The following is a 144179-nucleotide window of genomic DNA, read 5'->3' on the forward strand; positions in this document are numbered from 1 at the left end:
TACCAGAGGAGGACACGCCAACAGCAAAAGATGGGTTGTCATGTTCTCATGTACGTGCACAAGAGCCGTGCACATCTAAGTAATAGAAGCCATGAGCTCCAGCAGTTGCATTAATGCCCTGAGAGGGTTCTTCGCCATCAGAGGCCCAGCAAAGCAAATACGCTCGGACCAAGGCACCAATTTCATCCGTGCCTGCAGAGAACTCAAGATGGACAAACCAAGCTCCAGCTCAGAGACTGTTGAGAAATATCTCCAGGAGCACAACTGCACCTGGGTATTCAACCCACCCCACTCATCTTACATGGGGGGCGCATGGGAGTGCATCATTGGCATCACCCGTCGCATCCTCGACTGCATGCTCCTTCAATGTGGACCATCGCGTCTCACACACAAAGTCCTGACTACCCTTATGGTTTAGATTACTGCGGTGATGAATGCAAGACCCCTTGTCCCAGTGTCTTCAGACCCAAAGTCTCCTCTCATCCTTACTCCAGCTATGCTCTTGACCCAGAAGACCTTCACAGCCTCTCCTCCCCCAGGTGACTTTGGGGAAGGAGGCCTCTTCAAGGAAGAATGGAAACAGGTTCGGAGTCTAGCGGACACCTTTTGGAACAGGTGGCGACGAGAGTATCTCCACACACTTCAAAGTCGTCGCAAGTGGCAGGAAAAGAAGTAGGAGACATCGTCCTAATGAAGAACAATCCAGCCAAGAGAAACCAGTGGCCTATGGCTATTGTCGTGGAGACCCTTGGAAGCAGGACGGGGTCGTGAGGAAAGTGGAGTCGTCAAGGAGTCTTCTTCCGTCCCTTGGCCGAAATGGTCCTTCTCCTTTCTCCACAAGACTAGTACTTTTGGTTTTATCTGGGCTCGTTAGAGACCCCAGGAGGGGAGTGTTCTGGACCCTATTCGTCTCTGTTCTTATGCTGTGGCTTTTATTTTATCGAGCTGTCTTTATTTGTAAGTACTTTCGGAAGTGGTTCCGCTGACTACTGAGTTACATTAACACTAGAGAAATTGCATCTTCCACCATCCTAGTCTTGCTAGCTGTATGATCGCAATGTTTGTAAGCTTTTAGGTCCTTAGCTGCGCATCAGAAGCATTATTTTGGTTATTGGATCATCGATTTGTACCATTTTATATGGCACCAGCCATGTTTTCCATATCTGTTTATTGCCTGTGGAGAGATACTGCAAAGCTCCATCTTTCGTGCACTTAGTTATTGCAATATGTTATATTGTGTTTTTGCATTTTGAGTGCATCCAGTTTTGTAACTGATATATATTTATGTTTGTGTTTCAGTTTCACTCTTTGAATTTGAGTAAACCTTCCTAATCGGCACCATGCTTCTTGGAGTTATTCATTATTAATTAGCTTAGCTGAACTGGATAGTGGGATTGCTGCTCAGATCCACCCAGACCAGTACAGAGTGCGAAATGGTTAAATCTGGTCAATGTGACAGTCAAGTGTGTGTGTGTGTGTGTGTGTGTGTGTGTGTGTGTGTGTGTGTGTGTGTGTGTGTGTGTGTCTGTGTGTGCGCATCTGGGTGATCACTTGCAGTAACCAGGAAAAGTATTACTGACGTTATTCTTTCACATTTAGTTAATCGAGATAAGCTCACGAAATGATTAGGCTTGTACCTTTGGACTCTTTCATCATGTGACATATTGTTTGTGTAGATAGTGAAAGATAATGACGTGAAAATATAATTGACCTTCTACCTGAAGTAGCCTACAACGGATATGTAAGAAGCAGCTAGCGTCTAGCCATATAAACAGGGGTCCCACCACACAAACGCCCGATATTTAATAATCATATATCCAATTGATTAATCATTTTAGCGCCAGTGATACAGAAAATACCGTAACCGTTTAAGCTTGGCATTGTGTTTCTAGGTTAAATATTGACTCACTATTTGGCTCTGCGACGTCCAAAATTATAAGCTTTTGTGAAAACCAAAAGCGTGGCGATCACAAAAGCCGTGAACCGCTGTAGCCCAAGCTAGAGACGTCATCGTGCTCTAGCAGGGTTGGCCATACTAAAGAACATTTATAAGAACAAGGTCAAGAGAGCACAGGAGAAGTTGATGAGAAAGCTGGGGGAAGAGTTTGAGGAGAAGTGCAGGGAGGAGGGGGCGATCTCCTGCATCCTCTTTGAGGGGCGGATTGACCAGACCCATGTGATGGTGGAAGTTAAGGCCAGGGACCAATCTTGTCCAGTAAAGATCAAGGACGAACACTTTAGTGTTGCTGGTGAGCCTTGCAGCTACTATGTGTTCTACTTCAACCCAGAGAAAGCAACTAAAAAGGAGTCACATGCTGAGCAGATTGCTAAGGTCCTGTTTGCCTGGCTGAAAGAGGGGTTTTGATAATACCTTGTGGGCCATTGGAGGACCCTAAACAAATATCAATACTGGTGTGAATGCTGGAATTGTGCAGAAGCTGGAGCTGCACCTGAGAAACTGGTCTGGTTGGTGTGCACCCTGCACACTAGCGAACTTCTCCTGTGTCATCTCATTGTTGACCTTGATAGTCCTACTCTGTCTGACAGCAAAAAAAGAAGGAAGGCTCCTGGATTCTGCTATGGACTTGGATATCAATCCAAACTTCCCGGGGATCTCTGTTGGCCCTCCTCGAGTTGCCTGACATGGTCCTTCAAGATCTCTCAACTGATCAACACTATGGATTTAAGACTGTCTGTGCAGACAGGGATGGAGATTTTCCTGCAAGGTTGGCTTCGTTGGAGATTGGACCAATGAACCACGGCAAACAGACTTCTCAGGCTCTGGGTCTCAAAGCATAGACTTGAAGGAAGAACTTGAAGAATCTGTGAATCATTGTGGAATTCATAATTGGCATATAATATCCATGTTGGTTCAATGTGAAGGTCAAGCACCCCTGGATCGAAGCCCGTGGGCACATGCTGCTTCAGCTTGTGCTGCCTCAAGCCCAAGAGGAAGGAGGTGCTGGTCCTTGTGATGCCGACTGTGAGGAGATCTGCTTGCCTGGCCATCAGGGCAAAGGGGGGACCAGGAAACTCATTAGGAGAGCTTTCTAATGCGTTTTGGCACCCGCCCTAATGCTCTTGCCTCAACGGAAGACCCACTGAAAATATACCAAGCATCAGCTCTGTTAAAATCTTTTCACTTGATTTAAGCAAGTCAACTTTTCTTTACGTTTTAAACTATATGGCTTTAAAACATTTTCAACTTCACTTTGCACTACAACACTCACCACATTTTCTGCAGGAAATGCATTTTGTATTTCAGTTTATTCAGTGGTGGAAAATGTGGGGTTTCGACGCTTTCTCCATTTGAGTGAGATGTTTTTAGGTGGCTAATTGGCCATCATGAGCAAAGTGCTTCCCTATATTTTATTATTATTATTATTATTTGTGCTTGAGTAAATCAAAGTATCATACTTATATCGGTATCTGCAGATGGCCAAAGCTGCGGTATCGGTATTTATCGGAAGCGAAAAAGTGGTATCGGGATATCCCTAGTCGCTATGAATGCGGTTTACCTAGTTTTTACGCTCTCTTCCCATCCAATCAAAGGATGTGAAATGAAGACATTATTAAATGCCTGCTAGATGGCTCTGATCTCGCCAACTCTAGATCAGAGGGGTATTCCATCAAACAGGCTAAAGGAAAATCCGGGCTTATTTCACTTAGCCTCGCTACTTTCAGATAGAGTTCCATTTCATAAACGTGACTTAAAGGGCATGGTGCAGTAGCCTGGTTCTACCAGACTCTCGTACTTCACTTCATTTCATTTCATTTGTACAGAGAGTAGTACTAGTACTACTAGTACTGAAGGGAAATTCAAATTGAGCGGAAGTACTTAGGCGGGCGGAGCCAGGCTAATGGTGCAGGTTTCTATTTTCTTCTTTTCTGGCAATTTTCTAGTTGGTAATAAACATTTAAACAATTATCCATTGTATTTGATGTTGTAGGGTATCACAAAATATAAATATTAGGAAAAGTAGGTGATATATTAGTGGTTATTAGCCACAGGTTAGCGATGATTCTTATTTCTCCCACAATGCATTGCATGACGTCACGTAAGGTACTCCGCTTTTTTCGCCGAAGCCGCTAGTGAGAGAGTGAGTGTCAGATTATATAGCAAGATGTTGACAGACGCCTCACAGCAGGAGACCGTGCACAGTAGACACTGTGGAGAGTGTCGATACTGGGGATCAGCCCTTGCCCTCCTCCACTTCTGACGCTGGGACACAATGTTATTTGAAGCCCCCCCGATGGTCTCATGGTAAATCTTTGGTATTTTAAGGGGTAGATATTATGTCTAAAACATTGCAAGTAGGACATTTCCATACACATTGATGAAATGAATACATAGCCTACACCAAAACATAGCCGCTTAGATTTGCCATGATTGTCATATGTTTGGGTATGTTTACTGCCTCTGCCACAGCTGTGCAGGTTAACCTGAAGCCCAAGATGGTTAGCGTGGGCACACAGACTTCAATCAGCCCACAAACCTCCACTCCCCTCGCTAGTCCTGAACAGACAGTTGACGACGATGATGATGATAATGCCACTGTCATCAGTGACTTGTCGTGGGTGCCCGAAGAGCCGATGGATGAGGAGGAATTGTTTGATGAGGAGCCACCTTACACGTGTGACCCCCACCACAAGTGAGATAATCTAAAACCAACATAGACCATATTGAATGCTCAATGCTTTGTTAGTTTGAATGACACCGCCCCCCTCCCCCTAATTTTTTGTTGTTGTAGTTGCATTGACAAATTCATTGTTTGCCAAGAGGAGCTGATGGGCCTTTTTACCATCTGTCCGGCCTGAGAGGTCGGATAGGAGCATCGTGCAGCACTTTTGTTAAGATCAAGCAGGTACAGTTTTGTTTATGCAGTTTTGTTTACGTGGCCATCTGATTAGAAAATCTGAATATCTAATTACAATCTGATAGCTCTGACTGTCTTCCCAGTTAATTTACAATGTATGTACCAGGCTGGCTTAAGTCTGCTGGTTTGTGATGCCATCATATTTGAGTGTTATACTGTATTGGTCATGTGTGTTTCATTGAAAATATGAAACATTTGACCAGTAATGTACAGTACTTACTCTATATTGAATCCTGATATACTGTTGATTACAATGTTTTATTTTATTTTCTTACATATCTAGGTCTGTGCATCATGTGGCTACCACCGTTTCCGCAAAACCAGCCAATGCTCCACAGGAACATGCCAACCTGCAACCTCCTGTTAAGTGGGGCCATTCATTTTACTGGATGTTTGGCCACACAGACACTAAGAATGTTGGCCCTGTTTGGCCTGCAGTGCATCAGTGCCAGCAGTTTCTTTCGCCATCAGCGCCGCTACACCATCCCTGTAATCGTTCAGGCCTGGCAGAATGATCAAGCCAAGAATTTTAGTGACCTACGGGCAATGGATGGCGGGCTAGTTCTTGCTGGTGACTGCATGTAAACCAGTCTGAGAGCTAGACCAGTTCCACGTTTTGATTTTGTTATTTGTTATCATGTAGGGTGGCTTTAGTTGGCATTTGCAGTTGACATGGTGGATTGTCTTTACAGACCATGGTTTTAAAAACTTGAAACATAAATTGTAATTAATTCCAGGTCAGATTCTCCTGGGCACTGCGCAAAGTATGGGTCATACTCTCTGATAGAGGACAGAGTGAACAAGGTGGTGGATGTTCAGCTTGTTCAGGTAAACCTGATGTTATTAGACAAAGAAATGAACTCTGCAATTTGGTAAAAGGATTGTATCTTAATATAACATCTTTCCACTAGTACAACCATGCATAGAGCTTTATTGTGTATTGCCTAACTAGAGTAGTGTATCATAATGCCTGGACCAGCAACGCTTCGGTTCATTAACGCCTCCTTCAACACCACCAGCATTCTACACTTACACTGTTATGTCATGTTGCAGAGCTCAGAGGTCCCCAACAGCTCATGTTGTGAGCTTGAAGGCCTCAAGCGCAGTGTTGGCCTGCTGAGGGGAAACGACCTGCATTTGGTAACGCTGATCACGGACCGACATTGGTAGGTATTTACAATAAAAATGCAGTATAGAATGTAAATATCTGAATTGCACTGAAGCTGGATGTTTGTGTTTTTTTTCTCCTTAGGTTGCCAAATGGGTGAGAGAGGAGCTGATCCCTGAAGGGACACAGCATTATTTTGACGTGTGGCACATTGCCAAAAGTATGTATCCATTATTGGAACCTTGAAGCAGTTTTTGTTAGTGCATATCAATTAATACCATTTGTTCTTAAACAGGTCTGGGGAAGGCATTGGATGCAGCATCCAAAGAGTGTGACCAACTACAGTTGTGGAGGCCAGCTATAGTGAATCACCTCTATTGGACTGCAGCCTCAACCCCAGATGGCAACCCAGCGGTCATGGAGGCCAAATGGAGAAGTTTAGTGAACCACATCCAGGACATCCATGACCATGACACCCCTGCCTTCTCCAGTTGTGCCCATGGCCCTCTAGAGTCTAGACGAAGATCAGCGCAACAAAGAGTGGCTGGACCCAGGTACAGTACTGGTATTATGCACGCTCTACATAGTTTTGTTTTAGTTGCTGTCTTTGAGTAATTGTCTGGATGCTTTGACATGTGACCTTTGTGATGAAATTATTTTTTCATTCCCTGGCAATCTCATAACATTCTGTTTAGTGTTTATGTTTGCTATAATTCATATGCAGGACAATTTCATGTGTTTCCATTTCAAAAAGGATTTCTGTCTGTATCCATCTTCCTGTCTATTTGTACGTTTTCAGTCTGTGTGTCTGTCTGCCTCCCTGCCTACCTGTCTTGGTCTTTTCAGGCTCATTGGCAGCAGTCAAGTTGGAGAACATAATGATGAGGGCTGCCTTACTGAAAGATGTTTGTCAGCTGTCTCCACAGCACCAGACCTTCTCCCTTGAGGCTTACCACTCCCTCATCTTGCACTTCGCGCCCAAGCACACAGGGTTTTCATACCTTGGGATGTATAGCAGGTCAGTGCTATCCAATGGAATAACACTGCCAATTATTATGCCTTTTATAGTGATAATAGTACCTATTAACGTGCCTATTGTAGTATTTTGTCATACACCAAGTTTCAAAGGTTTTCTCAAATGTGTTATTTTGTAGGCTTCTCTTAGCGGCGCTGCATTATAATCACAATGCCAATCGCGAGACAGCACGGAGAAGTGACGGGACGGAGAAGTACTGCGTGCGGTATCCGCGCTTCAGAAAAGGTGCCCATGTGGTGCGTCCCATCAAAGAGGCAGCCTCATACGGTAAGCAGTGTCAGGCAGTTCCATCATATTTTGAGATGGCGCACGAGTGATCAGTGACAATGATCTTTATAAAGTAATATTATTATTATTATTATTATTATGTCTGCAGGTTATGCAACATCATTAATGAAGGCCCTTCGGGAGAGCTACGCCAATTCACCCACGGTTCTTCGAGAGGTTGGAGCCAATTTGTCCTCCGATGCACCCGCCCCCATCGCCAAATCCTTCGAACAGATTCCTAAGGAGGAGGCCATCAGCCTCTACCTAGCCCGGCAGTCACGCTTCAAGAAAACCTAATTTCACATTATTATTTTTTTCCACGGACAAGTCCAATGATTTAGTTGTTATTATTTGCATGAAATTTCTTTGTATGTAATTCAAAATAATTTGGTAATCATTTTACCTGTGCCTTGTCAACCTCTGTGTGCGGTGTTGTCTGGGCTCACTGTGTCTGCTTGATGTGCTTTTGCATGTATCACTGCATGTATGCATGCATGAAATAGTGTGTGTGTGTGTGTGTGTGTGTGTGTGTGTGTGTGTGTGTGTGTGTGTGTGTGTGTGTGTGTGTGTGTGTGTGTGTGTGTGTGTGTGTGTGTGTGTGTGTGTGTGTGTGTGTGTGAGAGAGAGAAAGAGAACCATCAACTGACCCTCGGGTAACTGACCCTCAGAATTAATTAGAATTAGAATTAAACATTGCGGGTCTAGCCCTTCATCAGTGTTCCTTGTATGTTTTGTGCCTAACCATTTTTTTATATAGATTTAATTCCAACCCGTGTCTTTGTTCAGTAACCATTACAAGCAATGCCAATCAACTTTTTTTTATCAAAAATGCATGTGTTCTGTGTACTTTATAACATTTTAAGGGCAATTGAATTATCACAACAGAATAAGCATAACTATTATTTTTATTCATTTTCATCCAAACAAGGCCATTGAAAGCCCTGATAGGTCTGGTCACCATTCTTGAATTGCTGTCTGATGGTTGAAACCACACAAGAGGGTAGAGGCTTCCTTATACTCCTCCCTAAAACGCCATAAGCCCAGAGTGTACCGGTATTGCCTAGGGATTAGTAGGAAAGATTCTTAAGTTTAAAACTCTGTAAGTAGGTTGGAAACGTCATTTTAAGCCTGTTTCTTATGCATGTTTATTGTGTATGCAACACATCTCCGGTCACCTATAACTGTTGGTTCAAATGACTCAGTGTAAAAAGATTTGTAAAGTAAACATAAACCATGAACATACTCGTGCGTGCTGGCTTGAAGGGGACCATGATCCTGCCTGAAGTGTGTGTATGCTATTTTTTTAGCACAAACGGATTCAGGCAGCATGCCTCAAATCCAGGATGCTGCGTTAGGCGCGTTACATCTGCTGGACGCGGTGTGAGCTCCTCGACCAGCGACCAAAACGCGCTCACCTCCCTACAACACAAGCTCTCCCTCACAGTTTCCATGGGACGACACCGCCCACACAGACACCTGCCAAACACAGCGACACAAACACGCTTACTGCTCTCTCCCGGTAAGCGGTACCCTGACAGTATCAATGACAATCAATCACGAGGAGAACGAGTTAGCACTATCAAAAATAATCACACTGAAGACATAACCAGCCTACTCGGCTGGTTATTATTAGGGTACTTATCTGAGCCAATGACATAATCACTGTCACTAGATATAAAGAAAACGTTGACTTTCATTCGATGCTATTCACTGACAGTAAAAAAAAAAAAAGTTATTGGATGCACTGCTGTTCATAGACTACTAGCTCCCGCGCTCCTTGCTGCGTTTCTAAATGGTAGCAACTCACCAGGACACTTCACCAACTCTCCACTCATTCTCCTCTGACCATGCATTTATTTGTCTTTGACGGCCATCGGCTCTCAGTATTTCCTCATTTCCCCTCATACGCCTAACCGGTTCGAAATTATATGGCTGTAGGCCATCATAAATGTTGACAGTGGGTCTTGCTACCTCTTCCTCATCCCCGTCCGCCATAATGCTAGTTCTAGTATGCATCTACCTTACGTGACGTCATCGCCAAATTGCGTAAAAAATAACCGTTACGCTACGGCTACACCAGGCGCGGAAATTCTGCCGTGCGGAAATAGAACGTTCACCAAGCGGAAATTTTAAATTAACCGGCTACACTGGACGCGTTAAAAATGGCTCCTTTATCTTTTTTGATCTCTGTGTTTATATATTTTATAAACCACAGTTCATCGGCACCAGTTCATCTGGATCAGAGTAACATGGGTAAGTATTAAGTCTACAGCAACCCGTAAATCAAACTACATTCGTATAACGTTAAATTTGAGCTGGACATAGTTACCAAGCAACCATCAACGGACATAAACCATAAACCATTGATACAAAGTTACGTTGGTAAGTGACCAACTAACTAATTTGATACAAATGAAATAGCTAGGGTAACCAGCTTCCACGTCAAAGATCAATATAATATTAGTCTGACTAAGTAGGTTTGATATATAGCAAGTTATGTAAAACTTCGGTATTGCAGACAGGCTAGTTGCAGACATATTAGCATAGATGAAAAGCTGTGAATAATCTAACCTCTACGGAGTTGTTTTAAATGTTTTAAATGCATGTGTGTGTGATACTAACTAACTGATTAATTCGTTAATGACAGACAGGCTAGTTGCAGATAGTCTAGCATAGATGACAGATGTGCAATCTAACCACAAGAGAGTTGTTTTACAGTGCCTACAGTGAATAGGAGGAAGGCACTTGCCTTACTTGTTATCCTCCAAAGGATTAAAAAGAGGAAACGCACCTGGGTGACTGCAATCAACCAGCGCAGGCGACAGCAAGGGGTATTTTACAACCTGGCGGAGGAGTTGCGTTTTAACGCTGCAACCCATCGATCGTATTTTCGTATGACACCAACGCAGATGGACCACATCCTGTCAGTGATTGGTGCAGATTTCCAGCGACAGGACACCAATTACAGACTGGCAGTCGAACCCAAGCAAAGACTTGTGGTTACACTGAGGAAGGCCAACACACAAGCTTTTGCCATGATTATTATGGTTTTGGGGAGAGAGCAGGGTGGTCCTCAATGGGCCTCTATTTGGAGGCTCAAGGCCCAGGGGGGCATTGCACCGCCTTTACTTACTCCATCAATTTCAGACAAACTGCATGGGCTTAGGTGTTGACAAGTTACAGAGAAACACGAAGGAAATATTGATTTAAATAGACAATTTATTGCACTATTAATAAACTATAAGTCTGTGTAGTGAGGAATGGGTGAGGGCACAGTACTCTCACCACATTCCCCCCAAGTCTCCTCACTTGGTCTGTACCTCTGTGCCTGTGCATGTGACGGTGGTGCATATAATAGTTGGGGTTGGCGGCTCTGGTGGGATGGCTGGCGGCTCTGGTGGGATGGCTGGTGGCTCTGGTGGGATGGCTGGGATGTCTGATCCCATGGCCTAATTAGACCAGGGCCCTGCATCTGTGCCTGCTGGTGCCCTTGGTCCAGATCATGGACACCCTGGAGCCCTTCTAAAAGAGCAATCTTTGCCCTCAGCTTACCCCAGCCACTTAATTTGTTCAGCAAGGGCACCAGACTGAGGGCAAAATGTAACATCTCATCCTCCTCCTGTGGCACACGATGGTGCATGTGCTGTGGAGGCTCCTGGACCATAGCCAGCAGCCTATCCTCCAAAGACTCCAAAGGTGCTGAGGCCCTCTTTCGTGCAGCAGGTCTGCTGTAGGGCTGTTTGATTATGGAAAAGAATGATAATCACAATTATTCGAATCAACATTGAAATTACAATTATTTAACACAAATATTTATTAGGTTAGGAAAACAATTGCACAGCCCTACCCTGTTGGTTGAAGAACCAGGTTGAGAATGCTGATCTGGTTGATGGTCATTCTCCTCCCGCACATCCTCTCCATGGCTCAGGTCCAATGCCTCCCAATCTTCAACTTGGTCTAGGTTGCTTCTAGAGCTAAAGCATAAATGACATGCACAATGATTTATAGTCTAGGTAAATGTATGCTGATTCTTAAAATGAGAAAATCATTTCAGTTATTTTAGAACTTGTGCTATATGTAAAATAGTGCACTGGGAATCAGTGAGCCATCATTATTCACAGCAAAATATATAATGGTTTTCATTACATTTCATTGATTTATTACCATACTCTATGTTAAAAGGCCCACGCAAATCTCGCGGAAAATAATAAAAATAGAAACCAGTCTATGTCTTAATTTTCCGCGCGGAAATGTCGGCGCGGTACTTTCAGTTTCAGCGTCTGGTCTAGCCACTCTCATTGCTTTCAACGGTTTCGAATTCTGCTGCGTTCACAACGCGTCCGCAAAGCAAAATTTCCGCGTCTGGTGTAGCCAGGCCCTAACAGTGACTTCACACAGAAGCTCTGGCTTAGGGCCCCCCACCGCCCTTGGGCCCCTGGGCATGTGCCCGGTGTTCCCGTGCGGTAATCCACCCTTGCCTGTAAACAATGCAACGTGTGCGAACTCCTGTACCCGTCTTTCTGTGAGAGTTACAGGCCCAGTAAGAGCCAAAATAAGATTTGGGGAACTATGAAGACTGGGACCCAAAGGTATGACCTTAACAGATGTAATGTGAGGAATAACGAAGTGACCACATCTAAGGGCAAAAAATGTACCTCAATAGACATAATGAAAAGCTACATGTTAACATAAAAGATAAATCAATAAAGAGTAGAACAAACAAAGTCTCAACGGGGGGGGGGGGGGGGGGGAACACACTGACGCCTTCCTCAGTGAGGTGGACGCCACTCTCGCTTCACGCTCTGTCGCCCGACATCGCCGTCACCGCCGCCATAGCTGCCAAGCGCCGCCATTATGCTGCATCATAAGACTACTGGAGTCGTGTGGCGCAGGCGTCACGGGGAGGGGGGACGGGGAGGGGGAGAGGTGTTTGACTCAAAAGAGGCAAACACCTTCAGGTTTCTCCTGTCCATCATCTCCACACAGAACAGTTCATAGTCAGTATGTAATCTGAATGAGAATTGGAATGGTTTCCACGTTTCTTCCTCATCCCCGCCGTCATGGGATATGCGCTGTGTTGATGCTGCCATCTGCTCCCAACCTTCCATCCCATGACCTCTGGGAGAGAAACGCTGTCCTTGAAAGACTGTAACTGGCACCATGCTGCTGCCTGAATTGTGTCCTTCAGGACAACATCATCTTCCTTGAAGAAGAAAGAACAATTATTTGTGTCTGTACTTGACACCCTACTCTCCCAAAACCACAAAATGGTATGCAAACAAAGGCTACTACTACTGATGAGTTTTCAGTGATAAAAAACACTATTCAACTAGTCATCAGACTATTTCATCTGGCTATACATACAACCTCCAGCATTACACACATATTACATACCAGGTTCCCAGGTTCCAGTTCCTGGTCTTCAGTTTTGTATGAAAATAAAACAGATTGTTGTCTGTAATGTTGAGTAGGCTAATACAACGGAATAATAAAAGTAGGCCCTAGTAGTGCAATAGATCAGCCATGGAGTAGGCTATAACTTGTATATTGATGGTGTCTCTAAAAGTCAAAGAAAACCAGTATAAACATAAAAGCAGTTTTCTACAAAAAAACATTGCAGCGTTTCGGTTTCCTATTTTTCGGCTGCTTTGTATAAGATGGCTTGTGCATATACACAATGTAATTAGAATAAAAATAATATTGATATTCGATTTCTGTGGACTCTTATGAACATTTCAAGACCCAACATGAAGTATCAACTCATTGCTAAGGATATCCACAACGACGATAAAGTAAGAATGCACCAAGGGTGGGGGAGGGTGAGGGGGGCTATTTTGACCTAAGACACTAGGATATATTTGATCTATATTCATTAAACATATTTATTCCACCGAATGGTTGACATTGGTTGACATTCCTGAGATTCTAAGCTTTCAAACGGTGTATGACATGACTATATCACTCAACCTTATGATGCTGAAAATTGACCTAGCATGTTGGGGGGAACATGCTAGGTGTAACTAAAACTTTCTCGCCGGCGGGATTTGACGATTAAGTAGTTAACAAGACATAATACACAATTGCATGAATATTACTAAATATATTAAGCATTTTGACAGTCTCACTTACTTGCATGTTTTAGGCATCACTCGCTCGGGCGGGCACACTCTAATTTCAGGTAATTTCAGGTACATTTCAGCTAATATCAGGTCAGAAACGGGATCAGAAATGCTGTTTGACCAGTCCTCAATGTGAACTGAGTGGCCGCCCCCTCCATGTGGACTGAGTGCCCGCCCCCTCCATGTGGGCGGAGTGCCAGCCCCCTCCATGTGGACTGAGTGCCCGCCCCCTCCATGTGGGCTCCGTCTGCGGGCTGCAGTCAGGGGCTTCTCGTGACGTCGGGTCAAGCTCCACGCTGATTGGCTACCGCGGCTAAGCGTCACGCGTTGGAGCGTTGAAAGTTCAATTTTCTGAACTCCGGGCGTTGGTGCGTTGGGCGCGTTACTGCGTTTACGTGCGTAATTACGTGCAACTGCCGCGCCAGGCGGCTGCATGCTTCAGCGTTGGTGTTACGTTGTTGCGCAAAATTTACTCAAAGCAATTCATGCTCCCTTTTATGGTGCGGCCACACCAACCGCGTTACTCGCGTTGGACAACGCGAGTAACGCGCCTAACCTAACGGTGCGGCCACACCAAACGCGTTACTCGCGTTGGATAACGCGAGTAACGCGCCTAACCTGACGCTTGATCATTGTGTGGTGGTTGTGGTTCAACGCTTCCAACGCGTCAACGCGCCAACGCAGCTAGATGAGTCCATGTCCATGCAAGTGAACGGAGCGTTCCCTCTTCGTCATAACTATCAAACCAAACATCCTTCACATTCACCGAGCGAACATTATGAAAGTAAAATGCACATTTCTCGCTAAAAATGTTTCCATAAACGCATTTAATGGCGTAACTATGTTACTATTTCCACCCAGAATAAAGATAGTTGTCGGCCGTGGCTGCGCTGGAGTCCGAGCCGAGGTAGGAAACCCAAACGCCGCCGTGTTTGGGTGATAGAGCTTAGATCGGGTTTGATTAAATAATCTCTGATATAAATAACAATAATCGGGTTGAATAACTTCACATGGTGTGTCTGGTGTGTTTCCAGCATTCGTAGCGTTGATCAGCAGAGAAATAGTCCGCCAAGACGTTGAGGTTGCTTAGCATCCAGAGACTCTGTCCATGCAAGTGAACGGAGCGTTCCGTCTTCGTCATAACTATCAAACCAAACATCCTTCACATTCACCGAGCGAACATTATGAAAGTAAAATGCACATTTCTCGCTAAAAATGTTTCCATAAACGCATTTAATGGCGTAACTATGTCACTATTTCCACCCAGAATAAAGATAGTTGTCGGCCGTGGCTGCGCTGGAGTCCGAGCCGAGGTAGGAAACCCAAACGCCGCCGTATTTGGGTGATAGAGTTTAGATCGGGTTAGATTAAATAATCTCTGATATAAATAACAATAATCTGGTTAAATAACTTCACATGGTGTGTCTGGTGTGTTTCCAGCATTCGTAGTGTTGATCAGCAGAGAAATAGTCCGCCAAGACGTTGAGGTTGCTTAAAAACCAGAGACTCTGTCCATGCAAGTGAACGGAGCGTTCCCTCTTCGTCATAACTATCAAACCAAACATCCTTCACATTCACCGAGCGAACATTATGAAAGTAAAATGCACATTTCTCGCTAAAAATGTTTCCATAAACGCATTTAATAGCGTAACTATGTTACTATTTCCACCCAGAATAAAGAAAGATGTCGGCCGTATGCTTCTGTCCAAGCTCACTACTCTCTGCCAGTGACGTCGGGTCAAGCTCCACGCTGATTGGCTATCGCGGCCAAGCGTCACGCGTTGGAGCGTTGAAAGTTCAGATTTCTGAACTCCGGGCGTTGGCGCGTTGGGCGCGTTACTGCGTTTACGTGCGTAATTACGTGCGTCTGACGCGCGTAACGCCCCTAACGCGACGCTTCATCGCATGTAACGCGTCTACGCGCCTATACCAATGGTTCCCTATGCAAAAATGCCGAATTTTGACGCCCCTAATGGTGCGGCCACACCAACCGCGTTACTCGCGTTGGACAACGCGAGTAACGCGCCTAACCTGACGCTTGACCAGTGTGTGGTGGTTCAACGCTTCCAACGCGTCAACGCGCCAACGCAGCTAGATGAGTCCATGTCCATGCAAGTGAACGGAGCGTTCCCTCTTCGTCATAACTATCAAACCAAACATCCTTCACATTCACTGAGCGAACATTATGAAAGTAAAATGCACATTTCTCGCTAAAAATGTTTCCATAAACGCATTTAATGGCGTAACTATGTAACTATTTCCACCCAGAATAAAGAAAAATGTCGGCCGTGGCTGCGCTGGAGTCCGAGGTAGAAAACCCAAACGCCGCCGTGTTTGGGTGATAGAGTTTAGATCAGGTTAGATTAAATAATCTCGGATATAAATAACAATAATCGGGTTAAATAACTTCACATGGTGTGTCTGGTGGGTTTCCAGCATTCGTAGTGTTGATCAGCAGAGAAGCAGTCCGCCAAGACGTTGAGGTTGCTTAGCAACCAGAGACTCTGTCCATGCAAGTGAACGGAGCGTTCCCTCTTCGTCATAACTATCAAACCAAACATCCTTCACATTCACCGAGCGAACATTATGAAAGTAAAATGCACATTTCTCGCTAGAAATGTTTCCATAAACGCATTTAATGGCGTAACTATGTTACTATTTCCACCCAGAAAAAAGAAAGATGTCGGCCGTATGCTTCTGTGCAAGCTCACTACTCTCTGCCAGTGACGTCGGGTCAAGCTCCACGATGATTGGCTACCGCGGCTAAGCGTCACGCGTTGGAGCGTTGAAAGTTCAATTTTCTGAACTCCGGGCGTTGGTGCGTTGGGCGCGTTACTGCGTTTACGTGCGTAATTACGTGCAACTGCCGCGCCTAACGCCCCCAACGCAACGCTTCAACGCTTCAACGCGTGTACCGCGCCTAAACCAATGGTTCCCTATGCAAAAATGCCGATTTTCAACGCCCCTAACGCGAGCAACGCGGTTGGTGTGGCCGTACCATGACGCTTGACCAGTGTGTGGTGGTTCAACGCTTCCAACGCGTCAACGCGCCAACGCAGCTAGATGAGTCCATGTCCATGCAAGTGAACGGAGCGTTCCCTCTTCGTCATAACTATCAAACCAAACATCCTTCACATTCACTGAGCGAACATTATGAAAGTAAAATGCACATTTCTCGCTAAAAATGTTTCCATAAATGCATTTAATGGCGTAACTATGTAACTATTTCCACCCAGAATAAAGAAAAATGTCGGCCGTGGCTGCGCTGGAGTCCGAGGTAGGAAACCCAAACGCCGCCGTGTTTGGGTGAGAGAGCTTAGATCGGGTTTGATTAAATAATCTCTGATATAAATAACAATAATCGGGTTAAATAACTTCACATGGTGTGTCTGGTGTGTTTCCAGCATTCGTAGTGTTGATCAGCAGATATATAGTCCGCCAAGACGTTGAGGTTGCTTAGCAACCAGAGACTCTGTCCATGCAAGTGAACGGAGCGTTCCCTCTTCGTCATAACTATCAAACCAAACGTCCTTCACATTCACCGAGCGAACATTATGAAAGTAAAATGCACATTTCTCGCTAGAAATGTTTCCATAAACGCATTTAATGGCGTAACTACGTTACTATTTCCACCCAGAATAAAGAAAGATGTCGGCCGTATGCTTCTGTGCAAGCTCACTACTCTCTGCCAGTGACGTCGGGTCAAGCTCCACGCTGATTGGCCACCGCGGCTAAGCGTCACGCGTTGGAGCGTTGAAAGTTCAATTTTCTGAACTCCGGGCGTTGGTGCGTTGGGCGCGTTACTGCGTTTACGTGCGTAATTACGTGCAACTGCCGCGCCTAACGCCCCCAACGCAACGCTTCAACGCTTCAACGCGTGTACCGCGCCTAGACCAATGGTTCCCTATGCAAAAATGACGATTTTCAACGCCCCTAACGGTGCGGCCACACCAAACGCGTTACTCGCGTTGGACAACGCGAGTATGCCGTTCCATGCAAGTGAACGGAGCGTTCCCTCTTCGTCATAACTATCAAACCAAACATCCTTCACATTCACTGAGCGAACATTATGAAAGTAAAATGCTAATTTCTCGCTAAAAATGTTTCCATAAAGGCATTTAATGGCGTAACTATGTAACTATTTCCACCCAGAATAAAGAAAGATGTCGACCGTGGCTGCGCTGGAGTCCGAGGTAGGAAACCCAAACGCCGCCGTGTTTGGGTGCATGATAGAGTTTAGATCGGGTTAGATTAAATAATCTCGGATATAAATAACAATAATCGGGTTAAATAACTTCACATGGTGTGTCTGGTGTGTTTCCAGCATTCGTAGTGTTGATCAGCAGATATATAGTCCGCCAAGACGTTGAGGTTGCTTAGCAACCAGAGACTCTGTCCATGCAAGTGAACGGAGCGTTCCCTCTTCGTCATAACTATCAAACCAAACATCCTTCACATTCACCGAGCGAACATTATGAAAGTAAAATGCACATTTCTCGCTAGAAATGTTTCCATAAACGCATTTAATGGCGTAACTACGTTACTATTTCCACCCAGAATAAAGAAAGATGTCGGCCGTATGCTTCTGTGCAAGCTCACTACTCTCTGCCAGTGACGTCGGGTCAAGCTCCACGGTGATTGGCCACCGCGGCAAAGCGTCACGCGTTGGAGCGTTGAAAGTTCAATTTTCTGAACTCCGGGCGTTGGTGCGTTGGGCGCGTTAATGCGTTTACGTGCGTAATTACGTGCAACTGCCGCGCCACGCCCCCAACGCAACGCTTCAACGCGTGTACCGCGCCTAGACCAATGGTTCCCTATGCAAAAATGCCGATTTTCAACGCCCCTAACGCGAGCAACGCGGTTGGTGTGGCCGTACCATAACGCGAGCAACGCGGTTGGTGTGGCCGTACCATTAGGTTGCGCGTGTTGCCAAGCAATTTACCGCCAGAACAGTAGGTGGAGTAATATGTGGAGTAAAGTTTTTCGTTGAAGACGACCTCGAGAATGACGTCTTTGTCTGTGGGAGTCGTTGGTTTGTTTATGCGCCAAAGTTTGATGATCTCCTTTCGCTAGTCATCCGATATCTTCCCGACTCTCACCAAAACCGGCCCTTGTCAGGGAGCAGCTGGCAGATCATTTTTTGTCAGATGCTGGCGTGTTTCCCCACCAGTACAATGTGCTACGATTGGGTATGCGCACTGACCAATAAATATATATACATTGGTCACTTGGAAGCATGACTTTTGATTCATTAGTTATCATGTTACACAAGTTACCTAATTTGGTTTACGTCAAACTCATTAATTCATATCCATATAAAATGTTTATACAACAGCTACTGCCTTGACAGATGAATGAATTATTTAAGTGTAGGCCTATAGCCAAAGGCTTTAAGCTATAGCGCATAATGTCCACATAAATTATATGGTAGGCAGCATTATTAGAGAAAGGGGTTTATTTATCAAATACAGAAAATAGTCCCACCATACACGCACACATTTTTCATTCACTACACACTCACGCTTTCAAATTTCATTCACTCAAAGAGGCTACTGAACTTATGTTTCACACAGAACATGAACACTTATGTTTCACATGGAACGTGAACACAAAACATTACGTAATTAATTCAAATAGGCTAACACTAAAACAAATAAGGCCAGTAGGCCTAATAGAACGAATATCGGGTGACAAGATCATTAAAATGGCTCACAATCCCGCATCAGCTGTTTGATGTCGCGCATCAAAATAGCACTTTGCCCCTGTCGAAGGGTTCGCATAAAGGGTTCGCATAATTATGTGCCAGATCGGGTGGTGGGTGGCGGTATGAAAACAGGAAATGTGATACTCCAGACCGGAAGTAGTAACCAGACGAGCAGACCAATCACAGCCTTGCAGGCTGCGCGGCTCGCGTAAAAGCTTACGTAAAAAATGACACAAGTCTAGAAAAATCGCCCGACGCACGCAAGACGTGAGAAGTCGCGCAAGGGGTGCGCAAGGGCCTCTTGCGCTTGCGCTTACGCTTACGTAACTGAGCATAAATCGGACTTAACGCCCCCAACGCAACGCTTCAACGCGTGTACCGCGCCTAGACCAATGGTTCCCTATGCAAAAATGACGATTTTCAACGCCCCTAACGCGAGCAACGCGGTTGGTGTGGCCGTACCTTTACTAACCAAAAACTACAAAAACTGGACTTTAACACCATTTTGGAGACATTTCTAACTTTATATACATATTTTGAGTGCTTTATGTACCCATTAATCAAAACTTCCGGTTAACCTGCACCATGGGCTTTAAGGTACGGCCACACCAACCGCGTTACCCGCGTAAAATCGGCAATTTTTCCCTAGGGAACCATTGGTTATGCGCGTATGAGCTGCGTATATACGCACCTACGCGCCTACGCAAGGAGTTCAAAAAATTGAACTTTTTACGCTCCTACGCATGACGATTAGCCGCGTTGCCCAATCAGCGTTGAGCTTGACCCGACGTCACTGGCAGAGAGTAGTGAGCTTGGACAGAAGCATACGGCCGACATCTTTCTTTATTCTGTGTGGAAATAGTAACATAGAATAGTAACATATACGCCATTAAATGCGTTTATGGAAACATTTTTAGCGAGAAATGTGCATTTTACTTTCATAATGTTCGCTCGGTGAATGTGAAGGATGTTTGGTTTGATAGTTATGACGAAGAGGGAACGCTCCGTTCACTTGCATGGACAGAGTCTCTGGTTGCTAAGCAACCGCAACGTCTTGGCGGACTGATTTCCCTAGAACCCATGGTATAGTTAATGTTAATATTAATGTTACTGAAAGTGAAGTCTTTGTCAAAATGACAAAGAGACTGCTGCATGGGAAATTGTCATCCACATAAATTCAATTCAGGTGAGTTTATAATAGGTTAATTTAATGTATGAAATGATCGGTAAGATGGGCCTTACAAGAGGACTAGGGTATGTAAGCAGCCAAACAAACAACTGCAAGAATGGCATGCCCTTTTGTAGATGAAGAGCCAATTGATGTGGGTGCTCAGATGATAAGGCATTCCAGCTACCAACCCGGAGGCAGGGACCGGACCAACCCACTGGCCTTCAGTAATGGGTACCTGTGGGAGAGGTGCAGATTCACAAGGCCCAAGATTGTGTACCTCTCCTGTTTACTTAAGCCTCAAATAAGAAGGAGTACTCGACGCAGTCAGGCCCTTACAACGATGCCTTTTTGGCATTAGGGACTTTTGTCTATACAGTAGGTGATGCAGAGCGTCTCTCCAAAGCCACCAGCTGTAGGGAGATCAGAAGAGTGGGCCTTAAAAAAGTTGTTAAATGTATTTGTCACTTTTCCTGGCCATCTAACTCCACAGAGGATGAAGGAAGCAGTTTATTCAATTGCAGGTATGTGATGATTAAAATTATATATGTATACAAGTAGTCATCTCATGTTGGAACGCGTCAGCAGAATAACTAACAGGAACTTAGGTCCGTCTTTACAGGAAGTCCACACAAGTCGATTGCTGAATGTTCAGTTCAAGGAGGAAAGTTTTGGAATTTATAATTAATATAATTTATATTTAGCAAGTGTTGACACGTAAATTAAAGGACTTGCATATGTAGGTTACAGTTACAAAATATTTGTTCTCTACAATGAAGCATAGCACGATGTTACCAGAAGACGCACTGCACACGTGATTAGCGCATAGAGTGAAGGACAGCTCAAGCACCGGAGAAGACGACCCATTTACAGCTTGAAGTCAAGAGAGAGAGATGGTTCGTGTTTGTTATTTCCCCGGCTGCGGAAAACAATTGAAAAGTTACACCCCAGAAATTATCCAGAGACTGCCATCGCGGTACAATTACCGATTTATGGTAGACAAGTGGCTTATTGTTTTGAATATGGACATTGAGACGCCAATCGAGATGCTGATGCATCTCGATTGGACAAATTCATCATTCCTAAAATAACTGCTGACCCAAAGAACCCAAAGAAAGTGTCATTGAAGAAGAATACTATTCCACGAGTACAGCAAGTGGCTACAGATAGACTTGAGATAATGGTTTGCTTATTTGTCGTGTTATGATTGTTCACAATTGGTGTGGGGGAGGATGCGTCAGGAAACAATGTTATAAGTCCTAGAAGCCCTAACTTCATTCAAGAAAGTGAAAGATGATCTTGTGAGTTGTCCAGGTGGGCTAACCTCGATTAATTGTGTATAAGGAGTTGTGGTGTGAATTTTCGGATCACGTCAATCGTTTTGCGTAAACCGTGTAGAATAAAGAGTCATCCGAACATTTAACAATTGTGGTCATATCTTTTCGTATAACGGTAAAATAACATACCAATCTTGTATCTGATGATGGAAAACAGTGGCGAAGCTAGACCTTTTTTGGGTGGGCTCAAGCCCACCCAAAACTTGCCTTAGCCCACCTTATCGTTTCGACCTCAAATCTAATATTCTACCGGTTTTTTTTTACATAAGCAATGAGAGGATGGATGCTGGACACAAAAGAACAGGCTCAAATGAGCTAGTGAAATCGAGCGCAACCGTCCTGCAGGAATCTCTAACCTCTGATTGGTGGGTGGGCGTCTCCTGTTTGACAAAACCAAAAATGTAGCACGAGCGCACCTAACATAGTTTCTGCTGTTTTGTCTGTCAAAGAGGCTAGCTAGTCTTTATCAGAAAATCCATGATTTCAGCTGTGTTATAACATGACCTGGTAGTAATAATAATAATAATAATAATTTTAAAACCTTGACATAATCTGTCAGATGTCAATTAAATGACAGTTGACCACAAGGCGATTCTATCTATGCCTCCTCTTGAATTGCTTCATGTTTTAGTCGGCAGAGCGTTGTAATGCTGCGTAGCATGATAAGGTGCAAGGAGCAAAAAAAGTTGACATGGGGGCTAATTTTCAGTTGAAAAAATACGCTGGCATTATTTTATCAGCTAAGGGCATATTCATTGCCATAACAACGTGAGCTAATCAACAATTACAACATGTTCTAATACTATGAGTTTCAGGAAAACGCCCTCAGCTGATTAAAGGTGTCAGGGGGGGCGTGAGCGGCAGAGGGGACTTAGTGTCTTATTTATTTATTTATTTTAATAAGTTACATATTTTATTTTAAATAAACATAATACCAAGGGTCAGAAGTTTTACAAGAATTTTGATCTTACAAAGTCATGGCAGAGGGACTTGTATTTATTCATGCTTGAAAGATGAACATATATTATTTTTTTTGAAAGGGAATAAGCTGATGAATCTGACAAGTGACCAATGTTTACTGTTGAAAAATATTTTTCATTAAATGCAAACCCCAGCAAATCATTTTCTCTTGTTTCTCTGTTTTGAAAGACTTAGCAGTCTTGTTTAAATGTTACAAATTGAGTTAATAAACTGAACTTGGAAATTGTTTTAAGTTGTTGCAGATGTTATCTCCGCTAATTTTATTAATCTAAATAAATAAATATTTGCAGGTTCTCAATAGTAGGCTATTTCAATTCAGGGAGGGCGTGATAAAATGCCTGTCTCTTAGGCGGGGAATGGCAGAAAATAATTGAGAACCACTGGTCTAGAACATGTTAAAATGGTAAAATAATGCCAGCGTTTTTTTTTAACTGAAAATTAGCACCCTTTTTTTTTGCATCAGAACAACAAGATTTTTTGGCATCAGAAGTTTTATAAAAATGTATGGGCCCCTGAAAGTGAGGCAATATAGTTTAGTGCTCCCGAAATAGTGGTCTGTTTCTCATATTAATAATCTAGTACATGTTGTACCAATGTGTTTCAGTAACAAATTCAGGAAAATATGGTCATTTTTTAGTGAAACTTACGCAAAGGAAATGTAATATACCTCAAATTTGTTATTACAGTTCACATCCATTGATTATTCCTTCATTCAAACAGTCGTTTCCTTTCATCACTTTAGTGGTTCAGAACTGCATTATTCAGCTCACACTGCCAGCTATTGGCTTAGACATACAACAGCATAGTAACTAAGAAAATAAAGGTTGTGGGAAAAAAAATCTTGGACAGGAATGTTTATAAACTTCATATACTCCTGTGGCTTCCTGGGGTTAAGCCCCCCCAAAAGTCAGAACCTAGAATCGCCTGATTGGTAAACATTTATGAGCCCTACTCTACTACATCTGGCCACAATTGATCTACAAACTTCAGATTCAGATTCAGATTCAGATTCAGCTTTATTGGCCAGGTTTGCGAACAAACGAGGAATTTGACTTCGGTCCCTTAGCTCTCTATGTACAACACTTACAACACAACACACAACATTTAACCTATTGTTAATATAAAACAGTACAAAAAAATAAATATAAATAAACAGATAAGTATACAGAATAACAATACAATACAATAAATAATAATAATTATAGTAATATAATAAAATAGAGGGAGGGGGCTAATTCTGAGCGTTCAACAGAGAGACTGCTTGGGGAAAGAAGCTGACTTTGTGTCGGCTGGTTTTGGCAAACAGTGCCCTGTATCGCCTGCCCGAGGGAAGGAGGTTGAACATTTTGTGACCAGGATGTGAGGGATCTAGGGCGATTCTTGTTGCCTTTTTCCTGACCCTGGACTGGTATAGGTCCTCAATGATGGGAAGGTCAGCTGCAATGATCTTCTCCGCAGCCCGTATTGTCCGTTGCAGTCTGGCCCTGTCCCGTTTGGTGGCTGACCCAAACCAGACAGTGATCGAGGTGCAGATGACAGACTGAATGATGGCTGAGTAGAAGGTGGTCAGCAGCTCTTTAGGCAGATTAAACTTCCTTAGTTGTCGCAGGAAGTATAACCTCTGCTGGGCCTTTTTCTGGACAGAGTAAATGTGGGGACACCATTTTAGGTCCTGAGAAATGGTTGTACCTAGGAACCTAAAGGAATCGACAGTGGGCACTGTGTCGTTCTGGATGGTGAGGGGGGGGAGTGGGGGGGACTTCTCAGAAAGTCCACTGTCATCTCCACAGTCTTGTTGTGGTTTAACACCAGGTGGTGCTGACTGCACCGTTGGACCAGCTGTTCCACCTCCTGTCTGTAAGCAGACTCATCACCATCCTGGATCAAACCAATGACGGTGGTGTCATCTGCAAACTTCAGGAGTTTTACGGACGGGTTCTTTGAGGTGCAGTCATTGGTGTAGATGGAGAAGAGCAGCGGGGAGAGGACACACCCCTGTGGGGCGCCAGTGCTGATGGACCGGGTTTTGGAAGAGATGCTCCCCAGTCTGACATGCTGCTGCCTATCAATCAGGAAGCTGATGATCCACTGACAGGTGGTGACAGGCACTTCGAACTGGGTGAGCTGATGAAGGATTTCAGGGACGATGGTGTCGAACACCGAGCTGAAGTCCACAAACAGGATCCTGGCATACGTCCCTGGGTAGTCGAGGTGGTGCAGTATGTATTGCAGTCCCATGTTGACAGCATCATCCGCCGACCTGTTTGCCCTGTAGGCAAACTGCAGGGGGTCCAGCAGGGGTCCTATAATGTCCTTCAGGTGGCTCAACACCAGTCTCTCAAAGGATTTCATGACCACAGACGTCAGGGCGACAGGCCTGTAGTCATTTAGTCCTGTGATGGAGGTTTTTTTGTAGACTGGGATGATGGTGGAGCATTTAAAGCAGGAGGGCACTTCACACAGCTCCAGGGACCAGTTAAAGATCCACGTGAAGATTGGCACCAGCTGTTCAGCACAGACTTGCAGACAAGAGGGGGACACACCATCAGGTCCTGGAGCCTCCTTCATCTTCTGCTTCTGAAAGAGCCGGCACACATCCTTCTCGCAGATAGTTAGTGCAGGTGGGGGGAGGGAAGATGGGTGATGAGGGAAAACCTTTTGTGCATGAGGGGTGTGACAATGGGTGCTCTTCAAACCTGCAGTAAAAGTAATTCAGGTCGTCTGCCAGTCTGGGATTTCCTGCAGGGTGGGGGGATGGTCTCTTGTAGTTTGTAATTTGTTGCAGGCCTTTCCAAAACTGATGCAGGGTCCTTGGCGGAGAGGCTTTATTTTAGTTTCTCACTGTAGCTTATTTTGGCTACCTTGATCTCCTTTGTCAACTTGTTCCTGGCCTGCTTATATAGGTCCCGGTCCCCACTACTATGGGCCTCCTCTTTAGCTTGACGCAGCTTCCAAAGATTAGGAGTGAACCAAGGTTTGCTGTTGTTGTATGTGCAGAAGGTCTTGGTCTGCACACAGAGGTCCTCGCAAAAACGGATGTAAGATGTTACAGTGTCCGTGAGGTCGTTAAGGTCTGTAGCTGCAGCTTCAAAAACGCTCCAGTTGGTGCAGTCAAAGCAAGCCTGCAACTCCAGCTTTGATTCCCTTGTCCATTTCTTTAAAGTCTTTGCCACAGGTTTAGAAGTTTTTAGTTTCTGCCTGTAGGTTGGGATGAGATGAAGCAGACAGTGGTCGGAGAGTCCTAGAGCTGCCCGGGAAACAGCGCGATAGGCGTCCTTCAAAACTGTAACAGTGGTCCAGTGTGTTTTTGTCTCTGGTGGGAATCTTGATATGCTGTCTGTATTTAGGGAGTTCCTGGTTGAGTTTGGCGTTGTTAAAATCCCCAACAATAATAACGAGAGAGTCCGGGTGTTTTTCACTCTTGTGGTGGTATATAAACACCAACCATAACAAATGAGGAGAACTCCCGCGGAGAATAGAAGGGTTTACAGTCTATGAAGAGAGACTCTAAGTGAGGGCTACACGTCTTTTCCAGCACTGTAACATCTGTACACTTAAGCTGTTAAACACTACAGGAGGTCCATGGTGTGTACAGTATAGGGCAGGCTGAATTAGAGCTGGGTGATTCATTGATTATTTTCAATTAATTCGAATTTATGGTTTAGGAAGATTTTGAAAAAGGGAAATCGATATTCGGGAAAGGACGGTACGACAGCTGTTGGTACCGCATTGACTCGGCTGCCAGATCGACTCGGGGTCCTGCGCTTACAGATGACGTGTCGACACAAGCAAACGGACAAAACCCGGAAGGGTTGTTTATAAACGGGGCTCAATCATGGACTTAAAAAGAAGGCTCAATCCGTTTTGGTTTTGATTTCATTGAACGCAGCCCGTTCTTTCGCACAAACAAAGCCATTGGAAACACGTCTAAAAGCACTGATGAATGCATTATGTAACCCAGTTCCTGTTAGGGACTCTTAAGGCCCATTCACACCCTACGGTAAATACGGATACGGACCGTATCGTCCGGTCCCGGAGGTGTTTCGTCCGTAAATGGGTCCGTCGCCTCTGAGGCCGTTTCTCAATTCGCGTACTTGTGCGTGCTCGTGTGCTCGTGGACTCGTGAAACGTCATCAGTCGTTGCCCGAGCACTGTTCCAATTCGAAGCACGCATCAAGCGAGTACTGTCGTAAAACACAGAAGTGTTCTTGATGCGTGCTCAATCTCGCCGTTTCACCGAGCATGCATCGGAGGTGGCTCGTGTGTACTTGCAACCGCTATAAATCCCAGGATGCATTTCGCACTCTCAGTACGATGGCGGACAATATGGAGAAGACGCACAACTGTAGCTTAAGTTACTCTTAACTTATATATATATTTATATAATATAATAATAATAATAATAATATAATATATAAATATATACATATAAAGTGTGTGTATAGCTATACACATGACAGGACACGCATATCTTTTCAATTTTTATTCATTGAGAATATTTACATACTATTTGAAAATGAAAGAGGCTGGGATTTTGTTTTATATAATTTGTTTATATTGTTCAGTAGTATATGCCTAAATGAGGCCGTAGCACAGTTAACGGACGAGCAGAGGTGGTGACGTCACCGAGTCCGCTGCTGTTCCAATTGCAGGTACGTACTCGCGTGCTCGCAAGTCTGTGCTTGAAGTACGGACTTGCCAAGTACGTGCTTGCAAGTCATCGAGTCCGTAGTACGCGTGCTAGGAATTGAGAAACGGCCTGAGTTTACGAATCCGGAGTGCTCCGGGAGAACCGGAGCAATACCACCGGAAATCGAGGCGGCAGTATAGAGTCAAAAGTCAGACCATTCGCGAAAATAGATAGAGTAGTATAATATCTGATATATATATATATATATATATATATATATATATATATATATATATATATATATATATATATATATATATATATATATATATATATATATATAGTATTTGACGTTTTGGACTTATATTATACTATATACCTGACATTTTTATTTTATTGTTTATTGTTATTGTTCCCCTGCTTTGGCAATGAGTTGTAACTGGTCATTTAACAACATTTTGAGGAGATAATCTGCGGGTTGATGAGGGTGTCACATGCCACCGCACACTTTTTGCATCCGATTTCGGATGACGCAAAGCAAAATCATCTCCACAGATCTCATGTTTGCGATTGTCGATGCCGTTAATTTGTGAAACGACAGTCACTGCCATCTAGAGGATTTATTGCGTAACATCCATAACGCTGAAACCAGGTATGAAGGGTAGTTCCGGGGGCAACGTTTGGGGCGACGGACGATTTTCGTCCGGATCCGGAGGTATAAATCGGCCTTTATTCGGAAGGAGGAGAACGGAAGTGTCTGCGTGTGGGTCGCTGTTTTGAATCGTGTTGGGAGCGCTGGAAATAAAGTGGATCGCCCCTTTCAGTGAATGGAGTTAACCGATTCTTCTTTATAACCCAAGTATCGTCAACTATAATTTGTACATTAGATTATTCATATTTTAGAGAACAAAAGGAGATCGTTAATACTTGGGGATAACATGGGAATGAATGACAATGGAAAGACAGCGTTTACAGGAAGTGCGTCATTATTGCGCATCTAGGACATTCTACTTGCTGTAGTTTGGTCTGGCTTTGCGAGACTAGGACCGAGTTGATCTGGCAGCCGATTCAATCCGCCACCCACGGCGCCAGCTCCCCTGCTAGTACCGGCCCACCTGGCCTCCTCGTGGCTGATGGGTTGAGGAGTATGGCCGTTTCTCAATCCCAAGTACGCGAACTACGGACTCGCGGAGTTGGAAGTTCGTACTTAACAAGTCTGGACTTCAAGTAAACACTTCCGAGGAAGAGAGTACGCACCTGCAATTGGAACAGCAGCGGACTCGATGACGTTACCAGCTCAGCTCGTCTGTTAACTGTCCTACGGCCTCATGTAGGCATACAACTACTGAACAATACAAATTATATAAAACAAAACAGCCTCTAGTTTTAAAAGAGTATGTTAATATTTTGAATGAATATAAATGAAAAGTTATGCGTATTCACACGGCAAGCCAGCTGTACCCTACACAATCAGTGGCTTGAAAAAGATTGTATGAGATTGCCGTTTCTCAATTTTCCTATATAGCCCACTATATTATTGGAGTGGAGTGCCAATTTCATGGCACAATCAAAATACGTCAGAAGTGCAACGTGGAAGGCTGGCGTCCGAGGAATCAGGAACACACGATGTGATACATTTCCGACACACTCATAACGGCAGTGAAAATAACATCAAGTTGCCGTGGGTCGTAACTATGGCGATAACACGCCCCTATCTTCTCTAAAACGATTCGTTGAATAATGTTTGGACTTCAATCCCAATAGGGAAATCCGTCCGTTTAAATATAAACCCATAATTGGATCATTTTATACCACCACAACATACTTTGAAACACTCCCTTAACAGTCAAAAGAATGACAAGACAAAATATAGAATTTATTTTTTTATTGATCCAAAAATTGTTTATGCCACCAGAGCAGAAGCTGTAGAGGACTCGCTGTTGACAGAAAAAAAATGGGCGTTAAAAATAATAATCTACACATGTTCAACAAACAGGCTGCCAGTTGACACTTAGAGTAGTTACCATCCGATACTTACGTTTTATAGCAACTACATTTAATCCTGTCAGTATTTCCTGAATTGCGTCTAACGTCATTTGAAATAAAGACCACACCAATGAAGACGTGATATCTATATAATGGATGTACGAAGGGGACTGGCAGAGCCGGCACATGGTAGCCACTCTGCTAATTTACCTCCAGTGTTTCTTGCACAACAGAAATATCCCATCTCTTAATATATGTAAGAGCAGACAATGAATTGTGCACCAAGTATACACCTGGTCAGTATCTTACGTGTACTAGCAAGCATACGTAAGTAAGTATACGTACTACTTCCAGTTGGGGGCCAGTACTCTCTTGGTCTTGTAGTAGCGGGCCAGCCTGTGGATCCTGCTTTCCACCAGAATGAGCCGGAACTTGGCATCCCTGTCCTGGAAGACAGCACTCAAACGGTTAACATTAAGGAAATTACATTGAGCCAAGACCAAAGGAAACTTAAGTGTCCAAATCTGAAGTCCAGCTCCATGTCGTTCTGTATGAAGGGGACTGGCGGAGGAGGCACATGAAGCCACTCCGCTAATTTACCTCCAGTTTCTCTAGCACAAATGACATATCTCCACTCTTATGGAAGGTATGGGGGAGATAGTGAATTGTGCATCAACTCACCATGTAAGATCATAGTTCTGCAATCAAACAGTTAACATAGAAATGTTGGCAGCCACTCGAATTTTCCACCACAGGTCAAATAATTTAAGTCTAGACGAACGAAAACACATTGTGGTTGGGTTTTCTAAATGTGTGTGATGTGGAAGCACATTTATTGAACCTTAAAGTCCCAATGAGCAAGATGTACATTAATGAAATCACCGCTGATGAGCATTGCCTACAGGTTAGGGATGGGCAACGATGGTCAAATAGTCTGAGTCATGTGGTATATTGAATAATGAATGTGACTGGTTATTCATTACACGGCTCTTCTCAATGCTGTTTAACGCTCCGTCCACTTGGCCCGATTTCCTAATATTAGTAAAATATTTCTCAGCGAATATCGAATAGTATTGTTGCCAGAAATGCACAGCCTACTACAGAGATGTTCACGTTGACACTTAATGCACATAAGAATGCAAATGTTTGGAGCTCAGCATACAGCTGCTTACTCCTGATATGGGATCAGTGAATGCAATGCTTTATTCTTGAGCCTGACTACATCATACCTTTCTGTTCCTCTCAAGATGCTTCCTGACTGCCACAGCCTTCTTGATGAGGTGGTAGAGGTCCTCTGGGAGGTCCGGGGCCAGGCCCTTGGACTTCAGGATCCTCAAGATCTTGTTTCCTGTGACGAAACGCACCTGGGCCACACCGTGGGAATCCCTCAGAATCACACCTGAGGAGAGACAACAGTCACACCTCCATATGAAGCAGTCCTCTCAACTAGTCCACAGGGAGGGCTCCGGAGACCTTCAATACCAGCTGCACTTATTCACTAGACAGCGTTGCTTTTATGATACTTTGTGACAACATGCCCAGCATGAAATGAAGTGTTGCGCTAGTACCATTTCCTGCATCACAATAATTGATCACCGAGTACAATTTCAGCTGACTTGAGCAGTACAGTGAACAACTGTGGCAAAAAAATCTAACTAATGCACAGAAAACATTTAGAGAAATGTTCTTTGGTCAGGTTATATTGAGCCACGGCAAAAAATGATTTAAATGCAAACCAATGTTTTTTTAGTCGGTGGAGCAGAATATGGCAAAATGTCCAAATCTGAAGTCCAGCTCCATGTCGTTCTGTACGAAGGGGACTGGCGGAGGAGGCACCGTGAAGCCACTCCGCTAATTTACCTCCAGTTTCTCTAGCACAAATGACATATCTCCACTCTTATGGAAGGTATGGGGGAGATAGTGAATTGTGCATCACCTTATTCTGAGATCTACAGGCATCTCAATACTGACGTGGGTCTGAGGATAGAAGCAAAATCTCCCTTCATACATTTTAATAGCAGGGATATTTTGTTGACCCGAGAAGTATTACGTTTTGCTGGTTCAACAATACAGGTTATTTCTTTATGGCCACCAACATGGGGCTCTGGTCCTCTGAACAGGAGGAACCAGACCCCTGGAGCGGGTGCAGCACCATGACACCACAAAAAAGATAAGTCCTGATGCTGGATAAAGTATTGTTCCGTTAATGCAAGCAGCTGTCAAAAAGACTGAACCATAGCTTATGAACTTGTCTGTCCGGTGATAGTTAACATGGGCCCGGTTAATAACTGGCTTAGCAGGAGGCCCCGGGACGCTTACGCCTTTATTTTACATCCTCAACGAGCCGCTTTACTGACTACGGTGACCGTGTGGAGCTCTACTCACCGATCTGAGATGGAGTCAGACCCTTTTTGGCCAGCTTGAAGATCTGCTCCTTTACATCATCAGATGTTAGTTTCAGCCACTGGAACAAATTGAAAGTTTAGTTTAGACCATCGAATAACCAGGTCTTTGTTCTACGTGTGGATAGAGAACAGGTTGATACTCACAGTGGGAACACTGCGCCTGTACGGCAGAGCAGACTGGGACAAGCCCTTTCTGTGGACGGGACAGAACAAGGGTTATTCCTCAAGGACCATACAGGGTTTAGACCTCCGGAATAAACAGGGTTTAGTTCTTTAGGTTAGGTACTCCTCTGACAGTAGGAGTATCGAAGGCCTTTCCGCGGAGCCTAAACGTGTTCAGGGAACAGATAGTTTCCATCTCCAGATTAACACCAAGAACTGTAACATAACCTAAAATAATCCATCGCGCAGTGTACGTGAATGTAGACGACATTGAATAGCAACACTACGGTTATTGAAACCGAAGTTCCTCCACATGTTCCAGCGTTAGCATGTGTTAGCGTTAGCTGCCGCTACCCACCAGCAGCTTTTGAAGTGGAAGCGGACTGACCGCAATTAGATAACAATTTCAGTCTCAATAACGAATTCAAGCTCTTCGTTTGATTCAACGAAGGACTGTGGTGGTGTTACCGTACAATATGTCAACATCTGAACACGTCAAAATGATTTAAAAGGAGATAGATCGGTCTAAAGGAGCACCTACCCGGGAGCGTGCATGCGACCCATGATGGCGCTGGAGGAAGAGAGGCCGCTCAAGCGACGGAAAGAGCTATTTTGCGTTTGCACAGGAAGTGACGTATACGACACACGGCACGAGTTATCAGCTTTCCGGTTTAGAACCAAAGATATAACATTAAATATATCACTAAAAATAACACTAAAACACCATGTAGGTACCGATCATTCACTTATTTCAGATTTTTTTTCCAACATATGAGTCTCTTTGTTGGATTTATCAATAACATTATAAGTTATCAATATCAACTATATCGGCAATAATTATTTCAAACTGACAATGAAGGCCTTCAGACAGATGAGTGTTTCTAACAGACAACCCATGGGACTCAAACTAGACTCGTTCCCATTATTATTATTCCTTTTGATAATTATTTGACCCTCGGTAGATGTTTCCATTATGTAGCAATTTGCAAATGGACATCACCCTTCTCTTAACACCATATTACAAACCTACTTTGTTAGTAATGATGTGTAGTTTATATTTCAACTTGACTATCCTCAAGTAAGCCTAGTTTAAATAAAAAACAAAAAAAATGCAAACATGTTTTATGGTTAGGGGTTTTATAATTGATAATTGCTGTGTAATAATGGCAGACAGTACTTTACTCAATAACCATATTTTATTAGAAAGTCAATTCAACCACATAAACCTCTTCTTCAAAAGGCTACCATCAAACGCCAGGTGAGATTTAAGGTGGTACTATTAATCTATAAATCCTGAACGGATGTACAGCTTTCATTACAGCAAGCCTATGAGACAGCAGTAGCTACCTCTGCAGCAGGTGCGAGGTGAGAGGTCTACTACGCGTTCCTCGTCCACCCTCCACCATGTAGCCCTAATGCTGTCTGTTTAAGGCATGGTTTCTCAACGGGGGCGGTACCGCCCCCTGGGGGGCGTTCGCACAACCTAGGGGGGCGCTGGGAACGTGATAACATTTTTAGGGGGGGATTTAAAACTTTTTCTTCTTTTTTTCTTTTTTTTGGGTGAAGAAATAGGCTACCTGAAATACATGGCCGATTTTCATTTATTGGTTTCTAACCCCTCTACCGTCTCAGCTACTTTTTACTGTCTATGCGCAGTGGAACAGTGATAATACAGCGCGGTTCGGTCCTGCACATGCCCGGACTCCCGTTACATCAGCTATCGTCATGACCTCTATAGTAACGCTGATAAACATAACCCAAGTTTGCGGGTCAACAGTTCAATAACCAACGCAACACAATCAAACAAGACCGATAGCAAGATAAATATATAATTATGTTTCATAGCCCGTTTTCCTCCTTCCTCTTGTTCACATGCTCTGAGCGTAGTCTCCACGAAAATACCGTTGCATTTCAAATACAAAATATATAGGCCTTATTAGGCCTCTGGGTGCGATCTGTTTTCGTGGAGTCCGCGTTGCCCGGGCCGCGGTGCCCGTGCCAGAGGATCAGGGTAAGGTCAGGGGGGCGTTTGCTCAAAAAAGGTTGAGAACCACTGGTTTAAGGGTTGCTGGCTGGGACCGCTACCGGCCTCCTCAGCAGCCAACCCATCACTATGGAAGATTCTCTTTTCTTTGTTTCTTTTCTAAATATGGAAGGAGAGATCCCCCACTGTTTTCTTGTTGCCATTTGTGGGGCTAGGGTAAGGGGGGTGTTATAAAGTAAGATCAAAGTAAAGCCCTTTGATAATGTAATCAAGGGCTTTACAACTAAACTTGACTTCTTCTGTATACTAAAACAGCTCTATTGATTATGACTTTAGTTATTCAACATAAACCTTCTCTACTCTCTTCTCTTGAGTAGAGCAGCAAATATGAAGTTAAATCAAGTAGCTTGTTTATCCAAAAAAGGTTGACTTCTATATCATCATGTGCTATGATCAACATATCTCAGTTAGTTGATAATTTTAGCAGATCTATCAAAAGAAAATGAGATTTATAGATACACGTTATTGAGCAGGAAAGGCTGAAGCATCCTGCTCAACGATGCAGACAGGTAGGCTGCAGACAGACATGTTGGCTTCAGACATACAGGTTCCCTACAGAAAGACCGGTAGGCTGAAGAGACAGGTAGGCTGCAGAGAGACAGGTGGGCTACAGCCAAACAGGAGGGCTTTAAGATCGGCTCAAAATACACAAAGAAGCCACACACATCTTGTTCCAAAAACATTTAATTTTCTTTAGGGTAGATGAATTAAAGTACACAATCATAAGGTTAAAGATCACCAATGAAGAATAAATAACAGGCCATGTTAAGACACTCCTTTTATACAGTCTCTAATAGTGTATCACCATTATTCATACTGTGAGCAAAGTGTCTTAAATCATAACTGTATTTTTAGATATTCTATTTATAAGAAAAGGTTTTCCCTCCAGATAATTAACTTTATTTATTAAACATCTCATAGTTATCGTTAGCTGCAGGAGAGGACGAGGATAGCCAACCAACCTCCATTGCAGTTGTTCCCTTTTGTTTAACTTAAGATTTCTACAGAGTTGAACTAAGTTGCCCAACACTGATAAATCACCGGTCAACTAAATGTTATTCAGCTGTTACTGAGGAACCAGTGGTGGGCCCGGGCTAAACGGTGGACCCTCCCACCCCCCAGGGGTCCCGGGATGGCCCTTCATCCCGGCTCCATTCATATTGCAGATCCTAGATCTGAAGCCCTCATGGAGAAACACCCAAGGCTTTAGTAGCTGAAGGCTTCACTAAGATATTCTACTGGACTCTTTAGTCAAGTGGATCTCTGAGTGTTAAAACATATCTTTGTAGGCACAGTTGTTCATTTTCCAGCCTTAATAATCAATTCAGCACATTCCAGGCATTAATAAGGCCACGTACAGTCTCGTCTTGTGGGAATAATGTTCCGAGACGTCACTCCTGCAAAACCTGGATGCCGGTCACGTTTTGTCTATGTAGATAAAAGAATCCTCTCGATTACAAAGGTCTGGAAAATAAATGTCTCAATCTATATATACTCTTCTGAAGGAAGCAGTTTGGTCCTCTAATGTCAAAATGTACAAACATTACAGCTCTGTTATCGTTTAGAAAAGAGCAACACGGTGAGAGAGATTGTTCGTCACAAACTTTTTCGATAAGTCTGATAAAAGGGGGAGGAAAGGGGAGGCACAATAAAAGATGGAGTGAAACAAAGGAGTGATGGTTGGGAGCTGTCCCTCTGAGGCCCGTCTGTAGGAGCTGTCCCTCTGAGGCCCGTCTGTAGGAGCTGTCCCTCTGAGTCCCGTCTGTAGGAGCTGTCCCTCTGAGGCCCGTCTGTAGGAGCTGTCCCTCTGAGGCCCGTCTGTAGGAGCTGTCCCTCTCTGAGGGCCGTCTGTAGGAGCTGTCCCTCTGAGGCCCGTCTGTAGGAGCTGTCCCTCTCTGAGGGCCGTCTGTAGGAGCTTGGGATTTTTGAAGACAGATGCGTGCACACCGTCCCCAGGAAGTAACATGTGAGGGGATCTAAAAGTATGGCACAGGAGAGGGGTCTAGAAGGAGGGGTCGGGAGAGGAGTCTAGAAGTAGGGGTTGGGAGAGGAGTCTAGAAGTAGGGGTCTAGAAGTAGGGGTCTAGAAGTAGGGGACAGCGGTGAGCTTGTGCCACTTGACCGTCTCTTTGCTAAGGTCAAATTCTTTGAGTCGGAGCGTGATGCCACCCAGGAAGAAGTTCTCCCGCAGCGACTCGGCGCTCAGCACACTGAGCTGAAGCTCCCGAAGGCCCAGGGTCTCCTTACTGTAGCCGCTGTAGACCAGCTGTGGAGAGAAGAACCAACTACATGAAGGATCACAGGCTGTGGGGAGAAGAACCCACTCCATGAAGGCCCCAGACTTATGCCATGCACTAAGTATCAAACTGCTCAGTGTTGTGTGTACCATCTCATTAAAGGTTGGATTCCTCGTCTTCCTTGTTATCTTGGTCTTGCGTTTGGATGTCTTGTGAGGGTCAGGGAGCAGGTAGGTCTTCACATAGGGGTTTGGATCTGTCCCGTCCTCAGAAACCTGAAGACACAACATCACTGGTAGTAGAAGTATGGATAGATTGCTACTGCTCATCTTCATACACAAGACAATACGAGAACTTGTAGAGAAAACCACCAGTAAAGACGAGCCGTTGGACAGAAGGAGGTGGGCAGTGCACGTACCAGGTCTCTGATGTGCATGACCATGATGAAGAGGTTGCTGTTCCTGTACGACACAGAGACCTTCACCTCTCCTTCCACCCGGCCACCTGTGGGGCTGAGGGGGGGCTCTGGAACCGGAGAGACAATGTTAGAGCCTCCAGACTCCAGCCTCTCCTCTAGTCTGACCAGCCCAGCTGGCTCACATCTGGAGCTTCTTTTCAATTCTTAATTCTTTTTTATCTGTTCTTTCATTGTTTCCTTTCATTGTGCAAATGAATCAACTAAACTAATCGACTGCATCATTTCAAAATAACCTTTGTAAACTAGTCAGATCAAAACAGCATGACCCAGACTGATGTTGCTCATTCATTTAAGCCCCCATGATTAGCATCATGATATGCCTGTGTTCTGATGAAGATAGGAATTATAAGGTACATTAAAGGCCCCCACATGATTCCATCAGGTAAGACATACCTGGAGCTTTGGGCGTGGCCTCCACACCTTCTGTCTTGTCGTCACGGGCGACCGGGTGGTAGAAGGTGTAGATGAGGTCACACTGTCGAGAGATATCAAGGGACCATAAGAAAAACATTTGTGGGATCTGGGCTGCTTGCAAGAGGGGGAGCCAATCAGACGCCACGGAACCTCTCCAGGTTCTGGAGAGGTTCCGTGGGTGTAGAAAGAAGGGTGTAGTAAGAAAGGTGTAGTAAGAAGGGTGTAGTAAGCATGCCAGGCCAGTAAGGGGTGGTTTAACTTTCTGATCAAATATGTAAAAGAACTGAAGAAAACCATCAGCCTGTGACAACGGCTTTCTACTGCACCGTGTCGTCAGAAGCTGGGGTTTTGTCCATCCACATGACGCAGTAAGGCTGCGTTTTGAAGAATTCCCTCTTGAAGTGGAGTTAGTCTCTGGTTTCTGGCCCAAAAACCTCCGTAGTCACGTGGAAAAACTCCAGCTGAATCTTTGTTCTTACAACCGATCCTCCCAGCGATCGACTGTTGGATCATGCTATTAAACATACTAGTTTTCACACATGCGTCGCGCGCACTCAACCTCTAGTTGTAATTAAACCTGTAGCAATAATGTCGAAACCCAAGTCGATTATGTAACAAATTTCTGAGCGCATAATATAATAAAATGTTGCCTATAATTTTACAACGTATAACATTCGTTCACCACAAATGACTCTTAAAAGCAGTGTGAACATTTAAATATTTTTTAACCATTCAGCGAACAAAAGCCAACAGGCTGATTATCATTTAGGGGGCCACTCAATGACATACAGAAGCGTCAACAACACGCCCACTGAAGTGTGAGAAAAGTGTGATTTTCTACTCCTCATTCACATATAAGCAAATGTCAGGATATGCTGTTCGCACGTACGGCAGGACTTCCACGTGTGTCTGAAAGCAGCAAGTGTGTGAGCATTTGATTACATTATAAATTCAAGTCAATTTATGGTAACAGGGGTAATAGTTCAACGGAAAGTGTAGTATACTATGCATTCAAATCAATTATTAAATAGATTTTACTGTTATTCAGGGCTGAAAAGTGCATTGACATTTTAAAATGCAAGGCAACTACTATTGGTTAGTTGAAAATAATAATCATCATCGAGATTAAACATCTCTTCCTGGCCAAGACAGGCAGCAGTAGCCTACAGTCACACATAGCATACACACAAAACATAAGAAAAGTAAAACTAAAACAGTCCACAGGGGGGGGGGGGGGGGGGGGTATCAATATCGCAAGACATTTGGGGAGGCTCAAGGAGGAGGGTAATATTAAGTTTGAGCAACAAAGTGTAGTCTTGTAGTGGACTTATTCACGATACTGTTTCATTGACAAGTTTTCGTTCTGTGTTATAGGGACGCTGTCTCTTTAAGAATAACGTGACTTCTGTGTTGATATGCCGGTCAGTGCGATGTTCGAATTTAACTGTTTTAATATGACAAAATGAACAACCCGCTGTTGCATGTCGAGGTGAGAAATTGTCTCTTCCCTTATTTTATCGCAATTTCTAGAGTCTATAGACAGAACGTCTTACCTGGAAGAGTTTGTCGACATCGGAGCCGTTATGTTTAGAAACACAACGTCTTGCCTGGGTGAGTGTCGCTGCGATGTGTGTGTTCTTACCCGGGTGAGTGTCGATGGCGGAGCAGTTATGTTTAAAAACGTAAGGTCTTAGCCCGGCGAGTGTGTCGCTGCCTTTGTCTTGACGTACGGTGTGTGTGCATGCGTGTGTGTGCGAGCGTGTGTGTGTGTGTGTGTGCTTCCGTGTATGCGTCACTGCCTTTGTCTTGGTGTGTGTGTGTGTATGTGATTCCATGTATGTTTGTGCGTATGTGTGTGTGTGTGGTGTGTGTATGTGGTGAGTATGTGCTATGTGTTTGTACGTGCTTGCGGCGTATGTATGCGTTCGCGCGTGCTGTGTGTGTGTGTGAGCTGCAGGCTGCTTGGCACATGCGCATATGAGTAACTGGAATAAGTGGTGCGACAGGCCTGCTGTTATAGCAGAAAGATGTGATCCTCTGTAGACACACGGTCAGTCACTGCTGGGTGGGGTGGTGCCTCAATAGGTTATTCGGCCATGATGACCTTCTGTAGAACTTCTCATACATTTGAAATGTATATACTTTCTCAGCTTCGCTCCGTAGCATTGCCATGCTAGCTAACAGCTAACAACCTGTTAAGTTTCTCTTACCACCCATATAACAGGGGAGGAGCCTGACCCCATCTCACCTGGGTGACCTCTGTGGAGCTCCTCAGCAGGTTGTGGACGTAGTTGTTGAGCTCCAGTTTCCTCTTGGACGCCACCTCCTTGATGTGCGTGCGGCCCAGAACCATTTTGTTAGGGAAGCTACAGAGAGACAACACTGGGACGTTACCACGACAGACTGGGAGGTTACCACCACAGAGTGGAGACAGACAGCCAGCACTGGGAGGTTACCACCACAGAGTGGAGACAGACAGACAGCACTGGGAGGTTACCACCACAGAGTGGAGGCAGACAGACAGCACTGGGAGGTTACCACCACAGAGTGGAGGCAGACAGGCAGCACTGGGAGGTTACCACCACAGAGTGGAGGCAGACAGACAGCATCTTTGGGTCCTTAAGGTTTCCCTTTTCCTGTGATGATTACCTGGGCAGCTTCCAGAGGGGGAACAGGATGCTGAGCTTGCTGTGCAGCTCCTGGAACTCGTCGAAGGTGCGGAAAACAAACTGGGGCTCGTTCTGCCCCTCCCTCAGGAGCCTCACCACATAGGTCTGAGGAGACAGAACACAACCAGGAGAAAACTCCATTGGTCACGCAAATTTGACTTGGGCGAAGAACCTGGTTGAAGGATTTGCACAAGTATGACCTTCTCAACCATGGCCGCAATAACCACCACTACGAGCCTTCACTTGTTGGGCAGTACCAGAGACGAGAGCCCAACGCAGTCGTTTGGGGTTCATAATATCATCAGGAGACGCACAGCTTTTGGCCGTGATACTATATATTATATAGATAATTATTATATATTATAGAGATATAGCGCTCCGGGAGTCCACAAACGGCAACAATCCCTTTCTCCTCCTTGTGGTGTTTACTCATCAGGGAGTGAGCGCTGGTTGGCGTCACCACAAAGCATCACGTGTTCAAATATCTCACCTTGACCAAAGTGTTTGCTTGAGTAGAAACACGCGAAATCCACGGGAACCAGGTTGTTCGCTCTGCGCCATTCATCAATTCACGCCTCAAAACAAGTCTTTTCATTGACTTTGACTTCTTTTTTTGTTGGTGTGAACGCATCTTAAGACTGACGGTCCATAGGTGTTATTATTACTAAGTGGGTGTTGACTGACGGTCCATAGGTGTTATTATTACTAAGTGGGGGTTGACTGACTGTCCATAGGTGTTATTATTACTAAGTGGGGGTTGGCCGACGGTCCATAGGTGTTATTATTACTAAGTGGGGGTTGGCCGACGGTCCATAGGTGTTATTATTACTAAGTGGGGGTTGACCGACGGTCCATAGGTGTTATTATTACTAAGTGGGGATTGACCGACGGTCCATAGGTGAGTACTGAGTCAATTTGTACAGAGAACAGCATGCAGTCGTGTGATTTGATTGGAATATTGATCATCTAAATACCTGAGTCCAACATTGATTTAGTTTAATATTGATCATGTACAGTCACTAAATATTATCCAATTAGCTCTTTCTTCGATTTCAAGAGCAGACCGGATTGGTGGGATCTCACTGAGATCACACCATTTCTCTCCAGACCAGAGGTCATGGGGAAGGTAGTCCCAATAACCAGCCTGACTCACATAGTGTTTGTCAGGGCTGTATCTCTTCTGGAAGGAGAAGATGGAGGCCTGCATCACCCGCCCGTCCTGCTTCAGGCTGTAGGTCCGCGGGGAGAAGCTCAGGATGGGCTCGTCACTAGCAGGCAGACCAGAGAAACGCAGCTGGGCCAGATTATGGATGAAGAAGTTAAACTTGGTGGCCATGCTGCCAAGACTGGACTCAATCAGCCTGGAGGAGAGAGAGAGAGGGACAGGGAGACAGAGAGACAGACAGGGAGACAGAGAGACAGACAGGGAGACAGAGAGACAGAGGGAGACAGACAGGGAGACAGACAGGGAGACAGAGAGACGGACAGGGAGACAGAGAGACAGAGAGACAGAGGGAGACAGACAGGGAGACAGAGAGACAGACAGAGAGACAGAGGGAGACAGAGAGACAGACAGGGAGACAGAGGGACAGAGAGACAGAGGGAGACGGACAGGGGGAGACAGAGAGACAGAGGGAGACAGACAGGGAGACAGAGACAGATGGAGACAGACAGGGAGACAGAGAGACAGACAGGGAGACAGAGAGACAGAGGGAGACAGACAGGGAGACAGAGAGACAGAGGGAGACAGAGAGGGCATTATACATACAGCATGGGAGCCCCAGTAGTAATCCAACCCCTGACACAGGTATTAAAGCCATGCTCTGACGAGTTGAACTTGACATTCGATAATCAATTTGTTAAAAAAGTTCGAGCAAACAAACACATGAACAGGATCTTTTACACCTTTATTATTATTAAAACCTAACCAAACCTAATCGATACCAATGATGATTTCCACCTCAGGACCTGAAGTAGATTGGATTGGAAAATAATATAAAAGTGAAGAAGAGAGGAAGTTATATGAAACTTGATGAAAGAAGAGCAGAGCATGAGAGGGGAACAGTTCAGAGGAACCAGAGAGGGGAACAGTTCAGAGGAACCTGAGAGCGGAACCGTCAATAACACTTCCTGGTTCCTACAAGGTTACTACAAAATTATTGGTAACACACTATGCCTTAATGGATTAAGGCTGCTCAAGAAGGCACATGTACAGGCCGGTCTGAGGTTTCCCAATGAACACCTGGATGAATCTGAGAATGCTTGGCTGAAGGTGATATGGTCAGATGAAACCAAAATCAAGCTCTTGGGTATCAATTTGACGCGCTGTGTTTGGAGGAAGAGGAATTTGGACTATGACCCCAAGAACACCATCCCAGAGGTCAAGCACGGAGGTGGAAGCATTTTGCTTTGGAGGTGTTTCTCTGCTAAGGGGAAAGGTCGACTTCACAGCATCAAGGGAAAGATGGATGGGGCCGTGTACCGTAAGATCCTGGCTGACTACCTCCTTCTCTCAGCCAGGACACTAAAAATGGATCGAGGATGGGTCTTCCAGCACTACAATGATCCAAAACATACAGCAAAGGCAACAAAGGAGTGGCTCAAGAAAAACCACATTAAGGTCATGGAGAGCACTAGCCAGTCTCCAGACCTTAATCCCATAGAAAATCTGTGGAGGGAGCTGAAGCTTCGAGTTGCAAAGCGACAGCCTCGAAACCCTAAAGTTTTGGGGAGGATCTGCAAAGAGGAGTGGTCCAATTTTTTTACTGAGATGTGTGCAAACTTGGTCATCAACCTCAAGAAATGTCTGACCTCTGTACGCCCTCAGTGGTTTCACCACCAAGCACTGAGCAATGCTTAGATAGGGGATCAAATACTTATGTCACTCAATGAAATGCAAAACAATTATATATCTTATTGTTATACATGTGACTTTCTGGATTTCTTTTGTTATTCGGTCTCTCACTGTATTAATAAACCTAGCATTAAAATGATAGACTGTTAAATTCTTTGTCAGTGGGCAAACTTCCAAAATCAGTGAGGGATCAAGTAATTATTTCCTCCACTGTACATTTCAGTAACATGACAAGCGTTTTTGCTCAGGTACGCAATCCTTGTATTTTTGAAGAGCGTACCTCGATCAATACAGTCATACGCAGCTTTTAGATCGATAAAACAGCAGAATAGTTCCCCCTCGTAATTGTCGATAACATTTTCACAACAAAAATCACATCATCGGTGGACATTGCTCTAATTGGTCTTAACCGCTCAACTATTATGCAACAAAAATCTTGGAGCATGTAGCAGAGATAGAAAGTCCTCGATAGTGGCTCGAATCCAACTTATCTCCTTGAATCTTGTACAGGCATGTGATTAGAAAGTGAAGCCACAACTTGGGTACATAGATCCTCCTCACCACCTACAAAGCCCTAAATAACCTTGCCCCCCTCATACCTAGCCAATCTCCTCCAACGCCACTCCCCCACTCGCTGCCTACGCTCCCGCTGATGCCAACCTTCTCCCCCCCCCCCATCACCAAGACCAAGTACCCCACCCTGGGGGAAAGAGCCTTCGCCATCGCCGCCCCTACCTATCTCTTCAGGACCACATACAAGATCTGACAAATCATGCTCCGCCATCTTCAAACCCTCTCTCTCTCTTAATGTGTTGTCTATTGTTGTATTGTTGTTTTATTTGTCTTCTGTTTTAGTGTACTGTCTGTATGTATTCCTTTTTTAAAGCGTCTTTGAGTACCAAGAAAAGCGCTGTAAAGAATCAATCTATTATTATATATGTTGGTGATCTTGGGGATTGTGGATTTCATATGGTGGATCCGCTATCGATCAGGACCGAGCCTCAACAGACTGCTCCTTCCTGTAAAGCGTCTTTGAGCGTCTAGAAAAGCGCTATATAAATTCAATCAATTATTATTATTATTATTATTATTATTATCGGCTAATTGCTTAAACAGAATCTAAAGCTACAACATGAGACCGAGAAAAACCGTGCTACATGTATGTATTTTCTTAATTTAATTATATTAATGAAGACATCTTTTTGAGAGCAGAACAGCCTCACTGACCTGGTGAAGAAGATGGTGGCCTCAGCGTCGGTGGTGTGGGGCTGCAGAGCATCAAACACGTACTTTAGGTCCTGAGAGCCACTCAGCTCTGGGAGACCCGAGGATGTCATCTGGTGCAGATGAAACACACTTAGTACGCTTCATACGTGGTAGACTGAGCACACACACACCATTAGGATTAATTCAAACTATGAATGTACACCAGTGGTTGTGAGCTAAGGTACTGCTGGCCGGGTGGAGGACCCCACTGGACCCTGAAACACCATTGCTTTGTGTACCTAACAGGCTGCATAACACCATGCACGGTGCACTACCCAGCCCCAGTATAACCAGCCCAGTATAACCAGTGCCCGCTGACTGGGCCTCACACCGTTGTCCCCAGGTTTAATCCATAAGGGGGTTAACAGAGCCCTACAGTAAAACGTTAGCGTTCTACAAATGTGGCTTTATTGGCGTCACGCTGAAGCCATGTTCAGCCAAAGGCTCCCTGAACAGGTCTTCACCACTTTGTACACGCACCATCAAATACAGATTACCAAACGCTGATACTGTGTGTGCGTGCATGCGTGCGTGTGTGCGTGCGTGCGTCTGACCAGCGACAGCAGGTTGAGGAAGAGGCCCGAGTGCTTGCGGATCAGGTTGTAGGCCTGAGAGCAGAGGTCCACAAACAGCTGGAAGCGGCTGGTGGGCCGCTCCCCCCCGTTGATTACGTAGGCCATGTCGGAGGTCAGAACGAAGGGGGCGCGGTCTCTGAGGGTCAAACATCAGGACCCCCGATTCATTCATGCTCAGCTAGTCCAGTGATTCACCAGGGAGATGACCAACTCCTTGGGTTAATGTTCATTAGGGATGTGTCGGTCGCGACTGATTCGTTACAACGAACGAATCCCGAACGTGAACGACAAGAACTGGTTCCCCAAAACAAGAAGAACTGGTTCTTTGATTCTTTTTTTTTTAACATAAACCAAACATATGGTCACGTAAATAAAATATCCAAACGAACAGAGCTCCGTCTCCCCGCGACTTCCATTGATTGAGTCTACAACTTTCTCAAAAGATTCAGCCAATGAGAGGTAGCAATGGTGTTGGAATGGCACCTGGGTAAACCAATGACAAGGCGGTACCGTCGAATATGCGCGCTTTCTCTGTCTGACGTATCTTGGGTCATACCATTCGACTCATATATCCCCCTACATTTTTTCGAAAATAGACTTGACCTCCATCTGTTTATTGGATAAACGCATTTCCCAATCCCAGGAGTCTTTGCTCCATTCTACGTCAATTTAAGAACAAACAAAGAAATTAAACTGCAGTTCGTATTTTTTATTTATGACCATGCAAGTTCTGTAATGTCCTGAACAATGAAGGAATTAAATGTAAAGTAAAATAAAATTATAAATGTAAAACCATGAATGAAATATAGAGAGTAAGCAAGTGGTATAAATATTGGTGGGGACGTTCGACATACTATATAGCAGCATCTCCAAACGGCGTACTGCGGTCTTGACTGTCCTACCCGGGCCCTACGACCAATTAAAAAAATAATAGATTATAAAAAAAAGTTTTTTTATATATTTTTTTTTTTAAGATGTAATCTGACGTACGAACGAATCAAAACGAACGAATCAAATAAACGAATCGTTATAGTGAACTGAACTGAAAGAACTAGTTCCCGGAAAAGAATCATTTTGCCCATCCCTAATGTTCATGTACCCATTCAGTCATATATTTCCAGCTTGCCTCAGACCTTAGCTTGGTAGTTTGCAGTAACTTAATCAATGTTTCTGCTTTGATTTCCCCTCATGAGGTCAAAGCACCAGCGCCCCCTCCTGGTCTGTGGTCAGACCTCAGCGAGCCTCACCTCTTGAAGCTCCCGAACATCTGGCGTGGCCCAGGAACTTGCCGAAGTCGATGTGGAACATGTGTCCGGAGGAGCGCAGCATGATGTTGTCGTTGTGGCGGTCCACAGATGCCGGAGCACATAGGTGGCCACGCAGCAGCCAGCACACGAGTAGATGAAGTTCCTCTGAGGCCTGGAGGAAAGAGGACATGTTCACTGTTTCACCTGCGCTGTATCCAAACTGCACAACGTTGAACAAGAAGAATGTGATGCATGTGTGGACATGTGTGTAGTGTACGTGTAAAAATTATGTATTAGTGGCGCTGCAAAAACCATGCACCCTCCTCAGTCTACCAATAGTCTCCCGGGTCTACCAGTAGGCCTACCGGGTCTACCAGTAGGGCTTCAGGTCTACCAGTAGGGCCACCAGGTCTACCAGTGGGTCTAGCGGGTCTACCAGTAGGGCTATCGGGTCTACCAGTAGGACTACCGGGTCTACCAGTAGGGCCACCAGGTCTACCAGCGGGTCTACCAGTAGGGCTTCAGGTCTACCAGTAGGGCCACCAGGTCTACCAGCGGGTCTACCAGTAGGGCTTCAGGTCTACCGGTAGGTCTACCAGGAGGTCTACCAGTAGGGCTACCAGTAGGTCTACCAGAAGGGCTGCCAGTAGGTCTACCAGTAGGTGTACCAGAGGCAGAGCTGAGTGAAAACGCCTTAATGGACAAAATAGTCATTTCTACATGGTAAAATCGGTTAACTCAGTTTTTATTTGAAAAATGCTTCATAAAGACGCTTCAATATCCCAAGTAGTCCTAAAGCCATGTTTACACCAAAAGCAAAACCAATTTTAAATGTTTTCTGTCCACCAGCTTTATTTATTACTTATTATTTATTTAAATGGGCCGTGCCAAAAGTTTGCTCTGCGTTTGGCGTAAATGCACCTTAAGTTCTGGGCTGTTGGACCAAAATCCGACTCTTACGACAGAGTTTCAATGCAAGTTCCAATATTATGACAGCTTGCATCGTGTTTGGGAACTTATCTTAAAAACAAAAAGGGGGTTTGTACATCATGCAAAGCTTCACGAAAATAGACAGAAGCACTATCACTTTGCACAAGAAGACATAAAAGAACACACAAGGAAAACTTGGGTCTATTCATTTCCAACCTGTTCAGTAGATAGAAACAGTAAAAAGTGAAAGAGTACATTATGCTTTAGACAGTGAAAGGCTACAGTATGGTTTAGACCAGGGGTCGGCAACCCTAGGCACGCGTGCCACCACTGGCACGGGGCAGCATAATCATTGGCACACTTAAAAAAAATTATATATATATATATATATATATATATATATTAGAGCTGTCAAGCGATTAAAATATTTAATCGTGATTAATCGCATTAATGTCATAGTTAACTCTAATTAATCGCGATTAATCGCAAATCATTTTTCTATGCTAAATATCCCTTGATTTTTTTGTCCGAATGTCATTTGAACATAGCAGTCAGGCTACTGCTTCTTTGTTTTGAGCCAAAGGAAAAAAAAAGAATTTTTTTTTTTTTTTTTGCGTACATTTTTTTTTTTTTTTTCTTTGGCTCAAAACAAAGAAGCAGTAGCCTGACTGCTTTGTTCAAATGACATTTGTTCAAAGCAGTCGTTTAATTGCACTATTGGCTCTTTTTTTGTATCGTCCTGTTTTGATCAGTGTATATGCCAATGTTGTTATCAATAAAAAATCATTTGCACAAGGCAAGCCGATGCACTTCACGGTGTTGATAAGAGAATTAAAATGAGAAGAATTATGGGACTAAAAAATCAAGGGATATTTAGCATAGAAAAATAATTTGCGATTAATCGCGATTGATTAGAGTTAACTATGACATTAATGCGATTAATCACGATTAAATATTTTAATCGCTTGACAGCTCTAATATATATATATATATATATTATTAATAAAATCCACAGCACTATGCGGCTGCATAATCATTACTACCGATTTTTTTTGCACTTTATTCTGTTTGGGCATTCCCTCCCAGTGCAAATATGTTTCAATTACCGTAGTTACAGAAAGTAGTGCTCTGAAATGGGATCAATTGATAGTTTTTAAACCTATGTTGTGAGTAATAATGAAGAAAATATTTTAAATATTGTTGCAGGTGGCCTGTATGCAACGCCTTAACATCGTATTGCAAAGCTGTACATGTCTTAAAGTTATTGATGTGGATGGTTCCAACATTCTCATATGTTCTCGTTTTTTACATTTCTCACAGTGCAAATATGTTTTTGAATGAGTTTCTGAAAATGGTGTTTTAAGATGGGACATATGTAATTATAATTTGTAAGCCCATGTTGCAAATATAACAACCAAAAAAACCTTAAAATGTTAATGCATGATTGTGGACTATATGGAAATAGTGCAATTCCAGGTCTTCTGGAAATGTTTTTGGTCACTGTGTCATAATTCAGCTAATTTTTAATATATTGTTGCTTAAGGCACACGGATTAACGAGAAAATGTCAGGCTGGCACTGCATGTTGAAAAGGTTGCCGACCCCTGACTTAAACAGTGGAAGGCTACAGTATGGTTTAGACAGTGGAAGGCTACAGTATGGTTTAGAGTACAGTGGAAGGCTACAGCAGGCTGTACCATGTACCTTGTCATACTCGTCCTCTGCAGGGTTGTACTTGCGGAGCCACTCAGCCAGGGGCTTGTCCTTGAAGGAGCCGGTGACTCCATACTCCACCTGGATTTTCCTAAGGGTGTCTGAGGACGGCACCAGCTCCACCATGCCTGAGGGGAGAACACACTCTCATCATGTGATCCCCTCACCTTCTGTGTACACTTTATCAAACACCAGGCATCCACTTGGAGGACGGGGGCTAAAGGAGTGATACATGGGGAGGACGGGGGCTAAAGGAGTGATACATTGGGAGGACGGGGGCTAAAGGAGGGATACATTGGGGGGGATGGGGTGCTAAAGGAGTGATACATGGGGAGGACGGGGGGCTAAAGGAGTGATACATGGGGAGGACGGGGGGCTAAGAGGAGTGATACATGGGGAGGACGGGGGGCTAAAGGAGTGATACATGGGGAGGACAGGGGGCTAAAGGAGTGATACATGGGGAGGACAGGGGCTAAAGGAGTGATACATTGGGAGGACGGGGGCTAAAGGAGTGATACATGGGGAGGACGGGGGGCTAAATGAGTGATACATGGGGAGGACGGGGGGCTTAAGGAGTGATACATGGGGAGGACGGGGGGCTTAAGGAGTGATAAATGGGGAGGACGGGGGGCTTAAGGAGTGATACATGGGGAGGACGGGAGTGATACATGGGGAGGACGGGGGGCTAAAGGAGTGATACATGGGGAGGACGGGGGGCTAAAGGAGTGATACATGGGGAGGACGGGGGGCTAAAGGAGTGATACATGGGGAGGACGGGGGGCTTAAGGAGTGATACATGGGGAGGACGGGGGGCTAAAGGAGTGATACATGGGGAGGACGGGGGGCTTAAGGAGTGATACATGGGGAGGACGGGGGGCTTAAGGAGTGATACATGGGGAGGACGGGGTGATAAAGGCGTGACACACTGGGAGAATGGGGTGATACATTTGTGATACCAAAGCATTGCTTGCCTTCTGGAAAGACAATTTTATAATTTGTATTTGGGTTGGGGGACTGACTAGTCTTCTGTAATTTACTGTGTTATGCTTAGCTTACATAAATGACCATCCAAAATCCATTTCAACAGGCTCTTTATGCGATGTGAATACCGTGCACAATCAGACAGAACAGAACTCTCCCTCTCCAGAAACCGGCAGCAGTTGAGGTCATGATGGATTAATTATGGTAAATTATATGAGTCTATATTATAATATACAAGGCTAATAGTAGCCTACTTTTTCAGTAAAATTGAATGCTGACGATAAAATAACTAAATTACATATATCCGCAAAAAGGAATCGTACTCTGCATCACTGCAATGGGTGCCTTACTGACATACAGTAGCAGTTTGTATGTCCTTACAGCACCTGTTACACTCCTAACACCACTGGGTGGACGGCCGTAAAGGAGGGTCTGAACTAGGGATGTCCCGATCCGATATTTGGATCGGATCGGCCGCCGATATGTAGGTAATCCATTCCAGTTTTTTTCAGCTTTTCCCCCCAAATCCGATCCGCGTTGTTCAGCACACCTAGCGCACACTGTGTGTGTGTTAATTTGACTATTTTCTACTCAGGTTTTGTGTGTGTTGCTTTTATATATAATGTTTATATTGTTTTACAATATTGTTTTACACTCTTGTTGTTCAAGAACAGAGCACTGATGCCAATTCAGTGTGTGTGTGGTAATTTGACTATTTATTATTTTGTCTATTTTGTGTTTATTTAACCCTGAATAAACAGGTCAGCTTCTCAATACCAACTATTGTGGATTATTCAAACTAACCTAATTAAGTTGGCTAGTTGTTCTTAAGAGTAAAACCCTTTTCAACATGAGTAGTACAACAAAAATAAGTAAATATCTTTAATCTTTAATACATGCTTGGATCGGCCGGTATCGGTATCGGCCGATGCTAAAAGCTACAATATCGGTATCGGATTGGAAGTGCAAAAAGCTGGATCGGGACATCCCTAGACGAGACCACAGAACCCTGGTCCAGTGTTGTGCCTGAACTCGTTCATATTTTCGGCGAACGTGAACTGGATGTACTGTATTACTGCCTGATGAATGTTACTGTGAACTCGTTCATTCTGGTGTCTGTGAACGGCATGCTCATTCGGTTTAACTTCGTTCAATTGGGGGGTTATTTGTTTATCAACACGGCGGATGCTCGCGCAGAATGAGAACATTTGTTTGACCGGTTGCCATGGTTATCCCCGTGTGGTTAATTTGCAGTTGCGGAGTTGTCAGCTGACTGTTACATTAAACTTTAATCGGAATACGCGGTTAAATGCTATAGACCCTATAGTATCTGTGGTGTAAAGGCTGGGACGAATTAAAAATTATAAATATGTACACTTTATGTTGAAAGTATAGCGCAGTGATTATTCTTCAAAACAAGATCTGTTAAATTGTGAAAACTGTAATCAGACAACAATGTTATATGCTATAGACCGTAGAGTATCTCTGGTATAAAGGCTGGGATGAATTTCGAATTATAAATATGTACAATCCTTAACGTTAGCTCTCTGGCTCATAGCTGAGCGGACTAGAATACCTCCTAGAATCATTGCACGTTGGTCGGAAACGGAAAGGGGGGGTGTTCACATTTGGTTGTAGTCTTTTCGCTCGGTTCTCCGACTCAAAAGTAGGGCTAGAACCGAGCGAAAAGACTACAACCAAATGTGAACCACCCCCCCTTTCCTCTTCCGGCCAACGATTGAGTCTTCCAACAGATATCAATGGGATTTACAAAATGCGCTAAATGTGCAATAAAACACGATAGAAACTGTATTTCGCTACGATGCTTGATTCAACCACTCTATTTCATCCTAGACAAACCACGAAGTGGGCTCAATGTTCAAAATACCGGAAAAAAATAATAGTTTCACAGCAACATATTGAAAAATATAACTATGAACTAGTTCATTTTTTTGGAACTGTGAACTTAGAACTTAAAATTTTGAATTATGAACGTTTAACTGAACGACTTCATTTTAAAAATTGTGAACTGAATTTTGAACTAGTTCACGTAGAAAGTGAACTTTCCCAACACTGCCCTGGTCTCTGGTTGGTCTGGGGGGCGGTACCTTTGTCTTTGCCAGTAGAGATGCATTTGAAGTTGACCATGCGCAGGTCCAGGCCCTCCTGCAGCCAGATGCGGTCCATGATGCGAATCATCTGCAGGGCCAGCATGTCCTGCCTCAGGTCCTCTCCCACCTGACACACAGGTTAACCTGACTATCAGGGTTCATTCCCGCTATCTGAGGTCAGCAATACGGTGTAAGGTCAGGGGTCATCCTGACTGTCTGAGGTAAGGGGTCACCCTGAATGTCTGAGGTCAGGGGTCATCGTTACCTTATACATGACATTGATCTCTTCTCCCAGAGGGTCTGCGTTGACCAGAGCCAACTTCAACGGAACAGCGTTGGAGTTGAAGAAGGAGCAGGCCTGCATGCATACACAAACACTGAATCAAACGGGTTCCATCTTTACTCCATGTTGGGTACAGACCAGAGTGTGTCTCTGTGTGTACCTTGATGTTGAGCTCCTTGGCCACAAGGCTGGGGCTGAGGGGCAGACGACAGCTGTTCCTCTGGAAGAAGGTCTGGACGTTCTCCAGTCCCTCCTGGAGTGCAACCTACACACACACCAGACCCTGTCAGACCCTCCCACCAGACCCTCAGACCCTCCCACCACCCCTCAGACCCTCCCACCACCCCTCAGACCCTCAGACCCTCCCACCCCCCCTCAGACCCTCAGACCCTCCCACCGCCCCTCACACCCTCAGACCCTCCCACCACCCCTCAGATCCAAAGTAGACCTTATGGTAGATTGTACATGGTACCTTTTTTACAAAGGCTCGAGGGTGCATTCAGTTCAGCAGCGGACATTGAGAATCGAACATTGAACCTTAGAGCTGGGCTTTGATCCTCCGTACCCCTACTATAAACAACCTCCCAGAATGCACCCTGATTCTATTGTGTGTCATCTGCTGTTTTTGCAGCAGATGGCGCCACCATCTCCTCTGTTGAAGGTATAGTTTAACAAAGGCCCCCAGGATAGGTAGCCTGGTTCTACCAGACTCTCGTACTTCACTTCATTTAATTTGTACAGAGAGTCTGGGCCTAATCAATTGACAAACGTTAACTCACTTGAAGGCGGGTGTCTGTTGAAGTTTAAAATGATTGGATCTGCCCAGTGCCACTCTGGATCTGCCATAACCAATCGCTAACGTTTGGTTGTGATGTATGTCATGCGCCGGGAATCACGCGCAGGTTGTACACAAACCAAACACCTTGCGCGTCTGCACGAAAATGTCCGTCAACGACAGCTGCAGGTTTTGTTCGTCGAATTTAATTTATCAGGGAAAAATTGCACATTGTAAATCAACTACCGACCTACAACAACAACTCAAACTGGCGTACGACTTTATTGTCATTGTTCTCAGACACGCCCTCTGTTCGCTGATTGGTGGCCGCTGTGGCGGCACCAGAAAACCAAATTACATACAGCAGGTCCAGACCTAGTACTGAAGGGAAATTCAAATTGAGCGGAAGTACTTAGGCGGGCGGAGCCAGGCTACAGGATAGGCGCATACTTCCGCAATCCACCAGTGCTCAGAGGCCAAGCCTGGTATTGCAGCTGTTTAAGCTGGCTGTGGACGGGGGTCCGTCATTTCATGTGGCCCAGAAGTAGATATCGCCGTCCACTCCAATACAAGTGGGGAACAGGATTGTGTCTCCGCAAAAAATGTCTGGATATCAATCAAAGGCTCATAATTACCTTCATGCCATGTCCTAAAAAAATGTAAGTTTTTTCTTTCCAAAACGCCACCTCAAGCGTTTTATTAGCCGTTATCTCGCTGGGGAAGAGGGGTGTGCAGCTGAAAGGAGTCGTAGTGAAACAAATGGCATCCGAGAGGGCCTAGTTCAGTGCTCCGTTAACGTGTCAGATTTTTGGAATGGTTCATCAGCTGCTCAATAACTCTCACGGTCCTCTGCTTGCGATCATTGTGATTCATCATGTATTGATCCATTTATTCAAAAGATCCAAAGACAAAGAAGCGGTGCATTACGGTATCAGTTCTATATTTCTGCATCCGGTACGTCACGGACTAGGCCACGTGTCTTGGCCCCATCACGCGGAGGCAAATCGCTCCTGTATGTTACCCTGCGCCACTGAGCAGTTTGTATAGGAATGAATGGGCGGCCATTTTCCAGTCCGTGGTCCATCCTTTATTATGTCCATGGTTTAACAGTGTGTGGTAAACAGATCCTGTACTTTGAGCTATTGTAGCACTGCTTCTTTAAATTGAGAACTCTTTTATTAGACGGTGGAATTTGTTCATTTATATTTTTCCTTGTTCCATGTAGTAATAATTGAATGGCTTAAATACAAAGAACAAAACCAATCATACTGTTGTTGACTTTATGATGCATAGCTTGGCTGTACCCAGTGTTTCCCCCAGTACTGTGTTGTTAAGGCGGCCGCCTTAACAACAATAGGGCCCCGCCTTGACTACCAATGTATATTAAAAAAATATATATATTAATAAATATTTTTAAATTATTATGCATTAACAAAGTAGAAAACTCTCGTAGGGAAAGAAAACATACTTTTATCAGATGTAAAAAATAAAGCTTAATAATGCATCAGTAATACTGTTACAACAACGGTCATGCCATAAGGCTTCTTGACCACCTTGACTCAGACATTTTCTGGGGGAAACACTGCTGTACCATATGGTGTGCACCGTGGTACACACGTACACACACACCCACAACACCGCACTCACCTGGCGCGCAGAAGCCCCCCGCCTGTCGGACCCTCTCAGCAACGCCTGCTAGCAGGTTGACCAGGCTGGGTCTGCCTGTCGGCTCGGCCCTCAGCCCTGCCCACAAAGACACATCAGGGCCCCCAGCACCTGCTCGTAGCGCCGCTCCAGGCTGGTCCTCCGTGCGTCCCTCAGCAGCCTGCAGGGGGCAGCAGACACAGGGCTTCACGGTAAGAGACTGATGTCCACATAGACAGGAGAGGCTGAGAACAGCGTTCAGGGTCTGAGATGGCAAAATAATCTCCATCCATTTCAAGTCTATATTTAAAAAGACTAACTGGCTGGATTAGTTTTAGTAGGCGATCTAAACCACGGCCTCCCTCCAGCAAAGTCTGGGCCTTAAAGGGCTTTTGAACGTGGATTTTGCTACTGTAATATTGGAAACATGTTTGGCGTTCATTTAGATTTTAAGGCATACAATTACATTTAACCATGCCTACCAAACTCTGCCACATATTGAATTCTGCTCCTTCTCAAAATCGAGTGTCATGTGGCCCTTCTCAGTACCCACCAGTATAGATGTGGGTGCGATATTGATGTTTCTTGGGCTCTGGACAGCAATGCCATGACTAGCGCATTCTTTAGATGACATTCAAACTTCAGCGCCTGTACGGGGGAGAGAGACAGGGACAGAGATTGAGAGAGACATTAAACAGAGAGACGTACCGATAGAGACAGAGAGAGAAACAGAGCAAGACAATGAGAATTTAAAATGCGAAGAGCGACAGAAAGCCGACTGAACAAGGTCTGCTCCAAGGCAAATATTCTGAGGTTGATCCCAGCAACGTGAAGTAGCTTTAGATGAAAAGCGTTTGTTGAATCAGTCTGCCAAACATGGGCCATGGAAGTACAGGTCCTCTGAGAGTTAAGTGACTCTGAGTGGAGCTAAATTTACAGTTTCTGCAGGGTGAAAATGCTACTTAATTCTGGTATTTAAAATAAATAACCACATTCCTCATAGAAATGAACGGTTTAGTTTATATTTGAGAAGTGGCGAGTTAGTGAGTGATGAATCACAGCAAGGGCAGAGAGGTAGAGAGGGATGAATCCCAGTGGGAGGTAGAGAGGGATGAATCCCAGTGGGAGGTAGAGAGAGATGAATCCCAGTGGGAGGTAGAGAGAGATGAATCCCAGTGGGAGGTAGAGAGAGATGAATCCCAGTGAGAGGTAGAGGGATGAATGTGAGAGTAGAGGGATGAATCCCAGTGGGAGGTAGAGAGATGAATCCCAGTGAGAGGTAGAGAGAGATGAATCCCAGTGAGAGGTAGAGAGAGATGAATCCCAGTGAGAGGTAGAGAGATGAATCCCAGTGAGAGGTAGAGAGAGATGAATCCCAGTGAGAGGTAGAGAGAGATGAATCCCAGTGAGAGGTAGAGAGAGATGAATCCCAGTGAGAGGTAGAGAGAGATGAATCCCAGTGAGAGGTAGAGAGATGAATCCCAGTGGGAGGTAGAGGGATGAATCCCAGTGGGAGGTAGAGGGATGAATCCCAGTGAGAGGTAGAGGGATGAATCCCAGTGAGAGGAAGAGGGATGAATCCCAGTGAGAGGTAGAGGGAGGATGAATCCCAGTGAGAGGTAGAGAGAGGATGAATCCCAGTGAGAGGTAGAGAGATGAATCCCAGTGAGAGGTAGAGGGATGAATCCCAGTAAGGGTAGAGAGATGAATCCCAGTGAGAGGTAGAGAGATGAATCCCAGTGAGAGGTAGAGAGATGAATCCCAGTAAGAGGTAGAGAGATGAATCCCAGTAAGAGGTACAGAGATGAATCCCAGTGGGAGGTACAGTGGTGGATCCCAGTGGGAGGTAGAGTGCCTGTATTCATTACCTGTACTAACTGAGGCAGGTAGTCAGCCAGCTCATCATCTGTGCTCACTTCTATCCACCCCACAGCAACACGTCTCACCTCAGTGTCTGCAAACCTGATACGCAATAACACACACCTTGAGATGACACTCACACACACACACACACACACACACACACACACACACACACACACACACACACACACCACACACACACACACACACACACACACACACACACACACACACCTTAAGATGACTCTCTCACAAACAAACACACAACTTAAGATGACTCACACACAAACATACATCTTAAGGTGACACTCGCACACAAAAACCTTAAGATGACACTCACACACAACACACAAATCTTAAGATTACACTCTCACGCACAAACATCTTAAGATGACACTCTCACGCACAAACAAACATCTTAAAATGACACTCAGGCACAAACAAACATCTTAAGATGACACTTTCACACACAAACACACATCTTAAGATGACACTCTCACACACAAACAGAAAAATATTAAGATGACTCACACACAAACACACAATCTTAAGATGACTTTCTCACAGACAAACACAAACCTTTAGATGACACTCACATACAAACACCTTTAGATGACACTCACACACAAACACCTTTAGATGACTCTCACACACAAACACACACATCTTAAGATGCCTCTCACTACTCATTTGTTAAATTCACTAAACGCCGTCATATCGGCCCCCATGTCCCCAGTCTAATCCTAGTTAGTGAGCGCAGTACTTAGCGTCGAGCAGCTCCAGCGCTGTGACGGGGGCCAGTGGGGCCCAAAGGTGCAGCAGGGAATGGATGTGAGCCAGACTGGCCCAGTCCCAGCTGGGGGCCCCGGCCAGCACCTTCGGGAGGCTGCTGGGGTGGTCCCGCCTGCAGTACAGCCTCTGGTCCCAGAGCAGCTGGTAGTCAGCCCTCTTCAGCCTGGTGGACAGAAGACGGACAGGGGGAGACAGAGGGGCTTCAAGAATAGGATGGGAAGAGCCCGAGAACAGCCGTAGAGACACTGGGTTTACAGTGAGGCTACTGGATTCAGTGAGGCATGGTCAGTCGTTTCTATAGGCTACTGGTTTCAGTGAGGCGTGGTCAGTCGTTTCTATAGGGTACTGGTTTCAGTGAGGTGTGGTCAGTCGTTTCTATAGGGTACTGGATTCAGTGAGGGGTGGTCAGTCGTTTCTATAGGGTACTGGTTTCAGTGAGGCGGGGTCAGTCGTTTCTATAGGCTACTGGTTTCAGTGAGGCGGGGTCAGTCGTTCCTATAGGCTACTGGTTTCAGTGAGGCGTGGTCAGTCGGCATCTGCTAAATGCCCTAATTGTAATAGTAGTTCAGTCGTTTCTAAAGGCTATTGTTTTCAGGTCTTAAAGCAAGTATACAAGGCCGCCTATAGGAATGTAGCATCACTATAATTAGTGGGTGAGGTCATTGAACAGTATTCAAGTGCTGACAGTTCTAGGGACAGGGGGGTGTGGTAACCCCATGGTTACGACCAATGGCCACTTTGTGATCATTCTGTTTTATTTATTAAAGGGGACATAAAGTTCCTTTCCCCCAATTCTTCTCAACCATGGCCGAGATAATCCCAACTACGAGTCTTTACTTGTTGTGGAAGTACCAGAGAAGTCGGACAGTCTTTATGATTCATAATATCATCTGAGACGCACATAGCCTTTGGCTGTGATATTAGATATATGATATAAATACCTATACATCATATATTATTATTATATTATATAGATCTAGAGCTCCGGGAGTCCGCAAACGGCAACAATCACTTCTCCATGCTGTGGTTCACTCTGAAATCTCATTGGTCAATAGGCAGCAGCTAATTTGCATTAAAGCTACAGACACCAGAAAGGGACTGAAACAGAGGGGATTTTTTTTCCTAAAAGCTATTTCCAGCAAACAGCTTCAAAAACATGTATTCTGGAACTCATATACTATGTTTACTTGTTGGGAAAACACCATCAAATGTCTCCTTTAACCTTTATTTTACCAGGCAGGAATTGCTTGAGATCAAATGAACTCTTTTTCGAGCAAGGCCTGGCCAAAATGGCCGTTTTCTTAGGCACCGCCGTAGTGTATGAGCGTTACTAAGGTGCGTTCACACCACAAACGAACACACACAAAGTCAATGATAAGATGCCCATCGTGAACCATATCGAGTCATGGTTCACCACTTTAGTTTATTACATCCTACTATACAATCGTGTGGAGATATCTTAAACTTCAAGACTACGCTTCCAGTATTAACAATATCGTGATTAACTTACATTTTATTAGCAGTATAAGTATTCCCAATAAAACAAAGCGTCCCAATGGTTGCATGGTCCTACCCGAAGGTGGATGCCCGGCTGCAGATCTTCTCCAGCTTGCGCCGGAGGTCCGGGTCCAGTTCCTCCAGGGTGTCGGGCTCTGGGCTTGGGGCCGCAGGGGGCCCGACATAGAGGACCTCTGCTGAGGGGCTGGGGAAGTCCACCTGCGCGCGCACACACACACACAACACACACACACACACACCACACACCACACACACACACACACACACACACACACACACACACACCACAACACCACACACACACCACACACACACACACACACAGTAAGGGCAGCTGAACGGTCACTACCTGACCTGGCTGGTGAATGACTATAAATGACATGGAAAGTCTCTCACTGGGGTTCTGAGACTTGTGAGACATGCCTCTCACTGGGGTTCTGACTGGAGAACAGAGCCTCTCACTGGGGTTCTGACTGGAAAACAGAGCCTCTCACTGGAGAACAGAGCCTCTCTCTGGGGTTCTGGAGAACAGAGCCTCTCTCTGTGGTTCTGACTGGAGAACAGAGCCTCTCACTGGAGAACAGAGCCTCTCTCTGGGGTTCTGAATGGAGAACAGAGCCTCTCACTGGAGAACAGAGCCTCTCACTGGGGTTCTGAATGGAGAACAGAGTCTCTAAATGGGGTTCTGACTGGAGAACAGAACCTCTCACTGGAGAACAGAGCCTCTCACTGGAGAACAGAGCCTCTCACTGGGTTTCTGAATGGAGAGCAGAGCCTCTAAATGGGGTTCTGACTGGAGAACAGGTGAATGAATGACAACGCTATAACAGGGTGAGGTTAGTGATGACAGGGTGAGGTTAGTGATGAGCGCTATGACAGGGTGAGGTTAGTGATGCCAGGGTGAGGTTAGTGATGAGCGCTACGACAGGCAGAGGTGTGTTCTAAGCGCTATGACAGGGTGAGTGGAGCTGACCTGCAGTACGATCCTCTCAGCAGGGCTCCTCCTCCGCCCCCCCACGGCCGCTGCAGCCGGCCCCAGAGGGGACGACCAGAGACACAAGAGATGTCTCCCTTGGACGAGCACCCTGCATAGAACACACACACACACACACACACACACACACACACACACACACACACACACACACACCACACACACACACACACACACACACACACCACACACACACACACACACACGCGCGCGCTATAGTCCAAGGTAACTTACAAGTGAGAACAATCTACACTGGAGTAGCATAAAGCCTACAACGTTAAAGAATATGTTATGGTTGAGACGTGCGTGTCGACGTGCGCGGGGGGTTGACACATTGGGGTGTGTGGGGGCCGACTCGCGGGGGAGTCAACCCACATAAAAGCCCAAAGCCCGGGTACCTCTCCTTACCTGTGGAAGTCGAACAGAGCCAAGGATACCTTGCCCAGCAGCTCAGGGCCTTTCCTCTGCCTGTTGGAGTCTGGGGAGCTGGTTGCGTTCTGGTTGAGCAGCCCGAACACAGACAGGCTGAGCACAGACTCCAGGGGCAGCACCGCCACCGCCATGGGGAAGATGATCCTGAGGACAACAGCGAGGTTAGGAGAGGTTATGGGTAGAGAGAGAGGTTGAGAGGTCAAGAGAAGTTAAGGGTAGAGAGAGAGGTTTAAGGAGAGGTAGAGAGAGGTTAAGGGTAGACAGAGAGAGGTTAAGAGAGGTCAAGAGAGGTTAAGGGTAGAGAGAGAGGTTAAGAGAGTAGAGGTTGATCCTTGAGGGTAGAGACAGAGGTTAGGAGAGGTTATGGGTAAGCTATTTTCAAGTATTGCACTTAAATATTTGCAGTCTTCCTGGAAATTATGATCAATTGGTACAATTATTTATCATCTTTAAATCATGAATTTTCTGTAATTGTCCTACCTTGAAACATGGCTTACAAAAGAGGCATTTATGAGCTGCCATCATATAACTTTACCCCTTTAGTCTAATCAGGTCTGGGGGAGGAATGTCAGTCTTGTCCATCAAAATTTGAATTTGATGATCGACTTGACATTTCTTTAAAGTGCGATGAAGTGGGAGGTTGAATCTGTATTTATTGAAATCTTGTCTTACATAATAAAAAAATGTGGTCATAGGTGGTATTTACCGAACACCTGACACTGATATTATTTGCTTCAATAATAGCCCCACAAATAGGTCTTGAGCTTATCAAGGAAAAGAAAATGTGTCCAGTTTTTCCCTTATATGCATTGCACAAAATATTTGCAAAAAAAAGTTCAACACAAATTTTCACAATGATCTTGACTCAGCCGATGCCTTGACTCTGTTGGTTGTTATGTCATATTTGGACATACATCTGTACATTTCCCCCAAAAAAATCTCACCAGAATTAACCATCTAAAGCAGGGGTGCCCAACCTTTTTGACCAAAGATCTACTTTTCAAGTAGCCAACCTCCCGAGATCTACCAGCCTAGTGGTCAACATTGCAAACCTACCTTCAAGGGGGGGGGGGGGGGGGGGGGGGGAAGATCAATAATCTTCCTCCCCACTCAGGTGAAAATGGTAGGTCCTAGCTCGTTTCCCCTCAGCCATGGCAACGTTTAGGAGTGCGTAACTACTGTTGACGCTTTCAACTGCTGTTGACAGCGCATGCGCTACCGCGCGTATATGTCCCGCGCAATTTTTATTTTATTTAAAAAAATATATATAGATATATTTATTTTTTTCTCACCCCTCGCGGTCGACGGTCTACTGGTAGACCGCGGATCGACTGGTTGGGCACCCCTGATCTAAAGGGTTATTTTTCACTATTTTCTTTCGGGGGGAAGAAAATTGTCTCATTGTGGAAGTGCGGTATTGCGGTGGCGCCTAGCGCTGAACGCTGCCGAGGTGGTGGTCCCTAGGCAGCGAGGCTCCGGCGGGAGACAACCGCGGTCAAACAATCGCGGGCAACAATTCCTTTCTCCTCCATGTCGTCGTTCAGTCCTATTTCAGATTGATATGGACGTGGAAGAAACGAGAGACATCGGAGAACCCGACGCAAGTCGTTCGAAGATTCATAAAATCGTCTGGAGGCGCACACAGCTTTTGGCCGTGATAATATATATTACTATGATATAGATATCTACGTATAACATGATATTATTTAGATATAGAGCTCCAGGACTCCCGCTGGAGCACCAGGAGTATTCTAGAATATTACAGAACACGGCCAAAGGCTGTGTGCGCCTCGCCATTGGCGATACATCTACTGTAAACATAGAGCATGGTACCGTGGCCGCAAGCGGCTCAGGGCCAAACCCCCACCTTCCTCCTTGAACCCGCCTCTCTCTTCCTCATTGGCATTAAAGCTACAGACACTGAAACAGCGCGTTTGGGGAAAGCTCAACGTGCGACTGGCTCGTACTGGCTTGAATTCTGGCACCATGGCTAAATTTCGTCTTCAAATACTGTGTTAGGGGCACACCAACATCTATATTAAAGCATCCATAAAGAAGCATGCCCATGGGAACCTTTAGAAAAGATAGAAAACAAAAATTACACAATGCTGAGCCTTTATACTACTAGTTTATGGATTAATATGTATAGTATTCAATTCATAGATTCTGTGCATACCAAATATTAAATAATCATAAGCTTATTCAGTTTTCAATCTGGTTCCAAACAAACAAGTTATCTGTAAATGTCAAAAGGTCAAAATTCATGTGATTGGCTGAAATTCAAGACAATGACCAAATTAAAGCTTCATATAATGATGAAGAATTTGTTAAAGTTTCATCAACATGTGTTTCTGGGTTATTGATGATAAACTCTCCTGGAATGAGCAGGTTGGTCTTGTCTGCAATTAGGTTAATAAATCACTTACGATCCTTAGAAAAATATGAGGGTTAGCTAAGTCTAAACCGCTATATATGTATCCCTACATTTAGATTTGTTGTAACTGATTTAAACAGATTTTTTTTTAATTATTATAAAAAAAAATATTACCTGCCTTGTATTTTGTTTTGTGTGTGTGTGCTTATGTGCGTGTGGTTTGTATTCCAATATGAAATGTAATTTGGGTGTGGTTTTCCATTAAGCCTGTAGAGGATTCTGGCGCACCGCACCCACACAGTGTAACTTTGTTTTAGCACTACTGCGCGTTTTTTTTTTATACTTTTGTATGTGAAATAAACTAAACTTAACTAAGGGTAGAGATAGAGGTTAAGAGAGAGGTTAAGAGAAGTTAAGGGTGGAGAGAAAGGTTAAGAAAGAGGTTAAAGGGGGCATATCATACCACCAGGTGTGAGTGTGATTAGCCATTACAAGCAGGTTTGAAAATGTGCAGCATTGTGACATCACATGTGGGTGTGTCCACCTAGATGTGTGCTGGATAGATCAGTCTACCAGCCTACCCAGTGGACTGAAGTAAACGTTGCTCATCTATCCGTCACACATCTAGGTGGACACGCCCACCTGTGATGTCAAAATGCTGCACATTTTGAAAACGGCTTGTAATGGCTAATCACACTCACACCTGGTGGTATGATAGGTCCCCTTTAAGAGACGTTAAGGGTAGTGAGAGAGGTTAAAGGTAGAGAGCAGCGGTAGATAGAGAGGTTAAAGGTAGAGAGAGGTTAAAGGTAGAGAGAGGTTAAAAGGTAGAGAGAGAGGTTAAAGGTAGAGAGAGGTTAAAGGTGGAGGGTAGCGGTAGAGAGAGGTTAAAGGTAGAGAGAGGTTAAAGGTAGAGAGAGAGGTTAAAGGTAGAGAGAGAGGTTAAAGGTAGAGAGAGAGGTTAAAGGTAGAGAGGGGTTAAAGGTGGAGCGTAGTGGTAGAGAGAGGAAAAAGGTAGAGAGAGGTTAAAGGTAGAGAGTAGCAGTGGGAGAACAAGTGCTGCGATTGCTGATCTTGGTACTCACCAAGAAAATCTTCAGATCAACACATTATCACAATGAATAATAAACAGTATAATGTATGCTCAAACATTAATAACAGAACGTTACTAGAGTAAGTGGAGGGGTGTGTTTTAGTAAATGTGAAATAAGAGGAAATTTGCGACATGTTGTCATGTTATTAGGGAGGAGAGACGGAGAGGAGAAGGAGAAGAGGAGGAGCAGATGAATGAGAGCAGGAGGGCTGGAGGAATCAGCGTGAGGAGAGAGGTCTTACAGCTCGTCCCATCTTGATGTGGTAGAAAGAAGCTCTTGTAGGTCCCCACCTTCTTGGACTGGACCGGTTTGAACAGGTTCCTCCCATTGTGGGTGAGAGAGCAGGTCAGGTAGTACTTCTCATAACTGCAACGTAGAAACAAGCACAACGATCAATATATGTAGTATATGTATATCACCATTTGAATTACGATGAGGAGCACTATGTACAAATGTCTTAAATGATGAACATACAATGACATGCGTACGCTAACCACAGGAATATCAAGACTAGCATGCACACACAAGCCATAACAATGCTAAAACTAGGATACACTCTCTAGCCTCAGCAACGCAAAACCTAGCGTGCTCCTTTGTGTGTGTCTAGTGTTATCAACCTGCGTGCCCAGACCCTTTGGCCAACAAAGCGTGAAGCTAGCTCTGAAAACATCTTCTGGGAAAGAGTTAGACATAGCTGTTGATGCTGTAAAGAAGCAGCCCTGTTAGCAAAGGATTCTCTTCAGAAAGGTCAACCAGGTAATACGTGTGGAACGCACTGCTTTCCAATCACAGGCAAGGTCTCTAGAACCAGAGGAGTGGTAGATACCGGCCCACTCAGAGCGTGCTCCATCTTCAACATTTTACTAAAATACAGAGAACTGCAGGGTCTGGTGATACATGAGCTCCGTTCACCTGGAGATGGCGCTCGCACTCCAGAAAACAAACGGAACTAGTTACTAGCTGTAGGACTCTTAAAATCTCTCTCTCTCTTTCTACCAGTGAGGACAAATCACAGACTTCATAAGAGGAAATAATCCTCTGTGCTGTGGAATGGCTCTGGCCAGGCTTATGGTCACGTGTCTAGCCACAATTCTGCTCCTCTGTCTCTGCTCAGGTCGACCCATAACTCCCCCATCGCTCCCTCCCCAGCAGTGTCCCAGTGGTCGAGGCCCTGCTGACCTGCTGATCCAGGGGGCTGGGATCCCATGCAGGGCGAACACGGTGAACTGCAGTTGGTCCGTGGTGCCAGGAGGCCTCCCGAGCGGGCCCTCCCCTCGGCGGCCGGGCTGTCGGCGGGGGTGTGGCTGAAGGAGGGGCGCCACGGGGCCGAAGGAGCCGCAGGTAGAGTCTGGCCAGGTCGTAGACCGCCTCAGTCAGCTGCGCCATGCCCTCCTGCACGGGGCTGCCGTTACCTGCTGGGGGGTCAAAGGTCAGGACTCTAGAACTGATGTTACTGTGTGCATGTGTGTTGGTCTGTTTGTGTCTGTAAAGGTACTCACAACAGGACGATTGACCAGAGGATCTTGATCCGAGCTGCAGGTGAAGAAATTAAGAAAAGAATTTCAATGATTCAGTTTAAAACCTTTTAGTAAAGCCGTTGGGGGAGGGGCATGACCTTTGGGGAGGGGCATGACCGTTTGGGGGCTTACATCTGGGGAGCGCAGCCTGGGGGAGGTTGGCCTGGTGGCGCAGCCTCTTGACGGCCTCGGTTATGGGCTGGGGTCTCCACAGCGTCCAGGGCGCTGCAGAGGTTTTTCACCGTCTGGATCACTCGCTCCAACGTCCTTGTACTGGGTGCTCTGGACACAGGCACAGCCATAAAACACTTTAAAAAGGGAATCATATTCCATAATCACTTCGTTCAGTTGAAAACAGTTCCACTTTTGTCTGAAAAAGTGTTGGTGAACATTTATTTATATATCTTTAGACATCTATCTATCTAAATGGGAAAAAGTTCTTAAATGGGGTAAATCCTCTCTCAGATCTGCAACCTCCAGCTAACTGGACTGGAAGCAACAAACAGAGGCTGTCTACAAGAAGGGTCAGAGCAGACGCTACTTCTTGAGGAAGCTTAGGTCAATTAATGTGTGTAGCAAAATGTTATGTACAGTCAGGTCCATAAATATTGGGACATCGACACAATTCTAATCTTTTTGGCTCTATACACCACCACAATGGATTGAAATGAAACGAACAAGATGCGCTTTAACTGCAGACTTATAGCTTTAATTTGAGGGTATTTACATCCAAATCAGGCGAACGGTGTAGGAATTACAACAGTTTGTATATGTGCCTCACACTTTTTAAGGGACCAAAAGTAATGGAACAATTGGCTGCTCAGCTGTTCCATGGCTTGGTGTGTGTTATTCCCTCATTATCCCATTAACAAGGAGCAGATAAGAGGTCTAGAGTTCATTTCAAGTGTGTGATTTGCATTTGGAATCTGTTGCTGTCAACTCTCAATATGAGATCCAAAGAGCTGTCACTATCAGTGAAGCAAGCCATCATTAGGCTGAAAAAATCTAAACAAACCCATCAGGAGAGATAGCAAAAACATTAGGTGTGGCCAAATCAACTGTTTGGAACATTCTTAAAAAGAAAGAACGCACCGGTGAGCTCAGCAACACCAAAAAGACCCGGAAGACCATCCATGGAAAAACAACTGTGGTGGATGATTGAAGAACATCTTTCCCTGGTGAAGAAAACACCCTTCACAACAGTTGGCCAGATCCAGAACACTCTCCAGGAGGTAGGTGTATGTGTGTCAAAGTCAACAATCAAGAGAAGACTTCACCAGAGTGAATACAGAGGGTTCACCACAAGATGTAAACCATTGGTGAGCCTCAAAAACAGGAAGGCCAGATTAGAGTTCGCCAAACAACATCTAAAAAAGCCTTCACAGTTCTGGAACAACATCCTATGGACAGATGAGACAAAGATCACTTGTACCAGAGTGAAGGGAAGAGAAGAGTATGGAGAAGGGAAGGAAACTGCTCATGATCCAAAGTATACCACCTCATCAGTGAAGCATGGTGGTGGTAGTGTCATGGCGTGGGCATGTATGGCTGCCAATGGAACTGGTTCCCTTGTATTTATTGATGATGTGACTGACAAAAGCAGCAGGATGAATTCTGAAGAGTTTCAGGCGATATTATCTGCTCATATTCAGCCAAATGTTTCAGAACTCATTGGACGGCCCTTCACAGTGCAGATGGACAATGACCCGAAGCATACTGCAAAAGCAACCAAAGAGTTTTTTAAGGCATAGAAGTGGAATGTTATGCAATGGCCAAGTCAATCACCTGACCTGAATCCAATTGAGCATGCATTTCACTTGCTGAAGAAAAAACTGAAGGGAAAGTGCCCCAAGAACAAGCAGAGAGAGAGTTGCAGTAGAGGCCTGGCAGAGCATCACCAGGGATGAAACCCAGCGTCTGGTGATGTCTATCGATCCAGACTTCAGGCTGTAATTGACTGCAAAGGATTTGCAACCAAGTATTAGTGAAAGTTTGATTCATGATTGTTATCGGTCCCTTAAAAAGTGGCACATATACAAACTGCTGTTATTCCTACACCGTTCACCTGATTTGGATGTTAATATCCTCAAATTAAAGCTGAAACTCTGCAGTAAAGCACATCTTGCTCGTTTCATTTCAAATCAATTGTGGTTGTGTATAGAGCCAAAAAGATTTGAATTGTGTCGATGTCCCAATATTTATGAACCTGACAAGTTTTATCAGTCTGTTGTGGCTAGTGCCATTTTCTTTGCAGCCATCAGTTGGGGCAGCGGCATCAGGGCTTGTGACTCTAAAAAGCTTAACAAGCTAGTTTTGAGGGCTGGCTATGTGATGGGGACTGCTGTAGTGTCCCTGGAGGTGGTGATGGAGAGAAGGATGGTATTGTTTAGTATTATGGACGATAATACGCATCCCTTGCACAATCTAGTGAGTAAACAAAAGAGTGTTTTTAGTGGGAGGCTACGACAGCTAAGCTGCAGAAGGGACAGATTTAAGAATACTTTTTTACCTACTGCAATTGCACTTTATAATAACTTCCCTTTTTAGTAAGGACAGAAGAATATCCATTCCTCCTGCAAACAGGAGGAATGGCTCAATGACTCTATTCAAATGACTCTATCCAATAAGACTTTTATTGGGGGTCAAGCAGCAAAGCTGCGAGACAACCATTGTTATGCTATGTTTTCCTATTATTATTATTTTCCTGCCTTGGGAGTCTATGGCAGCCCATAGAACGCCATGGTCAGACGTTTTGAAATTTGGCAAACTGATGAAATGCATAGTCCTAAACATTTTGTAGGGCGAGTGCTGCATGCAACGCTCAACTATTGTTCTTAAGTTTCTTTCTCTCTTTCTTTTACAAACTTTGCCCCAGTCTCCTTCCAAAATTGTTCACTTAGAGATTTTCTTTTAAAATTTTAAACTATTTAAGCTATTTTTAATTAAATATTATTATTATTTTTTTTTTACAATGGAAGTCAATGGGAGGAAGGCATCCACAGGCCAGATATCCGAAGATAACAACAGGCCACCAAGTTAATCTGTAACTTGGTCAATTTTTAACCATCAACATTTAACAAATCAACAAAACAATCAACAAAACAACTTCAATTAAATCAAAACAGAATTTCATTATAATTTTTAGTTTTTTCAGCATCAGTTTAATTTCAAACCCGCTTTGTTTATTTTCAGTTGTATTCCGTTGAGGCTAGAGCGTGTGACATCAGAAGCGCTTGCTTGGACTAGAGCGGCTGGAGCGGTGATGGCCAACAGGCGTGGCCATCAAAGAAGCTCACCCATGTAGACGTTGCAGAGTTTAAACAACATCAATATTTAACCTAGAAACACAATGTCAAGTTTAAACATTTATGTTATTTATTTTTACACTGGCGCTAAAATTATCGATTGGAAATATGATTGTTATATATCTGTTGTTTGTCCGTGGGGACCCCCGTTATATAAAGTACTTACATACATATGCGGCTTACTCCCGGCATAGGCTGAATGCTAACAACAATGCTTGAACAATCTTTTTAACGTCATGCTATCTACACAAACGATATGCCATATGAAAGCTGCATAATCTGGAATGGGAAAATCTATTTTGATATTCTGTTTCTCTGAGTGCCATTGGAATTTGCCTGTTTTCATGACCCCTGTGGGGGATGTGTTTAAAAGCGGTAATTGACCCTCTCGGGGAAGTGAGAGACCCGGGTTCCAACTGATAGGGCATGGCCACAACCCTCTTTATAACATCCCGAGGAGGTTAAATCAATAGATTACCATCCGGTTCACCAATACTTAGTTTTTTGGACAGAGCTGGGATGGAGCTGTTCTCTGCATCCTGACAACACAGTTAAAGAGGTCCATGCTTTAGCCAATGCATCGGACTTCAGCCTGCGGACCTCTTGGAGGGACGCAGGATGATCTCCCATATCGGGACTTCTCCTTGTGGAGCTCTTGGAGACGCAGGGAGGACTCCCATCTGAGGCCTTGGATTATTGTATTGTTTGTTTGATTGTTTGTTGTACAATTGTTGTATGTTATTGTACCTTTATTACCCAAATGACGAATGACCATAATTGTTTTAAGTTCAGATGACTCTTTATTCAACTCGGTTTAGACAGTTTGTGATTGCCGTGGTCCAGTATTCCCACCAAAGCCCGATTTTGTGAGATACTGTAGATGTGAAGGAATAATGTCAATAACATACATTTCCAAGTTACTACCACACATACACACTATCAGAGCAGCTCAGCTATTCTATATTTTATCTCAAATGTATTCAAACTTGATCACATTGGCTATTTGTTTAACTCTTCAGTTTATTTGTTTCAAACCATTTAACATTTTTTGCATCTTTCCTTTGTTTACTCCATTTAGATTATTCGACTGTCATATCCCTTGACTTTATTTAAGCCTTTTAACCTTTCATTACGTCTTAAGCTATGTGGCTTTACTAACCTCACTCAGCACTCACTGCATTTTCTAGTTTTGTTGAGGTACACAGTGTGTGTGTGTGTGTGTGTGTGTGTGTGTGTGTGTGTGTGTGTGTGTGTGTGTGTGTGTGTGTGTGTGTGTGTGTGTGTGTGTGTGTGTGTGTGTTCGCGCGCTAGAGGCCAGATGCATGGAGATCAATCAAGTCTACCAATCATCCTGCAGCCCTACTCTGTGGTGGGTCTCTGTGACAGAAGTTCCTCTACTAATAATGTATGGTGGTAGTTTCCCACGGTGCTGAGAAGGGTAATATAGCCCAGCACACTGTTCTTTATCTTTACCTACATGTTCACCCGTTACCCTCCCAACTAGAAGCTTGTGCCTCTTTTCTGCCTGTTCCCAGGAGTCACCTCCAGTAGAGTTCCCCAGTACACCCCTCCGACCCGGCAGCCCAGTCCTACCTCGTTCTGCAGGCACATGGTGACCTGCTTGTGGTAGCCTTCCAGGTAGTCAGACAGGCCTTGTCTTGGGAGGACAGCAGCACACAGGGAGACAGAGAGGGGAAGGAGAACAGGTGGTGGTGATGGGTGAAGATCACGGCAATAGAGGGAAAAAGAGAAGCTTATGAACCCTTAGTGGATACGGTATACAGCCTCAGTAACTGCTCCTTCAGGCTCTACAAACGTTAGTAAGCAGTATCAGATCCACTTAGAGCATCCCCTGCCGTCCATGTGAGTCTCTAGGTGTTTTACCTGGTGACATTCTCTTTGAACGGCCTCTCCACCAGAGTCAGGTGCTTCTCCAGGTCTATGGGGGAGCTCTCATCTTCAGCCTGCCATACACAGCGTGCAACAGAGGGGGGGCGCTTTATTAAAGCAATCATCAGTGTGTGTGTGTGTGTGTGTGTGTGTGTGTGTGTGTGTGTGTGTGTGTGGTGTGTGTGTGTGTGTGTGTGTGTGTGTGTGTGTGTGTGTCAGCAGGTCTTACTGTGCGGGCTAGGTCTCTTCTCATGGTGGACTGAGAGAGTAACTGTAACCTGATCTCACTCTCCCACTTCCTGCAGTTCTGGACGTACTCATGGCTCCCCAGGCTGTGTTTACTGGAGGGCACAGAGATTGTTAATAGGACTCTACTGATGTCATTCTTGGATCCAGAGTGCCTGCAGTCAAGCAGATATAAGGAGGAGCTTCTAGCTCAAGGTATGTGTTACTAAATAGTATCCAGGTATTATTTCAAATCTGAAAATAAATCAAAACATTTTATGTAGTTAGTAATTTCTGCATTCAGTAAGGTTTGCGTTCCATTACCTAAGGATTGTGTGTGTGTGTGTTTTTTTGTTTTCATAAACAGTCTTGTATTTTTATTATATAGTTTCTTATCCTGTGTTTTCCACTGCTGCTGGACCCGATATACTATTACAGAACCTATATCAGAACAAACAGGAGTGAATGCATCAGAGTTCCCTTTTCTAATGATTAGACAGGTCCATAGAGCATCAGGGTCAAATTGTGTTTTCCAAAATCCTCATTGAAAAGAAAATGCTAGAATAGGCTCAATAAACAGCATGTGAAACTAGGCTTGTGTACCAAGGGTCAGAACGCTTTTGGACATCTGCCCTTCCGGGCTACAAAACCTCTGCATATATACTAATAATTAGGGTTAGGGTTAGGAAGGGCTGAAAATTCTCTATTTGAACATTTTGTGGATTTTTTCAAATAGTTCTGTGACACTTTTTGTCTTACGCGATTATTAAGCGACAGTTTGGACTGTGACGTCAATGACGCGACTCTCAAAACAGGCCGACGCAGCAATGGCACAATTCATATGTTGTGGTTGTGTCAAGTTCTACTCACGTCATATCCCGCCTTAATCATACGTCGTACTCATGTCATATCCCGCCTCAACCATACACCATCAGCGTCGACTGGTTCGGAGCTACCCCAAGGCAGGTACTACCTGAGCTGCTAACTGAGCCTCTAAACGGTGAAGCTGGGCGGATCCTCTCTGACAAGCCACACCCATAGGGGCTTACTAGTGGGAAAAGACCCTCAGTCGGAACGCGCCACACCCATAGGGGCTTACTAGTGGGAAAAGACCCTCAGTCGGAACGCGCCACACCCATAGGGGCTTACTAGTGGGAAAAGACCCTCAGTCGGAACGCGCCACACCCATAGGGGCTTACTAGTGGGAAAAGACCCTCAGTCGGAACGCGCCACACCCATAGGGGCTTACTAGTGGGAAAAGACCCTCAGTCGGAACGCGCCACACCCATAGGGGCTTACTAGTGGGAAAAGACCCTCAGTCGGAACGCGCCACACCCATAGGGGCTTACTAGTGGGAAAAGACCCTCAGTCGGAACGCGCCACACCCATAGCGGCTTACTAGTGGGAAAAGACCCTCAGTCGGAACGCGCCACACCCATAGGGGCTTACTAGTGGGAAAAGACCCTCAGTCGGAACAAGCCACACCCATAGGGGCTTACTAGTGGGAAAAGACCCTCAGTCGGAACAAGCCACACCCATAGGGGCTTACTAGTGGGAAAAGACCCTCAGTCGGAACGCGCCTATTGCTGTATATAATTGTTTCTATATAATGACCAGTTCAGGGTTCAGTATCTCGTAATAGACCAGTAGGCCAGAGTCTACCTATGCCACGTCTGACCAGGGTCTAGCCTCTCCATTCACAAACACAGAGCTGCCAATATTTACACATTCAGACCCCCAAATGACATTTAGTGTCCGTCTGTCGGTCTGTGTGTGTATTACACACTTCTGCAGGACCTCCTCCTGGCCGCAGACCTTGAGCAGGTAACAGGAGAAGTCCACCTGGTCCAAGTCGTCGTGCACCCAGCACAGGGTCTGGCTGACCAGCAGCTCCACTGGAGAGCTCACTGGGAGGGAGACGGAGGGGAACAGAAATGATGATAAGCAGGCTATTGAATCCAATTTGACACAAAGAAATGGGAGTAGAAATGTATACAGGCAGGGCTTTAATTCACCCTCTTCAGCCTGACTGAACCAAGATTAATAAAGAACTGAACTAATCCATCTCAATAAGGAGTAGGTACGTGGCAGAGGTTTCTTCTTCAGGGAGTCCTACAGATAGGCTGCGGACACTGGGAATCTAACCAGAAGGTTAATATGCGAGAAGCCGAACCACAATCCCACCATCTGCCCCTATAACCACCATGTCGACGTGACAGCATAAGACGGTCCAGAGACTAGGACAGCATTGAGGAGGGGCACATTCAGCGGTGGGTGAGGAGAACACTGAACCACCAATCAATGGTCCACTTCACTTCTGCATTTCATGTCCAAAAGTAAAGCGGAGCTACGTTGAAAACACTCAGGTTGGTTGATATCAACCTTCCTATTGATCCTATATCTGAGATCCATGCGCTGTGCGGGGGGGCCTGCTCCATCACATGTCATCTATGTTGCCACATCAGGTAAGGCAGAAAAAGTATTACGGTTTATTTGTTTTTTATTATATTATGAGTGCACTGGTGATCTTTTTTTATTCAATTTGTTGGAATTGGTAAACACACAAAATGGGATCCTGCGAAATACAATAGAACTGAAATCCCAGTGGATTGCGTGTATTTGGAGTGGGTCTATAAAAGGCAGTGGTCTGCTTACTGGGAGGAGCTAGGCTAGCTACTAGAGGTGTTAAAATTAATCAAATAATCAATGCATCGCGATGCAGGCATGGATGATGCTGCATCGAGTGGCCGACCGTCATCGATTATAATGCAATGATGTCGCTCGTTAATATTTCTGGCCACGGCATAAACATTCAAATGAAAAATAACATTCTCAGTAACCTGTTTAATCTAGAGTGTGCGCCAACCCGTCAATCGAGTAATAGGAAACTACATAAACAAATAAAAGATGGCTGATATGCCTGAATAAAGGCGTTATGAATAACGGCGTTAAAATAAGCATTCTATGCTTCCGTGTGGAAGCATAGATGTAGCAAAATTCAAATGGCAATTCATTTTTTAATTCAATAACGCATTACATTATGCAATTGTTAAATTTATAACAATAAAAATAGAATAACATTTTATTCTATATGTACCGCCGCGTCACGTTTGTGGGACTGGCTGGTAGTGGGACTGGCTGGTAGTGGGACTGGCTGGTAGTGGCACTGGCTGGTAGTGGCACTGGCTGGTAGTGGCACTGGCTGGTAGTGGCACTGGCTGGTAGTGGGACTGGCTGGTAGTGGGACTGGCTGGTAGTGGGACTGGCTGGTAGTGGGACTGGCTGGTAGTGGGACTGGCTGGTAGTGGGACTGGCTGGTAGTGGGACTGGCTGGTAGTGGGACTGGCTGGTAGTGGGACTGGCTGGTAGTGGGACTGGCTGGTAGTGGGACTGGCTGGTAGTGGGACTGGCTGGTAGTGGGACTGGCTGGTAGTGGGACTGGCTGGTAGTGGGACTGGCTCGTAGTGGGACTGGCTGTAATTCTGCACCAAGGCTGAATTTCTTGAACGTCTTCAAATACTTTATAAGGGGCCCACTAACAACGATATAAAATCATCCATAAAGTAGCATGCCATGGCACCTTTAAGGGACACCTCCCTGAAAACGTTATAAACATGTTGTTATTAACATGTTATTAACATGTTAGTAACATGTGAATAAAGGTTTGTGTGGATAGCTCATTCGATGCCGTCCCAGTGTCCTTTACAGTAGTTGCTCAGTTAACTTTGCCTGCAGATGCCCAAATTCACACATAAAGGGCAATAACTCCAGGGACTGCTGGAGTCATGTGGAGAGGCGGTCAGCCCCCCGGCGGTCACAGACCACCATAGCGGTAACAGATGAGCAGGTTCTAGTGATGGCTGTCAGGTCAGGTTCTAGTGATGGCTGTCAGGTCAGCTTCTAGTGATGGCTGTCAGGTCAGCTTCTAGTGATGGCTGTCAGGTCAGGTTCTATTGATGGCTGTCAGGTCAGCTTCTAGTGATGGCTGTCAGGTCAGGGTCTATTTACCGTCACAGGTGAAGGTGACCGGCTCCTGGAAGTCCGATATCTCGATGGAGACCTTGACGGAACAGCCCCCGTCCCCCCCCCCGTCCCGCTGGGGGATGACTGGGCTGAGGATGTAGCCGGGGTTGGTGGACACGTCGCCGTGGGGGAAACGGGAGCGCAGCCTGGAGGAAGAGGAAGAAGAGGAGGGCGGGGACAGTAGATAACAAACTACTTTATACAAGTTATGAGAGACTCTGCTCAGCGACCACGGCCTGAGCAATGAAGGTTATCCAACACAACAGATCATCAATCCATCGACATCCAATGCTGCTCAGCTACAGCAGGGACGATGGTGTGTGGAAGAAATGGTCTCACATGGCAACTTCTGTGCAGAAGGCCACAGCCTCCAGGTTCTGGGCCTCGGGTTCCTGTAGTGCTGAGGGCTTCTCCGTTCCTCTGGCTCGGGCCTTCTCCTACAGAAGGACACATAGAGAGCAGGTCAGGCAACTGATCTCCTGTCACTAAACATTGCAGAGGGGAAAAAGAGCTGCTCCAATTGGCACTGGCGCGCACACACACACACACACACACACACACACACACACACACACACACACACACACACACACACACACACACACACACACACACACACACACACACACACACACACACACACGAAGTGGCAGCAGTTATCTATCCCCCCCCCTTCTACTTTCATTCTACAGAGTCTGAGGCCCCGTCCACACGGAGCCGAAACGGGCGTAAACGATCCGGTTTCTTTTTATGCGGTTCAGGAATTCTCTGTAAAGACGGAGTCATTGGAAAACCGCATCGAGCTGTAGAAACGCTGTACTAAATATTCAAGGCGCTAGTTCTCCACAGAAAAAAGTGGAGCGCATCAAGGCTGCGCGCATACAGCCTGCGTCCTGTATACAAACGATCAGTCACGAGGATATTCAACCTTTTAAATTGAGCAGAAATACTTTTGAATGTACAGTTAGTTATTACATTTATCAAGGGTATTATTTAAAGCTATAAAAATAATAAAAATAAATAAAAGAATAAAAATAATAACGCAACTCTGACGTCCCCCAGCTGGTAGGGGGCTAATGACGTCATCGTTTGCGTTTCAGGCGTCCACACGAATCCTAACACGAAACCGCATAGGTCCGGATATATTTGAAACCACCCTGGGACATGGTTTCAGAAAAATGCGGTTTCACCAAAAAATTTGCTCCAAGTGGACGGGGCCCGAGTCAGGCCGCAGTCCCTGAATGCACTTCCTTTCACACGTGAAGAGGCGGTAACAGAAGGGTACAAGCCCCAACCTCGGGCCGGTGTGGGTTGGATCGGTATACTTGGCTGCCAACAAGTTCGAGTTTCACACGCCGTCTGTTGAATCGTCGGCAGAATCGTCACTTCCGTGCCAAAGGGGGATAATAACAAACACAATACCAGCAAGGTACTTCTGGACAACAGCGAAAGCTTAGTTGATTCAAGAAAATGTTGCGCAAAAGCTTAATGTCCTTTTTGGATGTCCTACATTGTTGCTCTTTGTTCATTGTGTCGCGTCCTTCTTTTTCCTTGGATTTATTAGCAGGCTACGATGCTTACGTAGCTGCCGCGGCTATTGCCATCCGGCTTAAACCCCGCCCTACCATAAGGGTACTGTCAGCGGTAGAAACGCGAGCCGTAACTGAGCTGGGCCAAACTGCATCTTCACAACTGGGCCATGGCGTGCTGGGCCGAAGCACACCCACCAGTGGATACGCGCCAATAAAGACCGGCATGTTAGGGCAGTGACATCACCACCCTCCGGTAGGAAGGGGAGGGAGACGGTAATGAGACTACCAGCATGAAGAATTCATTATTGACTCTAGAAGGCCTCCATGGTTTCTGTCATGTGACAGAAGCTAACTGTCACGTTTCATCACCACTCGTTGTGATACCACTTAGGCCCCGTCCACACGGAGCCGAGACGGGCAAGAACAATCCGGTTTCGTTTTATGCGGTTCAAGAATATCCCCGTAAAACGGATTCATTGCGAAACCATAAGGGGCGCTGCTTCTGCTAAAGAACTCCAGCAAAGAACTGGAGCGCATCAAGCATGCGTGCATACAGCCTGCGCGCTGTATAAGAACATTCAGTCACAAGGAGATTCAACCTTTTAAATTGAGCAGAAATACTTACAATGTACAGTCAGATATTACATTTATCAAGGGGCTGTATTTAAAGCTACAAAAAGAATACAAATAAATTAATTGATAAAATATTCTACGCAACTCTGACGTCACCCAGCTGGTTGGTAGCTAATGACGTCATCATGTGCGTTTCACACGAACCCTAACACGAAACCCCATAGGTCCGGATAGATTTGAAACCACCATGGGACATGGTTTCAGAAATATGCGGTTTCGGGCACCGGATCCACCGGCTCCGTCTGGACGGTCGGCCGAAACGCACAAGACTTATGCGGTTTCACCAAAAATCGGCTCCGTGTGGACGGGGCCTGAGTCAGGGCTGTAAATAGGAGTGGCCTTTACCCCACTGACATGACAGGCATAAGCCCTGTTCACACCTGGTGTTGACCTGTGTCCTGGGGGCCCTTTACACCTGGTGTTAGCCTGTGTCCTGGGGCCCTTTAAACACCTGGTGTTGGCCTGTGTCCTGGGGGCCCTTTAACACCTGGTGTTGGCCTGTGTCCTGGGGGCCCTTAACACCTGGGGCCCCCGTTCACACAAAGCCGACTTCATGGCGAAACCGCAAAAGGTCTTGTACGGTTCGGCCTTCCGTACACACGAAGCCGGCGAATCCGCTGACTGAAACCGCAAACTTCTGAAACCACCCTCGGAGGTGGTTTCAGATCTACCCGGTTTCGTTTTGGATTTGTGTGTACGCCTGAAACCGACTGAAACCGCAAACCATGACGTCATCGCCCCACCCCTCGACCTCCTAGCCAATGGCTCTTAAGCCCGCGGAGTCTCAGAAATCACTTGCGAGCATGTGCATAAGGGGCAGCCTTTATGCGCATGCTCGCCTCTTCTTCTTATTTCATTTCTTCTGCATTTCTGTACCAGAAGCAGCGCCCCTTATGGGCCTGGAATGTGTACTACAGCGTTTCTACAGATCTACCCGGTTTAGCTTGGCTTCGTCTTTACGGAGATACTTCGAAACCGGATACTTCGAAACCGGATAGATCGAAACCGTAACGGTTTCGCCCGTTTCGGCTTCGTGTGAACGGGGCCTAAGTTTCCCCTCCTTGCCAAAACCTACCTTCAGAACATGTTTTCAGAACTGCTGGAGACATTGTCCGCTCTGAACGCAGTGTTTTGTCCGCAGAGCATGTTGACCAGTTGGTCTTTTTTAAAGAAAAACCTCCCAAAGGACACTGGAGGACATATTTGATTATTATATTATTGATTGTTATGGTGGAATGGTTACCAATACATTTGTTCTGAAAGCTATTACAGGCTCTTAAGTTAGGCTTGTTTTTTTTTGAAGAAAAACCTCCCAAAGGACACTGGAGGACATATTTGATTATCATATTATTTATTGTTATGGTGAAATGGTTACAAATACATTTGTTCTGAAAGCTATTACAGGCTATTAAGTTAAGCTTATAAATGTATGGTTTTTGTTTAACATCTGGAAGAGCAAAGCAATAAAATGTTGAAATTATAATTAAGATTTTTTTGTGAGTTGATGAAACAGGTTGTGTTAAATGGGCATATGATATCGTCTCATATCGATCACAGGCCACTGAATCGAAATCGTATCGCAGCAGACTTTTGATATCGGCAATTATCGTATCGTTGTCCAATGAATCGATTTAATATCGTATCGTGATGAAACCAGAGATTTACACCCCTAGTGCTCAGTCAGCAGCAAGTACAACCGACTTTTTTCCCCAATGACTGGAAACTGGACAGATCGCGAAGTAAAAGGAGCTCATATTTCTTAATTCATAAATTTGGGTTTACCGCCTTCGGCTGGGCTGTCCCTTGGCCCATTTATTCCGGAATTGCCGTGAGTGAATTGTGAAAATCACTAGAGGCGCCAGAAAGGGTTTTAAGATGTGACGATACCTGTCAATCATGGAGGAAAAAAAAGATTGTGTTAATTGAAGGTACTCTGACAAGGATGTGTTGAAAATAACGGTAAGGGTTATGCCAAGAGTTTCAAGCCCTACAGAGAGGGTCAGTCTGGATCCTTTCTGCTGACATCAATGGCATTAGTAGGTTCTAGAAACTTGTTGTTTTCAAAAGGTTTAATGTTTACCGAAGAAACTAAATAATATACCAAAAAACAAGGTCTGGCCCCTGGAGCACCGGTCTGCCTCCAAACGAGGTCTGGCAGCCCTGCTACAGTATGGCCCCCTGGATCCCCGACCTTTACTAGACCATAGCTGGGTCTATGAGGCATCTGTCCAAAAAGAGATGGATCATTCTTTCCTTGGAACCAGAGTTAAAAGTAAAGTACAGAAACATTAGAAACAGCAGGTGGATGAACAAATAAAAAAAATAAAAAAATCTTGGTTTGAGAGTAAGGTAGTTGACTCAACTAATCCTGGGTTCCCCAGTGTTATGATACAAAGTCGACGACACAAGCAGAAAGTTTAAATGTGACAGCAGCCATACTTCATTTGTCTTAAACAAAGGAGGTAGTGAAGGAGTGTGAGGATAGGTGTCTTATTTCTGGGATGTAACTCAGCACCCAAGTTTCCTACTGGCGGTCCTGCATTCTAGGATAGGAAGAAATTATGGCTATGGACTGTTCTGTAGAGCGCAGTTTTTTTTAACCTTATATCTATCCATCTATCATTTGTTTGTCCACGTGACAGCACTGACTGGCCGTTGTAATACCCACTTTAGTATGAAGCACACTGCAGAACACTGTGCTTCATGTCATGTAAACAGGCGTTTACATGACACTCAAGAAAATCTAAATATTGGGTTAGTCCGACTAGGGCTGCAGGATATATCGGCTATGTACGATATATCGATATAATTTCGAAGGAGATACAAGATTTGACAATATCGTTTATATCGATATATGCGTTAAAATGGTCCGTTTCCGCCTCAAGCGTCTGTTTGCTAGGGCTGTGTTCAAAAAATCGATTCGCGATCCGATATCGATTCACGCTCAAAAAGCACGATATCGATCCAAAAATGTCTGGATCGATCTTTTCCAGGTGACTAAAGGCACTATTTTCTTTGACGCGCAAGGCGCACTATAAAAAGCGAGTGCCGGCTAAACGAAACCGAAACTTAAAGGAGCATTTCACCGGTGGAGGCATGAATATGTATTGAAATTGGGTCCTATATGTAGTTGAATAATAAAATAAAATTCTAATTTGGTGCCGTCTTGACCGAGAAAAGGCTGGTGGCCACTCCCGCTGATCATCTCCGCCTATCGGACACCTCCTTGTTTCATCTACTAATGGAACAAATCAGCGTGGAGCTTGACCCGACGTCACTGGCAGAGAGTAGTGACGCTTGCACAGAAGCATACGGCCGACATCTTTCTTTATTCTGGGTGGAAATAGTAACATAGTTACGACATTAAATGCGTTTATGTAAACATTTTTAGCGAGAAATGTGCATTTCACTTTCATAATGTTCGCTCGTTGAATGTGAAGGATGTTTGGTTTGATAGTTATGACGAAGAGGGAACGCTCCATTCACTTGCATGGACAGCGTCTCTGGTTGCTAAGCAACCTCAACGTCTTGGCGGACTATCTGCTGATCAACACTACGAATGCTGGAAACACACCAGACACACCATGTGAAGTTATTTAACCCGATTATTGTTATTTATATCCAAGATTATTTAATCTAACCCGATCTAAACTCTATCATGCACCCAAACACGGCGGCGTTTGGGTTTCCTACCTTGGACTCCTAAATCCAGCGCAGCCACAGGCGCGTTGGCGCGTTGAACCATTTTTGTGACACACAATGATCAAGCGTCAAGTTAGACACGTTAAACGCGTTTGGTGTGGCCGTAGCATTATGCGGTTTCACCCAAAAAAATCGGCTTCGTATGGTATTTCACAAGTCTCTGGTTGTCAAAGACTGGGTACAGGGGTTCTTGTAGTTTTCTAATATAGAGGGCCACTTAATTTTAATTTATTTATATTTTATTTGGTCATTGTTGTTTAGTTCTGGTCATTGTTTTAATTCTGCCATGGATATGTTACTTAAATTTCAAATAATACTTGGATTTTTGTCTAAAATAAATACTTGATTCTTGACTCTTCTCTCTCTGTGTCCCTCTTACACGTACACAGATACAATCACAAACACATGGAGCTGTTTTGTCTATGGGACAGTATTTATTTGCATTATGTCTGTAAATAGATCGATATCGAATCGAATCGTGGATCGAATCGGATCGTGACCTTATGAATCGGATCGATCCAGGAAATTCGGATCGATTCCCAGCCCTAGTGTTTGCCTTGGAGACTGTGAGCGCGACCACGACCCCTCCCACTCCGTCCTTCCGAACGTGCCGTGTGCAAAGACGCCTCATTCCCGCCCCCGCCGCCCCCTCACAACACAACAAACATGGAGGATACCGGTAAAGAAAACGAGACGGCGGCGGGAGACAAAATTGTTTTGAAGAGGAGAAACAACGGCTCCAGATTATTTTGTTAAGAAGATGAAAAACTGTTCCCTTTTTTTTTTAACATGTTCATTCAATTCTGTTGAAAATAACGATACAAAATCCCATGTTGCAGTCATACTGACCTATGTCTTAATAAAAGTGCTTGCAACATCTCACATGTGGCTTTTGACTTAGAAAAAAAAAACATCTAATCCACTCTATAGAAAATATCGAGATATATTCTATAGAGTGATTATCGGCCGCACCGATATATCGGGCCGATATTTAACATTTTGGGGATATCGGCCATACTTTCCATAAATTCCCACCGATAAGTTCATATAATTTTCACAACCAATTTTGCAGCCGTTTCGTTCTGAACGCGCCTTCCGCTCTTGCCACTTGGAATTCATGAGCCTTGCCAAGTTGCCCCGCCCGTCACAGCATCTGATTTGTTTGGCACACGGAATACAACCAATCAACACGCAAGGCTGCAAGCGGGGCGGAGTGCCTTCACGCTCCCTGTGACTCGTGAGCGGTTTCTAGACGGCCAAGTGGGGCTAAGGACGGTGCTGCGAATACAACTTAAAGCAGAGAAAACACATTTCCTTCGAGGTAAGCATATACGAAGCAATATCCCCTGCAATATGTCACAAACACACCAACGTTGCAGAAGCACGGCACCACAAGGTGTTTATTAATTTGTGAAACCGATCCATTTGATCTGTGTAATAACGACACAAACCTTAGCTCACGCAAGGACAACCAGAATGACAGCGAATACTCCTCACTGAAAAGGTTGTACATAGAGCAGTCTCAACATGGTGTATAGTCCTACTACAGTTATTGTTAAAACCCCACATGGAAACGTGAACGTGTCTGTAGTTCTACACGAAAGGTGGACTGAAAGCCATGGTCAATGAAGACCAAATAAAACGTGTTTGTGTTTGTTCCCGAGACGAACCATTTAGAGCCTGCTAGCTACTTGATAGCCTGTTAGCTACTTTATAGCCTGCCTGAGTAAGAGCCAGCATAGAGGGTCGAGTATCTGCAGCCAGAGCCTTATATACATTCCCATTTACGGCTCTGGTGAGAGCCTTGTTCCCTAACAAGTTACCCAGCACGGTAGAACCAACGGTGATTGGTCGCAATGTCCCTCAAATTAAGTTAAATAGAATTAAGTTTTGGTCAGTCGCTGCGTTTCAAACTGGTGTAACATCTTGTTACGGGTAGACAGACAGGCTAGCAGTAGCTAGCAGCAAGTAGCTACAGAGATACGACAGCATCTCTGGTAGCTAATTTTGGCTTGCGCTAACTAACTTGGTGTTAGGTAAACAACTTCATGAACACTACGCTACGCGACTCAGGCCCTAAAGGCACATTGTACGTTCAGTCTATTAGTTTCTTTATTGTGCGTTCCCAGGCCCTTTGACCATTTAATCACGCCTGGTGTGATCTCAAAGTGCTGGCATTTGATGTGCGCTAGGTACAATGATCCAAATACTTCTTTGTAATTCGCCTTTATTTGTGACATGAAAACATTATACCTGAATGCTTTCGTTTCACCTCGCCACCCAGAGGCAGACAGCAGCCCAGCACAGCCACTAGACGTAAAATAAACTCTTGAATCAGGAGGTGGTTATACGTGCTGTAGTTTGCATTTTTTTTTTTTACTTTAAGTAAACTACTAGTGCCGTATATTTACAGAAATATACAGTCTTATCTATATGATTTTGACTATTTTTATATAGAGATATACTATAAATTATTTACAATTTATATGTACAATTATTATGTTTTTTTTTTTACAATGTCTGAAAATAGATTTAGTTTGTATCAAATATTTATTTTCTAAATATGTCTGTATTAGATTGCAACTGCTTATGCTATTATTCTATGTTAAGTTATTCTAAGTTAAGTTCGGCTTTATTTTACCAATGCTGCTGGCAGCTCCCTGTACTTAAAATGTTTACTATTAAAAACACTTAATGGAAGTTCGAGTCAGTGTGTGCCATTTTTAATTTATTTGTGAATTTTTTCTTCTATTTATCGGTTGCACATATCGGTTATCGGCCTCCCATTTTCATAAATATCGGTATCGGTATCGGCCCTGAAAAAAAACATATCGGTCGGGCCCTAATATCGTATATCGCCATTCAGCCAAAAAATATCGGGATATCATATTTTGCCCATATCGGGCAGCCCTAAGTCCGACTATGATTGGATTTTTAAGAGCCACGCATAGACTTTAGTCTGACTAAAATCGGTTTTCTATAGTCAGTCGGATTAAGACAGGATATATATATACAGACAGACAGACAGACAGACAGACAGACAGACAGACAGACAGACAGATATATATATATATATATATATATGAAAGGTTCCACACACCGTGGGGTTAGACTGAGCTTAACCCTCGGATAGTTGAAAAATATTGGATGCGCACGTAAGCTACGGAGAGGGTCTCCGACAGGCTCTCCAGCTACGGAGAGGGCTCTCCATGTCTACGTACGGCACTTTAACATGCAAACGCATTTGAAAGGGCACCATCCAGGTATTATTATCACCGTTGCTGTGAGAAAAAAAACAAGCTATGCAATCCCAGCTCACAACACTATTTCAAAAATTTCCCCATTAACTATGAACCGTACCTTCCTGTGACTTCATAACCGAGGTACGAACCGAACCGTGACTTTTGTGTACCGTTACTCCACTACATATATGGAGTGTTAATGTGATTTTATTTATACCTAGTGTTCTGAAATAATTAATGCATAATAATCAAATAATTTAATAAAGCAGTCAAACTTGGGTTTTCTTCAGAGTATAATAGTGCCATTAAAATGTATAATCGCTGCATCCCTATGAGACCAAAATGAAATGGGCAAATGGGCTTTAGATCGTGACTGCATTCCCAACTTCATGTTTTATCACACAAACGCACATCACTGAAAACACTCGATATCTTCGTTCCTTTTAAGATGCTCTGGAAAATAAGCACTTAAAGACTCCTTCTTTATGCCCAAGTAAAATATAATCAGCACAAACATGCAACCATTTGGCAGATAGGGGCAGGAAGAACAGAGATTTCTATCTTTCCTTCTCCCAGTAAACTCGGCCCACATGAGGGTAGGCTTGGCAGTGGCATGTCGGGCCCTGGGGGGGGAACACATTTGTCCCCTTAGCAGAGCACCGTGGGCTTGTTCCTGCTTGTACCAACACGGGTTGCCATGCCAACTAGACAAAAGGAGGGGAGCAACTACCAACGCATACTAGCCTGGCGATGTCATACTCATAATTCTAGTCAGAATATGAGTCTGAGACCGAACCATTGGGCTGTGATTATAGGGCGGAACCAAGAAGGAAAATGCCTCTTCGCTCAATTGGATAGACCTAAAACCAATAAGAGCAACGTAGTATGTGACGTATGTTGTGCGAAGCACAGCTATTCTCAACTAACTCAACTGAGCGCACGTTCGAAGAAGTAGAAAAAGAAGATGGACATAAACGATTTATGCCGGTTTTGTAAAAAGAATTTAAGGATACACAGACAAATTGGCAAGACGGTCAGCATTTTTGAGAAAAAAAGTAAAAGCGCTGAGCGCTCTTTGGTGACGTGGTTGATTACGTTAATGTGTATCATCTGTCCATCAACGTATAAAGCCCGCCCTTACAATTTGATTGGTCAGATCACTTTTTGATCTGACCAAATACCTCCCAACGAGCTCAATTCCAGACTGAATCTCCAGACCAAATATTTTGTGGGCGGAGTTCAGGCTGGTATCCAGGCTAAACGCATACTGCTCCACGTCAAGACAAACACACACACACACACACACACACAATCACACACACCTCATAAGAGACTTGCCTGCTAGCCTAGCGAACAGACAGACATGAAGTCTGACATTAAGGCCCTGTCCACACGGACGAAAACTATATTTTCCCCCCGTTTTCCTTGGCAGCGCTTCAGGAAATCATGGACTCATTGCAAAAACGCATCTAGCTGTAGAAACGCTGTAGTAAATATTCCAGGCCTATATGTGTTGCTGGTTCTGTACCAAAAAAAGAAGACGACGAGGCGGAGCATGCGCATCAAGCCTGCTCGCTGTATACAAACATACATTCGAGGAGGAGAAACGAAAGAAAAACAACAGCAGTTGTTAAACCTTGTTGATTGAGCAAAAAATACTTTTGAATGTACAGTAAGTAATTACATTTATCAAGAGGCTGTAATTAAAGATACAAAAAAATAACTAAATATGGCATTGCCCACCTGTTGGTAGGGGTGGGGGGGGGGCATTATTATTACTATTTGCCAGCATTACTATACTTATTACATACTGGAAAGCAAAGTCATACTGTGCAGACAAGATAAGTAGAAAAAGCCATATTCAAATCACCAGCCCCAGCCTAATGTTACCACAATAGTAATGCTTCTGATTCATCTGGGAAAATATGTTCATGCCCGCCAAATACACTTGATCTGGAACCAGATAGCTTGGAATTGAATGCATAGGCGCCGGAACCTATGGGGGGTTCCACTTTTCGAGAAAAAAAAGAAAAAATCTTTTTTGTAGCCTGTATTGATGAACTACTTTGTTTCTTAGTAATGTTTTGGCCTGATATTGTTACCATACAAACTAACAGCTTCGGCTCACCGCAACCTTATATTGATTGAGTCTAACTGTGCGTTCACACCAAACGCGAAATTTGTCACCCGTTCGCTTTGTCGCCGAAGTTTTGTCGCGCCACTGATCATAATCTGTCACTGTGCAAGTTTTGTCTAATTTGTCGCGCCACAACAAGATAACCACCATTGCATGTCTTTACCTTTTTAGTGGAAGAGGGAGAGACGTCGGAGGACCCGACGCAGTATATTCATAATATTGTAATGACCATGGAAGAGGCAGTGAATGAAGTATTGAATACAGTGATGTTGATAGGTTTTCAATGTATTGAGTCCCCGGGACCCACAGGTGGCGAGTTGGGTGGGTCCCTGAGAAATTCAATGGGTCCCGACTCCCCAGTTTAAAAAATGTGTTTCTTTTTTATTATTATTCTATTTCTTAAATTAAATTAATAGTGTTAAACTCCTTGATGGTGGTATGATATGGTTAGAGCTGGAGTACTCAACCGTTCATGTTTAACACTAGAAACGCCGGGCCATTTTTACTTACTCCTAGCGCCGCAAGAGGGGTCAAATGACCCCTAAGTCATTTTAATGAGGCTGTGCATTTGCACATAATGATCACTAGGTGGCGCCAATGAGCTATTACAGCGCGAGCGCCACATTTGTGTGTGCGTGTGTGTGTCACAAGCCTAGTCCTCACGATTTTGTCATAAATATACATATATTCAATCAGAAGGATTGCAAAAAAATCCTGTTTGATTTGCTCATTCGACATGAATGAGCACAGCAGCGAGCAGTGGAAACGTGGGTTTATTTACTATGAAGTTCGTATTTTTAATTGTTGAAATGAAATCAGCGGTGACGAGCTAGTTGTTTTGGTAGCGGCTAAATTAGCATGTCGCGATACTTTGTACAGGGGATCACGTCTGCGCCGAGTAGATGCGCAGAGGGTTGAAACAGCGCTTGTCCGATCTGCTCACATGAAGGTTTCTTTAGCCAGTTACTGTGATTAAACACGAGTTGTTTAATGTTCACTATGTATCGTTTTTCATGGGGAAAATGAGAAGCGTCCCCGGGACGCATAGATAGTGAGTTTAGTGCGTCCTTTCAGATTTTAATGCGTCAGGGACGCAGGACGCGTACCTAGCAACATCACTGGAATAGACAGATTTATTAGATAGGCCTACCTAATAAACCGTTGGAACACACAAGACCGGAAACATAGCAACGCCGGTAAACAAACCCCGAGAAGCCCAATCCCTATGAGAGCTCCCCGTGCTACGGCCATCCGGAGGCGCACAGAGCTTTTGGCCTTGATATTATATATACAAATATATTATATACTATTATATTATATATAGAGCTCCGGGAGTCACAAACGGCAACATTCACTTTCTCCTCCATGCTGCAGTTCACCCCGGACTGCACTGCTGCACCGAGTTTGACGGTTGAACGGTTTAAATATTTCAACTCGAGCGAATTTGGCGCGCCACAAATCCTTGTGAAAGCACTCGCCTGTGCACGTTGAAAGTGTGGCGCGACAAATCAAAACGTGTTGCCAGTTTTCTCACGCGAAAAATTCGCCCGATACACGTCTATACCATCTAACTACCACAGACCATTCACTTCTTGTTTACTTCATATCTTGTAGCTCATGGCTGCCCAATTTGGGGCACTTGGGCAAAACTTACACCGCGATCGACTATGTTTGGCCCTTGCCTTGCCAACTGTATAAAAAAATAATCTGACTCACCTACATGATATTCTCACTTTGTCAGTTAGTCAGCTGGAGCCTGATATCGAGAGACTTATAAAAACCAAAGACAGGCTTAAAGTCTCTGACTGATAGGCCTACTTGGGGCAGAATGTGTAGGCCTCGGCCTCCGATGTGTCACCTTGGAGTAAGTTCTGGTCTGTATAATTAATGGGCTCATGTTTTGTCCCATGTTACTTTGCCTATTGTATCTTTATATTTGAAGATGTAGGCCCAAGGCCTAGTAATGTTCCATGTCTGTCTTCAAATATTTCATAGTGCTCAATTATTTTTTCTAATTTAAAGAAGTCAGATTGATTTTCAGTAAATTTTTTAACAAAAATGTGCAGCATAATAAACACTCATTCATTATTCAAAATGACTTTGTGATAGTGTTTAGTTTGCCCTAATTCATATTTAACTTTATGTGCTACAGATTCAAATTTGTCCCCCATCTGGGAAGAATTTGGGCAGCCCTGTTGTAGCTAGTGTGTCAATGATAGCATCGCCACGTCATGGCCGCAGGCTGCTAACACCCAGGAGGATGGCGCCCCACCCCCCCCCCCCCCCGTACTGATAGTAGTCCTGAGTATTACTGAGACAAAAAAGGGTTCAGCCGTAGACACAGTATGAAGGAAGTTTCTCACAATCTGCTGAACCCAAGGTTGCCTACGTCAAAGCAGGGCAACTTTCGCATTCATGCTGTAACCACTAAGAGAGTAAACAAAGGGAAACTTAGACACACTGCTAACCTCACAAATCTCATATCTATTGCCTCCAAACCAAAAACAACCTTAAAGCCTATCAACAGCACCATCAGGATGGCTCTACTTAATGTGAGGTCTCTTAATAACAAATCATTTTTAGTTAATGATTTTATTAACACTTCTAAACTGGATTTTATGTTTTTAACTGAAACATGGCTAGAACAAAATAACAGTGCAACCGTTCTGATAGAGACAGCTCCTCCCGACTTTTTTGATGCATGTAGATCTGGAAAAAGAGGTGGAGGGGTTGCTGCTATATTTAAAAATGTATTTCAGGGGAAACAGATGTTATTTGGTGATTTCCATCGTTTGAATACCTTAGTGCTGTATTGAAATGCTCCCCCAGAGTTCTCCTATTAATTATTTCGGGCCACCCACATATTCTGCAAATTTTTTCGATGACCTCACAGAATTATTGTCTAGCATCTCCACAGAATTTGACTGTCTAGTTATAACTGGTGACTTGAATGACAAGTGTGCAAAAAAACTTTTTACCATTTTGGACACATTTGAACTGTCTCAACATGTGAAAGAGGCTACTCATTGTAAGGGGCACACTCTAGACCTGGTTATCACAAAGGGCCTCAATGTTTCTGATCTCTCTGTGACTGATCCTTCCTTGTCTGACCACTTTTGTGTTTTCTTTAACATATCTTTTATTCCCGACATACAGACAAAATCAAACAGTCAAAAAACGGTATATCAATGAAGATTCTAATGTACTTTTTTAAAAAGGCCATCTCCTTGCTACCACCTCTAAACCCATGTTCTGCTGATGATCTTGTAGAAAACTTTAATTTGAAAATTTTGAAAGTCATATATGTCATTGCACCTTATAAGGTTAAAACGATTTCTGGAAAGCAAAAGGCACCCTGGAGAAAAGCTGCTTCTGTAACAGCACAGAAAAAAGAATGCAGGAAGGTTGAACGCATCTGGCGTAAAACAAAACTTCATATTCACCATGATATCTATAAAGAGAGCCTCCGTGCCTACAATTTAGACTTAAAAAATGCTAGAGAAACATTTTTCTCCAATATCATTAAAACCAACACTAATAATGCAAAAACCCTATTTGCAACTGTTGACAGACTGACCAACCCCCCAACAGAAATTCCACCTGATCTCCATTCCAAGCAGAAATGCAATGAGTTTGCAGCTTTTTATATTGATAAAATTGAAGGTATCAGACGCGCCATCAATATCTCCACGTCAAACAAAAATGTTGGACTACCACCCTGTTCAGGCAAAAATTACGTGGCAAGGATGGCATGCTTTGATGATATAGACTCTCAAAATCTTGTGGAAACTGTGACACAACTAAAGCCATCCACCTGTTGCCTTGATACTATACCTACCAACCTCTTTAAGAATGTTTTCGACTGCCTAGCAGTAGACATATTGCAGATAGTTAACAACTCTCTCCAGTCAGGCAAGTTCCCAAAAGCTTTGAAAACTGCAGTTATTAAACCCCTTTTAAAAAAGCGGAGCCTAGATGCCTCTATTATTAACAACTACAGACCAATATCAAATCTACCCTTCATAAGTAAAATCATTGAGAAAGTTGTCCTCCAGCAACTAAATCACTTCCTGGCATCAACTGGTTGCTATGACACCTTCCAATCAGGATTTCGACCCCTGCACAGCACTGAGGCCGCCCTTATTAAAGTTTTAAACGACATCCGTCTTAACACAGACTCTGGCAAAACCTCAATACTAATGCTACTTGACCTCAGTGCTCCATTCGACACTGTAGACCATACATTACTTCTGGAAAGGTTAGAAAACTGGGTGGGGCTTTCAGGCACTGTCTTAAATTGGTTCAGGTCCTACCTACAAAATAGGAACTACTTTGTTTCCATTGGCGACTTTGTATCAGAATCAACCAACGTGACATGTGGAGTCCCACAAGGTTCGATCTTAGGACCCTCTTTATTCAATATCTACATGCTCCCACTAGGGCAAATCATGCAAAATAACAATATTGACCATCATTGCTATGCTGATGACACGCAAATCTATGTATCACTATCACCAAATGACTATCGGCCCATAGATCTGCTGTGCCAGTGCATTGAGCAAGTGAAGGAATGGATGTGCCGAAATTTCCTTCAACTAAATGAGGACAAAACAGAGATAATTGTATTTGGTTCTAAAACGGAAAGGCTTAAAGTAACCCAACACCTTCACTCTCTGTCCCTGAAAACCTCAATCAAAGCCAGAAATCTAGGGGTTATCATGGATTCAGATTTACATTTTGACAGTCACATCAAATCAGTTACAAAATCGGCATATTATCACCTTAAAAATGTAGCAAGACTTAGAGGGCTCATGTCCACCGAAGACTTACAAAAACTTGTACATGCCTTTATCACTAGTAAGCTTGATTACTGCAATGGTCTCCTCACAGGTCTCCCAAAACAAACTCTGAGGAAGCTTCAGCTTGTTCAGAATGCTGCTGCTAGAGTTCTAACAAAGACCAAAAAATTTGATCATATTACACCAATTCTGAAATCGTTACATTGGCTTCCTGTAGGTCAGAGAATTGATTTTAAAATCATGTTGCTAACCTATAAATCCCTACATGGTTTAGGCCCAAAATATTTAACTGATATGCCTCCACTACATCAGCCTTCTAGACCACTAAGATCCTCTGAGACCAATCTGTTAATTATCCCCAGAGTAAACACAAAACATGGGAAAGCAGGATTTAGTTACTATGCAACAAATAGCTGGAATAAACTCCCACAGGATTTAAGACTTGCCCCAACTCTGAGCACCTTTAAAACAAGACTGAAGACTTTTATGTTTGCTATAGCTTTCTGCTAAAATCTTAAATACATTGCACTTTCTAAAAAGCTTTTTTAACTTTGCCTTTATTTTCTATTTTAATACTAAAATGCCTTTTTCTATTTTACCCATTTCTTTGCATATGTTTTTCTTTTACTTATCTATTATTTTATTTTATTGTATGACAATGTTTATATGTGAAGCACTTTGAGTCTGCCTTGTGTATGAAAAGTGCTATATAAATGAAGTTGCCTTGCCTTGCCTTGCCTAGTGTTTGCATTCATGGAGGAGATGCAGCGGAGAGTGGAGGTTGAGGAACACAGCCAGCTGTTGACCCCAAACATCGTATCAGAACCATTAAAGAGAACATTACCAGGACAATTGGTGCTGTTTGGAGCTTCAGGTGAGGTTTGGAAGATCGGCAATCAAACATTTGCCCCATAAATGACTTAAGATGTACTGTATGCTCACAACAATAGAAAACACAGAGGAGCACTCCTAGGTGTTGATTTAACAGCTCCTATATGCTCCTCTTGCTCCAGACAGAGCTGGTCAGAAGGAAATACGACGCAACGCTCCAGATATGTCCTTACTAGGCCTCATGACGCTTTCCATTGGAGGAAAAGAGGAATGTTTTTTTTGCTCTTCAACCATGGCCAATGAGAACAGGAAAGAAGATGGTGGAGGAGGAGGAAGAACTTTGTGGAGAAGGTAAACGGCTTTTTGGGCCTTAACCATTTGCTTAACTTGAAAGGATACAAGAGACTTTCTGGTCCTTCTGAGAAAACATGAAGTTCTAAAGGAGCAGGAATTACAACAACCTCATTAAATGCTGTGTTTCCTTCTCATACCTTCCCTACATTGGTTTCTTGTGACAACACGTCCAGGATGACCAGCAGAACCAAGAAATAGAGGGATCTGGCGCGTGCGTGCTTGCGTGTGTATTACAGGGCACAGGATTCAAAAGGATGGTTTTAGCTAAAGTATGATGAATTCATATAATCAAAACTCTTTTAAGCGGGCCTGAACTCAGAAAGATGAGCCAGGAGCTGATTGAGCTCTGTTCTGTCTGATTGTCATGTTAGGTTTGGGCTGTCGGGTGCCATGGCTCCAGATAGCCCATTTACTTTCACATGCAAGGACGAGGCAGTTAAACATCAGTAAATACATTCAATCAATGTGTTTAAATCCACCTGGAAGCCTACCTGGTTGTTGGGAAGCTGTTGTGATGAGGTCGAGGGTGGGCTGAGGGGGTGGCCCCTGGTCATGGCAGCTCCCCCCGAGGCCCCCGTCGACGCCCTCCTGGGCTGAGCCTGCGTGGAGAGGGGGGGCTTGGCCTCGCTGGTGGGGCTGCTGCTGCCTCTACTCCCTTCAGTCTCAAGGACTGCGTCCCAGGGGTCCCCAGCAGAGTCCCCTGCTGCAGTCACCCTCCCCCCGGCCGTCTCCTCTGACTCGTCTCTGCGTCTGGTGAGCGGGTCGAGGTCCAGCCACTCGAAGTGGCTGACCGTAGTGGGTTCCTCGGCAGCGGCAGGATGGGCTGGTGATAGGGCAGGGCCTGGGGCCGAGTCTACATCCATGCTGGCCAATCGGCCGTTTTTCAGGTACTCCGAAGTGCTGGCGATCTTGTCAAAAAGTCTGGCCATCACCGGGTCGACTGGGGGCTGCTGGTAGACGAGTGGAGCGGCGGTCTGGATGGGGGTGAAGCCCATGAAGGAAGGCTGGGGGGCCGTCAGGCCCATGAAGGGGGACATCCCCGGGGGGAAGCCGTTCTGGAAGGAGACCGGTTTGGGAAAGGGGGCGGAGGGGAACAAGGGGGCTTGCTGGTTGGTGGGAGTGGAGACACCAGAGCCGGATGTCGTGGATATAACAGGGGTCCACGGGCCAGTCTGGAATGGAGAGTGACTACAGGCATGGCCCCCCGGGTAGGAGGCGCTGAGGTTGAAGCCCAGCAACGAGGAGGGACGGGTCGCCTTGCTGCTGCTAGTCCCAAAGTTATCATCCAGGAGGAGCTTCTCAAGCTCCTCATTGGTCAATTTTTCCACGTCAATATCGCTGAACTTGTCGCTCCCCGCTGGTTTCTTGGTCTCCGGGAAGACGATGAGGTCTCTTTCTGGTCTGGTGGATGATTGAGGTGGAGTAGTGATAGATGAGGCCATAAGTCTATGAGAAGAAGAGGATGGGGCGGAAGAAGACAAGCGAGAGGACGCTGAAAGAGAGTGCTGCTTCTCCTTCTGACACTTTGCCATCGCTTCCTCCTCCATTCTGAGGGCTTCTTCTTTACCCACAATCCCCTTTGGCTGGGGTACATCAAGCTTGAATCCATTTCCACTTGAAGTCTGGGCCATTATGTCAACTCAAATTGGCCATTAACAGGGCTTCAGGAAGGCTGTTGTGGCTCGAATCCTGGAGGACAATACATTAAACACCTTCAACAAGAGGAGCAGAATGTTCAAATATGACATTAATCTCATACACAGTTAGGAGGTTAAATGTTTTAATAACTATCCAATGCCTGATTTAATAGATTTTTGTTTAATCTATTGTATATTAGGGTAAGCTTGTTCACCAACAACAAAAAATGGTAAATGGACTGAATTTATAGCGGGCTTTTCTAACAAGTGGCCACTCAAAGCGCTAGACAATAATGCCTAACATTCACGCATTCATACACGGACAGCGGTGTCAGCCATGCAAGGCGACAGCCAGCTCGTCAGGAGCAGTTAGGGTGAGTTGTCTGGCTAACTGACACCTCGACACTCATGAATCGACAACCAACCGTTTTAGTTTTTTTTGGCCCCGCGGCTGCAGCAGTTGCGGCAGGGCTCCAGAGTGCGACCTATTAGGTTGCATATGCGACCTAATTTCTTAAGGTGTGAGTTAAAATTGAATGAGGTCGCTCCGGTGCTACTTGCAGGAGGACGATTGAAAAAAAAAAATCGTTTTTGTTTTTTTTCTTTCTCTCCCCACTCCCGCGGTTGTGGTTGATAATAAAATCGTACTTTCTGGCTCATTCCTACGAGTCCACTACTCTCTCTCGCTCCCTGTCTCTGCCTGCCTGTCTGTCTGCACCTTTTACAGTCTATGGTCTGCACAATACACGTGCACAGATTTGCTGCGCACGCAGCACGCACAAAAAAGTAAACAAAGCAGATACAATATGAAGTAGGGCTGTCAAAATTGCTCAAAAATGACATTCGAATGTTCGTTTGGAAAAAAATCACGAATTCGAACTATTCGAATATCTGGTTGCCTATTTTACGCAGTTGCCGTCAATATGTCAATAATGCGACAAAACCATGGTTCAAATTAGCGGGATATATATATATCCTATAAACAGCCCAGTAACGTGGAGGCCTAATCATGAAAAGCCACAACTTTGTATCGCTTGCATTTCACAACCACACCGGCAAGCGCGCAAACTATAGTAATCTGAAGAAGACGCCCGCTTCTGAATGTTACAAAGTATGCTAGTGGTAACGTTCCTTGCTTTGCTTACCAAGTTACCATTTATCGAGAAGGCCTATTAAAATCGATAAAGAAAGATATGCATGTCGCCTACGTCTTCCACCATGCCAGCGAAAGGGCACTTCGCACTACGCACCGTTCGGATTCATGAAAAAAAAGCGGTCTCGGACTTTGCCGAGAACATTGCGTTATAGCAGCTTACACCAGCCAGACTACTAGCTCCCTGAGCTCTACTTCGGATGCTTATTGAATGTCATAGCCGAGCTGGAATACCTATATCCAAGTACGGAAACCCCGAGGGGATAAAATACATTCGCTCTTCACAATACTAGTCTGTTACACTTGTACCGCGGGAGTGTTTTTTCACATTCGAATATTATGAGGGACATCGCGAACAGACAGAGGCTCATTCACAAAGCAGATAGAGGCGCTTGTACCGCGGGAGTGTTTTTTCACATTCGAATATTAATTTTCACGTTCGAATTCGCGTTTTTGGATACATTTCGAACGAATATTCGAACTTCGAATATTCGTTGACAGCCCTAATATGAAGCGGTCGATAGTCGATTATTTTAAGAAAAAAAATGTGCCAGAGGAAACAAATGAGGCTGTTGTTTAGAGGGTGCAAAGGTTCACGGGTTTCCTGTGATTCGTACGGATCAACCCTCACGGTTCGGTACGCAAGTGATCCGCGGATCGGCTGATAAAAAAAGCAGTTGTTTTTTAACCGGAAACCGGAACCGGAAGCGGTCATATTTATGTTTGGTTGTAGTCTTTTCGCTCGGTTCTCCGTATCAACAGTAGGGCAAGAACCGAGCGAAATGACCCTTGCAATGAGCAATGAGTCTTCCAACTGAAATCAATGGATTTACAACATGCCAAATAAAACACGACAAAAACTGTATTTCGCTACCATACTTGATGAAAAAAAAAAGAAGATGAGGATGTCTGCATTGTCTTGGGAGAGTGTAGTCTCTAAACTCTCCCCAGGCAATGCAGACATCCTGAATTTAAAGTTGTAAATCCAGAGTTAGGGATTATTTACTATCCATGTTAAAAAGAAGGAATAATGCCTCAGATTGCAATTTTTTTTAAATATTGACTATGCTTAAAGGAAGCAGGATTATTACCAAATTTGTAACTTTATTTTGTTTTTACACATTTGAAGATTTTATTTAAAGTCACATTTGTCTCGTTATCTTTTTTGCTGTTGTTGATCCGAAAATGATCCGACCCGTGACTCAAAAACCGTGACACGATCCGAACCGTGAGTTTTCTGATCCATTGCACCCCTACTGTTGTTGGTGGTGGTGGAGAAGGGTTAGCAGAGGAAGCGACAAGAATCTCAGATTCTTCTTCTGAAGACGACAGTGACAGGTTGGCGAAAAAGGTTCTACACAATTCAAAGTTCAGTCATTAAAATTACACAACGAAAGCCAAAAGCACAAGACGTGCAGGGACCGCTGCATCACACGAAGCTCCCAGCCCCTCCCCACCTCATTTAATAGGATAGATGAGAGCAATTGCTCGGCGGAGAATGAAGAAATGATCATCAAGTTTAACACCGCCTATAACATCACTAAAGAGGAACTCCCGTTCACAAAAAAAAAAATATGGTGCTACCTATTTGTTTTGGTGCTACTAAATGAAAAGCTAGGAGGCACCAGTGTCACCTGTGAAAAAGTTAGCCCTGAGTTGCGGAGCTCAAAGGATCTGCGCTTTCCTTTAAGACAGCTCCCCGCCCGTCATGTTTCAAATGCCGTGCTCAGGAGCACACCGATATTGCATTTTTTAATAGAAAGTTAATAGAAATGATCTTAAACAAAATATCACAGAGCATAGAGCAGAATTGGCAAAAAGTGTTGCACTCTGGGTTGCGCACTCTGCACAACCCAGTCAGTAAAAAAGTGAACGTCACAGTCACGTACGACTCCGTAGTCAACGCTGTCCAAGCATCGTTGGTGATGGCAACTTTCTCAACCAAGGACGGGATCTCACGGAGGGAGCCTGCTGCTTCGCTGTACATTTTCTCCAGCCGCACAGTTATAGTTTGGTGTCATGGCACAGTGTAATCTGGCTTGCGGAACCCCTTCCACTGGACTACGATTATGGGCAGCATATCTCCGGATATCATTTTTAATTGGTTATTTTTAAAACAAAACTGTGTTGCAACGTTTTCAACAGATCCTTTAAGAAGTTTATACATGCTTTTCATTGCCCCACAAGACAATGAAAAGTATCGATTATTCATCACAAAAGCCAACGATGGGTCTGTTAGCAACATTTACGAAGTGTTATTTTGTCTCACCAGTGAGAAATAATAGAAACAGGCCGATATAATGTCTTAATGTTATTAAATTGCACCACACATGCTAATTGCAGTAAGATGTAGGTCAGGCAGCCTAAATCAGCAAGTGGGGCTCACTGCAGAGCCCACCTGTCTGGACCTAGTCCAGCTCCACCTCTCTGGACCTAGTCCAGCTCCACCTCTCTGGAAGTCCATCTAATTGGTTCTACACTGGCAGAGCAACCCGGTTATGGTTAGGGTTTAAGGTTAGGTTTAGGTTTGGGTTATCTTAGGTTTAGGGTAGGGGCGTACGTACGGTATAAACGGTATAGAAAGTACACCGGAGTGAAGTTGCGCTACGGTATGGATTTTGACGTTACCGTCAGACAGGTGTGACCAGTAGACAGTGTTGTGTGTAACGAGTTACAAAGTAAGTAACACGATAATACAGTAAGGCAAATACTTTCTCATGTAAAAAGTTAAGTTACGCGCAACCACTGAAAATATGGTAATGCAACATCGTTTTTTTCAATTCAGCGCAACGTTACTTTTCCCAGAGACGGATCAAAATGTCGATAGAAAGGGCTTTAAAGAGATGGTCAAAACACTCGATCCCAGGTACACTTTACCTGCCCGCACACACTTCAGCCAAATTGAGACGGCAAAACTATACGCCAAGGTCCCCGAACAAGTGGAGAAAGAAATCCATTCTATTACACATGGGTTTTTCAGAGATGGAAGTAACTTGAGAAAAGATTTTGCATTTTTTTTTCATGCAGTTTTGCTGCCTAAGTATTTTACCCCTTGAGAAGCATTTATATCGTATTTAGAAGATACAATTAACACACTGTGATATAATATCGTTACCGTCTATGCCTCAAATCATACCGTGATATACATTTTAGTCCATACCGTACAGCCCTAGTTTAGGGGTTAGGGGTTAAAGGTTTTATCAGCGATGTTGGGTGACGTCACTTCTGTTGGTATTTGCAACGAGATCCCAAATAAACAGAGCCAGATCACCCCTCCCTTCCATGTTTCGTTCATCCAGTAAAAACTATCATGAACGCAGCGCAAAGCCCCACAACATCCTGCCTACAGAGACACGTTTTTTTGACGGCTTGCTTATGGGGCAGGCAGCTCGCAGATCGTGAAGATCAGATGAATGTGATCCTTCAAGGCTTCATGTTTCTGCCTAGAATCGCTGATACAACCTTTAAGGATGGGGATATGTGTTATACTCCAATAAAAGATCTCATTCAACTTGTTTAGTCCATATATTTATAGCTCTCCAGAGCATAACATTACAGCTTGACCACAACAGCAGGAAAGTCACATTTTGTAAATAAAAAAATAAAGATCGAAAAAGATATAACAGTATATTTTTAATGAGGCACATTGTATTGCAATATTTCTCCACGATAGCTCGTCGTTTTTGATTGAAGGTGGACAGCTCAGTGGTGCTACACGATACCAAAATTATGGCTTTGACAAGGTACCTGCCCGAAAATACCTCAATACTCGATACCACGATGAAATCTAAAATATCTGGAAAGAGATGAATAATGGTCCAGCTCGGTCTCACTATGGTTTAACTTTCAGCAGCTTGGACCTTTCCTTCTTTTTTTCAAATTATGTTAATAAATTAATTCTACAGAGCAAGTATGGGCATAATCTCTTCCGTTTGTTAACATAATTGCTTTTGCTTAACAAGCCACTTTTCTGTACAATATACATTTTTGAACAGTGAACATATTAATGACTGACTTACACATACAATTAAAATATAATTTTCTCCTCTTTATTAAAAACAAAACAAAACATGCCACTACATGCAGTGTTTCAGCTAGAAGAAATTGGTGCCGGTCATGTGACCGGGAAGGTTTCATTTTACCGGTCAAATTGGATAAAAATCAGATATTTTCCGTGTATATTGCACTTAAAAAAATGGATAGGCAGGCTAAAGAAGAAGAAGTGTGTGATCATATTTTGATTCGCCATGGTTGTTAAATACCGGTACTCCGCAAAGCTTGCCGCCGGCTTTCACTAGCTTGCCGCCGTTTAGGTCATAAACCAACGGTAGTCTATAGCGATCAATTTGAGCGAGTGGACGAAATGTAACAACTTATTTATTTTATCACATAGGCTACGCTACAATCAAAACCCTCATTGTTTTACATGAATTGGCTAAACAAATGACCACTGTAGCATATTTAAACACAATTCAAATGAACACATTCAAAAGTATTTCTGCTCAATTTAAAGGGTAATTCCGGTGTAAAATGGATTTGGGATATGTTTTGTATGATAACGAGTTGAAACGTTCGTTTTGGAGCACAAAAACCGCATATAGACGCTTTCTTCAGTTGGCTGTTTTTAGCCGATTCTATCAAAACGCTATAAACTTGGAACAATGGGGGCAGTGGTTATGGTAAAAACTAAATCAGTATTTTAAACCATTTAAAAGGCTTAAAGTAGCCTGACATTTCTTTGGTAGCATAATAAGGGTGTTCACATATGAAACGAGGCATTGAGAACTTTGTAAGTGTACAGATTGTTTATTAAAAGGAAATTTTATACACACAATACCATCAGCAGATCACCCGTCGACGCCAATTTGTTTTTAAGACTCGATAAGTAGATTGGCGAACACAGAGCTTGCGTGTTGCTGACGGCTGTCACAAGCTCTGTGTTCGTCATCTACCTCGGGCCAGCCCTAGTAAAAAGGCAGAAGAAACTACCGAACATTTCTTTTTTGATGATGTGAGAAAAAGAGCCGGGTGCGCTTCATCAAAAGAGAGATTAAGAAAGAGCCGCGCAACTGTTAACAACAAAATACCAAATAGAACGAAAAAAATATGCGCACACTTAATGCAGCAAGCACGTCGGCAGTGTGGAAGCATTTTAAAGTTTTGGAAAACGAAGAAAATAAGGCAGTTTGCAGACATTGTTCCGCTGAACTTTCTAGAGGGGGAATGTCTGCGAAGACTTTCAGCACATCAAGCTTGCCATCACCTGAAATCAAAACACCTCGGACAACATGCATGCCCTGTACTACGAACCTTGATTTGTGGGTTAGCGAGTTATGTTGCGCTCAAAACCTAGGTTAGCTGGGACACGAAAGTCTATCTCTTTTAGCGTCACTGTAACACAATGGTGACTTATGCCCTCAACCAAACCTGGTCGGGAGCAGGTTTTCAGCTAAGTCTATCGGGTTAGATCGGTGTGTGCAGCTTCTTAGCCCCTCCTTTGACAATGGCGTCACCATTAGGGGTGTGACCACGTGTACACGTGTAACAGGTTAGTAAATCATAACTGTTTAGGAAAAATCAGTAAACGAAAACCGAAAAAAATAAAAAATAAAGATTAAATCAAAAATAACGCATACTATTTATTTAGCGATTAATAAAGCTACAAATGTTCCACTTGGACATCATTAAGGAGCTAATAAATGCACGCGATAAATGTTGGGTAACTGAACACCGGGCATTAGGCTACACGGTAGGGCTGTAACGATACGCGTATCGAAACCGAAATCGCGACACTCAAAGTAGGGCTGGGCGATATGGACCAAAAGTCATATCTCGATATCTTCAAGCAGAATATCGATATAAGATAAATATCGATGCTCCGTGCGCAGATTTGATATTACTATTTCTACCGTTCGGAATTGGATACAGTTTGATGGTTGAATAAACCGTGGACTAGACACTGCCTCCGCCTCGTATTAGAGAACATTATAATATATAACATCACGGCGAAAAGCTTTGTGCGCCTCCGAAATATTATGAACCGTAACGACTGCGTGGGGGGGGCGGACATGACATGCTATTTTATGTATTCTTTAATATAGGTATTAGTGGGCAACTAACACAGTATTCAAAGACGTTCCCGAAATTCTGCCGTGCAGCCACGGTACCATGCGCTGTTTACAGTGGTTGTATGCAATGGCGAGGCGCACATAGCCTTCAGCCGTGTTCTGTAAATATTCTAGAACACACGGGAGGCATGTCGCAGTTCATGTACTTCAGCGAGTCAAAGCCAAAGTTCCTTTCCCCCAATTCCTTCTCAACCATGGCTCAGATAACCCCCAATACAGTCTCGTTGTGGAAATACAAGAGACGTCAACGAACCGACAAGAAACACTTGCGTTACATTGTGCGTGTTCTAGGGCTGTCAAAATTGCTCAAAAATGACATTTGAATGTTTGTTTGGAAAAAAAATCACGAATTCGAACTATTCGACTATCTGGTTGCCTATTTTACGCAGTTGTTGTCAATATGTCAATAATGCGACAAAACTATGGTTGAAATTAGTGGGATATATATATGTCCTATAAACAGCCCAGTAACGTGGAGGCCTAATCATGAAAAGCCACAACTTTGTATCGCTTGCATTTCACCACCACACCTGCAAGCGCGCAAACTATAGTAATCTGAAGAAGACGCCCGCTTCTGAATGTTACAAAGTATGCTAGTAGTAACGTTCCTTGCTTTGCTTACCATTTATCGAGAAGGCCTATTAAAATCGATAAAGAAAAAAATGCATGTCGCCTACGTCTTCCACCATGCCAGCGAAAGGGCCAGCACTACGCACCGTTCGGATTCATGAAAAAAAAGCTGTCTCGGACTTTGCCGAGAACATTGCGTTATAGCAGCTTTCACCAGCCAGACTACTAGCTCCCTGAGCTCTACTTCGGATGCTTATTGAATGGCATAGCCGAGCTGGAATACCTATATCCAAGTACGGAAACCCCGAGGGGATAAAATACATTCGCTCTTCACAATACTAGTCTGTTACACTTGTACCGCGGGAGTGTTTTTTCACATTCGAATATTATGAGGGACATCGCGAACAGACAGAGGCTCATTCACAAAGCAGATAGAGGCGCTTGTACCGCGGGAGTGTTTTTTCACATTCGAATATTAATTTTCACGTTCGAATTCGCGTTTTTGGATACATTTCGAACGAATATTCGAACTTCGAATATTCGTTGACAGCCCTAGTGTTCACACACACATGTGGCGCTCGCACGGTCGTGTCTCATTGGCGGGCCAACGTCTCTGGGCGGGCCAGGCAGAGTAAGGGGAGGAGCTTAGATGCTTTGTGACACACCAAGACATTCCAAATCAGCGCGCTTGAGCCTCTGTTTTTTCAAAGGCGAGCAGAACAGCTAGTGCTCGTTTTACACCAAACGCAAGTTTTAGCCACTGGGGGACCATAGGCAGGCTAGGGGAACTCATATTTACGTTAGAAAACCTCATAAAGTGAGATTTTCATGTCATGGGACCTTTAATGTTTTATGTTTGGGTCTCGCGGAGTGAGAAACCTTGAAGTTACTGTGGAGTTACCGTTATTACTTACCTACCGTTACGATTTACAATTAATATTCCTACCGTTCAGAATTGAATACAGTTTGATGGTTGAATAAACCGAGGACTAGACACTGCCTCCGCCTCGTATTTGAGAACATTATATAATATCACGGCCAAAAGCTGTGTGCACCTCCGGAATATTATGGACAGAATTGCAACCCTTTGGTTGCGACAGTTTTTAAGCACACTCCACAAATTATGTGATTTTGTAATTCGTCAGACAACTTATATCCAAACCATTTCCATACTATGGAGCCGTTGGTCTTTCGCTTGCAAACAAGCTCCTCGGAGCTGCATGCGCAGGCGGACTCCATAGCTGTGTTCGAAATCGTTCCCTATCACGGATATAGTGCACTATATAGGGTGCTCGCCATTTTGTAGTGGTGTTCGAATTCTCAGTGGTTAATTTCATGCACAATATAGTGCACTTAAAATACCCAATGAATAGTGAATGATTTCAAACACGGCTCATGTTTCAAAAAGTGACGCAAGTCAGTGGGGGGGGGGGGGGGGGGGGGGGGGGGGGGGGCAGGCAGAGACTGTGTGTGTGAGCCGGAGGCAGAGCGGGAGAGACATAAGCAGAGTTACGAAATAGCAGGCGGCAGGCGCGGTTCGAAACTGGTGTTATTTGGAACAAATGTGCTGTAATTTCAACGCAAATTAAATTATATCGATATTGACGATATGGTCTCGTTTCATATCGCGTTTGAAAAAATATCGATATATCTTAAATATCGATATATCGCCCAGCCCTAACTCAAAGCCACGAACCTGTCTCGCGGTGTGAGAAGGCAGAAGCGCGATATGCCCTTTCTAACTCTCCGGTCAAAATGTCAGATTGAAATTTGCTAATAATTGTCGAAATAATAGTCTGCTGACAGCGCCCCCTCCTATGCCGTAAGTATGCAACGAGATGCCCTCTCTGTGATGACCGCTCTCCGTGGCTACGGAGGATTGCATTTCTCCACAGCCGTCGAAGTCCTCATATGCGATATGAACGACATTTATCCAGAGTGGGCGAAAGGCAAAAAATTGCCTCTGTGATCCTGTCTCCATTGTTTTGTTTGATTTGACTGGCAGTTTGTCTGCTTATATTTGCTATTAAATGTAACATAAAGTTAATTGGTAGATAAGTGTTGTTTAAATAAAATGCTTTTTAAATTTAAAAAAATCGTGGGATGTATCAACCGTGGCTCAAAAATCGTGATACAAACCGAATCGTGAGTTTCTGTATCGTTTAGGCCTGCAGCGGATTCGAAATGCATCCGAATCCGTTCGGTTCGTTTACCACAGTTCGGAGCATTCTTGAGATCCGCGGATTTCGGTTTCATGAGGGCATTGCCTTGTGTAGCGTATTTTGCCTACTGTAGCCTACGTCCGATACAAAAGGGTGTTTAGGACCCAGCGGAATGCATTCTCTCCAGTGCTGCCCGAGCCAATGAGACTTTTCCCGCCCCTCCCTTCAGCCTGTCAGCGTTCAAAACAAACTGGGCTTTAAACTTTAAGCGGTCCGAAGTTCAAGCGCATGATTCCTAAATTTAAAGAAAGTAATTGATACAATTATATTCTAAATATACGGGAGATAAATACAAATGGGTGATAAGCGGGATAACGGCCTTCGAGGTCGACCGGTTCGATGGAAATAATGGACAGGTAGAGGCAACTCTGGCTTCATGCTGCGCTCGTCGCCAGAGTTCTAAGCCTCGTCGGCCGTTATCCCTTACATGTTACACTCAGTGCACCATGTTTTCAAATGCATTTAGGGGAACATTTATTGCACAAAAAAGCCTTGCAAGTTGTCTGATTGCAGTCAATTAACACATTGCAAATAGCCTGTGGGTCTCATTCATTTTTGTGTTTCTCCCCCAAACCCTCCGTCAAAAAAAAGTCAGCCTTTTTACTATCACGGACATGATCCTAATCCGAACCGTATCCGAAACCGAGGCCCAAAACGGTTATCTGAACCGAACCGTGGACACACTGATCCGTTTCACCACTAGTATCGTTACAGGCCTACTACACGGGTCTTCTCAATGGCGTGGAAGGCTCCGTTCACTTGCATGGGTAGTAGTCCGGTAACTTGTCAACCCCAACGTCTTTGGTTGCTAAGCAACCAAAAGACGTTTGGCGGACTATTTCTCTGCTGATCAACACTACGAATGCTGGTAACGAATTATAAATTGTAAAAAGACACACCATGTGAAGTCATTTTTTCGTTTTGGCAAGTAGCCGTGTAATAAGCGGGATAATGTAGCCTATAGGACGTCGCAGGTCATTATCGAAAATAAGCCCCTTCAGGGCGAAGCAAGACACCTCCGCTGTGCGTCGGTGACCTGTTCGCCCTGTCGGTGCTTATTTTCCCGATAATGACCGGCGTTCTATGCATTATCCCTTAGCCTACATATATATTTAGCAGAGTAGGCCTAAGTAACAAATGTGTACAAAGTTACACATGTATGAAACCGGGCTCGGGCTCATAATTACAGTTAATGTGTCGGGCCGGGCTCAGACAGAACGTGCACGGGCTCGGGCCGGGTCGGGCTTGATTTTCTGGGCCCGATCTAAACACTACCCTCCATTGGTCGTCTAGCGCGACTGCGGCGCACTTAAAAAATAAAAAATAAACGGTTAACCGTGTACACGAAAAAAAAAAGGGGTTGTGTAACCGTTTACAATTTTTTGTAACCGTTCACACCCCTAGTCACCATAACTGGGTATTCCCGTGGACCTCGGAGCCCTTATCGTACAGGGATCTCTCCGACAGAGGCTCTTTCGGGACCGATCCCATGGCATTGCCTGAGAATATTCTTGATTAGAGATACAGCCTCTCATCAGAGGGTATTCGCTATTTGATTGTCCTTGTTGAACCTTAAGCATGCCTCCATGTTTGTTGCGCATTGTGTCTCAGTGAGAGAGTGGTAGAGTGGAGGTAGCGCGTCAGTCTTTAATTTCTGCGTGCGGGGTTTGTCTCCCAAGTGCACGCAACTGCATATTTTGTTTTACTCATATTTATTTAAATTTATATTTTCTTATATTCTTGCTATAAGGTCTTCTGGAATGTTAGAAAATGTTCAGTAGTACATTTTGTAATAGATTTTTTTTTTTTTGAAAAGCAAGACAAAAAAGTTTATAAAAGACATGTAATTGTTTGATTTTTGCAATGGTGAAAAATGAAGCTAAATTAATGAAAAATAGCAAAAGCCACATTCGGTATTCGCTTTCGGCTTTCGGCCAACTGTTTCAGTATATTCGGTTTCGCCCAAGAATTGTCATTTCAGTGCATCCCTACTGATGACCACCTTGCATCCTGCTTACGGCTGGCACTCAGCTGCTACTGTCCCGACTGTGAGACTAGCTTCCGCCACTCAGTGCCAGGTGTCCCACTAAGGTATAGATACCACTTGAATTAGGCATTGTATTATTTGGGTTGTTTTTATGCCTGTTGTGTTGTTACAGGCCAGTCCTAGGCCTACTTGAACTTATTCTTTGCACCTCGCACATTTACTTCAAATGAATGATTATTGTTAAAACTTTATCTTTGCGTCAGAAAACAGTGTTCTATATAGGTGCATAATAAATTGTGGCTACGCTACGGCTTTCTATATGGCTTGGTTGATCTCGATACACTATCAACTTTAAAAGTAGATCTTGGACCAAAAAAGGTTGGGCACCCCTGCATTATAGCATCACCACAACAGCGGGAAACGGAAGGCACACAAAGTACGTAATCATAACTGCACGCTCATAACAACAAGGATATGGCTACTGTAAATATTAGAAAAGAGGCTCAAACAAAGAGGTGCCAACCGTACCCACCGAGCGGTGCGGTTAGGTGCTGTACGGTTCTCGTTTCCACCGCCAAAAGTGGGCGGGGTCCAAAAATAAGGGCACTGAGCCGAGCTTAGGCTGCGTTCGAGTATTCTCTGCGAACCGACTCGGATCTCGGATCTGACGCAACGCCCACACTTCAAGCGTTTTATTATTTCGCTCGGTCGTTGGAGGAAAACATGGTCGCCACCCGGAAAGCTGTTGCCGCGGTAGCATTGGCAGAGGACCAAGCGCTCCAAAATAAGTAGGCTATAGGCCATAGGCAGAGATACGGACGCAGTAAGGTATTGCAATAATACGAGTGATTGAAATTGTCATTTAAACCACCGAGCACAATGAAAACAGTTCATACTTCAAGTCACACTGGGCGCAGCCATCTTGAATTCTGTCTCGGAATTTTGCTCGGTCACCCCTGAGTTCAACCGAGATAGCGAGTTCGCCGTCCGAGGAAAAGGGGCGTGTTTTTGCGTGTCGCTAGGCAACGTCCTCGGACCTCCGAGACGGATGGATAATAAAACGCAGCATTAGGCGGACCTATTTTTCGATCCTCCTTCATTTGGCTACCAAGCGGTCTGATAGGGTGCCGAAAGGTTGGAGCTACATACTTCGTCCTTAGATTGGTCGACAGTATCGTCACTTACGTGCGACAGGGCGATAAAACAAACAAAAACAAACAAACAAACAATACCCGGGAAGTATTTCTGGACAACGGCAAAAGCTTTGTTTATTGGAGAAAATCTGAGCAAAAGTTCACCGTCCTTCTTGGACGTCTTCCATTGTTGCTATTTTTAATGTGTTGTGTTCTTCATTTTCATAGTTTATTAGCAGGCTACACTGTGTCGTCCTGCTATGATGTCACAATGATGATGTAGCTGCCCCGGTTATCGCTTTCCGGATTAAACCCCGCCCTACCATAATGGTACAGTCAGCGGTGGAAACACACCCCACCTAACCGTACCGCACCTAACAGCACTGCTCGGTGGAAACACGCCATAAGGCAGCATTGACATTGGGCTTCTGGCTGGTGTAATGTGTTGATTTGGTCGCCGCGGTCAGATTTGAATCCAACGGACCATCCGTGTGTAATTCAGTATTGAACAAAAATTAAAACATTTACAAAAGTATCCGTAAAAACAAGTTTGCAATACGGAAGATTTAAGCGGAACTGCCTACAAGCCCTATCGAAGACATCCTAAAGACATCCCATCATCACGGGAAAGCGCTCATACCCCGGCCTGGGCTCGTACCCCGGCCCGGGCTCGTACCCGGGGCCGGCTCTGTACCGAACGTCTCTTCGTTCTGAACGTAACGCCGACGTGAGAACTTATCACGCAAAGTTTGACTGTATGCAAGTTAGCTGTTAGCATCTTAACCCGGACCGGGTTGAACAGTCCAATGAACTAGCCACACACAGTGACAGCTCATCGGAGAACATGTGTGTGCGTTAGCCGGCGATGACCAGGTGTTCCTGTCGATGTTTCTGAACTTTAAACACTGATTAAATAAGTAAAGCTCTCAAACACCGACCTGCCAACAAGTCGACCACAAACCGTCAAAACTCTACATATTGTTCAACTACAACATGCGAATAAAGGCGGAATAGTTGTAACGATACGACATAACTTTGGCGCCTAGTATGACGTTAACCAACTGTTAATCTCTTACCTTTTAGCGGCTCGCGCTTTGCAGCCATTACTCCTGCAACTGCATTTTCTCTGCTGGACGCTAACGTCATTTCCGGTTGCGGTGTTTCTGCCCGGACAATCCATCCACTGCTGAGTTGGAGTGTTTTCCGGTTGAGGTGTTTCTGTTTGGAGAACCCGCCCACTGCTGACTTGGAGATCTGCGCCACCATGTGGATTAAACACCAGCCCATACAGTTCACTGTTCTCTGTCCGGTTCTGAAAGCAGAATCCTCTCAATGAACGGAGATGTGTTGTGAAAAGAGGTTGACATTAACAAAGATTAAATTAGAAATTCAGAAGAAATTAACAAATAATGAATCATGACACCTGCATCACCTTTATCTCCCCCCCCCCCCCCCCCAGCTTTAAAGATGGCTAAGGCAAAGATTGATCAATTTTGCCTAAGCAAGCTTTCTAGCCTTATCTTTAGGAAAAGATAATGCTACCCGCTGCTATTTAAAGAAAAATGTAATATCATTGGGTATGAAAGTCTGATGAACACTCGTGTATTTCGATCCTGTGAATTAATCCAGGCCTGTTCAACGTGCCAGACCCTTCAATGATTTTTATTAAAAGCTGAGCACTCAGAACAGCAAACGTCTTTAATGAACTGTACCTAATATTTCAGAAAACCCTTGTAGGGCCAACTGGAATTGGTGGTTGATTTCAGAAGGGACAAGTAGAGGCTACATCACACACCACTGAACATCAATGGTGCCCTGGTGGAGGCAGTGAGATAATTTAAATAGCTTGTGGTAGTCATCTCTGAGAACCTTTCATGGACATCACACATCTCCAACCTGGTGAAAAATGCAAGACAGCGTCGGTGCCATCTTAGAAAGCTGAACAAATTTAGAATATCCAGATAGCTGCAGAAAACATTCTAATCATCAATAGAGTCTGTTATTTCTGGAAATATCACAACCTGGTACGGAAATAGCAACTCTCAGGATAAGAAGGCCTTGCATAGAGTTATCAGTCGTGCAGAGAAAATCACCAATACTGCACTCCCTGGACTTCAGGACATCTACACTAGGCGTTGCCTGTCACAGGCAAATACCATGACAGGCATAAAATGGCCATAAAATCACCTGGCCATAAAATGTTTCAATGGTTGCCCTCTGGAAAGCGGCTTCCTTCTCAAAAGGAAACAGAAAGACTGAGAATAAGTTTTTTCCCCCAAGCCATACAGACAATGAATGCATAATTCCCACTCTTCATGTACTTTTTATTTTATTTTATTTCATTTAATCCTCACCCCCCCTCCCTTTTTTCTATCTTCTTACTTTTCTATTATTATTAAACTTTGCACAGCTGGGAGTTGCAGTCGCAATCCCCATTTCACTGCTTTTTGTTCCAAAAATAACGCATGTGACAAATAAATACTTGAATCTTCAATCTGTTGTATGAACCTGCTAATTAAGGTGTTGTGAAGCTCAAAATGATCTCAAGTGAACGTTTTATGATGATTGCCTTTTTCCAGTTCCTGATTTAGTTAGTTAGTTTGTTCGACTTCTATCTCATCTCCCATAATATCACATATATATTTGGCCTACCGTTTTTTCTATTAAAATTACTGTAAAGTACTTGCAGCAGTTTTGCCACTAATTTACTGTTTATTTACAGTGATATTACTGTATAATATAATAATAATACAGTAGCTTTCTGTAATCTCATCATTCTGCTGTAATAATACAGTAATATACTGGCAGCAAAATTATAAGGCTTGTACCGTTGGACTCCTTTGAGTCTTAGCTTTCATATGACTTTGTTTGTGTAGATAGCAAGATGTGAATAGATAGTTTTCAAATGCGTTAACATTTAGTTTCTACCGGAAGAAAGCCAGATATGTGGGAAGCACCTAGGCTCTAGCTCACAAACACCCGATATAGAACAATGACATTTCCAATTGATTAATCATTTTAATCTATTGGGGCTCTTGTGCCCCTAACGTCGCTGGACTACGAGGGCAGCCTTTTAACTTATCACCCAGAACACACAGCCAACACAGGGGTTATCCCACCACCCTGAGTACCTCGTGGAGGTGCCTGATTTCCCCCAACTCAACCAAGGCAAATGTTATTTTCCCCAAGTTTCTTTGCTATTTGAAGTATATGGCTGTAGATGTATACATTGATTGATGAAATGTTTGAACGATCATTGAGACTCCCATAATGCACTTTTATTATAGCAGTGTACGGTAAAATCTAAATACAGTAGATTACTGATAGAATTTCACTGTCAATTTACATCAAAGTCTTGCAGTGTAAGTCAGTGAAACTATCATGTCATTACAATGAGAAAACAATAGCTGTCTTGTTTTTTTTCCTTTATTAATTACGGATCTACAGTAAACCTTGGAACATGTGAATTTGGCCATTTAAAACTGATGGTCATAGACAGTTAGTTAAGGACAAGATTTACGGCTGTGTTAACTCAGATTAACTTTGTTCATAGCTGTAGTGTACAACCCAAAGTCAAGCAGGTAACTCTGCCTGTTACATTGTAGGTTTGGGTTATATGGAGGGCTAGGCTAATCTAGGGCTAGGTTCCTTTTAGATTATGGTTAAATTTGTTTCGTTTTTTAGAAAATGGGTCAGGTTTGGCTATTTTTAATAGGGTTAGTGTTCAGTTAGGTTAGTGTATGGCAGTAGTTCAAAAACTCTTTCTACTACCCAGCAAAAATGTACTGTTGTAGCGGTATCTCTCCGGTATCGTAATTCACTGTGTGTATGGTGTATGGTGCGTGTCCCCTTTATAGAAGGGGGCGTGAGACGCACCTGGGGGTGCGACGGCTATTTAAGGAATGCACCTGTGGCTGTGAGGGGCTTGTCTGTTAGGGGAAATAAATCCGTCGCTATATATTTTCACTGGCAACAAAGTCTCCGTCCTCATTTCTACACATTCCCCTACACCGTGACAAGGAAAATCAGTCCAGTAGCCGCGAGTCACAACGTGACTTTGTTTCGAGCTTTTGCCGACACGAAAACATAATCTTAGCGTAATGGTTTCAAGGAAAACTTATTTTAGAGTGGTGTAACCGAATAAACACTTCCAGCAATCATGTCTGCATCTAAAAAGTCTAATGTACGCCGAGTCACAAAGTGACTTTATTTAGACCATTTGCCGACATGAAAACATATAGGCCTGGGGAATGGTGATTTAGAGGACAGCTTGTTTGACAGTGCACTGTCAAACAATGATAAGGATACAATGATTTAGAGGAAAGTTTGTTTGACAGTGCACTGTCAAACAAACTTTCCTTGAAACCAGATATAGTAACTTCGTAACATGAGTGTGAACGTAATGTTTACACATGAATTGTGTTATTGAAAAGTGTTATTATTCCAAACAGAATGTGCTTCATGTATATGGCCAATATAGGGGCTAAAATGTTTTATTCCAGCATTTCCTTGAGTTCCATTTAGGAACCATTCTTCCTTGCGCACCAACACGTAATCCCAAGAAGTAATCCCTTTGGCCTTCAGCAGGTGACATCAGTTTGCCATCAAATATGACAGGCATGCGAGGTGCAGGTGAGTTTTGAAAAGACACTCACTTATCCTTTATCATTTGCATGCTAAACTGCTGAATTTGAGGCTACATTACATGGGCTCTCAAGTCTCACGCATTGGGCGTGAGACACACGCATTTCAACCCATGCACACGCTCACACGCCACACTTCGTATTTGTCACTCAGAGAAATTACCAGGGCAGCACCCACCAACTTGCGACGCTATTTAACAGTGGAACAGGTAGGAATCAAATGGGTTCCCCGTACGTAGGGTGACCAGACGACCAGACTTTTTAAAAAATATGTCCGAGCGGAATTTCAAAATCGTCCGTGATTTTATTAAAGCCTCATACATTCTGTAGGTCGTTCACAAACGAGTTAGGCTACGCCCTCCCCTACTCTGTTCTGTTATCTTTGCATTGGTGAAAGTAGGGCTGGGCGATATGACGATATATATCGTGTGAGGATATAAAAATGTCTATCCTTTCATATTATGCTCTATCGTTTATATCGTCTTGTCGCAAATCACACTCTTTACGCTAATATTTTTTGGCATTTGGACGACGCTTTACGTTCCAAACGGACATGAAGGCAACACAAACCAACATGGAGGAGAGTGAACGTGAAACGTCTGAACAGGAGAAGGACTCCGACGACCAGCCAAGACTTAGTGAGCTCGTACCTAAAAGAGGGGCTACTTCAATTAAATGGACTTGGTTTGGTTTTGAAAAGTCGGACACGGACCAGAAAAACGTATTCTGTAAAGTATGCCGCAAACTGGTCTCCGCACCAGACTCAAACACCACCAATCTATTTTATCACCTACGTAAGAATCACGAAAAACAGTATGGAGAGAGTCTACGGATGAAATCCACAAAAGCACAGTCGCCGAGTGCTCAAAACAAACCCCAGACCGTGCAAGAAGCTTTTGCCCGCGGCACACCATATGACAAAGATTCACGACGATGGAAGGAGATAACGGCTGCCATTGCAATTTACATCTGTAAAGACGTGGCCCCAATTTACACGGTCGAGAAACAGGGGTTTCGTGAGTTGGTGCGAACACTCGACCCAAGGTACACAATGCCAAGCCGAAAATACTTCACTCGAGTCCAGTTGCCTCATTTATATCAAGAGTGTCGGGCCAAAGTAGAGGAGGAAATCCACAAGGTATTGCACGACAACGCTATAACAAGAGATATGTGGTCGAGCCGCACGACACATCCCTATATGAGCCTGACGATACACTTTATTCGAGACTGGACACTCTGCAGTCGTTGTTTACAGACAAGCTATTTCCCAGATGACCACACGGGAGAAATTATAGCCAGAGGTCTCAGGGAAGCTCTTGAGTCGTGGGGACTGCGTGAGGATCACCTAGTCTGTGTCACCACGGATAACGCCACAAACAACATCCTTGCACTTCAGCTGAATGACTGGACACGCTTATATGTTTTGGTCACCGTCCTCATCTAGCCATTGGTGAGTGTCTAAAACATTGTAAAAATATATTTCAGTAAAAATACGATTTTTTATAGTAACAGTAAATGTGCTATTTCGTGATATATATCGTTATCGGGATATGATATTTTGGTCATATCGCTCAGCTCTCGGTGGAAGTGACTTTAGAGTTACCGTCATGTTTTGTATTTTTATTTTATTTTTTACCATTATTGTTTTATAGGGACAAACATTAACAAATTTCTCCTACAGGGGATTGATAAAGTTCTTTCTATTGAACAGAAAGAACACTTGGTCATACTTTACACACACTTTACCACAGCATTGGCCTACTGAATGCCATAGATATATTTTAAGCATTGGACTGAATGCCACATAAATATGTAATTATTTTTTTGCACTTTTGCAACGTGCAAAAAATGCACGTTGCCCCCAGCCCCGAAACAGCAGCAACCAGCTATCAACCCTCTCATAGCGAGAGGGTTGATAGCTTCTGATGTTGCTAGCTAAATGGGGGTGATTATAAATTAGTGCATGGATTTTACATGTACCTCAAAGAGCTGCTTTATAGGCTAATCGTGGGTTGTCATCGGAAATACAGCTTAGATTAACAGTAACCAGGAAGTGTTATTGATGTTATTATTTCATATCTAGTTAATCGAGATAAGCTCACAAAATGATGAGGCTGACAACGTTTGACTCCTTGGAGTCTCTTTCATATGTCCTATTGTTTGTGAAGATAGCGTGACGTGAAAAATATCGTTTACGTTAGCATTAAGCCTCTACCAGGAGTACATTGGATAAGTTAGAAGCTGCTAGCCTCTAGCCATATAAACTGTGGTCCCGACATACAAACACCCGATATATTATAATTAGTTCTGTCAGTTTAACGCGTTAACGGGGTTAACGCAAACCAATTTTAACGGCGTCTATATTTTTATTGCACGATTAACGCAAATTTATATAAAAAATAATATATATATATATATATATATATTTCTTTGGCTCAAAACAAAGAAGCAGTAGCCTGACTGCTATGTTCAAGGCAGTATGTTTGTATGTTCATCGTTTAATTGCACTATAGGCAAACATTTGCACAAGGCAAGCCGATGCACTTCTCCATGTTGATAAGAGCATTAAAATTAGAACAATTAATGGGACAAAGGAATCAAGGTATATTTAGCATAGAAAAAAAAAATGTGATTAATCGTGAGTTAACTATGACATTAATGTGATAAATCGCTAATATTTTAATCGCTTGACAGCACTAATTATAATATTTTTTTTGGGGATGCCCCGATCCAATCGACGGCATCGGTATCGGTCCGATATTGGCCCAGAACGCTGGATCGAATATCGGAGGGGAGAAATAAATATAATCCGATATGCGCAGCGTGTCACATGATAACAGAAGTAGTCGCCAATTAGGCGACTACTTTTGCATGAGAGCATGAGAGCTAGCGCATAAGCTACCTGTTGAACAGGTAGTAACAATTGTCAGTCAGTATTTCATCCTGAAAGAAGAAAAAAGTGTAACAGTCTGGATGTTGCACGGCTCTCCTCGGCTGGAGCCGAGCGCGATGTACTCCCGGTAGAAGCTAAATGCTAACGCAAACTATCTTTTTCACGCCATGCTTAACAAACAATATGCCATATGAACGAGACTCCAAGGAGTCAAAGGGTGTAAGGTTGAATCACATTGCTGCCCTTAACCCAAACCCTCACCCCTACGCATTGCTGTTGCATGTTCAACCGCAGGGCACACTTGCAATGTTAGTTGTGACTTGCTCCCACAATACCTTGCGAGAAAATAGAAAAATTCAGAGAAATCCTAGGCAAGATGGCGGGCGAAAGATGTGACAGGATCAAAAACCACAAATGTAAGTGTTTTCTATGTTAATCATTAAAGAAATGATGATGACCATCGCATTATCATTATGCCGTTTCAATGTTGTATAGGCAATTCCTTTATAACAAGCACAACCACCAGAACTCCCGGAGCAGAGCTCCCGGACTCACATGGGCCCCGGCCGCAGTGCTACACAGCCGGGTGTTAGAGCCATCTTTTATGATAGTTAAAATCTATATTATTTCAGTTATATTATGAATTAATTCTCATTTCATCTTAGTGATGGTATATTTTATTCTAATTTACTTAAATGTTAGATTTATATGGAGATAATTAGCGGGATGAAGATCAGCTGCTAGAGAAGAGAGTGGGTGGGACACTGGGCCAGGATGAAGAGGAACTTAGTCAGTGATAGGATGTGGAACAGGGGGATCGACACTGTTTTCAACCTCACCTCACCTTCCCGTGCATCATGTATTTTTGTGTAAAATAAAATAAACGAAAATAACCGAAGAAAGAGACTTGGTGGTTAATGGATGGAGAAGTGCGAGTCAAGATAGCGGTCCCCTGTAACGTGAAAGTGTTATAAACAAATGTTTAGAACTGGCCACAACATAGTCGAAAACATCGAAACCGCTTGAATAAGAGGAAAGCTGGTGATGAAGGAACATCTTGGAGCGGAGTGACTGGGTTTGGAACCGTGAAGCAAACAGCAGCCCGCTGATTAACAATAAGCTGATCGCTGATGAGCGCAGACGGTGAATGGAACAAAGGAAAGGATCAAGCCGTGAGTAAAGAACGTAACGAAACGGAAGAGATGATCTGGGCTTTGTAAGGATAAACGATAAGACTGATGGCATATGGATACGTTTGTCTTAAATAAAGAAACCGGAAACACAGCGGAAAGAAATGTAATGCAAGGCTTGATGTATGGAAAAAAGTGATAAACCCAAGTGAATGAACTGAATAATCAATTAACTGTGTGACAAAGTAGCGTGAATGATGACGGCTGGGATGGCAAACTTGGAGAATGATTTTAAAACTCTCAGCGCAAGTCCCCGTGGGAAGCTGAGCGCGCGTGCAAGCGCAGGATGAATGACATCAGAGCACTGCTTTCTGTTACTGATGATAAGGAACACGTGTTAAATGCTGTGGAACAATTCAAAGTGACATTCAATGATTTTAAAGATACTCATGTCGCCGTTCAGAGGTTCTTATCTCCTGAAATAAAAGAAAATGAATCAAAAGACTGGTATGAACCCAAAATGGAAATATTTGAGGAATTCCTAGTGGAAGTGGCAAGGAAAGATCCTCAGAAACTTGTTGGACCTCAGGAAAGTGTCTCAAATGTGTCTAAACAAACTAACAAAACGAAATGTTCACACCAGACGGCAGCATCTTCGTCATCATCAACTCGTCTTAAAATAGCCATAGAGAGAGCGGCTCTACAAGCACGCATGTCAGCATTAAAGGAGAAACATGAGGTGGAAATGGAGAAAAACAAATTGCAAGCACAACTTGAGAGAATGGAACCTCAGGCAGATATTGCTGCATCTGATGCTAAACTAAAAGGTATTAGACAGTTTCCAGGAATACTCTCAGCAACAAGGAGAGGATGGCATGAATTCATATGTGGACAAATATATGCAACAACACAATGACAGTGATGACGATTGTTACATCCCCGCGGTGACAATGCGGGAGACAATAACCAAAGGGTTAGGGCTAACCCTAACCCTAACCAAAACATTGAAGGGTCAAGTACAGGGGTTTATTCCAAAGGTTTAAATCATAATCAACATAACAAGGTTACCAAAATATGAGGGAGAGACCGGAGGAATAGTGGCCGTGCCAAAACAAAGAAATAAGTAGAACAAAACAAGGCCTGGCCCTCTTCTACCTCTCAAAAAGGAACAAAACAAAAAGACCTATCTTGCTTATCTAAAAATACTACTTACAAAACGCAAATCGCATGGCACGACCAAACGAACTAGTGTTTCTAACAGTGGTTCAATTCTGCATGTATGTACAGGGTACCCCAACTTAACTTGTCCTCCGTCTCCCCATACCTTGCACAAAATATTCTGTAGGCCCCATTCAAATACAGATGTTGCTAACAGCCAAGAGCAAAACAAGGAAGGCCCAGCAACGGCCGACCGGCAAGGTTTTATGCCAATTTCCTGGTCCAAGGCAACCAATCAGCAGCAGGATCAGACTGCACAGGTGAGCTCCAATTAAGTCGTCAGGATCCTATAGAAAAAAAAGAGTAAACTGGAGAGGGAGAGAAAGAAGACCAGGAGGGAGGAACGCCTAACAGGCACTTTACCGCTGCCGGCACATAACAACAATGAATTGGAACCATCCCCCGTATATTTGCAGAGTTGGGAGCAGTACCCAAGACACCTCTTCAGAGATTTCTGACTCTACCAGATCTGGGCCCGATTTCCCGAAAGCATCGTTAGCCTAAGTGGATCGTAAAGTGCGTCGTACGAGCATCGTACAGTTTTCACACCGTTTCCCGAAAGCATTGTTGGTAAGGAACGTCGTCAAAACGCTCGTAGCTAACGAGGACTCCAGGGGTACTCGTAGGATGCTAAGAGCATCGTTAGCCTACTATAGCCTCAGTGGCGTCACCAGCGGACATTCCTAGTATTGGATGCGTTTTATTATAACACATTGGTAATGGTGTGTCACGTCTGAGCCTATTGTGGTCCATTATGTTCTTAGTTTGGTGATTGATAAAGAGACAGTCCAGAAAATGTTTGAGCAGGCAGGGCACTCAAAATGTGTGAGAGAAAGTGGGGGGGATTTGTGCAGACTGACATAGGCTACTCATAAAACATAGCCTAACATAACATAGAAAAATAACGAAAAATAAAAAGACCTAAGGAGCAGGCAAAAGGCCGGGATATGGTGGGGATTAGGGTTAGGATTGGTCACGTTGACGGGAGTGTTTAGTGACATGTGGGAGGGGGGAGGGGGGTTAAAAAAAAGTCTCAATCACTCTTCGACGTGCTTGAAAACTAGCCGCGTAATAATGAGGGAGGCCGTCCTCACACCGATCTTCCTCGTCGTCATCGTCTTCATTGTCCTCCGGTTCACCTAAAGCTACCCCAGCCTTAGCTGCAATGTGGTGCAACATAGCTGTCACTCATATCACAGCGCATGACTTGGCTGGCGAAAACTGGAGCCCTCCGCTGGACTTGTGGAGGCATCTAAAGCACAACTTCCAGCTCCCGATCGTGCGCTCAACGATGCACCGGGCCAGACGGTGGGCTTCGTTGTATTCCTCATCATGGACGTCTCCCGGGTTAGCCACAGGTGTGAAGAGGTGAGGGCGAAGAGGATAGCCACTGTCTCCGAGGAGCTGCCACTCTCCCCTGGAGGCTGTGTCACGTTAAAATTGTACCGGGGGCGAAAATTGTACCGGCCTACGTCATCAGTTGTTTACATCTTGACAACCTGTCTGGCAACAGACGACGCGATCGTCTGTTGCCGGGCAGGTTGCAAAAAAAACATTCGACTCATGTTTCCAAAAGACGAAATAACATAATACAGATAACGGATCGCTAGATAACACTTGTATTTACTTTATATTTGTATTGTATGTATTCGTCTGTTTCGTCTGTATCGTCTGTTGCCGGGAAACGGGCGATCGCGTCAAATGACGTAGGAAGGTTCTTGAACGCGTCATTTGACGCGATCGCCCGTTTCCCGGCAACAGACGATCGCGTCGTCTGTTGCTATTCGATTAAACAATTAAATACAATACAAATATAAAGTTAAAACAAGTGTTATCTAGCGATCCGTTATCTGTATTATGTTATTTCGTCTTTTGGAAACATGAGCCGAATGTTTTTTGCAACCTGCCCGGCAACAGACGATCGCGTCGTCTGTTGCCAAACAGGTTGTCAAGATGTAAACAACTGATGACGTAGGCCGGTACAATTTTCGCCCCCGGTACAATTTTAACGTGACAGCTGCAGCAAGCCGGCCGATGGAGGAGTCGCGGAAGATGAAGGAGTCGTGTGTGCTTCCAGGCCATCTCACCACAACATCGAGGATGATGCCCTGATGGTCGCACACCACCTGGCAGTTCACAGCGGCATATCCCTTCCAGCACATGAAAACGTGGGCATCCACATGGGGCGTATGGATTGGTACCAAAGTTCCGTCCATGGCCCGGGCACTTGTGGGATGCGGAACGACCGAAAAAATTCTTCTTGGGTCGCACTCATCTCGTCTCTCGTGTGGAAACGGACGTGCTGCGGAACCAGTCGGAGGAGGCTGTACGTCACTGCCTGGACCGACCTGCAAACTGACGCCTTGGACAGGCCCTGGCCAACTCCGACGACCTGCAGAAACCTCCCTATGGTGTAGAACCTGAGGGCGGCCAAGAGCTGTACTTGCGGTGTGAGCGCAAAGTTCCTCCTGGTTGCGCGTCTAAGGTCTTCGCTGATCGTCCCAAACAGCTGTCTGATTGGCTCCCTGGGCAGCCTGTAGCACTGGATCACTGCCGCGTCATTGTAGACCTCGAGGGGGTCAAAGTTTTCCCAGATTCAAGCATTAATTGCAACAAGGCGACTCCGGGGACGCCTCTCTCTCTCTCTCTCTCTCTCTCTTGTGGTAGAAATTAACCTTACATTCTATGTTAAACTATGATTATTATTAGGCCTACATATCATATAAATACTTTAATAGTGGAAAGGAGCTGATCACCTTTAACCTAGATGTTATGTGCCGTTTGACAACAGTGAGTGGGTCCAGGACATTCTCACCTGATGGGCCATGTGGCACATCAGTGAGAGAGTCCAGTCTACTCCCAAATTGATGTACTCTCTGAAGACAATGCTTACATTCACACATGTGCATCATCTCTGTTTGTATAAGGATAATATATGTTCTAAGGTCACATTGGTAGCCAGAAGACATAAGAGTATGCTGACATCCACACAGTATGACACTGATGAGAAATTCTATATTTGAGGAAAGTCCAACTTTGTATTGTGTAAGAATCGGGGATATAAGGAGCTGTCCGGGATTCATTCGGTAGTGTGTATTCGAGGATACCACTCGGGTTTGTTGTCTCTCGTTTGCGGGTGGCAATAAACTCTCCATCTATACTTGACCTGGACTCCCCGACTCCTCTTGCTTATAGCTAGTTGAAGTGAATTAGATAAGTTGCTATTAGAAATGCTACAACTCTCTCTCTCTCTCTCTCTCTCTCTCTCTCTCTCTCTCTCTCTCTCTCTCTCTCTCTCTCTCTCTCTCTCTCTCTCTCTCTCTCTCTCTCTCTCTCTCTCTCTCTCTCTCTCTCTCTCTCTCTCTCTCTCTCTCTCTCTCTCTCTCTCTCTCTCACGGAGCGCTAGCACACGCTGTCTACCAGCCATTATTTGCACTGACGTACTGCATGGCCCCTTGAACTATATAGGCCTATGTTCCGAGACTTAATTAATAAAACCTGTCAACGAATAATGTTAATTAGATGCATCGTGCCTACTCCACAACACTATCAACACATTAACAATCAGTCAGACACTCGGTAATGTTAAACAGTTAATTTGTTAAGGGTATATCAAACTCGTTGCCGGTGTTTTCACATGTATTATTTTATAGGTCATATAATAGCTTTATAGACTTTATTATAATTACATAGTAGTATAGTTAAAATTGCTTTTAAATGATGCTATGTAGCCAGACAACTCTTTTTCCTCTCAAGGATTTAAACCAAGAGTAATTTTAACAGCTTCAACACCAAAACATGCACACATGTTTGACAATGAAGGCAACACAGCCGCTCATCTATTGCGGCCACTGAAGTGTGCTTTATCATTTGTGGAGAACATTGTGGTTCATATTAGGCTGCAATTGACTGAAACATAGTAATTGCATGATTGATCACACACTCGGCTGCCCCCACCCGTCATGACCCGTCGCTTTCTAAAAAGAGAACAAAAATGCCTTATGAAAACGTGTTCACAGCTCATTCAACTTTCCCAACCTCCATATCAAATATCTGTATGTAGGCCTACTGAAAACATGCATTACCTTGTTGCTCCGGGATAATTATTGAAAGGCTTTGCTGGCCAAACCTCTCCTCCTCGAGGGCAAGCTGACGTGCCATAAGGTCCAACTTGGTCCTCTTATGCACTTGAGGGTCACGCTCAGAGGATTCCCGTAGAAGACCACACACGTCCTTTAGCAGAGCCACCTTCTCCCTCTCCAACTCCATGAGGTCTTGGCTGCATTGGCAGCCACGACCAATGATGGAGGCGGTGACAGTTGAGACGGTGGAAGGGGTAGAGGTGGCAGCCGAGGTGGACGGTGTGGTCAGCAGGGGCGTCATGACGGGTATGGAGGAGGGGTTAGCCGAGGTGGACTGGTGGGAGATCCTTGGTTCCTCATCCTCCTGCCATTGCTCACTTGAAGGATCTCCCTCTTCCGTGATACCCGCAAGGATATCCACTCCCCCGGGGATGCCTTGGGAGGCTGAGTAGCCTATGATGGCCATGGCTCGCTCTTCCTCGTCGTTGCGGGCCTGTGCCGTGTGCACCCCCGCACCAGTCATTTTGGTTTGATGTCGAAATTCCGACGCTTTCTTTTTGGCAAGACTGACGAAGTCTTGCCATTTTTCCCGGACGTCCACATTGGACGTAGTGATGCCAGTGACCGCAGTCATTCTCTCAGCTATTTCTCCCCACTTCTTAACTTTTTGCTTGAGGGAGAGACCGGAAGAACACCGCTTTTCTCTTTCGTGCCATATCCGCCATTTTGCAGAAGCCCTACCCTTTTTCCGGAGGGTGTTTTATAGGTAGATAGATAGATAGATAGATAGATAGATAGATAGATAGATACATACATACATACATACATACATACATACATACATACATACATACATAGATAGATAGATAGATAGATAGATAGATAGATAGATAGATAGATAGATAGATAGACACTTTATTGATCCGGGGAAAAAAAAAGTGTCTATCTACCTATAAGTTAAGATGTGTTTTTTTACGTGACCAATCAATGAAACCTTATGCGGAATCAGAAAAAGTCGGCTCTCTTTGCTGCGCAATATGTTTCAGAAATCAGCACATTAAGATAAATGTAGTTGTCACACAACCTATTTTGGATTTGTGTAATATGGAATTATTTCAGGGGGGGGGGGAATGCCGTGAAAAAATTTATGCACAGTGCGTTCAGGATTAGGACGGATATAGCATATGTCGGCCTAGGCCTAATCAATTGTGTTCTAATATCTTTAGCATTCATATTATTGCAGTCTATTATTTTCGTAGGCTACTCTGCTGTTGGCGTTGATGGGGGGGATATTTTAACCCTTTTTAACCCAATTTTCCTGCGACATTCCTCCGTCTCCCCCTTCTACATAGCCAGTTTCAGCACCGTGTCAGTGGACAGTTACAATCCTATGATCATCGTGAGTGCAGTGAAAGCGCATTCATGTTAAGAGGAGTTTCGGGAAACGCTCCAAAGAAATTAACAATGGTTCGAAAGATCCTTTGTGAGAATGATCGTACGAGCAAAGATCCATCGTTATCGGGAAACTGGGCCCTGGAAGACCCCAAACCAGTGCTGAGGCCGGACAGAGAACATCAGATGGTTTTGAGAAACAAACTAACAAAAAGGAAACAGGCCTGAAGAACAACAATAACAACAACAATCTGCTGCATCTGATACAGAGACAAAATGAAATTGCAGATTTGCTAGTTGTACATCAAAAACAATCTTCTCTCCCCTCCAAACAAATCCCGATATTTGATGGTGACCCTTTAGGCTATCAAACATTCATGAAGGCAATTAAACATGGTATTGAAAATAAAACATGCAATGAAGAAGATAATCTGTTCTAGGTTGAGCAATACACTAAAGGCCAACCCAGGGAACTCGTCAGGAGCTGCTTTTCCCAGCAGAGGCTATGCTGAGGCACAGAAACTTCTCAAAACTCACTTTGGTGATGGATTCAAGATTGGCAATGCTTACATGGAGAAGGCTGTCAATTGGAGCAATATTAAGGCTGAGGATGGCACTGCACTGCATGACTATGCCCTTTACCTGCGAGGATGCTGCAATGCTATGAACACACTTAAAAGCATGGATAATTTAGAATAGAATCAACGCTACTAGAGAGAGGTCTGATGGCGCCAGTGTGTCAGGCTCGCCGTCAGGTGCTCTACCTGTTGTGTTTGTTTTTGCTGCTTTTAACGCTTGTACATAACATCAACGCTCTTCTGGTCTATGATCGCCAAACGTTGCTTGATCTGAGAAACGCTGCTATAAATTTTCAAAAATCGGATTATTGTGAAGGGGGGACACCTTTCCCACCGGATCTCCCGGCCGACCTCCGCCGCACGCTTGCTCCACTACCTCGGAGAAGAAGGTACCGGCGACGGGGGAAACGTAGCGGCTATCTCGTGAAGCTGAGGTTGGGGTTGGCACGTCCTGATCGATATGGTGCTGCCCCTCGCCTGTGTGTCTCTCAGCGCTTCCTGGATCCTGTTGCTTCCTCTCTGGTGAAGGTGACGGGCTGTGATGAGGCCTTCCAGCCCCACCATCCCTGCTCCCCTTGTTTACGCTGGCGTGGAGCAAATCTGGAGTATCTTCGGCCCCTGGCTCGCGCCCCATCGTCAGCTGGTTGTCCGCCGGCTCCTGCTAGATTTGGCTTGGTTAACGCCAGATCACTTGGAAATAAAGCTTTTATCCTCAAGGACTTCTTCGTTACGCGGGAGCTGGACTTTCTTTTTATCTCCGAGACCTGGCTAAGTGCGGGTGAGTCCGGAGTCTTTTCTGATCTTCTACCTGACGAGTGCTCCTATTTCAATTCTCCCCGGTCGTCTGGTCGAGGAGGAGGAATTGCGACTGTTTATAAGAGTGACTTTAAATGCAAACAAATATCGCGGCCATCCCCCGCGAGCTTCGAACTGAGCTTATTTGAGCTGGGTCATCCCCACACTGTGTTGTGTGCTGTGATTTATCGTCCTCCCAAATATAACAAAGACTTTTTGATGGACTTCTCTGTATTCCTGTCGGATATTATGCCGAATTATGACCGGGTCCTCATTGTGGGGAATTTTAACATTCACGTCTGTTGTCCTGAGAAGAACTCATTGGCGAGAGACTTTTTAAATATCATTGACTCGTTTGACATTGTCCAAGCTGTACTTGGGCCGACACATGAACGCGGTCATACACTTGACCTCGTCTTATCCTATGGTTTGCCCGTTTGCAATCTGGAGATCTGTGATGCCTTTTTCTCTGATCATATGCCTGTTCTGTTTGAAGCCGCTGTGAACCGTTTGACAGCTAAACCTTGCGCAGTCGCTCGCAAATGTCGGGTTATGAACCCCTCCACTGCCGCACGTTTTTCCACTGTTTTCAACCAGAACTGTGTTATTCCTGAAAATGTGTCAGATGATACTGAGTCACTGAACTGTTGGTTTCTCAACTGCTGTCAAACTGCCTTAGACATTGTGGCTCCACATAAAATCAGACGGCAATAAACTAAATCGGAGGCTGAACCCTGGTTAAATGAAACCACCAGGGCTTCTAGACAGGAGTGTAGAAGAGCTGAGAGAAAGTGGAAAAAGGACAAACTACAAGTGTCTTTCCAAATTATGCGAGATTGCTGGCGCCACTACCAGTCGTCTGTGAGAGAGGCCAAAAGAAAATATTTTTCTGAGATCATTTTGTTAAATTCTCACAAACCTCGTGCATTGTTTAAGGTAATTAACTCTGCTCTGAATGCACCACAGGCGTTGCAAATTGAGGGGTCTCCTGCTGTGTGTGAAGACTTTCTCAGGTTTTTCATTGACAAAGTGACATCTGCTAGAGCACTTACTTCTCCACCTGCTATTGATCCCCCAGTCTCAGCTCCATGCTCTGTGTTCTTAGAGATGTTTGAGCCTGTAACCTTGTCCTTTGTGGAGGAGATTGTTGGCCACCTGAAGCCCTCAGGTTCTCCAGCAGATATTGTTCCTCCTCGACTTTTTAAGGAGATTTTTCCAACTATTGGACCTTCTTTTACTGCTGTCATTAACAGTAGCCTATCATCGGGAGTCGTGCCGGCTCAATTTAAACATGCTGTTGTGCAACCCTTGTTAAAAAAACCTGGACTTGATCCTACTGCTTTGTCTAATTTCAGACCTATCTCCAAACTGTCTTTTCTGTCAAAAGTCCTGGAAAAGATTGTTCACTGTCAACTCATGGACTTTATAAATGGACAGAACATTATAGAGATTTTCCAATCTGGTTTTAAAACATTACACAGCACCGAATCAGCGCTGCTTAGAGTTTTTAATGATATATTTTTAGCTACTGACTCTGGTCATAGTGTTGTCCTTGTGCTCCTAGATTTGACTGCAGCCTTCGACACAGTAGACCATGACATCCTCATTGCTCGTCTGGAGCAGTGGGTGGGTGTCAGAGGCACAACACTAAAATGGCTCAGATCTTATTTAACCCAGCGGTCTTTCTGTGTTAGCCTTGCTGAGCATGTGTCCTCCACTGTCCCGCTATTACATGGGGTTCCGCAGGGTTCGGTGCTTGGCCCCCTTTTATTTTCCCTTTATTTACTCCCACTTGGCTCAATTCTTAGGAAGCATGGTATTTCTTTTCATTGCTAGAAATACCATGCTTCCTAAGAATTGAGCCAAGAACATGTCAACTCTTAACTCCATTAATAGTTGACATGTTCAACTCTTAATGGAGCAGGTCCATTAAGAGAGGAGAGAGGAGAGAGAGGAGAGAGAGAGGTCATGTTTCCCGAAGCTCCGCTGGGCATTGGAAAGAACTACTTAATTCATCGTTCAGATCTACTTTATCTTATTTTATTTACCTAACAGTATATAGTTTGTTTCCGTCGTCCTCAATCGCTCGATTCAACAATACATTTTGGCACTTTTTACTCCCGGATCAGACCGCAGAAAAAGCCTTGGACTTTCCTATCGCCAACATGCCTCTGTATTCGGATATCTCAGGCACGGAGACTGGGAAATGCATAGACTGCGCCAAACTGAAACAGACATTGGCTTTAATTGAAACGAGACTAGCAGCAGTAGAAAAATGCAAAGGACTATCACAGGATACAGTGCCGATGGGTGAGTTTGCTGAGCTCACTCAGATACAGCAAGATGATCAAAGCTACACTGTATCCTTCCCGAAGCTGGACATGAGAGAGACAGTTCCAGCTGCGTCTCACTGGAACAGAGTCGGCGCTAAGCCAAAGCAACATACCAAAGTAAATCAACAAGTTCACTCAACACCAAATGCTAAGCTACCCAAAGCTAAAGTTATCAGCCGGATTAGCCCGTCACTCAAATCAACCCTGCCACTGAAGAACCGGTTCCTGCCACTTCAAGAGTCCACGAACGCGCCTGCCACCGATGCACCCCTGAGCCCCGAGATGCGTCCGGACGGACAGTGCGGACAGAGACGGAACAACCAGTCGCCACGGAGGCTGGCTGCGCATGTGTCTGCCACCGTCCAACAAGGGCCCATCTCAGAGAAAGCAGATGAACCAGACACTCTGATTATAGGAGACTCAACTATCAAGGATATAACCGGTAAGAAGATCAAAACAAGCATCTTCCCATATGGAATGGTTAGTAATATCAACCATAAACTAGCCAAAATCATATTGGAAAACCCCAAAATCTCACAGATTGTTGTGCATGCAGGATTTAATGATATTCAAAGAGAACAGTCAGAACTTCTGAAGAGGGATTACACTGATCTATTGGATACACTGGACAAAATACACATCAAGTCTTCCATCAGTGGACCCATACCAACTGTTGACAGGGGAATAAACAGATTCAGTCGTCTACTTGCACTGAATACATGGCTTTCCAGAGTCTGCAATGAAAGAGGAAGGGACTTTATTGACAATTTCAACTTATTCTGGGGGCGCAAATATCTTTTCAGAGCAGATGTCCTACACCCAAACAGGTTAGGCTCAAAACTGTTGAGGGACAATCTACTCTTCTCGCTTTACGCACAGGCCACAATCTTGCCATGGTCTGACGCACAGGCCACAATCAGAGCACAGGTTGAGAAGAAGCGAGACTACAGCCTCCCCCACACAACTACTCTGCCACTATCTGACACACAGATAGCAGACAGCCCACAGACCTTGAAGAGAGACAACAGCCCGCCCGACGCCATCAACACTGTGCCCTCCCCCATCGCTGATGCTGGCTTGGCGAGGAACGGCCACCCCCCTCCTCTGCATTCCCCCATCGATGATGACCTCCAGCCTCATCTCTCCCATAGCCACAACAACAACTCCAGCTCCGATGTCTCCCTTTGCGATTTTCCAGCCGAATTTAAGAAACTGGAACATGCTGGCATCAAACTTGCATCTGTGTCAATGATAGCATCGCCACGTCATGGCCGCAGGCTGCTAACACTGCTAACACCCAGGAGGACGGCGCCCCACCCCCGCCCCGATAGTAGTCCTGAGTATTACTGAGACAAAAAAGGGTTCAGCCGTAGACACAGTATAAAGGAAGTTTCTCATAATCTGCTGAACCCAAGGTTGCCTACGTCAAAGCAGGGCAACTTTCGCATTCATGCTGTAACCACTAAGAGAGTAAACAAAGGGAAACTTAGACCCACTGCTAACCTCACAAATCTCATATCTATTGCCTCCAAACCAAAAACAACCTTAAAGCCTATCAACAGCACCATCAGGATGGCTCTACTTAATGTGAGGTCTCTTAATAACAAATCATTTTTAGTTAATGATTTTATTAACACTTCCAAACTGGATTTTATGTTTTGAACTGAAACATGGCTGGAACAAAATAACAGTGCAACCGTTCTGATAGAGACAGCTCCTCCCGACTATAACTTTTTTGATGCATGTAGATCTGGAAAAAGAGGTGGAGGGGTTGCTGCTATATTTAAAAATGTATTTCAGGGGAAACAGATGTTATTTGGTGATTTTCCATCGTTCGAATACCTTAGTGCTGTATTGAAATGCTCCCCCAGATTTCTCCTATTAATTATTTACAGGCCACCCACATATTCTGCAAATTTTTTCGATGAATTCACAGAATTATTGTCTAGCATCTCCACAGAATTTGACTGTCTAGTTATAACTGGTGACTTCAATTTTCATACTGATGATTTGAATGACAAGTGTGCAAAAAAACTTTTTACCATTTTGGACACATTTGAACTGTCTCAACATGTGAAAGAGGCTACTCATTGTAAGGGGCACACTCTAGACCTGGTTATCACAAAGGGCCTCAATGTTTCTGATCTCTCTGTGACTGATCCTTCCTTGTCTGACCACTTTTGTCTTTTCTTTAACATATCTTTTATTCCCGACATACAGACAAAATCAAACACTGTCAAAAAACGGTATATCAATGAAGATATTAATGTACTTTTTAAAAAGGCCATCTCCTTGCTACCACCTCTAAACCCATGTTCTGCTGATGATCTTGTAGAAAACTTTAATTTGAAAATTTTGAAAGTCATAGATGTCATTGCACCTTATAAGGTTAAAACGATTTCTGGAAAGCAAAAGGCACCCTGGAGAAAAGCTGCTTCTGCAACAGCACAGAAAAAGGAATGCAGGAAGGTTGAACGCATCTGGCGTAAAACAAAACTTCATATTCACCATGATATCTATAAAGAGAGCCTCCGTGCCTACAATTTAGACTTAAAAAATGCTAGAGAAACATTTTTCTCCAATATCATTAAAACCAACACTAATAATGCAAAAACAACTACAGACCAATATCAAATCTACCCTTCATAAGTAAAATCATTGAGAAAGTTGTCCTCCAGCAACTAAATCACTTCCAGGCATCAACTGGTTGCTATGACACCTTCCAATCAGGATTCCGACCCCTGCACAGCACTGAGACCGCCCTTATTAAAGTTGTAAACGACATCCGTCTTAACACAGACTCTGGCAAAACCTCAATACTAATGCTACTTGACCTCAGTGCTGCATTCGACACTGTAGACCATACATTACTTCTGGAAAGGTTAGAAAACTGGGTGGGGCTTTCAGGCACTGTCTTAAATTGGATCAGGTCCTACCTACAAAATAGGAACTACTTTGTTTCCATTGGCGACTTTGTATCAGAATCAACCAACGTGACATGTGGAGTCCCACAAGGTTCGATCTTAGGACCCTCTTTATTCAACATCTACATGCTCCCACTAGGGCAAATCATGCAAAATAACAATATTGACCATCATTGCTATGCTGATGACACGCAAATCTATGTATCGCTATCACCAAATGACTATCGGCCCATAGATCTGCTGTGCCAGTGCATTGAGCAAGTGAAGGAATGGATGTGCCGAAATTTCCTTCAACTAAATGAGGACAAAACAAAGATAATTGTATTTGGTTCTAAAACGGAAAGGCTTAAAGTAACCCAACACCTTCACTCTCTGTCCCTGAAAACCTCAATCAAAGCCAGAAATCTAGGGGTTATCATGGATTCAGATTTACATTTTGACAGTCACATCAAATCAGTTACAAAATCGGCATATTATCACCTTAAAAATGTAGCAAGACTTAGAGGGCTCATGTCCACCGAAGACTTACAAAAACTTGTACATGCCTTTATCACTAGTAAGCTTGATTACTGCAATGGTCTCCTCACAGGTCTTCCAAAACAAACTCTAAGGAAGCTTCAGCTTGTTCAGAATGCTGCTGCTAGAGTTCTAACAAAGACCAAAAATTTTGATCATATTACACCAATTCTGAAATCGTTACATTGGCTTCCTGTAGGTCAGAGAATTGATTTTAAAATCATGTTGCTAACCTATAAATCCCTACATGGTTTAGGCCCAAAATATTTAACTGATATGCTTCCACTACATCAGCCTTCTAGACCACTAAGATCCTCTGAGACCAATCTGTTAATTATCCCCAGAGTAAACACAAAACATGGGAAAGCAGGATTTAGTTACTATGCAACAAATAGCTGGAATAAACTCCCAGAGGATTTAAGACTTGCCCCAACTCTGAGCACCTTAAAACAAGACTGAAGACTTTTATGTTTGCTATAGCTTTCTGCTAAAATCTTAAATACATTGCACTTTCTAAAAAGCTTTTTTAACTTTGCCTTTATTTTCTATTTTAATACTAAAATGCCTTTTTCTATTTTAACCATTTCTTTGCATATGTTTTTCTTTTACTTATCTATTATTTTATTTTATTGTATGACAATGTTTATATGTGAAGCACTTTGAGTCTGCCTTGTGTATGAAAAGTGCTATATAAATAAAGTTGCCTTGCCTTGCCTTGCTATGCTGATGACAGCCAGATTTATATTCCTCTTAAAAAGGCAGAAGCATACAGTATTAAGCCTTTTTTAGACTGCCTGCAAGACATTAAAGCTTGGATGTCCCTAAACTTTTTAAATTTTAATGAAAAAAAGACAGAGGTTATGGTTTTCAGTGGCTCTGGTGTGTCCCCCCTGGTTGACCTAGGCTACCTGGAACAGTTCCGTAGGCCAATCTTAAATAACCTGGGGGTTAAGGTGGACACTGACCTCAAATTTGACACCCAGGTAAAAGCTGTGGTGAAGTCCAGCTTCTTCCAGCTAAGGCATCTGGCAAAAATTAAACCAATGCTTCAGAGACAGCATCTTGAAACAGTAATCCATGCGTTTGTGACCACCCGGCTGGACTACTGTAATGCACTTTACGTGGGGATTAGTGAGGCCTCCATTGCCCGCCTCCAATTAGTTCAAAATGCCGCAGCTCGTCTCTTGACTAACACTAGAAAGTACGACCACATTACACCTATTCTGGCTTCATTGCACTGGCTACCTGTACGTTTTAGGATTCATTTTAAAATACTTTTATTTGCGTTTAAAGCCTTAAATGGCCTTGCCCCACCATACCTCTCTGAGCTGCTAAAACCCTACACTCCTAGCCGTTCTCTTAGGTCAGCTGACCAGCTGTTTTTGGCCACACCCCGTACCAGGCTAAAACACAGAGGAGAACGTGCCTTTGCGGTAGCAGCCCCAAAATTGTGGAACACTTTGCCACTCCATATTAGAGAAGCTACATCCCTGTGTCTCTTAAAAACCTTGGTAAAAACGCACCTTTTTTATTTGGCCTTTGGACACTAGATGGCGTGTTGATGTGATGTAGAAGTGTTGGGTGGGTCATGTGTTTTTACTTATTTTATACTTATTTTATCTCTTTTTCTGTGTGCAGCACTTTGGAAACCTATGTGTTTGTTTAAACTGTGCTATATAAATAAAGTGGATTGGATTGGATTGGATTTAAATATCCCATCTGTTTTCAAGCTTGTCATTGCCAAACTGCCATACAAGCTAAAAGAAAGATGGCGAACAATTGCTCGTGAGCTTTTAGAGAAATACCAGCAAAGAGCCAGTTTCTCCGACCTTGTGTGTTTTATTGAAAAGCCAGCCTGCATCTTAAAGGATCCTATCTTTGGAGACATTCTGGATGCTCCACCCAAAAGAGCCTCCTCAAAATGCCACACAGCAGACTCCCGACAATCAACATCAACCACCCTAAGAGACAAAAGTAATAGCTTTGCCGCAACAATTGGAATGAGAGACTGTAACACCACAGATGACGCAAGAAAACAAAAGGCTGAAAACCTGTTTGCCAGTGGGTATAGTGGCAACTGCTGCATTTGCAATAAAGGAAAACATGACTTTGATGAATGCAAAATGTAAACATCTCAAACCCACACCATCAAAGTTCAGCTCCTTAAGGACCAAGGTATCTGCTTCAGGTGTTTAACCAAGGGGCACATGAGCAAAACATGTAAAAGAAGAATGACATGCCAAATCTGTCAAGGAAAACACTGTAGCTTGCTACACATTGAGAGACAAGCAGTAAACGTGGAAAATATGTCGACCCAAATGAGAAAATCTGTTGGTGGAACTCTTGTCTCACTGGGAAAGGAAGAGGGATATAGTGGGGCTGGAACAGACTGCAAGTTGTCATTAGTCCCAGTACAGATAAAAGCTTTGAAAGGCAGCAACACAATATTTACCTATGCATTCCTGGATCCCGGTAGTACAGCGACATTCTGTACAGAGAAACTTATGAGGCGACTCAATGCAACAGGAAGGAAGACTACAGTGCTTCTTCAAACAATGGGTCAAAAGAAACCAGTTAGCTGCCATGAAATAACTGGACTGCAAGTTGGGGATTTGGATGGAAACAACTTTATTGAACTGCACAAAACATACACACAAACAAGGATACCAGTCACAAAATAAAATATTTTCTTCCAACATGACCTTAGGAGATGGCCTTACCTGAAAGAAATACAGGTGCCTGAAATTGATGCAGAAGTAGAACTCCTGATAGGAGTAGATGCCCCGAAGGTAATCGAGCCATGGCAAATAATAAATAGCCAAGTCAATGGTCCCTATGCAGTGAAAACTCTCTTAGGATGGATGGTGAATGGACCACTCAGTTCACCTGCAACAGTGGATGAACATAGAAGACCAGTAGCATCAGCTAACCTCATTTCAATTGAACAATTAAAAACCCTTATCGTAAACCAGTACCACCGTGATCACCATGAGAGAAAGTATGAAGGAAAACCTGAAATGTCAGCTGAAGATCACAAATTCATGCAACTCAAGGAACTAAACCAGGACAAAATCCAAAGGAGTCCAATCCAAAGAAGATACTGTGCTCTGTGGTGAGAGAACAAGTTCTCGATGACAAGGCTCTGCAAACAGCCATATGTGAGGTGGAGGCAATAATGAATGATAGACCCATCACAACAGTAACAAATGACTTGAGAGATGTGGAACCTTTAACACCTGCTCCTCCTTAAAACTAATCCTGTCATGCCTGCCGGACTGTTCGAAAGAGATGATCTGTTCACAAGAAGGAGGTGGAGACAAATACAATATCTGGCTGACCTTTTCTGCAAGAGATGGGTTAGAGCAGGGATGGGCAACTGGCGGCCCGCATCCTCACTCAGTGCGGCCCGCATCCTCACTCAGTCAGGCCCGCACATAATAAAAAAAATAATAATAATTGATCGAGTTACAGAAAACTCGGTCAAGAAAGATGAGAATAATTCATAGAATTCGAAGGCAAACCCATGCGTCTAGTTTGCTTAGAAGCGATATCAGTCATTAAAGATATCCACTTAAGTCGTCACTACAACTACTACAACTGCTTGTTGGGTTTGAGTTCATTGAGTTGTTGCACTTAATGTTGGGCCACTGTTTTTCAGTTTTTTGACTTCATTGAATGATGATGTATGTGAGCCCTTTGCACTGATAAAAATACTGACCATTCATGTGGCTGTTTGAGCATGGAAAACATGAAATGAATGTATGTTGGTTCAATTAACATACCGTACATAGGTTATGATTGTGGATGATTTTTTAGTTGGTGGCCATCCCCAAAATGCACCAGAATACAGGAAATCATATCTACCAAATTCAAAATTGTGTAGCTTCTTTCAGCTCGCGTTTAGTTGAAGTGTGCAGTCATGTGGCCCTCCGATGGTTATGATGAAAAATGTGGCCCTCTTTATCATGAAATTTGCCCATCCCTGGGTTAGAGAGTACCTCTCCATTATGCAAAAAATGAATAAATCGAATAGGATCCAAAGAAACTTCCAAGTTGTGGACCTTGTTATTATTGTTGATGACTCTGCTCCAAGAAACTCCTGGCTCCTAGGACGGATTCTAAAGACCCTGCCAGGAAATTAAGGACTAGTCTGCAGTGTCTTCGTCAGAACAAAAACAAGCGTCCTACGAAGGCCTGTCAACAACCTATGTCTGCTCCTGGAAGCTGGAGAATAGCAGACACTGTTGAATGACCTTTGGACTTCACCTATGGATTGAACAATGATAATGGTTGATTATGTATGAATATTGGCTCTACTTACGTTTTGATCTAATTGCTAATAAGATATAATAATAAGATAAGATGAGCAATTAGGGGCTGGAGTGTTAGAGCAATATTTTATGCTATTTAAAATCAATATTATTTCAGTTATATTATAAATTAATTCCCATTTCATCTTAGTGATGTTATATTTTATTCTAATTTACTTAAATGTTAGATTTATTTTGAGATAATTAGCGGGATGAAGATCAGCTGCTTCCCTAGAGAGTGGGTGGGACACTGAGCCAGGATGAAGAGGAACTGAGTCAGTCATAGGATGTGGAACAGAGGGATCGACAATGTTTTCGACCTCACCTCACCTCACCTCACCTTCCCATGCAGTGGCGAACTTAGCCCTTTGGGGGCTCCAGGCGAACAGTAATTTAGGGGCTCCTGCATCTACCGGTTTATTGTACCTTATGTCGCATAATGAGATACTCCATACAAGGGATGAACAAAAGTCACTATCCTTCTTTCATGCAAATGTTAATTATCTATTTACAAATTGAGAATAACATACAAAACAATAAGATTAGTTATGTTGACACATTACACTGACTGTTAACCTAATGTCATCATTTACCTGAGGGTTTCCAGTAGGTCACAGCAGCTATATGCTGTGACCTACTGGAAACCTACTGATAGCTGCTTCCAGCTATCAGTATTTTTCCTGTGCTCTTCAGACCTTTCATGGTTGATTAGATGCATTGCAAGGTTATTCCAGTGTTTAAATCCTTCCTCACTCAGTTGTTTTTGTTTTCCAAAAAGGCAACAACAAAAGCAAAAAACACGGTCTGCACTTTCACTAGACTAACCAAGACCTGTTCACCCTCTCATCATTTTTCATTACTATGTAATAGTATGCTTTTGTGAATCTGCGGCCCTTGGGCCAGAGTGCTGGGTCATCCACTAGAATATGTGTGCGCCTGCCCAAGACACAGCAGCTTGGGCCAGAGTGCTGGGTCATCCACAAGAATATGTGTCTCGCAGTCATTGTTATCGTTATTGTCATCAACTTCAATAACCGAAGTGGAAGAAGGAGAATGAGCAATATTCACTACCAGTTGTGCATCATCTCCGTCAGTTTGTTGACACACGTCATTAGCATCGCTGCTGGCTGAGCCAGAGCCACTTGGAATGAAAGGAGCAGTAACGTGACAGCAAACGACGTTGACGGCTGCTCTTGAGCCGCCGACGGTCCCGCTAACACTGCGGTGGCTGTAAAAAAGCTGGATAGCTTTGGCAGCTTTGAAAGCAAGTCCTGCCTTTGGTCTTTCTTCTTATTTTTATGTGACCCGCTTTCGTACGATCGCTTCATGTTTCACTCGATTTATGTCTCACTCGATTTCTCTCTCTCTCTCTTACCGCTTACTGTTTTGAATTTGACATCATTTCTGCATACGCGTGATGAGCGTGATGCGCGTAACATGGAATAGTCCATGTAGTGCAGACTGAAGGGGGGTGCACACGGAAAGATCGTCAAAATATGAGTAATTAGACATCCCGATGCTACTATTTTGAAGAGATTTTTATAAAAAATAATAAATATGGGGACAAAATATATGCATTGGGGCATTTTGGGGGCCCCAAAAACCTTCTATGGGGCCTTGGGCTCCAGGCAAATGCCTGGTTTGCCTAATAGTACGGCCCGCCACTGTTCCCATGCATCATGTTTTTTTGTGTAAAGTAAAATAAACAAACAAAAACTAAGAAAGAGACTTGGTGTTTAATGGATGGAGAAGTGCGAGTCAAGATAGCGGGCCCCTGTAACGTGACGGGTTATAAACAAATGTTTAGATCTGGCCACAACACTGGGGCTGGTCTTCAATAAATCTGGAGTCCAGATTGAACCGTGACATGGACGAGAAAGGGATTTTTGAGATACAGGTACATCAGTACTGGATAACAAAATGGGACAATGATATCCATATGTTCCATGTTCTAGGGACTCCTGGTTGTTTTTTGTCTTCTTTTCATTTATATATACAGTATATATATATATATATATCATTTATTATATATCGTACATAACATGTGGCGATATCACCCGGTTCTGCCATATAATTCCTTCTTATTCGTTCTGTTTTCTTTCAGGAGATCATTGAGGCCGCTGCCATCACAGAGACCACCCCTCCACCTCAAGCACCTCTTCTGCATCGGTAGCCCTAAGCCCCCCAACCCCCAGGAAGAAAAAAGATTAACCATCTACTGATGGTTCAAACCAACCGTTTTTTGGGCCCCTTTGAAAAAAATATTGATAAAATGTGATGGTTGATGCCTTTTTCTAATGTGCAATAATAGTTCCATCATAGCACTGGTTCTTGTTCGTATGATATTTATGTTTTACATGGATGGCATACTACCTCAAGATCTATGTTTATTCTGGTATTATATATTATTGTTTGGGTACAATGTTCGATCCAAAATAAAGTGCAATGTTGCAGTTTCTAACAGATCGTGAGATTGAATAATATTCTTATCTAATCATACCGTGTTTTTCCATGTGGGTAAGTTGCATTCCTAATATCGCTGACATTTAAACTATACACTAAAATTCCAGAGACAGATAATGTATCAAAAGATTTACTCTGAAATTAAAGTGAAAAATAACTTCTCTGCAGACATGGCTCTTCTGCTGAGGTGGAAGTCCTGCTCCTGCTCCAGCTCCAGCTCTACGTCGAACCCCAAACCAAGGATGGGCACCTTACATTTATCTTGCATCACAATGGACGACTGTCTGGAAAAGGAAATAAATTCAAATAATTTAGTAGAAGGACTTTTACTACTTGAAACTAGTTGCATACAATGATTATGTACGGTATTCTATCCTATCAGACCTGAAAACTGATCAAAATACAAATCAAAGTAAACTTTTTATTTAACATTATGTGTATCACAAAGGGGTTGATACAACAATATAAAAATCTTTTTTTACAAGCATGCTGTGTAGCTAGGTTAGCTACAACAAACTTTTTGCAGTATATTCCACATACGTCAAACGGATCCACCGGCATTCCCAGCTGTCGAATACGGCGTTGAACAAGTTTAATTTTTTTCAAATTTCTCAGAGAGCAAAAAATGTTTAAACCCACGCAAGAAAAATCACCACAGCTGAAGCCGGTATTTTCAATATAAAAACAACCGGCCACAAATTTGTCGCGTCTACTATATCCCGTCAACGACTACCAATGCGTACTGTAACTGGGCCTTGAAGGGTTGTCGTCCCATTTCGTAGGAGTATGCTGGAGGGGTAGGGTTAGGCCGGGATTGTAGCGGGATTGGGCATAAGCCTCATCATTTTGTGAGTTTAACTCGATTAACTAGATGTGAAAGAATAACGTCAATAACGCTTCCTGGTTACTACAAGGGATGACGCACACACGCACACACTTGATTCAACATTATCAAACTATCATCTCTAATAGCTCAGCTATTCTATATATTATCTCAAATGTACTTTATTACTTAAGCTATTTGTTTAACTCTTCACTTTATATTTCCAACATTTTTTTTTTTTTTAATAGTGCATGTTTACATTGTTTACTCCATTTAGTCATTTGAACTCTGTTCCAATCTTTTCACTTGCTTTAAACCATTACACTTTTCTTTAGTGAGATGTTTTAAGGTGGCTAATTGGCAATCATGAGCAAAGTGCTTCCATGTATTATTATTATTTGTTCTGACAAAATATCGGACTGATATCGGTATCGGCAGATAGCCAGAGCTACGGTATCTGTAGTGAAAAAGTGGTATCGGGAAATCTCTAATTTGAATCAATTAGACGTCCGCAACGTCCAAAATGATCGGCTCCAGCTTGCTTGTGACGTGACAGCATGATCGCGCTCGTCAACAAACAAGGCGAGTATATCCGATCAAGCGTTCTGGGCCAATATCAGACAGATGCCGTGGATCATATTGAGACTAGGGCTGGGATAAACGATTATTTTTGAAACGATTAATCTAGCGATTATTTTTTCGATGCATCGATTAATCTAACGATTCGTTATTTTAGTCCGATTCGATTTAGATTAGATTCGTTATCGATTATCTCTCCATTAATTGACTAATAGCAATTTATACATGTTGATTTACATATCTGAATGAAAAAAACATGAATTCCTCAACATTGCAATACATGTTTATTGCCTTTCAATTCCAAAATAAAAGTGCAAAGTAATGCATTCTTAGATTTCTACGGTGCTCGGTCATCTGCAGCTGCTCCCGGGTGGCGCCTTTTTCAGGTGCTGGTGCATTGCCGTGGTGCTAGAATGGAAAGCCATCTCCATTTTGCAAAGACGACATATCACGGAATCGTTTCCTTTTACATTAAAGAATTCCAATACGTAAGTTTAGAGGAACGAGTGAGTGGGGCCTTGCACTTATGAAAGTCTGAGGAGCCACTCGCGTTGCTACTACGCTCCGGCGCCGCCATTTTTATTTTGGGTTTTTCAAATCGACGCGCATTTTTCGCGTCGACGTAATTTATGCGTCGACGTCATCGATGACGTTGACGCGTAGTCCCAGCCTTAATTGAGACATCCCTAGTCACAACCATAGACAAAGCCATTCTATCAAGCCAATCGCCGACCTTCTTGAGGTCAAAGGAGCCAATGGCCAGACTGTCCCATATCTGGGATATGTCGAAACCAAAATTAAGTTCCCAAAAGACTTGAAACTGAACCTGAAATATCCATCTTAGCACTAATTGTGCCGGATCTTCGTTCAACCATGACACTCCACTGCTGATTGGCACAAACACCCTTGACCCATTATATGAGCTGCTGTGTGAAACGCCCTTACCAAACTATCAATCTTTTCCCTATTGCTATGAGCAGTTGCTGAAAACACCTGAGATCCGAAAAAAGCAAGATGAGAGTGGCAAGATAGGTTTGGTGAAACTCAAGGGTTGGACTCAGGAAGTTCTTCAAGCAAACCAGAAACTCCTCATCTTTGCCAGGTGGTGTCTTTGTCGATTGTTACATGATTATCTTGCCAACTTACAAAGTGCCGGTGCTACTCAGAAACAAGACTAATCATGACATCACCTTGCCTCCCAACTGTGTTATTTTGAGGTAATTGGCTGTGATTGTGTCCTTCGAGTCCTGTAACAGATAAAAATAACCAAAAGGTCTCTGCTTCATGTTCCCACCAGCAGCAGACTACATACACAAAACCTGCTTTGAGATTTGACTTTGGTACCTCTCCCCTTTCTGAAGAGTGGAAGCAGAGAATCGCTCAGAAGGTTGAACACTTTCTCTGATGTCTTTTCCAACCATGACCTAAATTTTGGTCATCTAACCAAGATCATACATCACATTAAGCATACACCCATTCAAACAGAGATCCCGGCCTATTCACCCTCATGCATCACTCGCCCTCAAAAAGCATCTGTAAGCGTCATCAAGGGGTCAGAGTCTCCATTCTCGTCGGCCATTGTGGTAGTTCGAAGAAATAATGGTGATGTGAGGTTATGCATGGATTGCCAAAAACTAAACCTGCTGCATTGCAGTCCTTTTCAGCTCTGACTGGATCACAATGGTTCTCTGTTATGGACCTCAAGTTGGGGTACAGACTTTGTCTGCCCCTTTGGTTTCTATGAATTTAATCGTATTCCCAAAGGACTCACAAGCACTTTTCAAAGGCTCATGGGGCATTAAGGATCTCATTCTGAAACAAAACCGTCTGACAATTTGATCGTATTTTCTAGTACACTTAAGGAGCATGAGACCAGGCTCATTCATATCCTTCAACGCCTGAAAGAATACGGACTCAAGCTCTCACCTGAAAAGTGCAGGGTCTCTCAGAATCTTTGTTCTCTTTCTAGGACTGATCCCGAGAAGATGGAGGCTTTAAGATGCTGGCAAGAACCTTGAAAGAACAATCATTCCTCGGATTTACCGGTTACTACCGGAGGTTCGAGAAGGAAAATTCAAAGATAGTTAAACGACTCACCCCTCTCCCCGCTGGCTAGCCACTTCACCGGAAAAGGCTGTAAATCTTCTCCAAGTGCTGGTAAATACCTAAACCCCAATGAATCCCTTGGAGAATGCTGGAGTGATGTCAGCAAGCCTTTGAAAGCCTTATCGAGAAACTTACCTCCTCACCTGTGGTCAATCTGCTGATCCAAAACTGCAAGAACTTCCTTCATACAGATGCCAGCACCACTGGTCTTGGAGTTGCTCTGTACCAAGAACAGACAGGAGTGACATGTGTAATTACCTACGCATGCCGCTGTTCATCCCGCAGTGAGTCCAGATACCCAGCTTACAAATTCGATTTTTTGGCCCTTAAATGGGCCAAAACAGACAAATTTCATGACCACTTGTATGGTAACACATTCACTGTTATCACAGATAACAATCCTTTAACCTATCTTCCCACCACGGCGAAGCTTGATGCCGCTAAATACAGCTTGCTTGCAAAATTGTCCATGTACACCTTAGACATAAAATACAGAGCCGGCAAACACAATTTTGATGCAGACACAGTCGCCACAAACTGCCAGAAACATACAGTCCTGATGCTGAATGACTTGTCTTCCTTTGGGCTCTTGCCATGTCTCCTGCTGCTATCCCTGTCATGTTTGAACAGGAGGATCTATACTATGGTCTTTTGACAATCCAAAAATATAGTCAACCTGACCTCATGCAGATGCAGAGAAATGATCCTGTCATTGGAAAAGTCATTAGCTGGGACCAAGTTACTTGCCAATAACAAAGCTGACTCCCATGATCTTCACTCGATCTTGAATGGAAGCGCCTTGAGCTACAAGATGATCTTCTTTACCGAAAGCGCCTGTCTGGATTAGAGATCCTGATGCAGTTGTTCTCCCTGAGGCCCTCAGATCCACTGTGTCGCAAAACTATAACGATAATATGGGACATGAAGGAACAGTGGAACTTGCCAGATCTCGTTTCTATTGGCCCATAATGGCCTCAGAGATTGAGAGGAAAGTGAAGAATTGTGAGAGATGTGTCCGCAGAAAAGCCCCACCTGACAAGGCAGCCCCACTCGTAAACATCAATATCATCAGGCCAATGGAGCTCAGCTGCATGGACTTCCTCTCAATAGAGCCTCATAGCAAAAACACAAAGGATATTTTAGTGATCACAGATAACTTCACATAGTATGTCGTGGCCATCCCTACAAGAGATCAAAAGGCCAGTACTGTGGCGAAGAGTCTGTGGGAGAACATCAATAACTCTGTGGCTGACAAAAACAAAAGGAGGTTTGACAAAGTAATTTGTGAGTCTACCTTGGATATTCCGATTCATACCTACGGATCTGGACGAAATTCGTCCGGTTTCAGTGTTGTTAAGGATGTTACGCAATACATCCTCTAGAGGGCACTGTCGTGTCTATAAATACTGGCATTGACAATCTCCAAATCGATCTATCTCAAACATGGCATCTGTTGAGGAGCTGATTTTACTTTGCCTCATCCGAAATAAAAAGGCGCAAAAAGTGTACGCGGCGGTGGCATGTGAGACCACTCAATGAGAACCGTCACATCAATGGTGAGTTTATTTCTTTAGTTTTGCCGATGAGAGAGCTAGACGACAAAAGGCAGTTCCAATACTTCAGGATGTCCACCGCTACTTTTGACCAATTGCTAGGCCTAGTAGCCCTGAGGATACAACATTCTGCGTCCCGCAGAGCGCCCGTCAGCAATGCTGAGCGTCTAGTGGTCACACTCCGTTTTCTGGCAGCAGGGGTCAGCCAGCAAGCCCTGGCAGCCAGCTACAAGTTCGGCAATGCAACGGTCTGCAATATAATTAAGGAGGTGTGTCAGGCTCTGTGGGCTGGGCTGAAGGAAGAGGTCAAGTTTCCGCAAGGCGCGCAATGGGGAGCTATCACTTCTGGACAAAGTGGGATTACCCCAATTGTATTAGAGCAATTGATGGCAAGCACGTCCGCGTCTAAGCGCCAGCTAACAGTGGCAGCAGCTTTTCAATTATACATTTTTTTTTAATTTATTTTGATGGCTGTCTGTCATGCCAATTACCTCTTCACCTTCAATGACATCGGAGCCTACGGCAGGGAAAGTGATGCTGGGGTCTTTTGTCTGACCAAGTTTGGATCGCAGCTCATTCAGGGACAACTCCCTCTGCCGCCACACGCGCCTCTGCCTGGGACAGATGTGCTGACACTGCCTGTTTTTGTGGCTGATGAGGCCTTCCCCCAGAAGGTCAACCTCATGCACCCATACCAAGGTAAGTGAGTGGAGTAGCCTATCGAATGAAATATATATACATATACAGTATATATATATATATATATATATATATATATATATATATAGCTTACCCGTTCTTGCTGTCACTGCCAATCACAGCTTGTTCCACACACTTGGTCTGGTTAAAGGTTAAGATAAGATAAACCTTTATTGCCTCAAAGGGCAATAAAGGTGCCCTTTATTGCAAACATCCCATATAAGCACAAAGCCATACACATACAGACACAGATAATGATAGAAATAATGACAGACTAATAGGCTAAAAAGAGACAATATAAAAAATAGGGGTGTGCCAAATAATCGTCATGACGATGCATCGCGATTCTAATTTTCACGATCTACTGCATCGATTGTTGACGCCAAGAATCGATTATTAATTTAAAAAAATGAATAATTAAAAAAGAAAAAAAAATTTTTTTTTTTTTTTATATAGTTTTGAAATAATATTGTTGTTATAATGGCAGCTACTTCCAAAAGGGGAAATGTTTGAATGTTTTCATTTCATTGTTTTAAAGGACCACTGAGGCCATGTAAACGGCACTGATTATCCTTATTTTGTTATTTTAAGTTTTATAGATCCTTAGCACTTCTTGTCAGTGAATCCAGTAAGTCGTTTCAATAAATGCAGCTATGTATGAATTGAGTTGCTTTGAGTTATCAATTGAACACACTATCCAGATCATACACAGCCAGTCAGCCACTGGTAATGGCTTAATTTTTTTTTAACAGTGTTCAGTGAAAATTCGCAATGCATCGCAATGCATCGCAATAATTCAAGTATCGCGATGCATCGTGATAGAATCGCATCGTGGCATGTGAATCGTGATACGAATCGAATCGTGACTTCTTTGGCAATACCCACCCCTAATAAAAAAGGGTACTTTAGGGTGGCTCTCTACCTGAATTCAACTTGTAACGTGATGAGCCATGAGTCATTAGAGGAGAAAAGCACGGCCTGGTCTTTGAGGTAGTGGAAACTCAGCAGGAGCCTCTCCTCTCTGGGGCCACATGCGAGCGCCTACGCCTCATGGCATTCACAATCCCTGAGGAGCTGCATCAAGTAGAGGCAAATCAGTGCGTGCCCCTTACTAAAGAGCAGCTGCTAACCAACTGCTCCCTTTGGTTTTAGCAGGTTTTAACAGATAAGTGTGAATACGACGTCCCATCAACATCTGGGCTGGTGACAGGCCATTTTGTAGTGGCGCGCTCCTGTAGATCAAAAAACTTTTGTGAAATTCCTAATTTCCGTCATGTACTTTCTTCATTATTCCTTTGATGATCTTAACTGAGCTCTTTGCAAGTCCATTTGACCGTGGGTAGTTTGGGCTTGATGTGTGGTGGTTAAAATCGCACTCTTTAGCGAATGTTTCAAATTCGCAGCTTGAAAACTGTGGTCCATTATCTGAAAACAGTTCATTTTGGACTCCATGTCTCGCAAAAACAGTCTTCAGAGAAGCAATGAAGGCTCTGCTGGTTGTGGACTGTGATGTTGTAACTTCTGGATAGTTAGAGTAGTAGTCCTTAACCACAATATGATTTTTTCCATTGCAATCGAACAAGTCAACTACAACCTTGTATTATGTGTGTTTCGGCACTTGGTGTGGCATCGGCAGCTCTGCCTGCTGTTTGGGTCTGTATGTGAGACATACTTCACAAGAAGCCGTAGTATGGCTGATATCTTTGTTCATTCTTGGCCAATCCATAACTTCTTGAGCCCTCCGCTTGCATTTTTCTTCTCCCAAATGTCCTTCATGAATCTTTTGTAACAATTCCTTTCGCATTGCAGGTGGAATGCAAAATTGTTTCCTTTGTATATGATACCATCCCCAACAGTGAGTTCTGTTCTACACATCCAGTAGTCCTGTATTGCAGCTGGACATGTTTGTCTTTGTTCAGGCCATCCTCTCAGTATTGTCTCTTTTAGTGTTCTCATAGTGTGCTCTTTCTCTGTCTCTTTTCTGATCTGCTCTCTTCTCACTTCAGAAACAGGCAGGGATGACACTATCATGTCCACATAAGCCTTTATTTGTGCATTTCCCGTTTCATCTGTCCTTTCACTTTTGTCAACTGCACGAGAAAGCGTGTCTGCAGTGAACATGTACATGCCTGGTGTGTAGTTCGTCGTCATGTCGTATTTTTGCAGCCGTATCATCATGCGCTGTATCCTCATAGGACAGTCGTTGAGTGGCTTTGACATGATTGACACCAGTGCCATATGGTCCGTTTCCACTTCAAAAGCTTGACCATATACGTACATACTGATGAAATCCCTCACATCCGTAGGTGCTGGCTAGTAGCTCCTTCTCGATCTGTGCATATCTAGTTTCAGCTGATGTCAATGCTCTGGACGCATAGGCGACAGGTTGCTCTTCTCCGGGTCATAGAACTTAAGCACAGGCTTGTTGGTGAGTATTCTCTTCAAGTTTTTAAAACAGACATGTGACCATGTCCATTCATTTTTTTCCTCCAGGAGACACCTGAGTGGCGCTGACTTTGTTGACAGCTGAGGTATGAACTTTGCAAGGTAAGTTACCATACCTAGAAACCTTTTGACGTCATCCTTATTTTCGGGACATTCCGTGTTCTCGATGGCTGATGTTTTCCTTGGGTCTGGACTAATCCCTGCCTCAGAGACTACATCCCCCACAAATGTCAATGACTTTACTCCAAACAGGCACTTGTCTTTGTTGAGTTTAAAGTTTACTTGCCGTGTCAGGTCGAGCACCTGTCTCAGTTGCACATCATGTTTTTCTCGGCTGGATGCCCACACGATGTCATCCATCATGGTATCGACTCCTGGTATGTGTTCAAAGATCATGTGTATTTGCTTGTGGTAGACATCTGGCGCTGACAGGATCCCGAATGGCAGACGTAAGAATCTGTACCTTCACTCTGGCGTGTTGAAAGTACAAAGCTTGGAGCTTTCCTCGTCTAGCTTAATTTGCCAGAACCCCGACGACCCGTCCAGTTTACTGAACCACTTGGCTCAAGCAAACTGTGCCATTAACTCTTCTCTTGTCTGCAACTTAAAGT

At 44.0% G+C, this 144179-nt stretch overlaps 3 protein-coding genes and 2 non-coding genes across 5 annotated transcripts; 1 reads left to right on the forward strand and 4 right to left on the reverse strand.

Moving 5' to 3' along the window:
- The first annotated feature begins 5172 nt into the window (after positions 1–5172).
- On the forward strand, positions 5173–8530 carry LOC115550274 (uncharacterized). Its single transcript, XM_030365131.1, has 7 exons — positions 5173–5705; positions 5931–6043; positions 6130–6205; positions 6281–6539; positions 6785–7003; positions 7140–7288; positions 7398–8530. The coding sequence occupies exons 4-7, from the start codon at positions 6403–6405 to the stop codon at positions 7583–7585; spliced, it is 693 nt and encodes a 230-aa protein (XP_030220991.1). The 5' UTR covers positions 5173–5705; positions 5931–6043; positions 6130–6205; positions 6281–6402; the 3' UTR covers positions 7586–8530.
- A 20567-nt stretch (positions 8531–29097) lies between these two features.
- On the reverse strand, positions 29098–32415 carry rps13 (ribosomal protein S13). The gene is made up of 6 exons (XM_030366373.1): positions 32322–32415; positions 31763–31811; positions 31599–31677; positions 30443–30612; positions 29559–29659; positions 29098–29164 (listed from the first exon to the last, which is right to left on the reverse strand). Exons 1-6 carry the CDS (start codon positions 32342–32344, stop codon positions 29131–29133), a joined length of 456 nt encoding a protein of 151 aa, XP_030222233.1. The 5' UTR covers positions 32345–32415; the 3' UTR covers positions 29098–29130.
- On the reverse strand, positions 29368–29495 carry LOC115551698 (small nucleolar RNA SNORA19). Its single transcript, XR_003978196.1, has one exon. It is a non-coding gene; the product is annotated as a small nucleolar RNA SNORA19 (small nucleolar RNA).
- On the reverse strand, positions 29759–29886 carry LOC115551699 (small nucleolar RNA SNORA19). The gene has a single exon (XR_003978197.1). It is a non-coding gene; the product is annotated as a small nucleolar RNA SNORA19 (small nucleolar RNA).
- Positions 32416–34490: 2075 nt separating the features above from the next.
- Positions 34491–107281, reverse strand: pik3c2a (phosphatidylinositol-4-phosphate 3-kinase, catalytic subunit type 2 alpha). Its single transcript, XM_030366179.1, is given in 40 exon segments — positions 34491–36089; positions 36210–36335; positions 36479–36585; positions 36932–37013; positions 39201–39318; positions 39602–39726; positions 40775–40982; positions 43703–43812; positions 44296–44452; positions 45564–45588; positions 45591–45675; positions 45678–45728; positions 48197–48333; positions 51295–51424; positions 51563–51655; positions 51741–51845; positions 54003–54014; positions 54016–54098; positions 54101–54180; positions 54553–54647; positions 55868–55961; positions 56626–56817; positions 58228–58370; positions 59146–59257; positions 59575–59742; positions 63308–63327; positions 63330–63432; positions 64246–64370; positions 64420–64478; positions 64716–64779; positions 64781–64841; positions 64843–64865; positions 69482–69545; positions 69773–69852; positions 70008–70119; positions 71790–71910; positions 74012–74172; positions 74366–74463; positions 91748–92968; positions 107163–107281. Coding segments are annotated over 39 exon segments (4863 nt in total). The 5' UTR covers positions 92699–92968; positions 107163–107281; the 3' UTR covers positions 34491–35906.
- Positions 107282–144179: the final 36898 nt, after the last annotated feature.

Source organism: Gadus morhua, chromosome 9 (genome assembly GCF_902167405.1).
Source record: "Gadus morhua chromosome 9, gadMor3.0, whole genome shotgun sequence".
Classification (NCBI taxonomy): Eukaryota; Metazoa; Chordata; class Actinopteri; order Gadiformes; family Gadidae; genus Gadus; species Gadus morhua.

Coding starts and splice junctions, on each gene's coding strand:
- LOC115550274 (XM_030365131.1), top strand. CDS start 6,403: ATGGAGGCCAAATGGAGAAGTTTAGTGAACCACATCCAGGACATCCAT. Junction 7,004..7,139: donor TACCTTGGGATGTATAGCAG/GTCAGTGCTATC, acceptor GTTATTTTGTAG/GCTTCTCTTAGCGGCGCTGC. Junction 7,289..7,397: donor CAAAGAGGCAGCCTCATACG/GTAAGCAGTGTC, acceptor TTATGTCTGCAG/GTTATGCAACATCATTAATG.
- rps13 (XM_030366373.1), bottom strand. CDS start 32,344: ATGGGTCGCATGCACGCTCCCGG. Junction 30,613..31,598: donor TCTGACTCCATCTCAGATCG/GTGAGTAGAGCT, acceptor GTCTCTCCTCAG/GTGTGATTCTGAGGGATTCC. Junction 29,660..30,442: donor ATCTTGAGAGGAACAGAAAG/GTATGATGTAGT, acceptor GCTGTCTTCCAG/GACAGGGATGCCAAGTTCCG.